At 43.4% G+C, this 138,955-nt stretch overlaps 1 protein-coding gene across 9 annotated transcripts; it reads right to left on the bottom strand.

Annotated features, from left to right (window-relative positions):
- Positions 1 to 23,991: 23,991 nt before the first annotated feature.
- On the bottom strand, positions 23,992 to 102,983 carry CTDSPL (CTD small phosphatase like). Of its 9 annotated transcripts, XM_085563024.1 has the most exons (10): positions 102,449 to 102,661; positions 79,361 to 79,471; positions 56,751 to 56,905; positions 49,983 to 50,015; positions 46,381 to 46,434; positions 43,205 to 43,306; positions 38,263 to 38,319; positions 30,541 to 30,633; positions 28,741 to 28,926; positions 23,992 to 26,875 (listed from the first exon to the last, which is right to left on the bottom strand). In XM_085563024.1, exons 1-10 carry the CDS (start codon positions 102,522 to 102,524, stop codon positions 26,750 to 26,752), a joined length of 993 nt encoding a protein of 330 aa, XP_085419150.1. In that variant the 5' UTR covers positions 102,525 to 102,661; the 3' UTR covers positions 23,992 to 26,749. The 9 variants fall into 9 exon arrangements, with proteins under 9 accessions (XP_085419150.1, XP_085419155.1, XP_085419162.1 ...); XM_085563029.1 differs by lacking the exon at positions 49,983 to 50,015; XM_085563036.1 differs by lacking the exon at positions 46,381 to 46,434 and having other exon boundaries at positions 102,449 to 102,659.
- Positions 102,984 to 138,955: the final 35,972 nt, after the last annotated feature.

Here is a 138,955-nt window from a genome sequence, read left to right as displayed (position 1 = left end):
CTAAATTGAGCTTTTAAGGAGCCCAACTCTGCAGAAATATGTGCAAAGCAGTTTAGAACAGTCAATGCCAAGGGAAAATAATATCTTCATCCCAAAACGTGGGCTCATTTAGTGCTGAGCTGTAGGCACTTTTGCTTCCTGCTAATTCTGGTCATGCCATGGGGTTATAGAGCAGAAAACATTCTTTCTGAGCAGTTTAACTCAGTAGTGGTGGAAAACAGCACAGCCTGACTGTCAGAACTGAAACATGATCTGAGATGTCCCTGTCCAGCTGTTCTTCCCATGTGCTCAACTTGCTGCACTCATGTCCTGGTCCCAAACCTTGCCCTGGTATTCCCAGAGCTCCCAGACCTTGTGGTTTGGTATTTTTTCGTGCATGCAGGTGGCAGATGAGGCTGTTGGCAGTGTCCCAGTGCCAGCCCCAGACACTGAGAGCATTGTCACAGATCCACACTGGGGTAAATCATGCTGGCAGGAAGAGTGCAGAGCTGCAAACTCAGGGTTTGGCAGCAGAATGGCCCAACATCTGCCTCAGCCTGGACCATCCCACCTTCCTGAGGACAAGGTTGACTTTGTGCATGGGGAAACAGGTTCTGCCAAGGATGTGTTTGCAAAGTGACACGTTCCAAAGGTATTTCCAGCCCGCTTTTGGGTTGGAGCTCTGGGAGGAAGAGAGAAGGGCCAAGCCCTGCAGATGAGATAACACAGCAGGGGCCTCATGCCTTGGAAAAGCAAGGGAAGGAGTTTAAAAAAAAAAAAAAAAGCCACATGCTGCTCAAAACACCAGTTTCAGCCATCAGTCTGAGGTTAAAGACCCTGACCTGCAATAGCAAAAGCACTGCATGAATTTCTGAGAAGCTTTCAGGAGAGCTTTCCTTGACCCATAACCCAAGGGAGAGACATTTCTCTGCAAGTCCCTCGTGTCACCTCGCTCAGGCACTTCCCTGCCCTCAAAAATCGTAATGTCCAAATAAAAATCTGCATAGTGCCTCTTACAGGTGTAACTGCTGATCTGATAGGAGAGGATTGGGTTATAACCTACTGCTCCCTCACCTCCTGTGCCCCTGGGTGTGGGGGAAAAGTTGAGAAGGCAATACAAATGCTTGTGTGCTGGCTGCAAGATCATCTCTCAGATCAGAACTTCTCACTCTCTGCAACTCCCTGACAGGAGCTGGGGGTTGGTCTCTTCTCCCAGGTAATAAAAGAAAAGAGGAAGTTATTCCAAATTGTGCCAAAGGAGGTTTAGCTTGGATATTAGGAAAAAAAATCTCTTCGCCACAAGGGTTATCAGGCACTGGAACAGGCTGACCAGGGAAGTGGTGGAGTCACCATCCGTGAAGGGATTTAAAAGATAGAGATGTGGCACTTGGGGACAGGGCTTAAGGGTGGCCTTGGCAGTGCTGGGTTTACAGCTGGACTTGATCTTATGGGTCTCTTCCAACCTAAATGATGCTGTGCCCCTGTTCTGGAGCTCTGTGGGCAGCACAGAGCAGCCCCTGACTGACACCGGGGTGCTGCTTAATGGTTGGCAGCAGCAGGAGGGAATATCTGGGGGCAGGAGAAGGTGCCTGGGCATTCAGGTGTGAGTGTGGCTGTGCTGCAGTGCTGCCACACACCTCTCCAGCCACGGGGAGTGGCTGCATCCTCCCCTGGTCACCTCCTGTCAGTCAGTGGCTCCTGCACACAGGGAGCCCTCAATCCTGCCATGGAGCCCTCAATCCTGCCATGGAGACCTCAATCCTGCCATGGAGCCCTCAGTCCTGCCCGGGATCCCTCAGTCCTGCCCAGGAGCCCTAAATCCTGCCCTGGATCCCTCAATCCTGCCCTGGATCCCTCAATACTGCCCAGGATCCGTCAATCCTGCCCTGGATCCCTCAATCCTGCCCAGGATCCCTCAATCCTGCCCTGGATCCCTCAATCCTGCCCAGGATCCCTCAGTCCTGCCCAGCATCCCTCAATCCTGCCCAGGATCCCTCAGTCCTGCCTGGGAGCACTCAATCCTGACCAGGGACCCTCAATCCTGCCCAGGGACCCTCAGTCCTGCCCGGGATCCCTCAATCCTGCCCAGGGACCCTCAGTCCTGCCCGGGATCCCTCAGTCCTGCCCAGGAGCCCTAAATCCTGCCCTGGATCCCTCAATCCTGCCTGGGAGCCCTCAATCCTGCCCAGGAATCCTCAGTCCTGCCATGGAGCCCTCAATCCTGCCCGGGATCCCTCAGTCCTGCCATGGAGCCCTCAATCCTGCCCGGGATCCCTCAGTCCTGCCCAGGAGCCCTAAATCCTGCCCTGGATCCCTCAATCCTGCCAAGGAGCCCTCAATCCTGCCCAGGAGCCCTCAGTCCTGCCATGGAGCCCTCAGTCCTGCCCAGGACCCTCCCAGCACAGCTCTGGGGCAGTGCTGTGCTCCAGCCCTGGGCACTGCAGACTCTGGGAGGCAGGGGCAGGATGGGCCCCGCTCTGAAGAAAGGAGTGGCCTTGGCAAGCCCAGGGCAGCAGGGTAAATGCTGATTTGGGGCAGGAGTAGCTTTGGTAAGAGCTTTGGAGATGCAGTTCCCCCTTCCAGGGCCAGCAGCTCACAGCAGGTTAAGACAGGAGCAGTGTCTGGCATGGGGCAAACCTGTAGCTATTGCTCCAATTTATTACTTGGCCATGTTAGTGCAAAATCCATTTTAAGCCATCTGTGTTGGGCTGTGGACTGGAGAGATGGGGCTCAGGTGTCCTCAGGCTTCTGGGCAAAAGTATTCCCTGAGAGAGACACAGAGGTGGTGACTCCTTGCAGCATTGCCAGCAAGGGCTTCTGGTCAGTCTTGAACCCTCTTCTACATCCTAAAATGTCTACAACCTATCCTTGAAGGTGGGCTGCACCACTCTAAGTCTCTGCTAGCCAGGAGAAATACCTCAGCGAATATAACTACAATACTGATGGAATGGCTGCATCATGTCCCGTGGTGTGTCCCTGTGAGCTCTGGCTGGAGGTTTTGCAGAGGAATGTACAGCAGCATGTTTTCCAAAATTACATTTGGGAGAATTACATTCTCCCAGTCTTTGTGGAGGAGGTTTATTCCAGATTTCTGCTGGTGAACAACTCTTGTCTTGGAGCAGAAGAGCTGCCCTCCCCTTCCAGGAGTTAATCTGCAACTGGCTGGGTGCAGGGGAGGTGCAGAGCAGGGGCAGCTCTCCCTGCCTGTGCGCTCAGGGCTCCTCTGCACCTCTCCCCATTTCAGGAATCAGCAGGTCACTGAGACAACAGGATAGCCCAGGTGGGACCCTGATGTGGCAGCTCTGATGCATCCCAGCCAGAAGAGGAATGCAGCACAGGCCAGATCTGATGTGTTCAGACCTTTGTTTTATCTGGGGAAACTTCCAGGAGCACCCAAATCCCCATCACCCCCATGCTGCTGTTAAACCCTGCTCCTACTGCTGATGGGCACAAGATGTTTTTTGTGTTATCTCATTGTCTGCAAGGATGGATGAGGTTTGTGCTGGGAAAAACTTGGTTTTGCTACTGCAGAAAATGAACCTGCTTTTCCAGAATGCCAAGAAACTTTAGGAAAGTGCTTGGTGGCAGTGAAGACTCAGCAGGAGCTGATCCCTTAGGGAGAGATGGAGTCTGACAGGGTGAGTGTGATGGCAGCTTCACAGAGCAACCATGGGGGAACAGTGTGCAGGAAAACAAAGCTGGGCTGCTCCTGTTCCTGGGTGTTTTTCTCAGTTGTACTCAAGCCACAGCTGGCTGAGCCATTTGGACTATCACCTGCTGATTCTTGGTATTAAATTGCAATCTTCTAGAGATCTTAAATCCTGATTCAGGACTTAATCCCAGGTAAGGCACTGTGGGAGCCTTGCACTGAGATGTTTTCCTGTCCCGTGTCAGTTTTAGGAAGGCAGCAGGGATTATTGCTTGTCTGACAGGGATGACAGCAGGCAGGGAGCACAGGACACTCACAGAGGTTTTCCAGCCAGGACCACTGGCAGGAACTGGGTAATAAAGGCAAAACCAAACCCAGATTATCCAAACACAAGCCTGGCAACTTGGTAATGGTACCCCACCTCCTCCTTATCATCCTGTCACCCGCCTGTCCCCAGCCACAGAATCATCAAGGTTGGAAAAGACCTCTCAGATCACTGAGTCCATCTGTTCACCCAGCACTGCCAGGTCCTCCACTGAACCATGTCCCCAAGTGCCACTTCCAGGTGGTTTTGAACACTTCCCAGGGGTGGTGACTGCACCACTTCCCTGGGCAGCCTGTGCCAATGCCTGACCACCCTTTCAGCCACAGTTAATGGTTGGACTCGATGACCTTAGAAGTCATTTCCATCCTTAACTATTCTACCTTCCATTTTTGAGAAGCTCTGTGGTCCCAGCCCACCCCGTTTGTGATCCTCAGGCTGATCCACAAGGAGGTGGAGATGGTGGATCAGATGTTTCCCTTTGAGCAACGTGTGCACCTTGGAGAGGGAGACAGTGGGAGAGGAAGGAAAAAGGCTGAGAGGATCAGTAAAACCCAACACCCCTGCAAAGAGAACAGTTTTGCAAATCGCTGTATGGAAGGTTAGGAGTTTCACAAAAGCTCGTGGGTGCTCTCACAGTCCTAATGAAAACCTTATGAAACCCAGCAAATTCCAGCATGGTTTGGTCAGGGTCATCAAGCAGAGCCTCTGTCATTTCCAGCATCAGCTGGATCCAGCAGAAAGGAGACATTTCACAGGCAGGGGAGGCTCAGCCCCAGCTGGTTAATGGGTGTGTGAGCCTGACAAAGGTCATCCCATGGCATCTTGTGGAGGAGGAAGTCACTTGTGCTGTGGCAGTGACAACCCTTGAGGTCCAGGCTCCTTGGAACTGTCCTTTCATGGGAATCACACCACAAGCAAGCAAGATGAGGGATTAATACTTTGTTCTAACATGGGAGCTGAGGCAAACAGAGGTTATTTATGCCCTTTGGACAACATTACCTGGGATGTCCACGCAGGAACCAGAAATTTGGCTCAGTTTCCCCACAGCTCACGCCCATCCTTCAGGTAGCCTGGGTTTCTCCCCTGCAGAGTACAAGGCTGCTGCTTTAGCACTCAGTAATCCAACTGGGATTTAATCCCAAAGGTTTTACTGTGGGTCAGGATCACTGGATGCTGAGGTAGCTGTGGAACATATTGGCTTTACTGATGAAGGCAGCTGGAGCTCTCACCCTCACTGTCTATTTCCTTTTTTCCTTATTTCCTTTTTTCCTCAGGCAGACCAGAAGTTTTCACAACTGTGGGAAACCTGGTTGCTCCTGTTGGTGGCCATACCCGACTGCCCACAGAATAACTCCACCCTCCCTTGCAAACTTAATTTTTAACCCGTCTCATTTCAGTGACCAGGCTGCACGTGTGAGTACAGAAATCACCGGGTGCTGGGGTATGGGATGGGGGGTGAATTCCTGAATCCCTGCCTGTGCCAGGGCTCACCATCCTCTCCCAGGAAATTGTTAGCATCACAGCAGCTGCCAGTCTGGAGAGCAGAGGGGACGTCCTTTTCCTGTGTCAGGTGGGAATTCTGCCCTGGGAGAGAATCCAGATTTTTCTTAGGGACTTTTGAGTTTGTTCCCCAAAACAGAGCAAAGATTCCTCCAGGACAGGTAGTCTGGCAGCTGGGTTGAGTTCATCACTGTTCTTGTTCACTTCTGCTCGCAGAGTGCAGGAGTGCGAGGACAAAGCCTGCAAGCTCCTGAGCCCGGGATCCTGCAGGCAGAGCCAGGGGACAGAGGGTGGCCAGGGGACAGAGGGTGGCCAGGGCTGGGGCTGCCTGGGAGGAGCTATTTTCTGCAGGAATGCAGCCCTGCCTGTGCCAACCAGGAAGGAGCAACAAAAATCCACCACCCCTAAAGGCTGGGGAAATGCCACCCTCCTGTCACCGCTCCCTGCTTTGTGCAGTCACTGTGCCTGATGTCCTTCCTTGCCCATTGCCCCCTGCTGTAAATGCAGGTGAACCCAGTGGGAAGAAATGACAATGTCTGACTCCAGTTCAGAAGGTTGAATGATTTCTTTATTATAACTATGCTATAATACATTAATATACTATTTAAAGGAGATAATAAAACTACATGCCTACTTTTTCTAACTACCATCTCTAACCAGCTAACAACTCATGACCCTCTAGCTCAAGTCCAGTCCCAGGTGGGTTGGATTGGCCATAAGGCTCAAACAATCCTCACCAGAATCCAACCAAGCAATCACCCCAGGTAAACAATTCTCCAAACACATTCCACATGGGAAAAACAAGAAGCAGAAATTGACATTTTCTCTTTCCTTCCTCTGTGCTGCTCTATGAAAAAATCCTGAGGGAGGGAAGAATGTGCCTGCCACAGCCCCCCACATCAAATGTTGGTCAGGCAGGGTGCTGGGAGGAGCTCTGCACCCCTGCTGCCAGCACAGAGGGGATGAGCCCCAGCACAGCCTGGGTGCAGCTGGTGGGTGAGCTGCAGGCACCCAGTGGGTGCTCTGCACACCTCCCCGTGTGGCCCCTGCACTGCTGCACACCATCCCCACCTCCTTCTTGTGGATCAGCTCGAGGATCAAAAACTGGGTGGGCTGGGACCAAAAATGGAAGGTAGAATAGTTAAGGATGGAAATGACTTCTAAGGTCATCGAGTCCAACCATTAATGCACATTTAGAAGCAGACCATACCTCCAAGATAAAGTGCAAGTCTGATTTGCATTATTACAGCTTTTCAATGAGTGAAGAATTCAAGCAGCCATTCTTTAGGCAATGTCACAGTCTATAGACTTCAGCTGCCTTATCAGAAATGATCTCCACAGAGCCCTGTATGCCCTGTCCCTTCTGGACCACACCTCCTGCAGTGCTGCTTGTGGAGTTAAAAAACCAGCCACAGTCTTGGGTGCCAACAAGGATTGGTGTCCCCAGCCACTCCCATCCTGTGCATGACTGTCGAAGCCCACCCTAGGTCAGGGGTGGCTCCGTGTGGTGGAAAACTTTTCCTCCAACCTGTGCTTCCAAAGAAAGGCTCAGCAGTCTCTGTTGTCTGGTCTCAAGGCAGTTTATTGCAAGTTATCTAAAAGATTTTCTTCTCAGGCTGCTGTGGTTTGCTCACAGCTCAGGCAGAGGCACACACACACCCTGACATCCTCTCTGACTCCCAACTGCTTCTTCTCTCCCACCCAGGGCTGCTGCTGTCTTTTATATGGTACATTATGTGTGACATGGTTACAGTTTTCCCCCAATGCCTATTACCTATATTAAATGGTGATTTTCTATCTTTTATATGGGACATTACGTGTTACATGGTTACAGTTTTCCCCAATGCCTATTACCTATATTAAATGGTGATTTTCTATCTTTTATATGGTACATTACGTGTGACATGGTTACAGTTTTCCCCCAATGCCTATTACCTATATTAAATGGTGCTTTTCTACTCTAAACCAATCTGTGAGTGCCAACATCACCAAAAATATGGAGGTAAGGAAGAAGAAAGAGGAAGGACAGGGCAGGCCCAAATCCCTCCATCTTAAAACTTCTGACCCCCATGTACAAAACTAAACCCCCCTGTACAGCACTCAAAAATTCTTCCCTTTACTTTGTGACTACTTCTACTCTAATATCTAAACTTTTGTGACTTCTTGTTCTTCCTGCAGGGCTGGTAAATCATTCCATGGTTCAAACCCAAAATCACAGCTGTTTGCAGCTGCCTGCCAGGGTCTCAAATACTTCTGACCTGGACCTGGAACCTCCAAAAATGTCTGAGGGACATTTTGAGTTCCCACACATGACAGGCTGGTGAGGGGCAGCGCTGCCTGAAACCCTCTAATTTGCATTGCCACAAGGCTGATACACCCAGTGCTTCCCAGGAACCTTTTGGGATTATTCCATGAAAGTAACTGGAATAGTCACACTGACACCACCCAGAACCAGCTCAGAGTTCAGCTGAGCCTTTTCGCAGAAGTTCTGGTTGCTGTGTTGGAACGCCAAACAAGAAGCTCACGTTACTTCCCTGTGGGACCAGACTCCTTCTAATATAAGTGAGAGATTGTTCTTGGGGTATCCCTGTGCCACGCCCCAACAGGAATTGGCTGGATTCTTATGTCTCCTTCTGACTTTTCCAGGCTCTTCTGCACAGCAGCACTCACCCGAAGAGCTCTGCAAAGGGCAGTGTTATCTCACCTATTTTTGGCACCGGGGCAAAGCATGAGAAGTTGCAGAACTTGCCTCTCCTGATGCTGATCTGGATTAAACACATTACCCAGTGGAGCAGATGGGCACCTGCACACAACAGCAGAGCAGAACAGGGCAGGCAATCTCCCTGCTCACCCAAACCGCCTGGGGACAGGCAGTGATGGCACCAGTGACATCAGCACACACCTGGTGGCATCCAGGTGCCCTGGCAGGTGGCCCTCCCGTGTGTCCGTGTCTGCTGGGGTTTTGGCCTGCAGACAGGCATCACTCCCTTGGCAAACAGGGAGGAGGTGTGTTATGGACAAATTCAATTGGGGAAGCTAATTATAGATAAATCAATTAACAAGGGTTTATTAAGCAAGCGGTATTAAGCAAAAGAACAGCTCTGGGTGCCAGGGGAGTCTCTGCTCTGCCACGGCTCACCTTCCCCCTTTGACCTTTTTGTTTTTATAGTCCTTTTTTTTTGTTTTTTCCTGGTTGACGTATTTTCTCTCAGTGCACTCTGTGCCAGTGCAGTTGGTTGCTGGGGGTCTTTTTCTCTGCCCTTGGTGGTCATAGGGATGAAAGCTCCTCATCTTCCTTGCAGATTGTCCTTGGCCTGAAAGTTAACTTGTATATAATCAGTTACACAGTCTTCTATGCTAGTTGCATTCCCTACACAGTTCAAATTCTTACCTCCTTCAATGCTCGTTTTGATGAGCAAAGACCTTTTTATTTATTACAAGGAGGAGGAAGAGGAGGAGGAGGAGGGTGGCACCGAGGCTCAGCAGCCAGGGGAGGAGGGAAGGGCAGGGCACTCACACCTGAGCACGAGTCCTGCCCTTGAGGCGGATCTGCTGCACCCACTCTTGGGTTTAGGACGTTTTCTCTCCTCAGCAAGGATCGGGATGAGGCTGAGGATCAGAATGAGAGTGGGACTCGACTCCTCTTTGCTCAAAGATTTTCTGGGAGGACTTTTCCAGAGCACATTCCTTCCGCACAGCTCCAGAAGAGGATTTTGGGAGAGGCCCGCGGTCGATGCCTCCAGGGCTGCATTCCTGCCTGGTGGATGTGGATGAATCATTTTCCAGTCCCACAAGGAAAGAGCCCAGCTCTGATGCGCTGCAGGCCAGGAGGCAGCAGGGAGGGGACTGGAACAGGCTGGACTGGTTTGCAGGAGGGCAAGGAGGGCAGTGAGCTCCTAAAACAGCTCTGCCCACCTGTGCTGCCTGCTCGGCCCTGATCCTCACGGGAACGCAGGGACACAGGGACTGGGGAGCAAAGGGACACAGGGACACAGGGACTGGGCAACAAAGGGATGGGGGGACACAGGGACTGGGGAACTCAGGGACACAGGGACACAGGGATTGGGGAGCAAAGGGACACAGGGACACAGGGATTGGGGAAATCAGGGACACAGGGACACAGGGACACAGGGATTGGGGAACTCAGGGACACAGGGACTGGGGAACTCAGGGACACAGGGACACAGGGATTGGGGAGCAAAGGGACACAGGGACACAGGGATTGGGGAAATCAGGGACACAGGGATTGGGGAAATCAGGGACACAGGGACACAGGGATTGGGGAAATCAGGGACACAGGGACTGGGGAACTCAGGGACACAGGGACACAGGGATTGGGGAAATCAGGGACACAGGGACACAGGGATTGGGGAACTCAGGGACACAGGGATTGGGGAACCCAGGGACACAGGGATTGGGGAAATCAGGTAACAGAGGGATTGGGGAACTGTAGGGATTGGGGAATTCAGGGATACAGGGACACAGGGATTGGGGAAATCAGGGATACAGGGATTGGGGAAATCAGGGACACAGGGACACAGGGAGTGGGGAACTCAGGGACACAGGGACACAGGGATTGGGGAACTCAGGGAACAGAGGGATTGGGGAACTGCAGTGACACAGGGATTGGGGAAATGCAGGGACACAGGGATTGGGGAACAAAGGGAACAGAGGGATTGGGGAACTCGGACGCAGGGATTGGGAAACAGTAAGGGACAAAGGGATTGGGAAACTGCAGGGACACAGGAACTGGGGAACAAAGGAATTGAGGAACTGCAGGGAACAGAGAGATTGGTGAAATCAGGGGACACAAGGATTGTGGAACTGCAGGGACAAAGGGGGTGGTGAACTCAGGGACAAAGGGATTGGGGAACTGCAAGAAACAGAGGGATTGGGGACTCAGGGCTTGCTGCTGCCCGGAGAGCAAAGGACCTGACGTTTCTAAAGGAGCATACTTTACACGCAGGAAATGTGTGGTCTGAACAACTGCAAACCCAGAGGTTTCTCAGGAACATTTTTGCACTTTGCACAGAAAATGGTGATTATTCAATAAAAGCTCACGCCCCAGCTCTCAGCCATTTCAGCCAAAATCCAAACCACTTCAAATCTCCAATGACGCAGGCTTGAAATTATTTCCTTACATCCCCTTTCTCCTCTCCTAAATCAGCATTCCCAGCTGGATTACACTTCCCCAAGTCTCTAACCCTCCTCCCTGGGCTGCTTTGCACCTCACACTCCCTGTCAGCAGAGCAGCAGCAGGTAACTCCTTCCTGGATGCTGGGAGCTCCCACATTTGCTTTTGAAGATAAATCCAGATGCATTTGTACCAGAAAATTCCAGCTGCAGCTGCTCTCGTGGCCCTAGGGATGCAGGGGTGGCCAGAAGCCTCACCTGTAGCACGGTGACAGTGACAGGGTGTGTGATTGTCCAGATCAGGGGTGTCCCCACTAAGACAGGGGAGTGTGAGGAGGACACAGCTCCTGCCCAGCCGTGTCTGCAGAGCTGTGTGCTGCTGGAGCCCAGTGCCTGGGGCTGCTCTTCAATAGCTTCACTAAAAGGAGCTCACAGGGGTGCAGGTGTCCTGCTTTGGCATTCCTGTTGGAGAGAGAAGTGAAAAGAGGTCGGGAAGAGGTGGAAGCAACGTGAGGAGAGAGAAAAGGAGAGGAGAGAAAAAGAGAGGAGGAGAGGAGAGGAGAGGAGAGGAGAGGAGAGGAGAGGAGAGGAGAGGAGAGGAGAGGAGAGGAGAGGAGAGGAGAGGAGAGGAGAGGAGAGGAGAGGAGAGGAGAGGAGAGGAGAGGAGAGGAGAGGAGAGGAGAGGAGAGGAGAGGAGAGGAGAGGAGAGGAGAGGAGAGGACAGAGAAGAGGTTTTCACTTGGAAAGGATCTACAGGAATCATCCACTACAACAGCCCTTGCAGCAAGGATGTAGCTGTATGGTTGTCCTTACACATTGCTGAAATCTCATTTTTGTGTTGAGAATTAATCCTTCTTTTTGATGTGACACAAATCAGACATCCCTGCTGAAAGCCAGGCATTTATCCTGGTAACAACTTTCTCCCTCTTCTAGAATCTTGGGGTGGTTTGGTTTGGAAGAGACCTTAAAGATTGCTTATTTCCAACCCCCTGTCATGGGCAGGGACACCAGAGGAGAGAAAAGCCTCTCTGTGACTTTGTCACCCCCTGTGCTTTCCACACTCCATTCTGTGGCACTCCTAGCCCCCTTTATCTCTGATTTCTGCCCTAGGGCCCACTGGCACTGAGCCCAGCTCTGAGGGAAGCCTCTCTGGCATCCAGCAGAGCAGCAGCACTTATTTCCCAGTTTTTACATAACTCCCCTTTTGAAAATCCCCATTCCTTGAATGAGATGGGGACTCCTTTGGTAATGGTTCCTTGGTTTAAACTCGTGGTTGTTTTTGCTTCTGAATGATGGCATAGGTGATCCACCAGACCTTGTCACTCATTGCACAGGATCATTCAATCTTTAAATTTGGAAAAGACCTCTATGGTCCAGGAGTCCAGTCTTTAACCCAGCACTGCCAAGCCCACCACTAAATATTGTCCCCAAGCGCCACATCTACACATTTTTTTGGCACTTCCAGGGATGGTGACTCCACCACTGCCCTGGGCAGCTTTTCCAATGCCTGACCACCCTTGTGGTGAAGAAATTTTCCTTAAAATCCAAACTAAACCTCCCCTGGCCCAACTTGGGGACATTTCCTCTTATCCTGTGGCTTGTTACTCCCACTTCATTACCACCTCCTTTTCTCTCCCTGCTCTCTACTCATGGATTTGATCTGCTTGGATGTGTCACTGAAGGAGATCTCCCTGCTCACATCTCTGATTTCAGCCATCCCCAGGGAAAACTCTCTTCTGCTCCTCCTGGAGTTTCAACTGCAGATTGTTCCTCCATGGCTTCAGAGACCCATCCCTGACACCCTTCCCTGCTTTGGCATCAGTCAGGTGTGGCTGTATCCACAGATCCACTGACAAGGGAAGTGATTTTGCAGGGAGATTCCCTGGGGAAGCTGCATTGTTTAACACAGTGCCTTGCTTTCATCCAGCTCCACTGTTCCGTTCACACCAGGCACTCACCACATCCTTGCAGGAAGAGGGCTCTCCCTGGGGAAACTGCTTCAAGAAATGATGCTTGGAAAGCCCCTCCAACCCCCCAAGATTAGGTAGCTGAGCTTGAGACAGGAGGGTTTAGTTCTTTCCAGGGGGCTTTTTGGCATGACTGAAGCAATTTTTTTCCCCCACAGATTTTCTGTGAGCAGCACTTGTGGTCAGGCTGGGGGAGCTGAAGGATGAGCAAAGCTGCATTACAAACCTCTGGTGCAGACAGACATCAGCTGGGGCAGGTAACAGCAGGGGAAACACTGACCCCAACCTGCCTGGTGGGAGGTGTCCCTGCCCATGGCAGGGTGTTGGGACTGGATGAGCTTTAAGGTCCCTTCCTGCCCAAACTTTCCATGATTCTGTGAATGACTTTTTGGGCATTCCCACCTTGGGCTGACCTGAGATGAGAGAGGCTTCTCCCACTGTTGGGGAAGATGAAACAAGAAAGCCTTATAAATATGATTGCCTGGCAGAAGATTTAGAAAATACAGAGATTGAGATGGTAACAAGTTTTGAGATACCAAACCTTAGTTACTGAACAACTAGAAAACAATAGTACAGCCAGGATGAAGACAATCCCCCCTTCTGGCTGAACAATGCCCTTACCTACAGGTAGGTCCAAGGGTCAAATGTGTGGATCTCAGATTCAGTCAAAGAAAGAAACTGAGAGTTTCTATCCAGGCAAAAGCCTGGGAAAGAATGTAAATAATTCTTTATCTCTCTGTTTTTTCACATTGTTTATAGTTAAGTTCTATCACGGTGCGTCAAGCACTCTGCACCAATGGTGTGCGTTGTTTTCACTTCAGAACCAATGGCTCTGTATAAAAGAGCAGTGTATTTTGAATAAATCGGAGTTTTACTCTCAGCAGCCTTCTGATCAGAGTCTTCTCATTCCCATCCTGCCTCGACAGCGACACAAATGGACTGTTCTATCTCACCCCAATGTGTGCTTCATCCCACACCTGTAACCCTCCCCTGAAGCATCAGGAGTCTGTGACCCCATTGACCCAAGTCTTGTTCCAGCCCACCTTGAAGACCCCTGACAAGGAGTCCCTGAGGAGCCAGACTCCCTCTTCAAACTTCTGTTCCCTTGGAACTGCCCCTCTCCTGGAGCATCCTCTTGGGATCCTCTCTTATCTCCCTCTAGCCCTTGCCTCTCCCTTCCCCCACTCCCTAGGCCCTGCCACGGGTCACATCTGGTGACTCCAGGCAGGGCCTTTCACCCTCTCTAATAAACCAGATATTCTAAGAGCAGCCTTCAGAGATCTCTCGTCTCCATCCACCCAAACCATCCTGGAGTCCAGTGTCCCCACATCCCACCACTGTTTTTCCCAGGGAGCTCATTCTGCCCCTGTGCTGGGCACTGCTGAGGGCACACCTTGAGGGCTGTGCCCAGCTCTGGCCCCTCAGCTTGGGAAGGACATTGAGACACTTGAGCACATCCAATTTAGGTTTGATTTTAGGAAGAAGTTTTCCACAGAAAGGTGATAAAGTTCTGGAATGGCTGCCCGGGGAGGTGGTGGAGTCCCCACCCCTGGGTGTGTTTAACAAAGCCTGGATGTGGCACTGGGTGCCAGGGTTCAGTTGAGGTGTTGGGGCTGGGTTGGACTCAATGATCTTGAAGGTCTCTTCCCACCTGCTCACTCTGGGAATTCTGTGAAACAGGCACCTGATGTTATCTTCCCCACTCCTGCACATTTTCCAGCTCAGACGGGCGAGGTTTGGTGCAGTGCTTTGAAGCTGCTGCCTCGGCTGGAGATGTGAGGGCAGCTGCAGCAGGTGACAACTTCTGCTTCCCATCCTCCCTCCTGCCTCAGCCTGGCACAGCCATTCTCCCCTCCCACCTTGCACTCTGCAATTTTAAACAGAGCATCAGGATAAGCTCTGAACATTTAGGAAAACAGGGCTGTGCTTCCACACAATTTACAGAGCTGGACTGGGGTAATTTAGAATCAGCCTCTGTCTCCCCTTTGCTTCCTTGAATAGTGGTTTAGGCTCCCTGCAAGCTAAAATTGAATGTTCAGAGGCCACATAGAGCCCACTGGTACAGTAGCAAGCTTGCTTTTCCCATCTCTGTGTTTCTTTCATTACAGCAGTGCAGCTCTTTTAGAACAGCCTCGAGGCTGTTGCTTGATAAAAGCAATAAAGCTGTAGCTGCTGCTCATTTAAAGAAAGAAAAGGAAATAAAATAATAATCACAGAATTGTTATGAGCTTTGAAAATGCTATTGAAAAAAATGACTTTTTTTTATGCATTGTTCCAGAACTCCCTAAGAATAGGAGAGAAGAAAATTTGTAGGAATCGACAATGCTGAGGTTTGTTTTTTTAAAATATTGGCATTTGAAGAGCACTTTGACCCATCTCTAATTGCTGCCATTCTCAGCAGGGCTGTGGCAGGTGGGACCTCTCAGAATCCCAGAATGGATTGGGTTGGAAGGGACATTAAAACTCACCCAGTTCCACCTTCCACTATCCCAGGTTGCTCCAAGCCCCATTCAGCCTGGCCTTGGACACATCCAGGACCCTCACAGGAGAGAATTTCTTCCTAATATCTAATCCAAATCGTCTCTCTTTCAGTCTAAAGCCACTGCCCCTTGTCCTGTCCCTCCATCCTTGTCCCCAGTCCCTCTCCATCTCTCCTGGAGCCCCTTCAGGCTCTGGAAGGGCTCTGAGCTCTCCTTGGAGCTTCTCCTCTCCAGGTGAGCACCCCCAGCTCTCCCAGCCTGGCTCCATCCCTTGGAACATCTCCATGGCCTCCTCTGGAGCTGCTCCAGCAGCTCCACGTTTTTGTTGTGTTGGGAGCCCCAGGGCTGGTCCCAGCACTGCAGGAGGGGTCCCACAAGGGCAGAGCAGAGGAGGAATCACCTCCCTGGACCTGCTGGTGACAGTCCTTGTGATGCAGCCCAGGATGTGCTCCACTTGCTGGAGGATGAGCTGCTGCTTTCTTTATTGCCCAGGTTCTTAATGATCCAATTTCTGCTTCACTGATAATCACACATCAGTTCTCAGGAGGTACCTGCTCTAAAGCTCAAAATTATATCAGGGAAAAGAACCCACCATTATGACTAATTAGTGGCTCTGCTTCAACATTTCTGACTGTCTCCAGGATGGAGCTGATACCTATTTTGGTACTGAGAGCCCTAAAAATGGGTGACAGCATACAAACCCAGTGCTTGTGTGATCCAGCCTGTCAGCAAGCACATCAAATTCATTATTTTAAAAAACATCACAACAAAGTGTCACAGCTGACAACCTGGTTATGAAAAAGTTAAAAGAAGAACTTGATTTTTCTGTAAAGTTGAAATTTAGAAAATCTGGCTCCCTTTGCTGCCTTGTAGCTGACTCATTGCAAGCAGATAAAAAAAATTTATCCCCCAGCACCCGAAGACTTTCAGGAGAACAAGTGTGATGTGGAATCAAATGAGATGAGGCCACAACTTTACAGAATAGAAAAGTTATTATTTGTGGAATGGTTCTACCCCCTGGACAATGAGGTGTAGATAATTTCCTTCCCTTTCATACGAATCAAGGTGAGAAGTGCCTGTGCCCCAACAGCATCCAAGGAACTGAAAGAATTTGAGGAGAAACTGATCTTGGAGAGACCCAGGTTTAACACCAAATCATTAACTAGAGCCTGACCTTTTCCCTGGCACACTGCAAAGGTTTAGAAATGCCTGTCAAGGAATTCTTCTCCTTTTAATTTACATTTTCCATATTGGCTGGGTAACATTCATCAAGTTGCACCTTCATCCTGCATCCCATGGGGAGCGTGGATTGCAGATAATCTGATTTTTGCAGCTGATAATGTCTTTGTTTTGCTATCAGAGATGCAGGAATTCCTTGCAGCTCCAACACCCCCAGGGCTCTGTGTGGCTGCAGTTGCCTGGGATGGGCAAAGCTGTCTCCTGGAAAAGCCAGGAACCAGGGATCCCAGTGGGATTTAACTTTTAGGGCAGTCTTGCCCTCATGAATTAAAGGAGAGGCAAAAGAGGAGGGGCCACCCAAGCCAGGAGGAAATAGCCAAGGTTGGGTGGCTCCTCCTCAGCTGCTGGAGCTGCAGAGCACCCCTGCCTTGCCATGGTCACCCCATTGCTGGGCACGCCCAGCCAGGAGGGGGAGGATGCTAAATGGGAATCACAGAATCAAAGAACAGCCCAGGCTGAAAGAAATCTTGATCATCTTCTCCAGCCTCTCATGGAGAGGGAGCTTAGGTGAGACTTTCCATCATTTTCCAGCCTCACCTTGAAATCCTCCACCACATCCCTGGGGAAGTTGTTTCCATGATTCTCACTGCCAAGATAAAACCTTTTCTGGGCAACTTGTAGCCATTCCTTGTTGTCTTCTCCATGGCTCTGTGGGAAGATAAAGCCTCCATCCTCTTTGTGGCACCTTTCTGTGAGAACCCCGGGCTTGATCTGGGGTCTCCTGTGGTGGAAAAGTCTCTTCTCCAACCCGTGCTTCCAAAGAAAACTCAGCAGCCTCTTGTTCCCTCTCAAGGCAGTTTATTGTAAGTTATCTAAAAGATTTTCTTCTTCAGCTGCTGTGGTTTGCTCACAGCTCAGGCAGAGGCACACACACACCCTGACATCCTCTCTGTCTGCTGTCTTCTTCTCTCCCCACCTAGGGCTGTTGTTATCTTTTATATGATATATTATGTATTATATGTTTATAGTTTTCCTTTAATACCTACTACCTATATTACAAAGTGCTTTTCTACTCTAAACCAATCTGTGAGTGTCAACATCACCAAGAACATGGAGGTAAGGAAGAAGAAGGAGGAAGAACAGGATTAGCTTACTTTTTTTTTTATTTTAGAATTTCTGACCCCCATGTATAAAGTAAAAACTCCCCTGTACAGGTGCTAAACCCCCTGTACAATACTAAAAAAAATTCGCCTCTGTTTTGTAACTACTTTTACTATATTATTTAACTTTTTGTGATTGCTTGCTTCACTTTCAAAGTTGGTAACTCATTCCATGGCTCAAACTCAAAATCACAGCTGTTTCCAGCTGCCTGACAGGGTCTAAAATGCTCTTGACTAAGGCCTGGAACCTCTAAAAATGTCTGAGAGACATTTTGAGTTCCAACACCTTTCAGCCCTGGGGTGCTGTGAAGAGGGCCCCCTGAGCCTGCTCATCTCCAGGCAGCAGGAACCCAAACTCCTCCAGTCTCTCCTCACAGGGCAGGTGCTTCCAGGTGGGAAGGAGCCTGCCAGGAGAGCAGAAAGCCAAGGAGGTGGGCTGAAAGGGGTGGCTGATGGCTTGGAAACCCCCCCTTCTCCAAAAAAAAAAAAACAAACCAAAAAGCAGATGCTGCAGTCACTAAGAGGGAGAGCATGGATTGCAGATAATCTGATTTTTGCCCTGATTTTGCCCTGCAGGTGTGGGGTCCATCCCCTGGAAAGGTCCAACCCTTTTGGTGCAGCCTGTCCCTGTGTCCCTGGCTGCCCTGGACACGGGCAGGGAGCGGAACTGGCACAGGGAATGTGGCCTTGTCACACACCTGCCAGCTTGGCACCACTTTTGTGGCTTCTTTTTTCTCCTTCCCCTCCTGGAGATGCAACATTTGTCCACAGTTCTTTCTCCTCGTGTACTTGAGCCAAAGTTCAATTTAAAATGATGTTGCTCAAAAAAAAAGGTGAGCAGCAAAGCTTTTGGAGGAAAAATGGTTTTAAAAACACAATAGGGGAGGTGTAAGGACCTAATCTAGGACTCAACTATTTGAGAAATGCTGATTTCCCTCTTTTATTTTCCTGTGCTGATCACATATTTCTGCATTTTCATGGAAGAAAAAGTAATCACTGACTAGGATTATCATGAATACTTATCCTGCATTCAGGTGTGGAGCCACCAATTCCTTTCTCAAAGGAAACTCAGGAATAATTGGGCAATGAAGAAATTGCTTGTGAAGCACCAAAAGAGATTTTTTTCTTTTTTTTTTTTTTACCTGAAGGAAGGCGTTATCCATGGACCTGTGGAGCACAATCCTGGCAGGCGACTCGGACGTCCAAAGCTCTGCTGATGCTCTTCCTTGAGACAATAATGTCATTTCCATTTCCTCTGCGGCGCCTTTAAAGGGCAGCGCTGCACGGCTGCACCATCTCGTGGTGTGACCGAGCCCTGCACGGCCAGAGCCTTTCAAATCCTGATTTTTTCCAAGACTTTTCCAAGACTGACACATCAAAGCCAAACGCTGCCACTGCCAGACCATGGCAAGGCTCGGAGCACCACAATCCCCAGCCATGAAAGCCCTCCAGACCTTCCTCCCTCATGCTCTTCTTTGGGATGCAACAATCCAATTGTTTTCCAAGCATCCTCATCCCAAGGATGTGCCAGACCCCTCTGGTTGTTATTCCAAGACCTTTGCAGCGGGTCAGGGATCACCCAGTGCGTGGTTGCTGATCTGAACCTGCTCGGGGTGACTGAGATTTGGGACAGAGGATTCCAGTGAGACCAAGGCTCCAGTCACTAGTGAGGGAAAATCAGAAGGAAAGAAAAGAGTCACAGAGCTCCAGCCCTGTGCAGCAGAGCCAAGGGCAGGACCTGTACGTGCTCAGCCTCAGCCCTACTCCTACACAGCACCTGGTCCCTCTCAGCTGCGACTCAGTTCCAGCCAAAATGGTTCTGTAATTCTGCCATTAAATATGGGTTCTTTAGGTCTTGACAAAAATCTTCCTGTCTTTTCCTAGATGCGTTTGCTTGTGAAGGGAAAAGATGCACTAAAAACCCCACAGATAAATTTTATACAAATCTCCGGTTCTCTATGAGGGTACAGCAGGTATGAACCAGGGGATTAGGTAGACATTAGAAAGAAACCTAACAGCATTTATAAAACAATTTTCCTATTAAAAACACACATGAGAATGCCAGACTTCCACCTTCCTGTGGGTTTGTTTTGCAGCAAATTCTTAACTTGCAAGCACCTTCTTCAGCCTGATCCTTCCATGCAGCCCCAACTGGAGACAGGTGCCAGGGGAGAAACTGCTCCAGGTCGGCACCTTGACCCCAGGCAGCTCCAGCAGAAGGCAGCTCCAGCAGAAGGCAGCTCCCCCAGCTCCCCTTCTCCCTCGGGGGATGAATTGGCTGCAGACTGGGTGACCCAAGACCTGTGCCAGGTCAGCTGCCCAACATCAGCACTCACAGAGAGGTGACACCACAGCCCGGGAGAGAGGCAGCGATCCTGATCCACTCTCAGCCCCATTTATCCCTAAAAACCCTGTGGCAAGCACATTTCTCTTCTATTTCTGCTCCTTGTTTTTCCCATGTGGAATGTGTTTGGAGAATTGTTTACCTGGGTGATTGCTTGGTTGGATTCTGGTGAGGATTGTTTGAGCCTGATGGCCAATCCAACCCACCTGGGGCTGGACTCTCAGAGAGGGTCACGAGTTGTGAGTTAGATATGATAGTTAGAGAAAGTAGGTTTGTAGTTTGAGTATCTCCTTTAAATAGTATATTAATGTATGATAGTATAGTTATAATAAAGAAACAATTCAGCCTTCTGGAGTCAGACATTGTCATTTCTTCCCACAGGGTTCACCTGCATTCCCAAGAGCAGGCAGGTGAGGAACCAAACTGCTCCAGGGATGCTGTGAATGTCACCATCCAAGGGGTGCTGCAGGCAGGGACAGGGAGGGGTTTGCACAGAGGCCCCAGCAGCCACCATCAGGCTTCCTCCTGCCCCCTCACCCTCTCACAATCCTGCATCTTGCTCCTTCTCTCAGCTCCATCTTACAGGCTTCAGTGGCTTTGGAAAGCAGCCAGGTGGATTTCTCCAAACCTCAGCAGGTTAACCAAAAGGAACAGGAGCTGAGCTTTTCTGCCAAATCTGCTGGCAGAGGAAGAAGGCCTTGGTGCTCAGCAGTCAAGGCTTTCATCTTTACTAAAGCCCAGCAGCTCCCAAGAGTTGAGAAGAATGGAATGAGAACTTTCTGGCCTGATTCTCTGAAGTCTTTACTTCCCCCTCCTCATGTTTTCCCCAAGGAGAATGGCATGTGGTCAGAGAAAGGGGAATTTCTGGGAACAGACCTGAACTATTTGCATTATCAGACATGAAGAGAATGAAAAAAATAACACAGATAGTTTATTGTCAAACTGAATCAAAGCATAAAAAAAGTTACAAGGTTACACTGTAAAGAAATTTGGTTTTCATCACAAAAGCTCATTAAAATCAAAGAAAACAACCCATTGTCAAGCCAGCAACTCCCCAACAACCCCCCTGAGCTTTTGAGTGCAACGTTTATTGCAAGGCTGGGAATTCAGAGGTGGCGGCATCACATTTGTAGGGACAAAAGGATCACCCCTCGTTATCTGGAGGGACAGAGGCTCTCCGAGGGGGTGACACGTGTCTGGCTGAGCGGTGACTCCTCTGTCCCCTTTGAGCAGCAGCAGCTTTGTCCTCGCTGGGTGCAGCCCGAGGTGAGGAGCTGATGAGTGCCAGTCGTGCTGGTGTCCAGCTTTTCCTGCCTTTCCATCCCCACCAGGAGCATCCACGTCACAAAAGCAAAGCCTGGGGGACACAGCCACAGCCACCAGCTCCCAAACTCATCCTGATCCCATTTCAGCCATGGCCAAACCTCACCTTTGGGTGCACTGCAGAGGGAACCCTGCCCCACGCTGATCCCTGGGTGTCCCTGCCTCAGAAATCCACGGCTTCAACCACGGCCACCCCGCTCCCAGCACAGCTCCTGCAGCTTTCCAAGGCTGCCAAGCTCCCCAGACCAATGGGGTACCCACGGATCATTCCTTCCCCAGCAGCTCCAGGAGTCCAGAACATTCCTGGGCTCCTGCCAGCACGGCTGGGCTGGTGGGAAGTTTGGATGGCAGACGTTGCTTGCCAGGAAAACTGCTGGAGGCTGCATCCCACCTGGAACAGCCCCATCCCATCCTGCAGGGAACTGCAGAGAGGCGAAAGACAACAAAAAACAAGGGGGGAAAAACCACTGGAAAGCCTCCAGGTGTACAGACTTGTGTATTCAGTTCTGCAGACACTTGGTTTCTGTCAGTACAGAACAACTGGATTTTTCTCACCACTATAAATGAGCTGTTTTATGAATTTTGAAAAAAAAAAAAAAAAGGCATCTTTATCCTAAGTAGCAGCTAAGGAGATTGGTAAAATTAAAAACAAAACCAAAACCAAACCAAACCTAAAAAAAAAAATCAAAAACCTGACCAACCATACAAAGTAAAGGCAGGCCAGGTCATCCAACCATTCACAGGACTAACTAAAAAATATTTTTAATTGCAACTAATGTGCTAATCTTGAGCCAGCTGCTAATTCCAACAGGCCTGAGGTTTTCTGCTCATAAAGCATCAATAATATGTGCCTTTTCCTAGAAAGGAAGGCTCTGCTTAAGTCTACTGTGTCAGATAAAAAGTCCCAAAATAGATTTTTCCAACCAAATAAAGTGTTTTATTCAGATATTCATGTGGATATGGCAGTGATGTTAAGAACAGCTATTCAAGTAGCTGAAGTAAGCCCTTCAAAAGAAGCCACACAGCTTTGAGACTCGAACAAATTATTGTATGATCTCATCCAAAAGATCTAAATAGCTGGAACATCTGCAAGAGTCGCCACCAATTTATTTAGCAGAGTTCATGAGTAGTTCATCAGCTCTGTTTGCACAAGCAGGTGCCAGGGCAGCCATGAGGAGTCCTGCACGTGACAGAGAGGGGAGAGGGGGAGGAGGGTGGGACAGGGGTGGGTGATTTGGTGATTTTGCCCTCTAACACGGATGTGCATTAGCAGGAGTGAAGTCCCTGCTGAATCAGGGCAGTGCCTGTTACTGAAAGAGAAGTGCAGAAATGCTTTTTCCCAGAGAAGTATTACATGCACAAGTAACTATATTGTTAAAACTTTTTATTTGTGACAGTAAAGAAACCATTCAATACCTGATTGACAACACTCCTCTCTCCTGCAAACACTCATATGGTATCTGTAGTGTTTCTCAAGTATTGCTGGATTGTTCATTGCATCAAAGTGTAAACAGCTCCATCATAAGGAAAAAAAAAAGGAAAAAAAAGAAAAAAAGAAAGAAAGAAAGAAACATTTCCATTGCTTACTCCTCTGCTGAGGAGCTCCAAATAGATCTTTAACAAGAAATAGGAGAGAGTCAGCTGGGATTTTACAACATCATGTGAAACAGAAAACTGACAGCTGGTTTTGCATAGTTAGCCCAGAGATTTTGAAGCAATTGCCCCACGCCAGTCTCACCTGCCCCTCCTCACCCCACAAAGGCAAAAAAACATCACAGCACCTTGGAATCAGAGGCACAAACTTGTTTTTGTTTTACAAATAGGGCTGTGCGGACCGGTGGTTTATTGGGTCAAAAACAATCTGTCCAACAGAGGGTCACGCCTTCGGAAGTCACAGAGCTACAGATTCTTTTTCTTGTTTTTTTTTTTTTTTTTTTTTTAACATTGAAGTTTCAAAAGCTGCAACATCAGCACACACCAGTGTCATTTAGATACTTTATTGTCCCCAACCAGTCTAATCAAAATCATGCTGTAAGAAAAGTGATTGCGAACACTGACAACCAAAAACGTCTCCAGGTGTTGAGTTTCTTCCACGCAGAACTTTTTGCTGCTTGAATAAAGATCAAAAGGGTGAAACAAAGAGACAAATTATTCTTCCAAAGCTACCTAAATGAACACAGCAATATTGTACATTTGCCACCATCTCCCCGTGCCCAGCCTGCCACGCCTCCTGGTGTGAACAAGGATTCAGCGCACAGCCCTAAGGTTACAAATGGCAATTAAAGGGTTAACGCTTCCGGTGCGTTTCAAGGGTCTAAGGCATTCTGCCTTTCAGCTTAACTTAAAAATACCCATACAGGCAAAAAAACCGTTTTTTAACCCAACATAGGAAGGACAACAGAACTTCAGGCCAGGCAGCATGTCTTTAAAATGATCAACTGAGAAAAGACTTTTGAATATTTCTGTAATATCCAGAAATAGAAGTGAAACCCAGGGTTTACAACAGCCCTGGTGACCTGCATGCAGTAACTGCACTTCAAAATATGCAAGAGATTTAGGAAACAAGGGTTTGGTGTTTTTTTTTCCTATTTGAATTTATTTTTTTTAAATCTTGTATTTAAAATACAATCAAATACCCGTATTGCAAATTTTACAAACATTCCACTCGTTCTCTGACTTTATGGACAGAACTCTATTGCTTTTTTAGAATCTAGAAACTCTAAATATACAGCGTATGTATATCCACGCAAACTCAACACTTGAAATATCAAGTATGATGATAAGTGTCAAAATAAACAACTGTGACCAGTTGTTGGCCAAATCTGAATACCCAGGGGAGTCCAAACCTGACTGCAGAGTTCTACTCCCATATGAATTGGTGGGTTACAAAAAATAGGGCTGATCAGAACTTACAGAAAATGCTCTTAATATGAACAGAGATCAAAGCTGTGCTACGCTTTTTGTCTCTTTATTGTCACCAAGTGTCATTTTAATGCTGTAGTAAGTTACAGTAAGTTGGGTTTTTTTAAAAATTTGGGGGTTTTAAGAGCCAAAATAATACAGTACAAGTATGGTTGTACAGCACATCATCAGAACCGTTCCTCCAGAGGCTGGTGCAGAAGTTCAGTTGCCCATTCTATGTGGATTTGAAAACAATACAAGACACTTTAATAATATAATCAACATTCATTCACAGACTTAAGGCAACTGGTTCACGAAATCGCTTTTTCCAGAGATGCAAACGGGTGACATGGTTTGTCTCACGTCCAACAGGTCACAACTGTCACACGGCCCTGTCTCGTGGGTTATTTATTCATTGTCTGATTGTTTGGTCTAATGCTAACAAGAAAAAGTCTTTGAATTTCTTCAGCCATTCCTCTCATACCTGCACGACTAACTACAACCTGAATACTTCCCTGCAAACTGCACTGGGGCCCAGGAGCCCAGGCACAGTTGAAAATACTGCTCAGAGAACAACTTTTTTTTTTTTTTTTTTTTTTTGGCAGCTTACAGTTTCATTACTCTGGAGTCAAATACAAAATTAAACCATCTTAAACTGAAAGTAAACGTTAATGGACTAACCAGAATCCATACGTCCTTTTTAAAGTTTTTTTTTTTGTTATATTTTAAACAAAGTAGGCTTTTTTTTTTGTTTTAATTTTTCATTTTTAAATTCGATGTTCTGTCTTTTTGTTGTGGCACAGATTTATACAGTACTAAGGTGATGCCAGCTGGTTAAGAAACAAAAGGGTGATGCCCTACAGACTCACGGGTGTGACGGGACTGCCTCCAGCACCGCTGGGCCCAGCCACAGCTGGAGCACAGCTGGGGCACAGCTGCACTGCAAGGGGGGCTCAGTCTGATACTGCACCCACCACAACCCACTGGCCTGCCCCTCTCACATGCATTTGTTAAGCTGCTTCACCAATGTTTTTGAGACAAGGATCACAAGCCCCAAGTCCATCACAAAGAAATTTGTTTTTTTCCCAAGTCATCGGGACTTTTTGGGGAAAAGAGAAAAGGCAAAGGGGGTCTACAATTCAGAATTTAGCACGAGGCTAATTAGAAGCACCAAATAATCTGTTTAGTCTTCTCTGATGACAGCCAAACACAGCTGCACTTTTTAAGTTTGCAGATTTCTGCTGTGGACAGTAACTGAAAGGTGACACTGGAAAGGGGGAAGGAAAAAAAGGTGTGCCTTGTTCTTCAAAGGCATAAAATATTTAAAAAACATTCATCTGAAATACCTATGGCACTGCAGAAGATGTTAAGCAGGCTCTCAGATTCTGAGATGAGTCTAACTCAACTCCAAAACCAATTTTAGTCTAGGCTAGTAACTTCTGCCCTTCCAGCAAGACTTGATACAGCTCATAATCTGTACCATACACCTTGGGGAAAAAGAAATATAAATCAAAGGTGTGGGCAACAAACTTCCTGCATTTTCCTGTATCAAAGAAAGGAGAGGGCTTCATCTTAATTGAAAAAAAAAAAAAAAAAAGAAAAATCCTTTACAGGTCACCTTGAACTGGTATATCAGATACCAATGGATTAATCCATAGGGGTGGGTTATGAAGCCTGCATTTTATTTATTGCCCAAGTTTGCAGCTTACAGAAAATGTCTCACAGCACAGGCACAGTGGCAAAAACAGTATAACAGCCGATGGTCAACTCCATTTGGTGAGTATACAGTAGCAGCAATTAAAAGAAAAAAGTACTCCAAACAGCTCAATGTAGATCCAGCTTACCCAGATGGGTTGTTTTGAGAAAAGAATCTTAAGCTAATAAATAGATCTCCTCACCATTCTCCCAAGAGAATGGTTTTCCAAAAAAGAAGAGGCATGGCAGTTGTGCGTAAGCAGAGACAGCAGAACTTCATCTGTCTGGAATTCAAGGTGCTTTAGGTTTATCAGCCACCTGATTTCCTCAACTCCATCACTCCCTAAATACTCAAACAACTGCAGATATGATTTAAAACTGTGCCCAAAATCCTCATCAGTGAAACAACCATGTTAATGACCCCAGTTCACCCTCCCACGACTGCCTGAACCTTCTGAGCATGACAAAGAGTAACACAACTTATTGTCATCGTGGAGACAGGAACCCAGCATCTTGGTTTCAACTTTTTCCTTTGTTATATATTACAGTGCTCTATAAATTTTTTTTTCCTTTTTCCTTTTAAAGCATTTAGACAATACAAGACTAAAAGATGTCTGGAAATACGTCTTATACAAAAATGAATTTTTATCTTAAAATAACATTCAAAAAGGCACTTCATTCTGTAAGAAAAAATTCAGAGTCAGGTCAACTGCTCTAAGCAGGGGGGTAAAATTGTCTGCATAGTGGGAGGGGAAGAAAGGGAGAGAAATTCAACTGCTGAAATACAAGCTTCTTTTTTTGGCATGTTTTAAGAAAAGCTGATCCAGTAAAAGATGTCCATTTATGAAATTAATTAAAAGAGTCCCATTCAAAATAGCTTTTTTTTTTTTTCCTTTAAAAAAGTAGTCTGAACACAAGACCTTAGGAGTCAGGCTTCTGAAGGCTTAATAGCATCACTCGTGATTGTCCTTCGTGTCCAATGTAACAGGAAGATCGAGAGTAGCACTTCTGACTGGGGTGACCTCCCCAAAGCTTACATTTGAAAGAGCTGAAAGAGATGGAGACAGCCTCTAGCAACTGCAACCTAGGAGCAGGAGTCACTCAGAGTTAAGGGCTACCTGTTGCAGAGTTTATGAAGCATACTGTAAACTTCTTCCTCTTTGCTTAGTCCTTCAAAGAAAGGAATAAGATCTAGCAGCTCTGTGTCTGTCATGTCATCAAACCAGGACTGCACAGGCACCTGAAACAAAGCAACCAACAAACACTGAGAGGGCTTCATGATGTAAAAGATATGTGAGTTTTGTCTGTGTAGGTGTTCTGTCACCATCATCATCCTGCTATAATAATGATGGCAATTAGCTGCTCATTAGCATTCAGGTGGAGCAGCAGGTTCAACTCCAAGCCCAACCAGGGCAGCTGACCTTCACCTGCATGTCCAGGTGACCCACATGATCCCACACTGGGCAGCTCTCCTCGCTTTGCCTCCTTGGTATCCAGAACAGACTGGAAGGCAGACACAGGTTATGAAGCTGCACTGACACTTTATTTACAAGCAATTTTTTTTCCCCCCTCTAAGAATTATCAAAGTGAGTCACCAGGCACAAGCAGGCAGCAACAACTGCTTCCAGCATGGGGTTTGGAGGAAATGTTGAACTGCAAGGGCAGAACACTGTTCAGGTAAAAATGTTAGATCTAGTGAGTGGGTTCAGAAAACAACACAGATAATAACCCTTCTTAAATATGCAGACTGGATTTGGGGAAGGTATTCTGTGTATCTTCACTATGGGAGCACACTGAGGTCTTTCCAAGACTATCTTGGATCTTGTTACAAGCTCTGGTTTCTGCAGAGACTCCAGCATCAGCCAGCCAGCAGCACTTTTCTATACATGATTAAACCACTCTGACAAGGCCCTTAATTTCATCTCCCAAATTTCTACAGCTCATTACTTCCTTGGCACTGATTTCCGAGATACCAAATGATGATCTTGGATCAGGTTTTTAATTTTAACCATGAACGTAAATTACAGCTACAGGTCCTGGTTATTATAAATGGCAGCTTTAAACCATGTGTGGCACCAACCAGAAAAATGTTTTCACCCCATCACTCAGGGCATCACAATATTAGGATCTGAACTTGAAAGCTGACTGCTGGAAGATAAATAGCTCATGTTACAAAACAGGAAAAAAAAACCAAACTAATCTGGAGAGGCAGGACTGTGCAAAGCAGTGTTCCTAATAAAAGATTTCCTACACTGATTTTTAACAGTTCACAAGGAAGGCAGCCTAAAAACATCAAAGCAAACAGTGCACAGCCTGGTTGTGTAAAAGTCAGCAGATCTAAGAGTTCCAGCTTCTCCCCTGGCAGCTAAAGCAGATGTGAGCAGCTGTGCTGGCTGCAGCCATGGATGGAGCACCCCAGACTTCTCCATCAGAGCTCCTGGAGCCAACACAAACAGACAGTGAAAATGCACATTGCTCCTCATTGTTCTCCCCTACAGAACTGCTGTCTGCCCTTTATCCTTATTCCTAAACCTTGATTAACTTGTTGACTAACAGCTCTAATTATGGAGCCATGACAAAAATAATTGAGAGAGGAGCATAATAACACAAGAGGATGTTGATTTTTTTTCTTTCCCTTACCCACAAATGCAGATCTCAGTAGCAAGTGTAAATCCTTAATTATGTTTCTTAATAAAATATTATTCACACAGTGAAAAAAGATGGGAGTACCTAAAGAAGTTCAAGCAAACCATTTTTTCTGCAATCACTACTCCAAAGAACAAAATCTGTGCTGCAGGGCAGCTTTATTTCCTAGAGCTAGGTTGGTTTTTCAGGTTCCACACCACTTGGTATTTCTCAAAACTGCTGGACCTCAAGCCAACAGCCAAAGCTCAGAGCACACGAGTGGTCACGGCTGTGACATTCTGTCAAGATCACTCTGCCCATGTCCTTCACCACTTGGCACTGAACCCCAGCACCCACTGCAGCCTAAGAAAATACAGAATCTGACACAAGCCAGTGCTCTGAAAAGTCTATTTTCTGAATCACAAAACCTGGGCAAGGGCCAGAGAGAGGAAGTTACGCTCGAGTACTCGGAATACTTACTGCATTTTCAGGATGGAAGATGTAAGATGCAGGAGAATTATCTACTATAATAACTTTACTCAGCTCACGGCCCAGTCGACTCAGATCCTTCACATAATTCCCTCGGTGGAAAACACAGGATTCTCTAAAGAGCCTTGCCCTGAACACACCCCAGCGATCCAGTAAGTCAGCTACTGGGTCTGCATACTTAAAAATACAAGTCAGAAACATCAAGTTAGCAACGTGCAGAGAAGGCTGATTCACAGAGCCAGACAAGGGACACAAAATAATTTCAGGTAAAACACCCTTTTCCTCCATTTTCTTCCCTGCTCCTTGTAAATTAACTCAATTGCCTGCAAACCTGAAGTGATTAATTAAGAGATAAAGCAAAAGTAGGACAATCATCTTTCTAGAGAAGGCTAACTTGCACTCTAAATGTTTTCTTTGATTTATTGATTAGGTTTTATTCTCAGGGCCAACTTTGAGTTAACCTGAGAGGTTGATGGATCCAGAGATCTCACCTACCATTACCATAAAACCAGCCAATGCTAATAGAAAATCAATATGAAGCTTTTCCCCAGCTGGTTTGTTTCCATGTGCCTCTGAAGATAAACTGCAGTGAACAAATCTGAGCCTGACGTGGCTCTGCCAAATAAATGCCCTTGGAGCAACTGGGTCAGCAAGACTCTTCAGATTACCAAATTGCATAATTAGGGCAAAAAAGATCAGCCAAAGATGTTATTAATAAAAATACTCAAGTACAATACCAGGGAAATTCTCATTTTATACATTAGATTATACTTTAAATGAGGCACAGCTTAGAATCCAACGATTTATATAAACTGACCAAGAAGAAGTATCCAAATAAACTTGAACATGATTAACCACATAGCTGAAAATAGTAGTTATGTCTTATTATTGCACAACAGGAGTTATCATTTTCCTATATTTTAAACCAAGAAAAAGAACTGATGTTGAAATCAATCATCTTTTGATTATGAAATAAGGCACATCATTTCAGTATGAAATTGGGGCAGTATTTATTCTTTTTCCAACATGACTGAACAGTATGTGGTAAAGAGAATGCAGGGGAAAAGGCTTTATAGAAGATCCAAGGTCCTGTCCCCTTCCACCATCTCTACACTAGGCTGGAGCAACAGCTTGCCATGCTAGAGCACTATTTAGAAATAACCAATATAATTTTACAAACAAGACACAACAAATACAATACACTGAAGGAAGTGAAGAATTCCAGATCACTCTACTACTGTAACATCTACCACAAAAACTACCTACGAGCCACTACAGCTACTGCAGGACCAGAGGGCACAAAATATTCCTGGGGACATTTCAAGCTTTGCAAAAAGGCCTCATTTTCTAACTCCAGGTTGAAATTGCACCTCAAGAGAGCAAGAACCTTGGTTCCCAATTTCCAGTGAGTTTCTGAGTCACTGGTTGATGGTGCAGACAGGGTTTAATTCGGTGTTTTATTTCATGCCCAGCTTTAATGTGCTGCTTCACTGGCAAGCTATTTGTTCTAATTTCTCACTATAACCATGGTAACTTGTGAGCCTTTCATATTGGCATCATGAGCAATGCATGGAGGCTACATTATGAGACAAGCCCATATGTGATGGTGTTACCATGGAAACACTTACCCACACACTAGCAGACAAAGTACACACTGTCAGACAAAGAAGCAGAAAAGAAGGGGAAAAATTAAGATAGTACCAACTGTGGAAATAATTATCCATAGAAAACCCAACCAAAAGTCAACGGACCAGCACCATAAGGGTTAAGGAGATGAAGGGAGGAACAAACCTTGGCTAGACTGGCTGTGAAGAGTACACATTCAAAGAGCTCTCCCATCCTCTGAAGAAACTCGTCCACATGTGGTCGTTTCAACACATAAACCTGGAATGATAACAGCATTTAGGTCAGATGGTGCTCAAGGAAAGGAAAAAAAACCAAAAAAACCCAAAACCACTCCTGCAATGCCAGTACTTGAAACAGAAGTTAACAGGGAAGCAGTTCAAGTGAGATGCTGGGGAAAAAGAAAAGTATGCAAGATTAAAGTAGAGATCCAATAATGAGAGATTGACACACATGGGCTGCCAAGCCCCTGCTGATTATGGAACTGCAAACACTGAGCAGCATCAGGAGTGGTGCTCCTCCAAACATCTCATTAAAGGCAAAGGGGAGACAGGAGGGCTTCTCAAGAAGTGAGGATTCACATCTCTCCACCAAGCCCTTTCTGGTGCTGGAAAGCTGAGGAGCTCCACAGGAGGAATAAATCTGATGAAGCCTCTCTGACAGCAGGAATTGCACAACAGGGACCTGGTTTTGTTCTCTGGCTGAGTCTTTCATTTCTGAAATTCCAGGTGCTAAGTACCACAGCTCACTATGGAGAGTGATCCAGCCCTCCAGCTCTACAGGCAACTTTTTTTCACCAAAAATCTTCCCAGCACCACGCAGAATGTCTAAAAATGCTGTGTTTGAAATTTGACAAAGCCTACAGCATCTTCTAAAGAGGACCTTGCCAGAAGATGGCAAATTCCCAGGATTTCTCTCCTCTTCAGCATCCTGCCTTCAGCAGTGCTCTGCTGCCTTTCAGCACAACAACCTGATTAGCAGAGTATTAAAACCTCCCCGCTTCTCCTTGCAGAGCACACAAGATGATTTTGTGCTCACAAAAGATACCAAAACAAGGAAAAGTGCTGCTCAGAAAGCTTGGAAACAGCTCACAATATACTGGGAAGGTGAAGAGGGGAGTCTGCTTGAAAAATATTTATCTGTCTTGTTTGCACTTAGATTAGAAGTTTGGGAGAAAACATTGGCAGCATTTTACCTTCTTTTGTTTGGCAAATAATCCCTAATACTGGAAATTTCAAGTGGAGAAGTCTGGCATAGAGATGAATTCAGGAAGAATTGCAAGACTGATGCTATTTCAGGAATTTCATTCTCTGATATGTAAAACTAGATTAATTGTATGTATTTTACTAGCTTCCTATTAATAAGAGGTAAAAAAAAAAATTCAAGGTACTCAGAGAAAAAGCCTGAAGGAGAAAAATATGGAAACAGCAGCTTGAACTCAAGTGTAACAATTAAAGCCTTCAGCAAAAGAAAAGAAACTGTGTAATTGAAATTGAAAACCTAAAGTTGAAAGTAAAGTTTTTTAAAAACACGTATGATGGAGCTGTACCTTAATGACTAAAGCAGAAATGTTAATTTTCCCCTTTATGCAGCATACAGATCATACCATGAAGTCTTTATCTCTTTTAAGTTATTTCTATGACATTTATCTAAACTATTTCTGACCCCATAAACATTACATTCAAACTTTGAAACAGATAATAATTTATAACCCAGATTTTTTTGAACAACCACAGCACCACCTAACACATCAAATAATTGTGACATTTTATGGATTAAAGACAGTTAACAGATGTACTTCACCACCACTCTCTTTCCAGATAATTACAGGAATGTTTCCTGTATTTCACCAGGCATAAACCAAGTAATTTCCTCTCCTATAACACTGCAATTAATTTTTCATTTAATTCTTTCTACACAAAGTTGTGCTGTAGTATTTCCTCTCCAGATTCTACCTTTGAATTTTTTTAAAAGACAGCTGCAGTCCCTCTGCTTTTGGGTATCTTGAGTTTCCAACTTCCCAGATGTGAGAGGAAAGACAGCAGGAGCCAAGTTAATTATTAAGTTCCTGATTCTTTAGCCTTAATTTTTTTTCCTACACTTATTTTTGAGGGCACAAAAGGGGCACCCCAGAGTCTTAACATCATTCTTGGAGAGTAAGTGCTGGAATTTAATATTAATTTCCCTTTTAAAACCCAGTGCTTCCAGCCTCAGCAGAAGAAGTCTCCTCTTTGCTCTCCATCCCTATCTCTGCCCCTGTCAGTGAAGTATTTCCACTTGGAATGTAATTACAAACTCCCTGCCACGGATCTGAACTTTGCTGCTTGCAACACAAGCCACCTCCTCCATCAGGAGCACTCAGTAAATCAACCCCAGAGCTCTGAGCCACAGCCTGGGCTGCACTGGCCAGCCTTGGCAATAAACACTCCTTTGGTTGAATTTAGGGCTCCCAATTCTGCCCCTAATTCAGGATTAGCTGTGAATACACAGCATTTTTAGCTGGATGGTCTCCCTTCTGCAGTTCAGGGCTCCTGATCTAACACAGAGCACTCACAGACTCCTCTACTTGAGTTTCTCCTGCTGCTTTGTTTTAGATCTTTCCCTGCTGGGATACGGCCAACAGATTTGTTTCTCATGTTAAATGCCCAATTAATAATAAATGTCATCTCTTAAGATGAAGTCTCACCAAATTTTTCCCTTAATTATTTGCCTCTGTAAAAAGCCCCAATTCCTTCAACTATTTTTTTTTTTTTTTTTTTTTTTTGGCAGAACAACGTATCTTAATACTCTGGATAGTTATTCTCCAGAGTTGAAGTTTTCTTTCAGAAGTCCTACTTAGAGCCTGGAAGCAACTCCAAAATGTACTGGTATCCTGGGCTACAAAATCTCTTTGGTTTACTTCACATAGAAAGCTTTCTTCAGCTGACAGTGCAGCTCTTTTCTCCTCTTCCTTCTCATTTGGAATTTTTTCCCCCTTTACTTTGTTAGTGGCTGGACTTGAATCTCAATGCTGCATGGTTATTTGTGGCTTGGCTTTTTCCTCCATTGCCTGATGTCTCCAGTTGAAATCTCTAGACTAACTGGCTCCTGGCACTTTTCTGAGATTTATATACTGTCTTCAGGGCATTAAAAAATAAAATCCTTTTTTTTTGTATGCTCACTAATTTTTTCCTTATCACAACAAGAATTTAGAGGAATATAGTATTTTTTTATTATTACTATTTAAAATGAACCCTACTGAACATTTTAAGCACAAATCAGGCACTAGGCATGTTTCCACAGGATTCTTACAGCTGCTAATGGCAGAACACAAGCAATTATCTTTAATTGCTTTCAAGCATTTCATACTTCCACATGAATTTTCTGTACCTCAAAGCAGCCTCAACCTACAGAGACTCAGTATCTGTAAAACCCAAAGACAAACCCAGCTCATTTTCAACCAATTTAACAGGATACATAAGATTGCCTTTCAAAACAAGCTTTACAATGAGGAAATCTGCAAGCAATGACCAAAAAATCTGCCCATGACAATTCCAGCTCGTGTAAAATCCTGTTTCATGTCTCTTCTGAGCAGTGAGCAGAAAATCCCACGTGTCCCTTGTGGTCCTGGGTCACACAGTTATGGCCCTGTCCCAGTGCAAGTAACCAAGAATAGGCGAGTTAGAATGGATACAGCCTATCCTGGATTACTTGAACCAGGCCACAGCCTCCTGCAAGAAAATCCATGAATTCTGTGCTTTACAGGAAGGAAATTTATTATTCAAACAGCCTTTCCCCCCCATCAGCAAAAAAGAAAAAAAACATTACGTATTATGCTCAAAGTATATATGCCAAATGTTCCTTCAGTTTTCAACAATTAAAATTAAGCAATTAATTGAATTAACTCCCCCCTCGCCCCAAGCAAACACTTAAAAATTAGTTTCACTCAATAAACAAATTGTATTTAAAAATAAAATTCAAAATAACATCAAATCAAATCTTCCCAGCTGCCCTCTTTACTCTTGGACAACAAAAGCAAGGCACAAAGCCACTGGAATTCAATTTTGATGAAACACGAAGGACAAGCATTCCCTAAAAACCTCCACCCATTGCAGATTAAACTGTATTTGATGCAGTTTGTGGTCTGGGGGCTCTTGGTCAGTGGAGCAGAGTTAAATCCAAATCCATAGGAGAGGATGTGTTCCTACAGAGTTAAATCAAGGTGCCCAACAGGTGGAACATCTCCAGCCACCACTTCCATCCCCACTGAGCCTCCTCTCAGCTCCAACACACTCCACTGGACTTCCCACTTGTCATCTGGCACAGCAGGACCAGCTCTGATCTCCTTCCAGCCAGAGAACCAGAGTGGAAGGAGAGGAGAGGTCAGAAGGGTCAGCCTGCACCAGAACCCCCCTTCTGTACCTGGGCCATCACTCCCAGCACAAAGCAGAGTGTCCTGGTGGCCAGAGGCTCCTGGCCTGGATCAGGAATGGTGTGGCCAGCAGGAGCAGGGAGCTCATTCTGCCCCTGTGCTGGGCACGGGTGAGGGCACATCTCGAGGGCTGTGCCCAGCTCTGGCCCCTCAACCTGGGAATGACCTTGGGATGCATCCAGAGGGGACAACGAGGCTGGAGAGGGGCTGGGAACACAAACCCTGTGAGGAACCCCTGAGGGAGCTGGGGGTGCTCAGCCTGGAGAAAAGGAGACTCAGGGCTGACCTCAGCACTCCCCACAGCTCCTGAAAGGTGGCTGTGCTCAGCTGGGGCTGGGCTCTTCCTCCAGGCACTGACAGAACCAGAGCACACAGCCTCGAGCTGCACCAAGGGAAACTCAGGTTGGATATCAGGAAAAAGTTTTTCACAGAAAGGTGATAAAGTTCTGGAATGGCTGCCCAGGGAGGAGGTGGAGTCCCCATCCCTGGGTGTGTTTAACAAAGCCTGGATGTGGCACTGGGTGCCAGGGTTGAGTTGAGGGGCTGGGGCTGGGTTGGACTCGATGATCTTGAAGGTCCCTTCCAACCTGGTAATTCAGTGCAGGCATGGGATTCCCACTGGAACTTCAGCTGCCCCAGGATGGGAGCTCTGCAGGCATCCAGAGACCCACAGCAGAAAGAAAGGGAGGTTCCTTCACACTTGATATATTGCCTTCTTAAAATAAAATGACAAATCCTTTCAAAAGATGTAGTAATTTAGGCTGGAGAAAGACAGATGGGTAAGGGAAAAGGGATGTTAAGAAAAGCTGGTTTTTACTCTATGGAAGCTCGTTTACCCAAGCACCCTTTGAGATGATGAATTGTCCTCCCTATAAAAAAAAATACCCAATAGTCTTTCTGACCTTTGGATTATAAATTATATAAGGGAAAGCAAATTCCCCAAACTAAAGACATCATTTTTTTAAGACCTCTGTTGAACTGCCAAAAAGAAAAAACCACAAGACCCAACCAGCATTTACCATGAAAAGACTTGTTAGATAAGTCAATCTCAAAACTCTTGCAGGAGTACCGCAATTCGTTTTGCCACAACTTGTATTTTTTTGTATATGAGATTTGAACAAACATATATAATTCCAAGTTTCTATAGGAATGGGCACCTATGAAATAATGTTTCTCAGTTTGCTTCCACTGGGGTTCTGCCTAAGGCAGAGGTCAAGGACAATGAAAATCTGCCAAATTCCTGCCTGATAAGGTATCAGGCTCACTGGTAAAACAGGGACATGCACTATGGACAGTGAGGTTCCACAATATTTCCCATCTCCTGGGATATTTTGCACAGGTGAAAATATTACTCAATGACAGTGATTAATCTTGTGGAGTTTATAAACTGCTTAAGAAAATGGACACGCATTATACAGATGACAAATCCTGATAAATGACAGAAATTGCTCAGATCAGTTCATTTATGTTCCAAGTGACTAGAGAATTACAGGTTTGAAGTGGGGACAGGTTGTCAGAGCTCTACAAGCTGTGTTAATGCACATCACATTCAGCCAGAATATCCATTTTTGCCCTTTATCACAATGCAAAACCAAACAAAAAAAAGATTCCCAAATGTCAGAAATATCACCAGAGGTATTACACACACAGGCTTTGCCTATTCTGTGTGCAACACAAATTACATTTATTTCAAGAATCACAAATTCCTTACAATTACCTTAATTTTTACCATCCAAACGTGCCTGAGGTATTTACCTATTTTAGAGGTTAAGAACTTGAAATACAAAGAGTGAAGCAATTTCCTTGAAAATCATGCAGGGACTTTCCAGCAAAGCACAGAGACCAATTTCACCTGACCACCTCTGTCAAAGGAGAAGGAGATGCATAAATCCACTCCCTTTGGACCCAGTTGTGTGTTTTTGTTTGTTTGGAGTTGTTTGTTGTTTTTTTTTTTTTTACTGTTTTCTCTTTTCCCCCACAAGAAGTCATCTCCAAGTGTAAAACTGCATCATTTTTGGTGAAGATTCTCAGAGTTTGCAGCAGGGAATGGAAAAGGAACAGGCTTTTGAAATGTTTGACTATAAAGCCCAAGCCTTTTATTGGGATTTGTTTCCAAATGTAAGTATGTCATCCTGGCAATCTAAGTGATCACAACTGTAAGCCACTCAAAAATTCACTTTCAAAAGCATTCTGTAAAGTTTTAGGAGAGAGAATTTGTCTGCTCCACAACACCAAACACAGTTAAAGCCCACATCAAATCAGGACTGAAAATTACAAATTTCCAAAACATCACTTAAATGTTTTAAGCATCAGCTCCGGTGAACATTACAAGTGGAAGTAACCCAGATATTGATTTTTTTTTCTACATGAAACAGGCACAGTACAAAAACTGTCAAAACAACTGTTACTTTAAAGCAAGTTTCAGTCCACCGACTGATATTTAGTAATCATTTTAAGAGTGACAAACATATGGAGAGCTTCCATCAGAGGAAATCAGAAAAAATTATGAACTATCTTTATGACCCACCAATTAGTACAAGATTAAAATATACAAACCTCTTTGTTAAAGTAGAAATAATCCATAACGATAATATATAACCAACATTTCAGAATTTAAAGTACTTAAAGTTTCTGTTAAATCATGTGGAGGGAAGGTTTGTTAACTATAACACCCAACAGAAGATATTTCAAACCATTTACAGAGTTCATGTATCAGAAAGGCTCAACTTGACATTAACCTGTTTAATTCATCTCCAGCAAGAATTTCAATGTCTGCCTGAAGAGGGAAAGTAACAGCACTGTAATTTATTTTATTCAACCCTTCAGAAATGATCACTGATTAAAGACACCAATCTAAGATACATGGAGGGGACTGATTTTCTAATTATGGGCGTTTTGCATTTACTCAAAACCATTTCTTAGAGCTTTAAGTGAAGTTCTTAAAGAATAATACACAGACATTAGTCTCCTCATGATTTTGTCCAGATCTTTCAAATATGCTGAAGTATATAATAACTCCTATCAGAGGAACTTGAATTACTTACAGGAATAAAAGGGGACAGAAATTGAACATAGATTGCCACAAAAATGAAATAAATGTCTTTTCTTCCTTTATACTTTTATAAAATACAAGTTACCCTTACCATATGAGCTATCAACATATATTAAAGCCAACTTATGTCCTATGTAAGTTGGAGGGAATGAAAAATGTAGTGTTGAAGCAGATTTTTGTGGGCCCAGCAATGTCTGAAACCCTATCCTTATATCATTTCCTGTTTGAAAATGTTTTAAAATAAACCAAGAGTTGAGTACTGAAGTCCTGAGAGCCTCCACCTGAGCACACAGGGATGCCTGTCTGCATTCCAGAATACACAGCTTCCATGCTTTGCAAGAGAAATTTTTGGATATAAAGCAGCAAATGGAGGAAGAGAACATTCTGGAACTCAGGACACAATGCTGAAAGAAGAAACAGAACTTACCTGATGTATGGTTCCATCAATTTCAACAGGAACGATGAAATCAGCATTGCTAATTGGCTAGAAAGAATGACAAGGAAATAAACAGCATTAAAAATAAGAAAAATCAGATGGAAAATTTCAGGGGCATAAAAGGGAAGAGTACCAACTTCTGAGGAACAAGTTAATAATCATTACTGACTGCACACATCCACTCTGTGTGTGCTCTTACACCAGTCAGAAGCTCACAGTTGTAATTCCAGATGCTGCACTTCCATTTTCTCTCCTATTTTTAAGCTTCATAAAATCTTGCACGCTTCACTGCTTGAATAATCCCCACTACCACTGAGTGTGCTCATCAGGAAAACATCTCTTTGGATAAACTCTTTCATCCAGTCTTTATGGATAAATGACCATCAAGAAAATCAAATGTGTACTGCACACATTCTACCTGAGGTCATCAATCGGTGACTAAATTAAAAATAAACACAGTGGTAAAAGTAATTCCTAATGGTCATATTTGAATCAGCAGCTGCAACAAGACTAAAGGTTTCTAAACATGCCAATATCAATCAACCTAATCACATAAAATTGCATTTTAATTCCAAAGGGAAGAGCAGGCACACTCTGCCCAAGTCCTTGAATCTGTTTTTCCAGCCTGTCGAACACAACTTAATTCTCAAGACTTACTATGAAAACTGCTGGTCAAGTAAAATTGCCTTGGAAAGCAGCAAAGTGGCCTTGTAGACAGTTCAGGAGTGCATAATCTAATCTTGGCTAGACAGCAGGGGTAGCTGGGATCAGGCTGCTGCCAATGTTCACTGGTTCAAGTGGACACCACACTTAGGTACAGCTCATGCAGTGTGTCCATTCTAAAAAAAACAGCCATGTAAACATGCCTGGAGCTCATTCCATCACCTGCAGCCTGGAAATGGCTGAGACAGAGCTGCCCAACACAGTTTTAACATGACTGATACACAGCCAGTATCTTGCATGGATACTGCCCAGTCTGGAACTGGTATTAGCAAGCTAAAACTGGAAAACATCTTCACTCAGCTCTGTGAGATTTGTACAGATGGTCCCACCTGCTTTCCTGGATCAGTCAGCAGGCTGATCCCAGGAACCACCAAGAAGATGGAGTATCTGTGGGACTGGAAACAGACTTTAAAGTCATTCAGGGGGGCAAAGGTGTGACAAGAAAGCAGAGAAGTAGCTGAGGTAAAGTGATTTAAGAAGCAGAGCACAAACTGGGGAGTCTAAACAGGTGCTCTGTGAAAAAATGGTGGGAAAAGAGGATCCTGCAGTATTAATCTGCCAGCAGCACTTTGATCCCACTCCCTGGATAAACCAGATTCTAATTCCCCTGTCAGACAACCTCCCTGCCAGGAGAGCAAAATGACCACAAAGAATTTATGTGGAGGGAAACACACCCTTTCTCAGGAGAAAAGAAACAAAGAAGATGGTTTGATCTGCCACCTGCAAGACCTGGGTCTGAGGGCACAGGAGAGGCTACATGGAATCCTCTCATCCTGACCAGCCAGGATTGGCAACAGGTATCTTGCTGACCCCTGTGCTGATGTAATCTGAATAATTCCTCAAATATACACAGATCAATCTGTATTTTTCTTATCTGACACTGAGCAATTTCCTCTTTCTGCTCTGAAAAAAGACAGAGGGGAGGCTCCCATCTGTTCCCTGCACGAAGCCCCTCAGATAGAGAAGATACTGTGCAGCTCTAACAGACACAGAGCAGCTACACAGAAGTTCTGATGCTTCACCTTAAAAAGAAACCCAAATGAATTGTCAAGAAGCCTCAGCCACCAGTTTTCCAGCTCCCTGCAGACTTTGAAGAGGCTTGCACACACTTGAAGGATCTATACATGCATGACTCCCTTCAGCAAGAGAAACACAGCAGCAGCAGAAAAAGAATAGGTCACTACAAGCTGCTGAGGTTTTGAAATCCACTGATAAAACTACAGATTGTAAAGAATTTAATCCTAACAGCAGCAACATCAGATGCCAGAGAAAGCCACATTCAGTGTGAGCAACTCTGTTTTTTTCTAACCAATAAAACTCAGCCTCAGACTTTGTCAAACTACTCCCAATTTGCTTCCACCACTTATACCTCAGGTATTATGTTATTTTCTTGTTGGTACTGGTGATAAGGAAAGGAGCACAGACTGGAGTTCTGTGCTCCTCAGGGAGGGAAAAGAGGAGAAAAGTCTGCAGCAATTTGCTGGGTAAAGGTTTGTGGGCACATGAAGCATGTCTGTGCCTCCAGTGGGAAGCACAGAGACAGAGCCTGGAAGAAGGCAATGCATTTCCACTGAAAATCTTCAGCTCACTTAGAACCTTTTCTATTAAAAAAACCCAAACTTTCAGCATTTTAAATGTTCTAAAGGCGTTTCAGTGCCAGTTTTGAATAGGACTACATTCCAGGCTTGCATGTGGTTTAATACATTTTATACAAAACTGTGTTTACATCTCCTTGATTTAATAATTTATTATTTTTTTGCTTCTATTATTGTTTTATGATGGGAATGATAACTATCCTGTCTATCCATTCCTTTTTTACTCTTGCCAAAGAACCCCAAACTTTATTCCTTTAATATGCACCTAACATGAAAGACCAGTACCTCCTTAAAGCTTCACAAATATGCAGGGGCATAAAAAGATGAGAATTACCCTCCCTCAGATGTTGCTGCTTTCATAAAGAGCACTTTAAATATTCTGCCTCTCTGGTTGTGTCAAAAAAACATGTAATCTGCATTTGAAATATGAAGCCTATTTCATAACAGAATTACAAATTCTAAAGTATCAGGTGTTTTAAATAAAGCCTTTTGTGCTAAAACTCTCAAATTTATGTATGCTTTTCCAGCTTTTAAGTGGGGACCTACCTGGTTAGAGAAGACATGTTTTAAAGGAAGAAAAATCCCCCAAATACCCTCAAACCCTACAAAATAAAAACCTGTAAAGTAACTTGACTATCCAGGCAGAGCAGGGTGCACCCAGGTGTTCAAACCCCTGCTCTGCTGGAATGTATCATTAGTTTTGATGACAATTAATGGTCTTAATTCAGCTGAAGAATTTCGCTTCATGAAACAAAACCCAAACAGCACCACTGGACAGTGTCAGCCACTGAACAACTAAATTAATTTCCTCCAGCACTTGGTTTGTCTCTTACACACCCCCAATCACAGAATTTCATATTGAAATAACACCATTGTCATCCTACGACTCAAATTCTGCAGAAACTCCAACATCTGCCCAACTTTACTGACCTCACACAAAAAAGGACCAGTTTTCTTTCCCTCACACAAAACATTATTCAGTGCTCATCATCAAGCAGAAAAATCTTCTGTTTTTTCTTAAATATCTACCCAATATCATTTAAATACCTATTAAATATCATTTGAATGTGGGAGGATTAAAAGGAGCCTTCTAAGAAACACTCTGCAAATCTCAGTCCTACAAGAGAGATGTGCAACTGTGTCAACCATTAAGCATGCATTTCTTTAAAATGGTTTAAAAAAAGAACTAATAGCCACCTAAACTGAATCTCATCTTGTTTCAAAACCAGCAAAAAAAAAAAAAAAATCACAGTACAAAATAACCCACAGCACTCAGAAAGCAATCTTGTATTTTTACCTTTCAGGTAACAATATGCCTCACACTTTAATTTTATTATATAAATTAGACTTTTAAATTCAGCTTTCCCTTCTTGTTTTTGACTCTTGTTTAAATAGGAAGGCATGGCTCCTCCCTTCCCAATCCAGCTGTGGATTTTATCTCCCTGAAAAGTTGTTTAGAGCAAGCTCAGTCTGGCTACGGAAGACAAATATGGCACTGAGGCTTGGAGGTTCCTGTACACCACCAGAAATTATTCTATACCATCAGGCACAGCAAAGACAGAGGAAAAAAATTCTTCATTTCAGTTTGAGGCACAGGAATATTTGTTCTAATATTTCCATATAAGGTTTTCTTTAAGTCAATAAAGAGAGGCTGCTGCCAAATTCTAACCACAACATGAATTACAAGTTTGCATTTTAAATACTGGCAACAAACAAGTGAAGGATTAAAAAGTGGAATCAATGCTTCCAGTGAAAAATGGAAAGCAAGCACCTAGAAGGCAAGGATGGTTAATCTGGTTTGGGAGTAGTAAGATAACATTATCAATTCTTATAAATTCTACAATCAATGTGTAAAACCCAGCAGATGCTTTATCAGTATTAGATGTATAATCAGAAATGCTATCAGTATCCTAAGCCAATTTAGACTCTGTATTTCTGAAGTCTCCTAATTTCAACCCTTCTTAAACAATAGAAAAAACACCAGCAACTTCATTATTCAGCACATGCTGAACTCTGAAGGGTTACAGAAGCTGCTTCTTGAAGATGACTGACTCACCATCAGCAACTAAATGGTATTTGCTTCCCTGCTCTGAAAATGAGACACCTAAAAAACATTACTGTGGATCAGGACAGAAGCCTGACCTGGAAAAGAACATCCTCCAGGCAAGAGAGAAGAGCCCAAAATTTTTGGCACCCAAAATCTCCTGGTTTAAGGTACATCTAACCCAGCATAAAGCTCTGCTGATTCTCCATTCTCCTACACTAACTATGGCATCATTTAAACTGCAAAAAAAAAGCCCAATTTTCAAAGCAACAAATTTTGCACCTGTCCAAAACACTGGTCTCTTTGGTGGAATACTTAAAGCCATGAAGTCAATACCTATTCCAGGCCTTGCTGCAGTCAGGGCGATTGTCTCAAAAAAATAAAATTCAAATAAAGCAATCTCTGTTGTTACTCCCCTGAGAGCTAAATTAGGATGAATAATCATAGGAGAGGCAATGAGGACTCCCAGGCAGAGGATGTAAGAGGAGTTCAAGTGTTAAGAGGCTTAACAGTTCCTGCAGCATTCATGGACAGATTCAAGCTGCAAGAGATCCCTTTTGAATTTACTTACCTTAAATGAACTGTGCACTAAAGTTTCATCTAAATCAATGACCACACACTTCTTCCCATAGTCTGATGCTGTCAGTTCTGGCAGGAGGTATTTAGCTGGTGGCTATACATAAAAAGAAAAGAGGAAGACAACAACAAAAAAGTAAAACCTCTATGGAAGGGGCACCCTTCTGTCAACATTACTATTCTAGTAATTACTGGGAGCTGGAATACATGACTTGAAATCCAGTGATTTTCTGGGCCCATCTCAAGTTCATGTATGGATATTAATGGCTCATGCAATTGTAATACCCATACAGACTTTTCTTTTTTAAATTAGAGAGTTGTTTAGAATAACCTTCAAAGCACTGGAAATGAAAATGGTAGACCACCACTATCTTAAAAAAATAATCATAAAACCAGGATATTTGATACATCTTTTTCCAGTAGTTATTTTTCCAATGCCTGATTTTAGTTGCTGTTGTTATCCTATTTCCAGTCAATGCCATTTGCAGCCATATCAGGCTGATGGACATTTACACAAATCATTATTTCTGTTTGCCATGAAAAATGCTGAAACTGAGAAATCCACCCTGATGGAAGACAGCATTGCTAATTTTATCTTCCAGAACATGTCTTGTTTTTACCACTTAAGAGGGTGGTGATCAACTTCCATGTGAATTATGCTCCCAGTCAAGGTATTAAAACTGCAGTGAAGAATCTCAACTGGGCTCTTCTATAGCACACTGCCCTTAGTAAAAATGGCACCAATCCCATGAATTGACAATTTTTCTGAAAGCAATGCACACAGCTTTTTGGATCATTTCCCACTTCAACACCCCAGTTTGCAATAGAAACATGTTGCTTTCAATTTTGGTACTGGATACTTTCTGAAATCACAGAAATGGGAGAGAATGCTTCCATTTGGAGCTGAAACACTGCTGCCACTCGGGGTTTTTTTTTGATGAAAGAGAAGGATTAGCTTTATAGAAAAGCATCAGTAGGGAGAAGCTTAAGACAGAGGGAAAATGAAATTAATTTAGACTTGGATACACAACTCTAACTCCATTCTTTTCCTATTTTTTTATCTGTTCACTGTCACTCTGGTAAGGATTCATCATTTATCATGGGTTTGTTATTTTCAGTGGCCCTTTGCAGAGGTGCTGGCAGAGATCAGAGACCACCCCTGTGCAGGCAGGGGGGACACAGGTGAGGCAGGGACACCCTCCAGCAGCCAGGACAGATCATCAACCACTGCCTGAATTCAAGTGTCACCTTGACAGATACTGGCCAATGATGCCTAATAAGCTCTTAATTGAAGCACCTAACAAATCAGATTCTGGACTTAAATTAAGTGGTTTTAGCTAAAGCAGGAGTTCTTGGGGGATTTTTAGGAGCATTCACTGAAATTGATTAAGTTCCTTACAATTAACCTCGACAACAGTTCCCTCAGCCACCAAACTGGAAGCTGCCCTACCTACAAACAACTTGTCTCAGTGCATTTCCTTTCAGCACATATCTGACAAGGACCTTCAAATTAAAACAGCTTCTGCCCAATGCCTGCAAAAGCTCCACTCATCACAGCCACCCAACCAGGCTGGAATTTATACAACACCCTGGCTAGGCTATGGACAGACCCACAGCTGCTTCAGTTCCACCTCTGCTTGTTGGCAGCCAGGACCAGACCTAAAGAATTTTGATTTCTCCCTCCTACTCAAAGCCTAAAAGGTATTTAGCACCCCACTTCAGTTTTTGATATTAAGAAGGATCCAAACTTGCAACCTAAATAAAGTAAAAGCTTATTGAAAGAAAACTCCAACCCCATTTAAAACCAGTAATCTTCAGAACCCATGTTCCAACACTTCTTGTTTTTGAAGATGAAAAAAGATAGAACATCCCAAGAAACTTTAAACATACTTCTTTTAAAAAAAATAGTATAATTTATTGTTGTACTCAAAACTCTTATCTCCTTTGAGATTTTGACTACATTAATCTCCACAGGCAGTTCAAGGCCAGAAATTCCTTCTGCTATGTGAATGCCTTATCAAACTGAAAATATCTGTATCTATGGAAAATATATGGAACTATATATTCTTCAATACAAAAATGCATATATGAAGAATATGAGCACTGTCTTACCACAGATATCTTTATTTTTTTAGCTGCAAACTGTTGCCTTTGTCATCAAGAAACAGATGGACACACACCAAGGACTACAAAATGCAAGAACTTTCATCTCTGAGAGCCCAAATTCCCTGAATGCACAGCGAGGTGAGCTGCAACTGTGTTTTTCACCCAACTGCACCTCTGCTTTCTCAGAAGCAGTGGCTGGGAGAGGCACAATTCACCCGTGGTAGCCACACAGAGGTTCTGGTTACTGCTGGAGTTCCTCTCCCTCTTCAGCACTGCTTTAGGATTTCATGTGCAGTTACTGACCTGACCTGATCTAACCAGGGCACAACCAACTCTCCCACAAGCTTTGGCATCTTCAGTTCAATCTGATCTTGTTTCTTTAAGTTCAAACCTTTGAAGATCAGAATAAATGAATTTTCCATTTCACATATTGCAATTCTGTTGCCCTCAACTGTGAAAACATTCACCCTCTGATAATAGGGAGAAGGAAATTATTCTGAAGCTGGAGCCACTACAAGTTGTGAAGCTGCTAAATAGCTGGTGTAGGATTTAGGAGCAAGGGTGGCATTTTTGAGGCTTTTAGGAACTTGAAAGGATTTGTATGCAAAGTAACAGCCCATTTGTTTTGCTGTTCAAGCTTTCTGATCTAAAGCAATTTCCACCTGTCAAGGGCAGCAAAGCTTTTAGTCAGAAACAAGAATTACTCAACAGTATGTTTTAATTTTCTCACTAATGGAGACATACCCAAGGAGAGTTCTAAATACCAGATTTCCATCACAGTTAACAGTGAATAGTTATGGAAGTTTGACAATGTCTTTTATTTTTTTTTTACACACATCATTTTAAAGACATCTGAGATGATTAAGAATATTTAATCGTGGCTAAAAGCAACTCAATATTTACTATGCAACACTCCCCGAAAGGCTTCCACAGAACTCAGCAGAAAAATCACACTGGTTTGCTCTTCAATTCCAACAAGACACAAAACTGTATACAAGTCAAACTAGTCACTGTTTGGGATTTTTGCATTCCAGCCAGGTCTCGTGGCTGATCAGCTCAACAGACCTTGTAGTGAAACGACTGCTGCACTGCTTCAGTCCCGTGGAAATAGTAAATTCCCTAAGAAAAAAAAAAAAAAAAAAGGGGATGGTGGAGGCAAGAGAACAGGACTTTTGGTTGAAGCATAAACAGCTGGTCAACACAAATCTTGCAGAAATTCACTGTATAGAACAACCATCAGCTTTCCTCCCTGTAGGCCTGTATTTCCCACAGAGACAGGTATCAGAATTAATAAGCTCTTGTTTTTCTCTCTCTGTACTGGCAGTGTTGTTAAGCCTAAGTGCAGCACATTAATTTACTGTTTGTGTCCTCTGCTCACACTTTGGGCTGCACTTGCAGGGCTCACAGCCTCTCCCAGCAGCTATGTGCAGAAATACTCTCACAGAAGAGCAATTATTCCTACTTAAAACACAGCTGCCAGAAGATGCCAGCTCCTCCTGTGGAGCAGGCAGCTCCCAAAATTTCTTCTAGAAAAAGTTATAATAAGGATTTAACTAATGTAGGTGAGGACAAGTGGGGAAAAAACCCCAATATCCCTGTGCTAAGACTTCTGTAGGGAATCTGAGGGATAATTCTGATACCACTTGGTAACAGTGGAATTTTACTCTGAACAAAGTGGACACTTAACTCATTTAAGAGTTGTTTCAGAGGAGTTTGACAACATCTCATTTAAGATGTTGCATAAGCATGGCTTTGTATTTCCACCTATATTCAAAAGAATTCTATCTTCATTCAAAAGAATATAAAATAGTGAAGCTGCTATGAGTCTACTTTGATTTGGGGGTTGGAAGGAGATAATCTTTTAAAGTTCCTTCCAACCCAAACCATTGTATGGTTTTATGATTTCTCTACCATATCCTTTCCAAACAAAGCAGAATAAAATCCATGAAAACACAGGCATCCTGAGCTACATTTACATTTTTCATCAGGTCTATCAAAATCTGTCAACTGGGGATGGTTTGGGTTTGCCTTTTTAAAAGTTTTGTGTTCATTTCAGCCCTAAAAATAATTAATTTTGCAGCATAAGATAAATAATTAATGATGCTGCTGTTTAACCTATGTCTTATCTGGAAACTGTTTTAAAATAGGAGTTACAAACACAGAAAGTTCATATTTTAAAAAATTCCAAAGTAATGCTGTTTCTATTTTCTGAAGCACCTAACCTGAAGCTGGAGTATTTCTTGTTTAGCAGTCATCTTTATCAATAACCAAGCAAAAATTCATATTAAGTCAAGCTTTTTAATTCAGTGCAATTAATACAGGACAAATCTGATTGAGCAGAAGATCCATTTCACTGAACTGCACACATAAATGCAAATAAAAGCAATGCAAAACGCACATAAAGCAATGGAAGCTTTCAAACAGGTGACCTCAGCACACTGCCAGGTTTAAGACACGATAAAAAGCACAATAAAGCTCCAGAAATCCTCATATTTTGACTGGAGGCTTCAATTTGGAAGTGGGGAGTGGGCAGAGCACTTTTTAGAGTCACTCAGGAAATCCCTGAACACTTGAACTGATGACATTTGCAGCCAGCCCTGTAAAAAGTAAACATCCACTGAATTGTGACCAAGCTCTGTGGCTGTTCAGAAGATTTTTCTCCTGGTTTGTACAAGACATTGCAGTTCTCACAGCCCCAGTTCTCATCCCTAGGTAGCAGAGAATCAAGAATTAATGGGTCTGAAACAGAAAATCAGAGTTGTCTTGGGCTCCAGCACTCAGGACCAACACCCCTCCTAAGACCAGCAGAGCAACACTTCAATTTTAGGTGTTTTTCCTAACATAACCCTGCATTTTCCTTCCTAGCACTCCCTCCATGTGCAGCTCCCTTGTGCCTTTATTTAGATGATGACACAGTGCTGCTGGCTGGCCCCTGAGAGCCAGCAGCACTTTGATACTGGGCAGTAAATGTCACACCAGTGCCACGGCTGCCTGACAACACTCCCCTGTCCTGCTGCAAGTAGCATCAGATGGCACTGGAGAAGGAAAGGAGTGTTTAAAGTCACCTGCTTGCTCAGAACTCTACATCATCACTGCAGGGATAAGTTGATTTTGCTGCCTTTTTAATGCTGGGAATATATGATTGAAAAATTATAGCTGAGCTTAAAAAAAAAAAAAAGTAAGGGGAAAAAAAAGATATCCCTTCTTCAATTATTCATTTTCCTACCACTGTCCAAATCTAACAGAGCACTGTTTTAACATTGCAAAGACAGTGTTCTAACAAAGCATCTGATTTAATTTCTGTACCTGTCAAAGCTCTACTCATTTCTCCTTCCAAGATTTTGTTCTGTTTGAATTCTTGTTCTGTTTGTACCTACAGTCACTCTTGGGAAAGGTTTTTATTCCAGGTCAGAGCACAGCCAGAACATGTTTCATGTTCAAATAATTCCTAGTGGAGCAACTACAGTCACCTAACAGAATTTGGCAGGTATGTAAAAAAGAAAAGTAATTTGGAAATCAGCATTTTCTGATTTACATTTGAGGTTTTTCTATTCCTAGACTTGCAGAAATACAAATCACATGCATGTCCATGCCTGTCTACATACACACCATGCATGAGCCATACCAGAAATAACAGGTAAGCAATGAAGAGGAATTTCCAACAGCTCTCAAATGCAAGAGAAGCTGTTGGAAAAGGGAAGATGTGCACAGCCACAGGGATCTCCTGGCACTGTTGCACTGCAGCACAGACAGGGGGATTCTTACAGGAGATTTTGGAATGCTGGGCTACGTGAGAAGGAAGGGAAAGAAGAAAAAGAATGGCATCTTGGGGAATATCCAGGCCTTTAAAAGCTACCAAGTATCTCAAACAAGAGGGCTGGGTCATTATCTCCACACATCAGCACTGCTGTTTTCTGGGAAACTCTGCAATGATGAAGTATTGTAAACAGCAAAGGAGCTCAAAAAAGAAAAGAAAAAAAAGTATTTTCAGATTTACAAAGCCTAAGCCTTCATCCTTGTGAAAAAAGAGCAGCTTTTTCACCAAAAAAGGTTAATACTAATTAAATTAAAAGCTTCAGTTTGAAGGACTTGGGGTTTTTTTCTGCCTTTTATTTAGCTTTGAAAAATAATTCAGATGCCAAACAGCATTCCAAGTTTAATCCAGGGAAGATAAACAGAAATATTACAGCCCATAAAGCAGCAGCTGATACCAAGAGCATCATCTCAAACAAGAGCAGTAATGAGCAGCAGTCAGTGTGCTCTGTTTTCTTAACGTGACTTATTTCAAATAAATTATGCAGTTGCCAACTCTTCTTTTCAACTGGAATACAGGGGGAAATGAGAGGAAAAGGTTTTTGTAATTGTGTCTCATATAATGATGATGAGTCACCTTTTGCCTCTATCAAAAGAAATAATTTTCAGACTACCTCATGTGTTTTCAAAATGCTAAAAATTCAGAAGAAACCCAGATAAAACCCAAACTCTTCTTTCAGTCCCTGCAGAAGACATGCAGTTCAATTCACCTCTGGGGAAACAACATTACAGACAGAACACAAAATCCTTTTGTTAACATGCAACACAAAACAGACCTGTTAGACTGCAACATAAAATGAATCAAAGCAAAAGTCATGAAAATTATTAAAAGAAAAAGGGATAAAAATACATACACTTGGTATAGGCATGACCTGCATCTGGTCACCCTGGGGAAAAAGAAAAAAAAAATCACTGTAAGGGTAATGGCTTTTAAAGGGAAGAACAAAGGTCTGGAGCAGTAAATGTAGCACTCAAACATTTTAAACCAAAAGTTCAAAGTATTCAAGAAACCAGGGTAAAAAAAAAAAAAATAAAAACAGGATTTTGCATTTTAGTTGCTGAAATGATCTGTTAGTATACTGGCATTTATGATTTTTAGGAGACTGGACTGATAAAACCCATGCTATGATTAATAAGAGATGACAATAAGAAAGTACCTGTATTTACTGGAACTTTTTCAGTTTTAAGATCTACTTATGGGTATATTTGTCAATTTTCACTGCAGCAGCAAGAGGCTGAGCCAGAGCCTGGCAGAGGGAAGAACTCCTTGAACCCAACTTCACTTGAGACAGCTGACTTGAAAAAAACAGTATTTTCACTTAGGCAACAGCAAAATGTCCGAGAAGGACATGATGATGTTAACTTAATCCAAGGAATCCCACTTTCTCCATCCAGCAGTGCCAGTGCTGTTCCCATGGCCTCACTTTTCCACCACACTTGGGAGAAGGCAGGAAATTCTTGGCCAACCTGATCTTTTTTTCTCATCCTTGGACATCCAGAAACAAGGACAGCTCCAAAATGTACAAAGCCTGGCTCAAATGGGTAACACTCACTCAGCTCAAACTCTCACTCAAATGTGTAAAGTATTTTTGAAGCTGGAGCTCTATTTTCTCATCTGTCTAATCCTTCAAAACCAACTTTATTTCCTGGTGAGCACAGCATATTAAAAAAAAAAAAAAAAAAAAAGGAAGCTGATCCTTCTAGCATAGATGTTGCTTGGGTAGATGATTTTATTCTTTAATATTTGGACAACACAGGCTCTGATCTCCAGCAGAGAAACTATTCAAAGGGCTGTTTTCAACACTAGAACAGCCTCTTCCAGCTGAAGAAGCCTCCTGCTTATTTGTTTTCAAGTCTACCAGTGTTGACACATCACTGTCAAACAGAAATAACTCTGTATTATTTTTAAATGCTCTTTTTTAGTGCTGCTCAGCAGAATTTTTTTACTGAAGTTTGCCCAAAATCTGGAGAAGCTGAAGGAGCAACTACAGAACAGTAGCTACCATGAACTATCAAAAACTTGGCACTAGTAAAAAGTACCTGATTTCTAGAAAAACAAAGAGAAAAACTTGTATTTACAAGTTTTCCTCGGGGAAATAGCAATAAGAAAATAAAAAAATATATAATTTGGTATATTAATGTCCTGTTAGTGGAACTGGCTTTCATGAGAACCCAAAACCAAAGCTGCTAAAGGACTTGCATTACTGTTTGCCTAATTTTTCTCTAAGAATTTCTTAAATTAATTTTTTTTAAAAAAAACAAGCAAATTTCTTAAGAGGAACCCTGGAAATACCTATGCAAAAATCCGAACAGTAATAAAAGAGATGGGAACAAGAAAAACAATCAGAAAGAAGTGCAATAGTCTGCTGGGAAAGCAAAAGTGCTCATGAACAGGCAAATGCTTCTTAAAAACAAGCCTGCTCTGGGAAACTTCTTACAAGGTCCTGCCTCATTTCCTAATGCCTTGGAACAGGAAGGGAAATGGGTCATAACAGCAGAGTTTGAAAGAGATGACAGATGACCACATTTGTTGAAGGCTTTCCACGAGCTCCTGATGTTGGTAGCAGAACAAAGCTGTTCCTAGAATGCCAAAATTTCTCTATTGTATCCCTAAGACAATCCAGGAACTGATTTGTCCCCAGCCATTGAAATAAGTTTTTTTTTTTTCTTTTCCCCATGGGTTTTATTTTTTCCATGCTATATACAGATGGAATGATAAATCCTATCTTTTCCTTTAGCTGCATAATTTTTAGTTTGAAACAACAACTTCCAGCACTGTGTTCCTTACTTACCCTGTCTATGGTCATGTGTGGCCTCAATGAGCACCAAGTGACAGACCACAATATTTTGCTTTTTTCCAGAACAGTCTGTATTCCAAGATAAAGAAGCTGTTTCACTTTAGGAGAAGAAGCTGACTAAAATAACAGATGTATCCTATTAGTTTCTTTAGCACAAAGCTTGCTCTGTAGACCATGACAGGTTATTTTAAAAACAATAGTACAGTTATCATTTGACACTTAAGTGACCTGACAAACTCTCAAGCTGTCTCTTAATAAAGAAGACTTTTTGGGAGACAAAGAAGGTCAGAATGAGTGGGTAAAGAGAGGAACCTCAGCACTCCCCACAGCTCCTGAAAGGTGGCTGTGCTCAGCTGGGGCTGGGCTCTTCCTCCAGGAACTGACAGAACCAGAACACACAGCCTCGAGCTGCACCAAGGGAAACTCAGGTTGGATATTAGGAAAAGTTTTTTACAGAAAGGGTGACAAAATTCTGGAATGGCTACCCAGGGAGGTGGTGGAATCACCATCCCTGGGTGTGTTTAGCAAAGCCTGGATGTGGCACTGGGTGCCAGGGTTGAGTTGAGGTGTTGGGGCTGGGCTGGACTCGATCTTGAAGGTCTCTTCCAACCTGGTCATTCTGGGAATTGGTATGAAGAGGAGATTTTGCTTTCTAAACACACCTTCCACACATCTTGATGGTGACCAACAGAGCCAAACACGAGGAATTTTCTTGCTCTGATCAGAGAAAGTTAAGCAGGAGACAAAGCACAGTGATTGACATCAATCTCAGCTATCTGCCTCCACACTGGAGAGGGATTTCCACCTCTGCTCAGAAAGCCTGTCATTAATGATGTCCTCATCACAGAGCCCACACTCCTGCTGCTCCTTGAGGTCTCTCCAGCATGAAGGAGATGCTACCTTGACCTCAAGAATGTGCTCCCTACAAGCTGTTCTCCTCATTTTGCTGGGCCATACTCATGTGGGACAGAGAGAAGATCCTCTCCACTGTGCTGTGTTATAGAGATCCCTGAAGCAGGGAAGAGTGTTGGAGACACGACCACAGGGCATCTAGACAGCTTTCCAAGATCACCTGGGAGATGATGGAATCATGCAGTGGGGAGAAAGAACCACAACTTTTGGAGTGAGGTGGAAATTCAGTGATAGGAAAAGCAGAGGGAGCAGCTGCTGCCCCCAGAAAAAGCCTCCTGCTAATTCTGTCTTCTTCCCTGGTGCGTGTGGATCAAGAGCTTCTCCTCTAACCCAGCAAGTATAAAAATCCCTTTCCTCACTCATGCTTCATCTCATTAACTGGAGCCATCTGCCTGATCTGGATCTTGCTGTGAAACAAAAGCAAGGAGGACTGCAGTGGAAGTGGGTTTGGAGTGAAATGGCAAAGTGCCCACAGACTTGTCAGGGCTCCCTCACCCACCACGACTGAAAGCAAAGGGAAAAAGGAGTTTGTATCTTGCTTTTCTCACCTTTCTCTATGTGGAGTCCCCCTTCAAGTCTGAATGAATGAAATCTGTATCCATAAACACCTCAAAAGTCAGGTAACAAACTTATCCAGAAGAAAAAACTGACATGCAGGAAACACAAGAATTGAGCGAAGTTGCTAAATGAAGAATGGAAACTGAGATTTGAATTTATCCCAAAGGAAACAAAACACAATTCTCTCTCCCAACACTAAAGCAAAAAAAAAGTGGCTGGAAGGTGTTAGGGATCTGCCTGCTGCAGAGGAGGCAGGAAAAAATTATAAAGGAGTTCATTAAGCTGAATATTCTGTGCTCCCAGTGACACATCTGGCTCAGCATCCGAGCTGCAGGCAGGCTGACACACCCACAGATATCACATCTTACAATGCATCTTCTGCTGTGCTGAATAGCTGCTGCATTTGGAGGAAAACAAATATGCCACAGTTTCAGTAAATACAAGTTATTGTTGAAAGAAATATTGTATTGAAACTTTAATAGACAGAAATGGACCATTCATTACCAGTATTAGAGTCACACTTGGACAAGCAGCTGCTCTGTGAGTAGAAGGTTTAAAAGAGAACTCAATATTTTAAAGAAGTTTTTGGGCTTTCTTTTTTTTTTTTTTTCCCACTCACAGAATAAAATTCAGCACTGAAAGGAACTGTTTAACCAAAACCATGCTTAATTTGGTGTTTCTTCCAACCCCATGAAGAAGTGACAGAACACTTGACATCTCAAGCCCCATCAAGTCACATCATGAAGCACTGATTTCATTTTTTGTCTACTAAAGCCATATAATAACAACAATACAAATTGTGTCACACGTCGTCATTACTCTGAACAAAATTTCAGTGCTGTGTTTTCAACTACTTCATAAAATACCCTTTCCCCACTTTCCCTCCTTTTGAAGAGGGCAGCATTTACAAAAATCAAGATTTCTAATTAGAAGGAAGTTAGCTTATCACATCAGCCTTAGAATGTGCCAGAAGCAACACAGAACACTGAATTCCAGTGAAACCAGCAGAAGCTTTCCCCAATTCCTTTCCTTCCTCTGAAGTCCTTAGCACCAGTTTTCATGTACCAACTCCAATGAATAGTAAAGACATAAGGAAAGTACCTCCAAGCCATTTCATTCTCATTTCTAGTGGCAACTGCTTGACATCATTGTGCAATTTTCCTTGTCCATTTTTTAAAGGAAAGGGTCACACCACATGAACTGACTGGCCCGGTCAGAAGTGAACAGTGATGTGATAAATAATTAATAAAGCATAAAAGAGAGAGCAGATTTAACTAAGTGACCATCTGAGCAGCAGCTTAACAGAATTTAAACAATTCCTACCTGGCAGTGAAGCTAATGCAAAAAAAAAAAAGAGCTTTAATGAAATAGCAGAGGAATTTAAGCAGTGGGTTGTCAGGTTTCATTTTCTTTCCTGACAGGCAATTTTATCATTCCTGGACATTTCATTTCACCAATTTAGAATTCAAGGCCCACTGGTGCTTCCCCCACCTTACTTATTTCTCAATCTAGACAAGACGGGCAGTGTAACTCCACTAAATTCAAGCAGCCTGCACAGATCTGAAACAGCTCTCTTGGTAAAAATCACCAGTCCAACAGTGTAACAATATTCAAAAGTCTTCAATGCTCTTTTGATCTCCTTAGAAGGTTTTCCTACTTAAACTGTGTTAACACTCAAAATAAAGACAGTATAAACACATATAGAGCTTATTAATCTTTAACACAGCATTTAAAATAGCAATGTCACAGACTTATTTTACTTCAAGAACCAACTGAAAGTTCAGCTATATTGATTTCTTCTAAAAAGATATGAATATCTGAGTGCCTTTCATTCATTTGAAGAAAACACTCTTTAATTAAATTATATTCAACATATTCTTTGAATTTTTTTCAATCTTGTACATTTTGATCTGGTCATTTTAGGAATGCTGTGATTTGTGTCCTGGTCTTGAGTACAAGTATTGCACAACTCCAGAACTGCTCACTGAGGCAGCACAGAGTGAGGATGAAAACTTGTGTGGACAGTCATGCGATCTCTCAAGGCATAACACGCATTTAGAAAATAATTGTTTTGCAAAATGCAAGCTGGACACTACTGACTTCAGACCATTTTAACTCATGTTTTTCTACAGAAAAAACAAACTTGGTTTTATGTTTTAGTTTCTACTGAAGTCCCATTTTCTCTCAGCTGTAGTTCTGTCAGTTGCCTCACTCCTTCCTCCCTTCCATTCCACAGCATAGTGGAAAGGAAATTTTAGTAGCTTCCCATCCCCTTCTTTCCTCAGATGAACGTGTGCATACATGTTACACACTCCTCAGCCTTCCCTTCAGCACATCCAGGCTAGATTTCCCTCCTTTCACTCAAAATGTCCCTTGGCTAGCAGAAGAAGTCTAAAAATACATGTACAGTCCCTCCTCTTGGCAGGATTTTCAGTGCAATCTACCTCTGTGAGAGCAGTTTCAGCAGGAACTGTTACAGTTCAGACTTTACCTCCACACAGAAATCTCCATCACTTTCATCTGCTCTCCTTCCCTCTCTCCCACCAAACAGTTCCTTGCTCTTACTCCTGAGCTTTTCAGAATTCAAACACAACCAGCAGAATTCAAGACAGAGTAAAATGGACTGAACAAGGGAAGGAAGGAAGGAAGGAATAAGTTGCATCAGACATGAAAAATTGTGTGAAAAGCAGGATAAAGAACCCATAGAGAGATCTCCATTTCTGCAATTATTTTCCATAATAGATTCACCTGTATTTGCAATCTCAGTGTACTGGAAACTGTATGGAAAACTTGGCATTCCTATGTTTGCCATATTGAACTGAAATTCTTCAGATCGTAACAAAAATGCACTCAGTGTTGTCAGATTTATAAAGAAGAAATTTGTGTTGCATTGTTTGTATTCTATCTGTATTTGCATCTAAAATCTCCATCCCTTCATTTGACTCATTAAACAAAACTTATTAACCTTGAAAAATGGCCAAAAGCTGCTATCCCTGGAATCAGCATGTATTGAATGTTAGTGGACTGCTTAGAAAAAAAGTCTAAATAATAATGATTCTTTTGATTTGATGTAGCTGAAATTTTATGAGAAGTGTCCAATTTTTTAATGTCTCAGGTTTTAAATGTTGGTTGTTTACAGAATGTAAAGTGCCAGCATCCACAACAGAAATATTAGTTTTATATTACAGATGAATAGACAGTATTAGCAATCCACCATCAAACCAGTAATTTTTTTTTCTGTACCTCACAGCTGTTCCCCATGAGTGAAATTTGTATAGGACAAACCTCTGGAAGCAGAATTAATCCTTGCTTACAAAACACCCACATGATAGCAAAGTAAGACAAAATCCTGACCTTCTGAAGTCCTCCATTCTCCTCCACCAAAGGAGGCAGAGCACTGGTGCTGTTGGTGGATGGTGGCTCGACATTGTAGTCACGAAAGCAGCAGAATAAGGTGCTAAAGATACTTCGACTCCTCTGCTTCTTCAAGCTGATATTACATTGGGACACTGGGGAAAAAAAAACACACAGCAGAAATATAAATTCATGCAGTACAGACCTGGTTTTCCAACTACTGAACTGAAGATGTAGGGTTTCTATACCCAGAAATCTTTATCAAGTCTTAAGGTTACTGTGATTTTTCAGCATATTGAGACTGCATTTCTTCTTTTTTTTTAACACATTTCTTCCCTTGCCAGACTTGTACAGTGACATCCTGGAACTCTGCATAATCACACTGAGACAACACAGAGTGTTTTCCCAGTAATATCATAAACCCAGTTATTGGATGGTTCGGTGTGGGGACAGATGGAGGAGACATGGGGGTTGGGGTATTCCAGAGTAGAGAAAATGGAGCCCCAAGACCAGCTTGGGAGGGCAAACAGAAGGTTTTATCCAGAAACTCAGGAGGAGGGGTGTAGGAGTAATAACCAATGAGGGTAGAACTGGGGAGGGGTCTAAGGCAGGACTAACAGATCATAAACCCAGTTATTGGATGGTTCGGTGTGGGGACAGATGGAGGTGACATGGGTTCCAGAGTGGGCTCATAAGGAGGAGAAAATGGAGCCCAAGACCAGCTTGGGAGGGCAAACAGAAGGTTTTATACAGACATCAGGAGGAGGGGTGTAGGAGCAATAACCAATGAGGGTAGAACTGGGGAGGGTCTAAGGTGGGATGGATAGATCATAAAGCTATCAGGAAACAGGGGAGTGGAATAACACAAAGTAACATATAGGGTGTGGAGTGTAACCAAATGGACAGGGAACACTCTGGAAGAAGGGGAGGGGACTAGAAGGAGTGACAGGGAATGTTCTAGGGAAAGGGGCAGGGAAAGGGAGGATTGACAACTTGGAGGGGAGGAGTTAGGGAAGAGCTCGGGAAGATTGACAGCTGGGGAGGGGAGGAGATTAGGGAGGAAGGAAATGAACAAACATTAAAAAAACCTCAATTTAAGGCAAAAACACATCACCACACTTGCTTATTGGTCTACCAGGATAAAAAGAACCTTAAAGTAGTAAAAAATTACATACAGCTGAATGAAAGCAAGTGTAGCATTTTTAAAGAATGAAAATTGTAGTTGAAAATAATACTTTTGAGAAACGAAATGCACATAAGGCATCCAGGGATGCCCCTAAGAAAAAAACTCCTGAATACACATTAAAATAAAAAAAGACTAAAACAGAAGACTTGGAGAAAAGTTTTAGAATGTTTTAAGCAAGACTTCATTTGTTCACCAAATATTTTAATGATCTATTATCATACTTGTAGTTAATGCTTATTTAGAAGGATTTATTTCCTGCTCTGGGTAGGAAATCATCCCCTCACATCCCAAAGTTAGAGGGCAAGTGAAATTCTTAGTAAGTCACATCATTTCCATATTTGCCAAAATACTTTTCCACTTTAAGGCAGTGAGCACTTCCCAGGTTCAGTTATTAATTGCTATTACGAGCAATGTGTACCAATATCCAAAAGTAAATGTGTTTTATAGACTTTCACCAATTTAAAAAGTGCTCCCATGACAGGATGAAGTCAGAACTGTGCAGAGATTTGTGTGCTTAAAGAAGTGTTTCATTACTTTAAAAAACATCTGTAAACTGAAACCAATCCAGCACCACTTATCAATATTCCAGCGAAACAGAAAACAATAAAGAACTCTGGCCACCAGTGCTGCTACAAGTTATAGTAAAATACTAATTCTCAAAATGTCATATTCTGTGTGCAACAACACAGTTTCAGAAATCCCCAAAGGATACCTGGGCAGTTGGGAAGGACATTTTCAAAACACTCAGAAAAAATGGTATTGCAAGCACAAGCAAGTCAGTTGCAATACAATCCTGGCAAGGAGAACGCCTTTCCGACATTAAAAATTGAAATACGCTGAAATTAGAACGGGAAGAACAATGCTGTGTGTCCTGCTGCCTGCAGCTACTGCCACAGAAACCTTGCTAATAATTTCTGGTTTGTTTTCAGCCTCTACTTAAAAATATGAGGGCAAATTATCTAATTTGAATGTAGGTATCAATTACAGCAGGATGCTTAAATTCCTAACTCACCACCTCAGCTGCACAACAGATCAATGGGAACACCAAAACCACTCCAGAACTAGTATTTGTATCATCTCTACTTACTACAGAATGGGATAATAAATTGCCTAAATAAACATTCAAAAATCTCTAGATAAAAAATACTGATTGGTCCAAACCATCTAAGAATAATTGGATCAAATCATACATTTGAAATCTGGCCACTCCCTTTCACTTACTTAAACATTTTACTAGGGAAAAATTCCTTCATGTTGGTGTTTAGTCTTGACAATTCTGCCATTCATAACAGTGGTGTTTCAAATAGGTCTTTCCACTAATTTACATGTTATTTTAACAGGATTTTCTTTAATAAGCTATTATAGAGGTTTCACAGTGACTTAACAAATGATAATTTTGGATGCAGTAAGGAACAGAATTTCTCAGGTGGCTTTATGTGCTGTGCTATGTTAAAATACAAGCACTGCACACAGAAAATGTTTACATCCATATCTCATTTTTAGCAACTCTGAGTGTTGTGCATCATGGAAAATAAAATAGTTCCTCCTTCCTCAGTTACCCTGAGCCACCTGCGATCTGTGTGCTGTTCCCTGGATTTGCTTTCCTTGAAGCAGTGACAGCACAAATATAACTATAAAGTTGCAAAGAAGCAATGATGTTGAATTACCAACACAAATTAAGGCATTCTGAACGGCAGCACATTTTAAAGAGGAAAAGCTGCTGAGCACAAAACCTGGCAATCCTTAAAAAGTTCATAGGTGAGACCAGGTACTAACAAAAACGGAAGGGTAAACTGAGTTATCCAAACTGCACATCTGAGCAGCATCCAGCATATGGAATTTAAAAATAATTAAGACTTCCTTTTCTCCCCCCTCCATCTGTTAGAAGTTACCTCAGTTTCTGGAGCTGATTTCCTCCCCAGACACTCTGAACCATCACTCCCCCACCACACTGAACATCGAGGACATTTCAGTGACGTTTTCCACCTCAAACCCTGCACGTGGAACACGTCAACACCATGTCCCAAAAAAGCCCAGGCAGAGCAACCCCACAACATGAAAATATGTTATCTGTGAAAGCAGAGAAGGCAGAGAGCAGCAGGTATCTGCAGGAAGGTTGAAGAAGGATCAGGGTGAGGCTGGAGAGCTGCTCTCCCCTCCCACCACCCCAGGTTCACTCCAAGTGCAGCGTAAGGACCTCCTCACCTGAACACACCAAATGTGTGTGTGCAATAATCCTCAACAAATTCCCCTTTCATGGCTTTGTCCCATCATTTTGGAACCTACACCAACTCCTAGAGCCCAAAGTATCATATGGCAGGAAGGTCCACAGCTCAACCAAGAGTTCAGCTGCTTTCGAGCTCCAAGCATCCTTGTTTCTTACCTTTCTGCAGTCCCTAATTCATAATTTTGAAGCAGGAAGAGAGGGACTGGAAGCACACACTATCCAGGATAAAAGGAAGAAATTCCACCATGAATTTATATACCCACGCAATGCTTTGTTCTCTTGCTTTTCTAATAATTCCTAATATCTTACTTCAGGTTTACAACAAGTGAACATTGGGCTAATGCGATTTTTCAGATATGATTATAACACCAAGATCTCTTCATTAGAAGGGATTTCAGGCATCACTGCAAATATAAATCAAGAATTCTTATAACTTTCCATGCAGAAAATGTCACATGTATTTCCATTTAATTCCATCTGCTATTTTCAAGGCCAGTCATTCAAAGTCATGCTGCCTTCCTACAACTTTTCACAGTTAAATTTTAAATCTATATACAGATGCACATATAAAGACACACATCTATTTACGTGCACCAACAAATACATAAGCTTTTCCCTCACTAACTCTGATCACTTTATTTCCTTTTCTATGTGGTTTAAGGTCACACTGAAGAGCAGAATGCACAGATCCAGCACTGCTTCACTCCTGAGGGTCTGCAAGAGCCTCCAGTGGAGCACTTGGCCAAATTACCTGAGTTTGTACAACATTATTTGCAGGCAGGGTCAGAAAGAGGAGCACAGTTCTTCCTGTCTAGAAGGGAAGTAACTCTGGTGAAGACTGCTCCCAGTTTAGGGTCTCACCTGTAATTTCCAGATGCCATTTCTAAGCCTCACTGCCCAGGACCCCTGTGCCACCCACTGTTTGAGGGTATGTTAATCTCTGAATTGTCTGGAATCCAAAGACAGTCCCAAAACTGTGCTCATGGAAGTCTTCTGGCAAGTCTTAACAAACGCACAGCACTGCTAAGGCTGGGGAGGGGCTCAAGAAAAGATAAAGGCAATTTAAAAAATAAATTCCTGCAATAACATAAGCTCAAAAGGGAGGTATGGAGCAATACTGGATCATTTCCAAGAGAACAGGGAGAAAAAGGCCATAACAAACCCCAAGTATTAACACACACAGGTATAATAACTCCAATATTGTAACAGAAATTAATACAAGAGGTGCTAATAGAAGTAATCTACAGCATCTTCTCCACACACAGGACAGGGGAGGCAGAAGGGCTGTGCTGCTCTCCCACCAGGACACTTCCAGCAGCAGCACAAGTTACACAGCCAAGAAAAAGATTTCCCTCTCATGCACTGTACCCTAAAAAAGTTCAGTTGAGGGCTTCCCCCATCCGATTTTGCTGTAGTGGTGTGAAATTACAAAAGCAGATTTTTTTTATGCAGCCACAGTAGCACAAAGCCCTTGCTGCTGCAGGAAGCCACCTTGACATGACTGGAAGGCTCCAAGCCCACCCCTCTGCAGCCAGAAGTGAGCTAATTACTGCTGAATTTTTCCTAATTAAATGAATGCAATATCCAGTTCTTCCAAATAATATAAACTGGGTAATGAGACTTCCCTGCTTACAGATGAACTCGCTAAATCAAATAACATGAACATCTGGGTATGGTGAGCTCTCACCATAAGTTTGTTTATAACACAGGATGGAAAGAGGCGAGTCAGAATTAAGTGATATTAAACAAAGCCTTTCTTCAAAGCAAGCAGTTTTACAATCTATACATGATTAGAAATGCATAATTTCTCCAACTTCTTAAGAGGCTGTATCTGATCTTCTCAGAAAAGAGAAATTTTATATCCCACATGCCTCAAGATAGAAACAGTTAGGTAGAAAAATCATCAATTGCTGACACAGCTCCTCCTTTTGTGATGTGACCAGGACAGAAATTGTTTTACAACACCTGGTGCCAAATCTGCATGTGATGCCCTCATAACTTTGGTTTTAAAATGCCATTTGCAGTTTATCATTGAAAGGTTTGACCTCCTGTGTAAACTTTGCAGAAAGTACAGCAACAAAAGCACTGTCACATACCTGAAATAACCACCCAAAACTGGATTAACCTTCAAGCATGTAAAGCCCAACCAAATTGCTCGGCTTAAATTCAGCATGTGAAACCCCAGAATTATCTTAATTTCAACTGAAATTGGCAATCTTTCTCCCCCCAGCAGCACAATTAAGTAAAAGTAAGGTTTTGGGTCTTCCACTGAAATTATTACTTCGAAGGGAGAGATCCCAAACTAGTTTAGTGAATAAAAAATCTTTCCAAAACATTTGACTCTCCCTCTACACCAACCTGTTTCCCAGGCATTCCATTAGTAGTTTGCTCTGGATGGAGTTGATAGGCAAGGAAAAAAGCTTGAATACATAAGGCAGGTGGGGACATGAGGGAAAAATAACCAAGTAACTTATTCTTATTTTTGAGATAATTTCTTTAGGTGAGTGCACTTGGATCTGAAAAAAATTGTCAGCATGATTTAGGAGCTTTTAGGGAATTTTAGGAAAAAAATGAACATTACTCTTAGTAAATGATTCCATGATGCTTTGGAAAAAAAGCTTATGAGTTGCACCTGTAAGCTAGGATGAAATAGCTACACAAGAACTGCTTTTCCTGTAACTTATCCTTCTATCTGCTTATTCTAACAGAAGTTATGCAGTGGATATCAGAAAACTACAGTTTTATTTCCATACCTCCCAAAGTCCTCTAAAATACAATTTCACATAATACCTAGGACAAAAATGATCAGGATGGATGTTAATTCATCCATCAATTCAGCTAAAGCTGTATGAAGAAAAAAGAACTCTACCTAACCAAACAAAGCTTTGGAAACATTTCTGTCACAGCAGCTTAAAGCTAAAAAGCCTCCCTTATTCCACCCTACATAAATTATTTATTACAGTCCTCCAATCTGGGCAGATTAAATATCTGCTGTTGGTTATTGGATGCTCATATTTTGAGGAGCAGAGGTAGTGAAATTCTAAAGTCACTTTTAAAAGCCACGATGGAGAACTCAGCACTACTGTCTCTGTAAGGGCTGTGATGCCTCATGAAACGTAGCCAGTAAATGTTAAAAACAACAACTGCACACAGAAGCCTCTTCAATGACAAGGAGGGATAAGAAATCATGAAAAGGCTCAAAACAGCACAAGAACCTGATGGATCTCAAGGCAAATTCCAAAACCTTAACGCTGTTGCTGCACTTCAGTCTTCATGCTGTGGTTTGGCTGGACACATATATATGATGGTATAGCCTTCATATATGAGTCAGCTTCTCATATAAGCCATGATTTAAACATCTTTTGCAGTATTCCACAAGTGAGGAGAGCTGCTACTAGGCAAGATCATTTAAAAATAAATTCATCTGTCAGAGCCCACCTCTGGCATTTATTCAGCCCTAAAACTGAAGGCAGATCCACTGCTGCAGGGGTATAACCACATTTCAGAGTGAAGCTCAAAAGTTAAATACTGCTTTAAGAACCCAATTAACCTGCTGAACCACATTCTGAGCAAAATACCTTCAAATTCAAATTAAACAGGGCAGATTTTGGCTGCCTCCTCCCTTTCTCTAGTGCCTGACAAGCTGACAGGGCTACACTGAGACCACTTCCAATTCTGAGAAGCAGCACATGTAAATCTGTATCTCCAAAGGACTGAAAAGCAGGGCTCCTGTAATCCAGGAAGGAACTAATTAGCAAGCAGCACTTTCATTCTTGTGCCTGTATTGCTTGCCACTGAAAAAGCCACTGGGATCAGAAGATGGATGAGGATACAAAGGAGAAGTTTAGGAGATGCTCAGCTTCAGTAACTCCCCCAGCAAGAGGAGCCAGGGAGCTGATGTACCTTTGCCTTTGACATAAATACCTGGACACTTCTTAAAGAGGAGCTGTATGTGCTCATCCAGCCTTGCCTGTGCTCTCCTTGGAGCAGCCAGGATGGATATGCCCCATTCTTTCACACATACACTGATGTGTGTAACTGAAAAACTACTAAACACACCAAAAAAGGTGCTACAAGGATATGCAACAATTTTCACATACACAGTTCACAGTAAAATCTTTTCCTAGTATTTTCTTTTTTTTTTTTTGAGAAGAGTGATAGCACTTCATAGCTTCCACAGCAGCCTGTGAACACACATGCTCAAAATATACATGTTAAAAAAAAATTAAATCGTAACATAAAATAAGTAGCCACGTCCCACAATCACCCTTCCTCAGCTAATAGTTTGAAACATGTACAAAAGACCAGAATCACTTAAGACAAAAAAAAAAAAAAAAATTAAAAGAAGTAACGCATTCATCTGGCATTACACTACACTCATTTCACACTACACTCAAGGCCAGGTTTGCAGCACTAGAGTTCAGTGCTAGCTGGCAAAAGTGCCTCAACTCCAAGCTTTTTACCTTGAAATCTCTCACTCCTGAAACAAAATTCATGTAGTGTAGAAGTGATGCCTTAAACCAGTTTAAGAGCCAAGTAAAACACAGCAAATAATGTGAAAGTAGCTGCAGTGCCACAAGATTGCCATGGTTTGTAACTGGGTGGTAAACCAAGCTAACTGAAGTATGCAAGCAATGCTATGGAGATGTATTATGATACAAAATAAACAGAATTTTCTGCAGTGGCATTATGGAGCCATTTCCCTGTCCCTGTAGCACTTCAAATGTTTTGTCTCAGCCCAATAATTTATAAATATTACAGATCAACAGCCACATACTGATACATTTACAGCACCAGCACACCATGATGGTTCCCTTTAAAAATGTTATTTTTTCTGAAAAACAGAGCATTTCAACCTCTTTGGTTGTTTTTTTGCTGTTTGAGCAAGGCTGGAGCTGCTGGATCTGGGTATTTTCCCAGCGCCGAGGTTTGGAGCGGCAGTTGAACAGGAAATACTGCGCAGTCTGTGCATGCATTACATTCCTGTCCCGCCCCGAGCAGCCGCCAACAAACAAACCTTTCTTCTATTAAAGAGAGAGACAGAAAAGAAAAAATACACTGCACAAAGTTCACCAGCAGATGTGGCCTGTGAATCCAACGCAGCCTTTTCTGCTGATAAAAAGAATTTGATGTATTTGCAATGTTGGTGTAACGTCACGGTTTGGTGGAGCTGGATCAGCAAAGACTTGGCAGCTTAAAGCTGCAAAATCTGCAGTGCTGAGGTTCCCTGAGCTGCTGCACCCACGGCAGAGGCTTTCTCTTGAGCAGGGTTTGCCAAATATAAGTAGCAAGGATTGTTTTATTTCCATTTTACTCAGCACTTGTTTGTTTTCCACCGTCAGTAACACACAGCAACCGGATCAGATGTTTGCGTATCTCAACTCGATTTCAATCGCTCCAAGGTTGGCCTGTTTGAAAAAAAAAAAATCTGGAAAATATTTAATAATGATTTGTTAAATACTTGGGAAGGAAGACAAAGGAGAAACAAACAAATGGGAATGGGAGCAGCACATGGGGTCAAAATGGTGTTTGTCAGTCAGGGCTGATCCCCTCTGGCACGGAGAGAGGATCCATGTGGGAAGGGCAGGGAAGCGAATGTAAACAAGCACGTGTTTATAGAGCAGAAATATGTACAGCATCCGCTCTGCCCCGGCCTCTGCTTACGTGGGACACGCTGGGAAAGGCAGGGAAGAACAATCTGCTCCATCCCCAGCAGCTCAAACCCAGGGGAAAAGCAGATCAGCAAGGGCAGCACCTGGAGCCATTGCATAGCCCAGGCAGTAACTGCTACCCCACACGTTCATTAAACTCACAGCTGGCACCATCATATTCATAATAATAATAATCAAAAAAGTATTGGAACTGGTGTTGATTGGACCAGCTAAAGAAAAGCCCTCTGGGAGTGTTTTCTTATTGCAATGGGTATGAACAGACAGAAGGACGGACACACACACAGCCTCTGCAGCCCCAGGCCACATCTTCCTGAAGAATTTATGCCATGAAATTAGTATGAAGTTACTGAAGAGCTGCAAAAACCTCATTTTCTGTGCTCCACACTGTGTAAAACACCAGGTTACCCACCTAGCCATACAGCTTTTACCCAATCATTGATTTTTCAAGAGAAAGAGAGATCCAAACCTAAAGAATATTGCTGGACATGGTACCTATAATCAGCTCATTTCCTTATCAAATTGGTTCTGTTGAATAAAGGTCTTTATAAGGGTTTTAATAGGGTTTTCTTTCCCCCCCAGTGACCAAAATTCAGAGCCAGGGGTTGTGAAATTAAGCAGAGCTTCTTCCTGCCTCCTGCCACACAAAGGTTGACTCAAATTTAAGTGACAGTTTTAGCTCTTCTATTTGATTTGAAAAGCGTAAGACAAGTGGTTCACCAAACACAAAGGTCGAAGAAATCCCTTGACTCTCTCCCCCAAAAAATACCATTACACCTCCAACCAAAGCCTTATCAAAACCTTGCTCATCTGAGGAGAATAAGCTTAATTTAATTTTCCTAAATATAGCCCAAAGATGTTCCCATAGAGACAGCAACATTGTATGTGGTACTTTTTGCAGCAAATACTTCAGCAAGACATCAAATCCAAAGCATTAATCTATTTTTGCAAGCTTTCTCCTCTCTTTCCTAGGAACAGCTCTTCTCTAACCAATTCATCTTGCAAAAATATGTTAAAGGGTGCTCCTCTGCAAGGAAAAGTTTTGTTTCTTCACTTTGCCTTATGAATTTTTCATTCTCTCCTGGGATATTTTCAGGCCAGGCTACAAGTCTAATTCCTGCCAGGGAAATTCACTCATCCAAAGTCTGCTCCCCAAAAGACACATCCCTAATAGCAAAAAAATCAAACTGGGACAACTTTTCTGCAGTTCCTTTGACTTCTCTTTCTAAACCCCATTTATTTCTCCCAATCCACTGGTATTCTGTGGATATTGAATGTCTCATAAAACATTCACCCTGTGAGAAAATACACATCTAAAACGATGCTGCTTCTGGTGACAGAACCAAAGCCATTTAGATCATATAAGTTCTGGAAAATATTCTTGATGGAGCAGGGAACAATGTGTGACCATGTATGAAATATTTACCTTGTTTATTTGGAAGAAAAATAGAGGTGGCTTAGCTTCAAAAAGACACTGACTTAAACAGAGATGTAGATTTATTTGGTGCCAGTTACTTTTTTTCCCCATTCCTCCATTCCCCTCCTCAAACTTCTCCCAGATACAAAGGAATAAAGAAGAATCCTACTCACTTGGAAACTTTCTCTGAATTCAGTCATCAATAGAATCTTAAAGTAACAGCTGTTTTCTAACAACTAAAAATGCCCTTAAAATCAATTTACAGGCATCATACAGCAAGTATAACTTAGCAGGTTACCTGAATCCAGCCCTTCTGGGAGCAAAATAAAAACATCAGGTTTTGATTATAAACTTATTTGTAGCAGGGATTTCTCAAGAAGAGGTCTGGGTTACACTGGAGTGTATCTGCTGGGACAGACTCTCACTTGGAGAAATTGTTGCCAAGGTAATTTCTTCTCCAGCTTTAGCTTTCAGGGAGCAGATTTTACCCTATCTTGGATTACTCTTCATAAATTCCTTTTTAAAGATAATTACAATATTTATAGATATGTAATACAAATGCCTATTACAGAGAGAAAAATGTAATTTTATTTGCTGCCTCCTTCTTCAAGCTGTTGAATCCACCCTCACCAGTTAAGCTGGAAAGGATTTTGATCAATTTACGTTTTCAGTAAAACCTACATATCTTCTGTAACTATTTTAGATCTAAAGTAATTACAATATCAACCACTGTGGGTTTTCAGTTCAATTGAAGTGTCATCTGCAGAGCAGCAGCTCTGCCAGGTATCTCTTGACAAAAAATTGAAGCTGTAACAGAGCATCTATTGTTACACACTAAGTAAAGAAGTAAGGAAAAATCCCCCACACAGAAGCACATTGCAAAGTCTCATTAATAATTTGCTAAAATATCTTGCCTTGCCCTGGTGCTGCATGTCTCCTTCACTTTTCAAACTCCTTTTATTTTTTTTTTTTTTAAATATATTAACTGTGTTTTCAACTGTTCTCAAGAAATTAGCTGGAAAATATTCAACCCTAGCTCTTCTGACCTTGCACTTTGGAGTCATGAGTATTTTATCCATTCAGCATTCCCAGACCATTAAAAGCAGCATATTCCCACCTGGAAATATGATATTTAGAAAGCTAAAACTAGATTAAGAATGAAACAAAAGATACAGGAAACTGCAAGTTTTGTATGATAAAGTGCCTACAGTTTTGACAAAAAATAAAAGCAGTGAAACTTGATGAACTTCCAGCAATTCCTTTCTAGAACAAAGCCACAGTTCACTGCCTGTTGAGAAATTCAGCTAATAAGAAAAATGATTAAAAAAAAAAAATTAAGAGGGGGGAATTTTTAAAAAGCACTTTAGTGTCTTAAACAAACACACAGATGCCTCCACCACGCTGACAATTCAGCTGCAGGTTGGAACAGCTGCAGACACGTTTAACTGCCTCTCTTCTGACCTATTTGAAATATCCTAAACTTCGTACTAAAGGAATGCACAAGATTTAATGCCCATGCTTCAACTCCCAACAATCCTGTAGCACTGAGAGCAGCCCACTTGCTATTTCACAGAGGAGGCATGAGAAAGTATGAATAACTGGGTGCTGTTTAACTGAGGATATTAAATAACCAGTGTCTTCAGGACTACAAGTTTAGAAACTTTAAAAATAAACTGCTTCCTTAATGATATTAGAGGAAAAAAACCCCAACAAAACCAGTGAAGTGATTTTTTTGCTGCTTACTGTAGCAAAAATGATGATAATTTTAACTATGTCGAGTCATTCTACAAACCCCACTCCTGTTATCCCCAAACAAACGCCACATATTCACCTTATCAAAGGTAGACTAAAAGGAACTAAAAAAATTGCACCTGATCCCATTAAAAAGGCTGAAATTCTTCCCTTACTTCTTCAGCATTTGCCTTTGTGCTAATTTTAAGAGAGAATCCAGGCATGAGGCAAGAGAAATTATTGTAATTCTGCATCTTGTCCAAGCAGCCTCTCTTAGCCTACATTCCTGCCCAAGTTGTTTATGCAGAACACTACAGATCAGCTGGTCTCTGCCCAATCTGGCAAAAAACCCTGCTGTTTTCCTCCAGCACTGATGCAGAGGCAAGGGCGAGCTCTGTATTTAGTACATAATGATGCAATAGTATCCCCACTGCTTTGCATCCTTTTCTTTCTTGGCATGGAAGACCCAGATTTTCACCATTTGCATTAAACACATCATAGAAGCCTAGAATGGTTTGAGCTGGAAGGGGCCTTAAAGATCAGCTGGTTCCACAAGGGACACCTTCCACTATCCCAGGTGCTCCAAACCCTGTCCAAACTGGCCTTGGACCCATCAAGGGATGGGGTGAGAGATCTTACAGCCCTGTTGTTCTCAGAGGTGAGGGAAGCCCATTTCATCTCCTAGGGAGGCAGGATGTCCATAGCAGAGGTCCCACTTTGGCCCAGGGCAGAGAAGCAGCCCATGAGCTCAGGCAGGAGCCCTGAGCAGATGGTGGATCCAGCACGTTTCCTGCACTTAGCTCAGATGGGGAAACCCCAGGCATGAGAAGCCATAAATGCTGGCTCACATGAAGTCTGTACTTACAGAAACACCCAAGCACTCAGAGAGCCATGATTTCTTGCTGCTCCTCCTCTCCCAGCAGGTAAAGCTCCAAGCCAAGGGAGCCCAGCCAGCGCTGACACCAGCATCGCTCCTCTTCTGCTACTTCCAGCTCCCCGTGCTGCTCTCACCACCCCAGCCCGTGCCCCTCTGCAGTCCAGGTGTCTGCACTGACCCCACACACAGGTGTTCACACAGCAACCCCTGCCCTGTGGGCTGGAGCTCAGGCTGAGGCAAACGGGTACAAACCCAACCATTTCTAACCAAAAGCCCTCCGGGTGCCTCCAGGACTCCCCCAGCTGTGTGCAGCAAAGCTGCACTGAGAAAAACAGTGCCTAAGACAGTCACACCTGCACAGCTGGGTGTGTTGTTTAATCTGATAGCTTTAAAAATCCCTTTTGGCACAAACAGTAAGTATTATGTTCTGTACCATACCATGGCACAAGCAATTTGAAAGGTTTTTTTCTGGCTACTGGCTGAGCGCTATCAGTTTGGGCAGAGCCCACTTGGCTCCTTCTGCCCAGCCCCAGCACATTCAGTGAAATTACTCAAATCTAAACAGATTCTGCATTTGAATTGCTCTCCCAAAGCTCTACAGAGCTGCAGCAGGAAACCTCTGTATGCTCTGGCATGCCTGCTGCAAAGCAAGATAAATATCTGGCACCTCTCCCAATCCTACACAACCAGAATGAGGACAAATAGCTACATTATTGGCTTCATTAGGACCTGTCTTAGATCTTATTTCTCCTGGTGACACAGAAAAGTATGACAAGGGAGACACTGGAAAAGGTTGCTCAAGGAAGCAGTGAATGCCCCATCCCTGAAGTGCCCAAGGCCCTGGAAGTGTTGGATGGGGCTTGGAGAAACCTGGTCTAGTGGAAAGTATCCCTGCATGGCATGAGAGTGGAACTGGATGATCTTTAATGTCCCTTCCAACCCAAACCATTCTGGGATTCTGTGAAATCCATGACCCAACAGGATTTTCCCAGACCAAAATCTAACAAACATCCAGATTTGTACTCTTGATAAAACTCTTGCAGTGCTGCAGGGACATTCTCCTTTCTGCTGAAGAACTGTACTCATGAGCAGAAATCAAGGCCTGAGTACCCTCCCACGGGTCCCCACACATGCAAAGAATTCCAGCCCTACAAAAAAATCCAAAATAAGGTCCAGTGTGTTTGAGACACTCACTGCCAAAAACCTCCTGCCAAGACACAGCCAGCTGGTGGGGGGAAGTCTCTGGGTAGTAATGGGTCTTGACACTGAAAAAAAATGGGTTTGTTTTCTTGTTTTAAGTACATCATTATAGCTCCCAAGTAGTTTCTGTGAATATTCTCCTCGCTCTCCAGGCAGCTCGGCCACCAGCCCAGCTGACCACAGCAGAGCTCACAAAGCCAAGCTGATAAGCACTTGTAGGGCACAATGCATCTCATTTGTCTACACCAGAACCCACCCTAAAAATGCCAATATTGTTTTTCTTCTCTCCCCTGGGAACCCCTGATGAACAGCTCAGCTGTTTATATTGCAAATATTTAGAGTTAAGGGAAAGATCACCATCCCCCACATCACTGCTTCAGTCCTTCCTGTAAGTCACTGCAGCTGGCCAAGACCAGGAACAGTCCAGCAAAACTTGCTTATCCTAAAAATGCTGCAGAATAACCCCTTCATTTAGTCCTCCTGCTTCTGTGCTCAGTGCTACTATTTCCTGACCACTCCACACTACTGATCTGCACATCCAAAATGGAAAACATTGTTAAGAAGGAAAACAAAACACAGGACTAGGGCTTAACGTGAGGTTCCTCAGCAAGGCTGACCTGGGAGCTCTGGACACTCAGCACATTTTCCTGCACCTCTCAGGTGGTGTTTCCAGGATTCCTGAGGAACCCTGTGAGTTCTCCATGAGGTGCTGCAAGAAAAACGCCACCATACAGATAATTCTGATGGCAGAACATTTAATGGAGGATTGTTTGCTCCAAGTATTTTGAGTACCAGCTGAAAGATCACAACACAATTCCCAAGGGAGAGAGCTCACACAAACAGGGCAGAGCTTCTGGATAGGCTTTCACAGCAGGTTTCTTTTTAACACTCTTCCTTCCTCCTTTCACCCAGAGGTGAAAGTGGAAAGTTTTCTCAGGCAGAGAATGCCTTGGCCACTGAGCACTTGAGCAAACACATTATCCACAAAACTTGGGTTTTTTTTTTCCTCTCTCATTTTAGGAAATTCAATTGTTCAGAGGCCTTATTTAATCAGCTGGTGCACACCTACAGCTGAGCCCAAGCACTGAGGAGGCTGTTTCAGCCCAGCCTTTAATGAAGGATGAGCAGAGTTTCCAAACACCTGCCAAAACATGCTTCCAGCACCACCTGACACCACCACGAGGCGATTGCAACACTCCTGGGATGTTTGTACCTGCTCTCTGGGCACAGGTTTTAAGTTTCCCACCACGACCTTGCATCTTCTCTTCAGTCTCGAAGATCATTGTATTCAGGGTCAACATTTAAAAGTGGCAATTTCTATAAATCTGAGACCATCCTCCTGTTCTTTTGCTTATGGTACTCCTGTATCAGTGTATAATTTACATCACTGAAAGTTTCACAGCACATATTGAAGGAATGTGGCTCCAAGTATGTATCAAACAGGTATTTTCTCTTGCAACCCCAAGTTTTGGACACTCCCATCAAAAAGAAAGACAATTCAAAAGTTCCAAGTAATGCCAGAAGGTATTAACTGCTCCAAATGACAGCTGGGGACATGGAATTAAGGTTTCCTAAACTCTGGATCAAGTGGCAAAAAGACAACACTGCAGTGTACATCTTAATAGGATGAATGTCCTGCAAAGCACAGGGAATAAGGTCAGCCCCACCCAGGAAAACCAGTTCAAGTCCAAAGAGAACCCTGATCCACTTTTCTGCTCCACTCCAAATTTCCATTTTTTGGACAAGCATCTCCCAAGTCTTTGTGCAACAGTCCCTTGTTCAACATTTTTTAAACCCAGTGTAAAAACCAACTGCAGAACATTTTCTGCTTCAGTTTTATTCTTAGGTAAGGCACACAGACAGCCTTCAAGTAGGACTTTGGGGTTGAATACGTATTAAAAATTGACAGGTGCTCATATAATTTAATAGTAGGTTCTAGAGGAGCATTTAGTTTGTAACATCCTAACTTTATTCCCTTATCACACAGAGCAAATATACCTGCTTTATCCAATGTCTAGAAATTACATTAAACATATCTCGGAAATCCTGCTAGATGAGGTCTTAGCATTTAAGTTACAATTTAAGTTAGGTCTTCCATAAGAGATACTTGTGGTGTTTTGATATTACTAATAAGTGATATTTTTCTTATTCATAAACTAAATGTTATGTAATATTCTAGCAAAGCAATGGAAAAAAAATATCTCTAGAGCTGTTTAAACATGCAACTTGTTTTGTTTTTTTTTTTTTTTTTATTTCCTGGAGTCATCTCAGGCAACTAAACCAAGCATGATCTAGGAATGAGAAAGTACAGAGGAAAAAGAACACCAAAAATTATGTCACTTGGCTTACACTTTTTGTTTATAGTTATAGCACAGCGGGGAAATATAATTACAAACATCAGTGTGCATTGGATATAAAATATTCCACATTGAAAAGATGAAATGTAGTACATAAGGCTATATAGTTTCTCCAAATTCCAAAGCTCACACACATTTTTCCTGCCTTAATAACCCAAAAGTACAGACAGATCTGCAGGAATACATGGTGTGCACATACACACATCTGCAAAAGCCAGCTTGAAAGTGGCACAAGTAACAGAAATATGCAGCCCAGCCCTGTATCCAAACCAGAGGCAATAATTCTTAGACATGGAGTTTAAAGCAACTTCAATAAACAATCACTCCGTCATTCTAAAAAGCAAATTCTAACTGGAATTACCCTTACTTATTTTAGGAATTGAATTCCTGTAACGTTGTATGAATTATTCAATGATTGTATCAGCTTATTTTCAACCAAATTCTGTTTCCCTGAGGAAATTCCAGCATTGGAAATTGCATGCACCACGCCAATATTAGCAAGAGCTAGAATCCTTTACATTTTTTCTTTTTTTTCTATACAGATAATGTATTCTTCAAGCTCATTTCCACCGAGGGGAAGAAAAAAAAAGCTTTCAGCTTGGCTCTCCTCATGAATAATACATTAAAAATTTAATATTAGAGCACAAATCTTCTTTTTAGGCCTCCAGAAACAGTACTATATTTGCCCTATTACTTTGAAAAGATTCATGTACATATTTAAGTAAGGGTAAATCATAAGCTCCTGTTCTCCATAATTAAGCTGCAACAAAATATTTCACCATTTATCAGCCCAATTCTGAAACAATTCTGTAAAGCTTTGTAACTGTCATTAAAAAAGATAATCCCTTACCATATCTACAATAAGGAGTGTAAGACATTTTGTTCCATAACTCAGTGTTACAATCTGAAGTGGAACAGATTTTTTTCCAGCCATTCACAAAACCCCGTTTTTTTTTACATGGAGGAAGATCCTGATTTCAAGGAGGCATCTACAGTCCACGTTACTAACAGCAGATGTAAATAAAACCCAAACCCACGAGAAAAAACAGCTGCAAACATGATGTAAGGGAGGAGAGGGAGGGAAACAAGTGCCTGGTGAAAGGATGAACATTTCTAGGAAGAGGAGAGTCCTTCTAAGAACAGCAACCGCATCGATCCCGTGCCACTTGTTCGAGCCCTGACTCTGCTGGCTGAGGGCTCTGCCACAGCCTCGGGCTCCCAGCCCTTCTCAGGCTTGTACAAAAATAAACAAAAATAAGCACGAACCCAGCTGTTTCAGGGATCAGAAAGCAGGAGTCCATTCGTGCTGCGAAAGGAGAAGTATTTTGAAGCGTTCGCGTCTTGGCGCATCAAGAGGCGGCACCGCCGGGGCCGAGCTCCCTGGAGGCTTCAAGCATCTTCTCCAGGAAGCCAGAGCAAGTTCATGACACTGAGGAAGTGGACAAGGTGTCCTCTGAGAAAGAGCACACAAGCTACAGTCTGCAGCACAAAGGACAAATTTAACCAGCAGAAACTCTGCTTTCATCGTTTAGGGCTGGGCCACCAGTGCAGCCTCAGCACAGAGCGGGACTAAGGACTGGATTAAATGGTCTTAAAAGGTTTGTTCCAGCCTAAATGATTCTAGGATTTCCATGCATTGCCTGGAGGAAGGATGAGTCAAATGGGAGGGAAGAAATGGCACAAGAGTTATTTTTATTAAGGTGACTGGAAGAAATGTTACTAACTTGACCGTGTGGCTGCAACTACAGATTTCAGCCAACCATCACCTCCTCCCAAAACACTTTCAAAATAACTTCTAATTACTCTTTAAGGAATCATGTTCTACATGAGCTGGGATACTCTGCTCATTACTACAGCAGAACAGTAGGAAACAAAGTTTTCTTCTTCACCTAACTGATCAAAATTTTTTAAATTATCATTAGTGATTGGCATTCAAAGATTTCACTCTGGGTTGGACTTCTAGGAGGCTTTTCACATTCCCCCAAAAAAGCAGATTTAAGGTGCAAGACATGGTATTCAGAGACTCTCTCATGCCTCTTCTGCAGAGAATTGTCTACAAGCACAGTTTGTTGATCTGTTCCCAGACATTGTGGAAGTGAGCTGTAAACCCTGTCACAAACACATTTCTAACCCAGCTTTCAGTGGGAAGTGAATTCCAAGCAAGGCTTTGAATCAGCACTGTGAACTTGCTTGGTTTTGCAGTGTCCATGAAAAAACTCCTACAAACCTGTGTAAATTTTCTTTATTACTTTTTTCCCCCACAAACTTCCACTTTTCTCCTTCTCTGTCATAATCTTAAGTACAAAATCCATAAGGAGCTCTTGCACCTAAACTCAGAAACAAGCTCCTCCCGAGCTCTTAAAGCCACGAGGATCTCCCTCATCCAGCTCCTGTGGTCATCTCTACACTGCCAGTGACTTTCCCAAAGGTCCCTGCTGTGTCCCAGAGCAGGAAGTCCCCCCAGGAGCAGCTGGCAAGCAGTGCCCTGATCCACACAGCCCATGTTTGTCCATAACCCTTTCCCTTTTGGCTGCTGCCTCGGCTTCGTGAGCTCCTCTCCCCTTATACAGGAAACCGGGGCCTCAAACTTAATCCTGCACATTCAGTTCTCTGCTCTTCCAGCTACCACTACAAATGTACTCTTCCACAAAAAAAAAAAAAAAAAAAAAAAAAAAAAAAAAAAAAAGGCACAGAAAGCTCTTGCAATCCAATCTTTGCTAAAATTCTCCACGGTAAGATTATTTCTCTTTTTTCTTTTTTTCCCTTAGGAGAAAACTGACGGAAAGATTAACAAATTCCTGCAGCTGAACAAACACACTGAACATTATTCATCAAGACAGAAAGCAGATAACCCAAATCTAGAAGGTACAAACAAACTTTGCAACACTACTACAGCCAGAAAATCTAGAATGTCCCAAGATCTTTATGCACAGGTTTCAGTGTTACTCAGCAGGCACCTTCACTCCTGTGGGGTTGGGGAAGCAGCAGCAACAGCACTTGTGGGAGATGGGGAGGAAGATGGAGAAGAAGTGGTTGAAAGAAGAATGAGTTTGGCCACAGCAGTTTGGGAATTCAGAGCATCAGATCAAGGAAGCAAAATGAGGAAGGAGTCATCTACAACTCTGAATTCTTTTTCTCTGAAAGCCTTTGAGTTGCTCTGCCTGCTCACTCTAAGCCAGCCTCTGGACTGCACCATCAGCCCCTTCCATCCTGAGAACAGTTTCCTTGTCAACCTTAAAGGGTGAATGACCTTCTTCTCCTGTATCTTGGCCATTACAACATTGCCAGGCTCACCCCACTATGTTCCAGGGGGGGAAAAACAAGCAAGTATCATATATTGAAACACAGTGTTTTATTATTTGTGTGTGTGTGTCCCCTCCCAGCAGCTTCCTCAATTCCTTCTTCCTGAACCTCATAGCCTAAAATAGAGTAAAAAAGCCTTCCTGCCATCCTTTCCAATTATTCTGGTGCTTCCTCAATTACTGACTGTGGGTAAAACTCCTACACCACACATAGACATCTGCAATTTGCTTAAATGCCTCTATGGCACTTTGGAAGGGCAGGATTGCCTGGATCCCAGACTCACCCTTCCTTCAACTGGGATCAGCACAACTCCACTACAACTTTTACAGGCTTTACACTAAATAATTTTACAACATTTAAGATATACAGCAGCAAATTGTACAGCTTGCTGTTGTATCAAGAGCCTCATCCAAAGGAGCTGATGCCTCTTTGATGCCTGTGGTTGGCTGAGGAACAGCAGCTACTCTTGGAAATACCAGGGGATGTGCAAAGAGCAGCACAAATCAAGGGTGCCTTAAAGCACCCTCCTTAAAATGGAGGTATTCTGCAAAAAACATTTCATATGATGACTAAAAGAAAAGGTGCTTTCTGAAAAGGGATTTTCTGAACAGGTACTGCTTAAAGCACCAGCTGAAGGGATTTATTCCAGGTTGTCTGAAGTGCTGATTCAAGGTGCTTCCTATGGTAGGAATGAACCTGATGCTTTTAAACCCTCACTCTTTATTTTGTGTTCAGCTACAGATGTAATGGTTAATAATGGAACAGCAACAAGAGGTGGGAAGAAAGGAAAAGAAGTGACTATATCTGGATTAACTACGTGCACAGTTCATCACACCAACACACCTTCTCTACATGGAAGCCTATGTGCCACTATCACACTGCTGTGATTTCTGCTGGCAAACTCACTGCTGGAATGCTGTGGTCACAGCAGCCACAGAAACCAGGGGTAGATATGTAAATAAATTAAAAAAAAAAAATCAGGATAGCCCTTCACAGGACAAAAAGAAGACATTCACAATTTGTTCAGCCTTTTATTTCAGGTCAGATTTTCTATTCTGCTTTCTCCCAGCTCCTTGGAAAGCTCTCAACTCCAAAGCCAGAGGACAAAGCTTTACACAGCAGCTCAGAGAAGGAGAAGTCTTTCCAAAACAGGGTACAGCAGGACAACTTCACCAATCCTACAAATCAGCTGTCACGTTGGAATATGTAAACAGATATAGATCTCTCTTTTTTTTTTTTTAATTACTGCTATGTGTCAGATCTGACTACTACAAATACTTCAGGATTTTCTAACATCTAGTAGTGCTACCAGTTGTATTGCTGTTCTCAGTTTTTGCAGAGATTTATTCCGCAAAAACTTGAAATAATCTGATTAAATAATATGAAAAACACGTGATTTTTGTTTTGCTCCTCCAGTCCCTTTCTATTTTTAGTGGAAACACCCAGCATGGCTCAGATTTCAGTACCTGCAGATTCAGAGTCTGCTCCACTGCACAGCCAGGTCACCAGTGAGTGACCAGACCTGGACACTCCCACCTGCCACATCCCTCTAAGGCTGTGGGCTATTGACACATCAGCAAACATTTCTGCACCCATTTTATAGCAGCTTATATGCAGACCACCATTTTTCTGGTTTATTCTTAAAAAGCTTCTTTTCAGCCCGTGGCAATTGACTCCTTTTTCCTCCCCATGTTGTTTCCATGTTACAGAATTAAGTTCAGTTTCTGTGGCATGGTTTATTTTTGAAAAGAAAAATCTGCTGGGTATTATTGGCTTCCTTGGTGTTTTGCAGTATTTCTCAAGTTTCTGTGTTCCTTTCTGAAAACTGAAATTGGAAATTATGAATAAGGCAGCCTAAGCACTATTTCTGTTCTTACAGGGTTTTTTTAGATGCTTATTTACTCTTCCCAAGGTGTCAAAGGTAACAGCTCACAGTTCTGAAGTTGTACAGTTTCACACCAGCCACTAGGCATCCAGTGATTTAATTTACCATCTGCTCCCAATTAAAGTCATAGCCAAAGACTGATACAAGCTTCCCTCCCCCCAATCTAATACAATATTTTAGTGTCAGAAGTTAGTGACTTCCCTTTCCTAAGCACCAAACCAAATCCTTTGTCTTCTTTTCATTGCTACTATACTTTGCCTTCTCCACAGCCATTGCCAGGTGCATGTTCTGGCAAGCAAAAGACAGAGAACATAAAAATGTTATTAAGAAAAAATTAAAAACAACATCCAAAAATATCAGGGAAGCAAAAATACTCTTGCTCAAACCATCCCTATTGGAAACTAGGGCAGATTTTTTGCAGGCTTCCTTCCTTCCTCTTGCACTGGAAAAACTTATCAAGTTAGTGAACTACTATATTTTCTGTGCTTCATTTGAACTGGCACAGCCTGTGCCCATCTCCACAATAAAAAAACTGTTAAAACTGCTATATCATCTTAAATCAAATTTTCCTTTCAGGTTTGCATCTGAAGGAACTGAGTCATGTCTCCAGCTTTGCACAGCTTGCTGAGGTTTGCCACTCTGCAGCTCACTGATTTTCATGTTTTTGCTCATTCTCCCTCTGAACCTCTGGTAAATGTCACCATTTCAACCACCTTTTCTGAGCCACCTCCCACTTTTGTCCTGTGGTGCCTCCTTACCTGTGATGCTTTTAGGGATCTCTCTCAGCTGCCCTTCCTGCATCAAAGCCTGCTGGAATATGAGAAGGATGTGCTGGACATCCTGCCCTGCTGTACTCCTTCCCCCAGTGTCTATTGCAAAAAAAAAAAAAAATCACTTTCCCAGCACCCTTTGTGGTTGGAATCTCTGCAACACTCACCTGTTGGAATGCAAGCCCCTCAGGGCACAGGCCCAGAGGGAAATCCAGGCACAGGGATTGAACTGAAACCCCTGGAGAAACTGAGATATATGAAGCCCCAAAGTGAAATAGAAATAAAGATTTAGAATACAGATTTTTAGCTTTTAGCAGAAGCTTACACTAAGTGCCTTGAGTATCTAAAAAGCTGCAGCAGAGAGCAGCTCCGTTGGGCCTTTTTGCCCTTAGGCACAATTCTACCATAGTAGTGGTATTTCCATAAGGTTGCCCTGCCCCAAACAAAATGTAAACTCTCACCCACCAAGGGCAGGTACTTGAGTGAGGTGCGGTTTGTAAGGTTTTCCAAGGAAAACTCCACTGCAATGTGGCTGTAGTGACACCAGCAGTGCTCATCTTGCAGCCTGTTCTGCTGGGACACACAAGCTTTCATGAAACTTGTCCACTGCTGCAGCTTTCTGGTGCTACCATTTATTTGTCAGTTTTGTTATTTCTAACATTTCATCTCAATCTTCCTTTCTTGATAGCCTCATAAATGAATCTCAAATATTAATTAGTGTGTCACAGAGACCCTTCACAGGACTGCTGGGTGCCCCAGCACTCAATAAGGGCATAATCCTGAAGGTGAGCAAGGATAGAATCAGGGTACACTGCTATGATGTCCCGAAGCATAGAGCAGCAGTCTTCAAACAGCAAATGCAGATGTCACTGATGTGCCCTGGATCCTCATCACTGCTCCTCTCCACACCAAGCACATCTTGGTGTCCTTCAGCACGTGCATGAGCCTGAACACAGACCATGGACAGTCTCTTCCAGCATCTCCAAAGTCCTCATGTGGCTTAGACAACAGCCACAGCATAAGAAGGGCAAGAACCTGCTGTAATGAGTCCTGAAGAGGCAGAAAAGATGCTCCAAGGGATGGAAGCAGGCTGGGAGGGCTGGAAGTGCTCACCTGGAGAAGAGAAAGCTCCAGGGAGACCTGAGATCCCCTTCCAGTGCCTGAAGGGGCTCCAAGAGAGCTGGAGAGGGACTTGGGACAAGGGATGGAGTGACAGGACAAGGGGGAATGGCTTTACACTGCCATAGGGCAGGGTTAGATGGGATACTGGGAAGAAATTCTTCCCTATGAGGCAGGGGAGGCCCTGGCACAGGTTTCCAGAGAAGCTGTGGCTGCCCCTGGATCCCTGGGAGTGTCCAAGGCCAGGCTGGATGGGGCTTGGAGCACCTGGGACAGTGAAAGGTGTCCCTGCCATGGCAGGAGAGCTGGAACTGGATGGGTTTTAAGGTTCCTTCCAACCCAAAGCATTAAGTGAGGCTGTGACTGAAGAGGTGTCCCTGTCACAGGTGAAGGGAAAATCCCCTCCTGTGACAGACCCTGCATCTTTCTGATCCCCTCCTTTCACAAGCACAGCTTTTACCAGGCACATCTGCCACAGCACACAGCTCACACTGATCCTTGCTCACCAGGGCACAGATATTTAAAACCTAAGGGCTGCAACAAATCTTCATGTCCAGATGAAATATGATAGTCATATTCTGAGAGGGGCATATTATTTCTCAAGGGATGGATTTAACTTTCCTACCAAGACAATTTTAGGCTGTATTTTTCAGAGTTTAAGAACTGCCAGAGAGGCAGAGTAGCACACAGAAGTGATCTGGGAATTCAGCTCAGGTCCCCACAAAAGCACCTCTTGACAGGGTACAACTTCCCCTCTGATCCAACATGGACCAGCTCTGCCCAGCTGCTTTTGAAGAAGCTGTCACTGGACCAAGGCTCGCCTTCACCACACCAAATCCAACTATTTTGGTTTGGTGGGTGTTCTTTTTAATGCTATTTTTCCTTGTTTAAGCTTTTTAAAAAATTAATTCTTAACTTAAATGCCTGTGAGAAGATTAAAAGCAACAACCAACAAACCTTTGTGCAATTTCATAGTGTTTTTAAATGAACTTTTGAGGACAGTATGATGCGTTGGTAAAACACACAGGTCTGTACAACACATATGCATTTCCTTACAGGTAGGATTTAAACTGGCCACCAACACTTTATTCAATATTAAACAGCCTTAGAAGAAAAGATAAAAATTATTTTGTAGTTGCCCCAGGCTGATTTTTTTTTAAACACACTATTTCTGAACGTCACTTTGTATGTTCAACTGTTTGTAACATTATAACATTAAAAAATTAGGACCTGAAGAGTTCAAGGAGTGCAAAAAAAAAGAAGGAACAGAATGTTCCAGGCTAATGACAACTCAGAAGGACATCAATGGGTTCCCATCACATCGCAAGCAATTACCACTGTCACCACACAGCAGAGCTGACAGAGGAGGTCCCCAAACTTAAGAGAGGCTCTTGTAACAACAAATGTTTCTACCACCACACCCAATCTCCACTATCACTTGACACAGGAATGCTCAAATCTGTTCTGCACATATACTCATGCCAAGCAAATGAAGAGAATCACATTTGTAGTGATGAATGAAATGACTGGAGGCACATTGGTCGTGTTCTGTGTCGCTGGTGACATCTTCATCTATTAGGTTTTCAACAGAAGCATCATGAGATGCCTTATTACAGACCCCAGCTAAAGCAACCACAACAATTAACAGCCTGATTGGCACATTTGTCTCTACAAGCGGGTCATGGAGTCAAAAAAAGTAGGGAGAAAAGGATAAATCATAAGAAAAATTAGTGGCCCTTGTGAAGGTGATGGTAAGAGGTCACACTTGAGAAACTCAGCCTTATGATCCCTGTTTTAAGCAATAGGGCGGTGTGTGTGTAGCTCCTTTTAAGATCTAAGTCCACGTTAATAACCAAATCTTTTGTGGACAGAGGTGTAAAAATAACTATTTATCTCACTCCAAACACACCATTTGCTTTAGGAAATGAGAAGCCACCAACTATCAGTGGCAGACATGGATGGATAACCACCAGGACTGTACCACACTGAGAAAAGAACCCCACATGTTTCTGGAACTTCTGGAGCAGCTTTTCTGGAACACTTCAGAGCACAGGATTGCCAAAAGCTTTTACTCATTGAACTTTAAGTGGAGCACTGCTAGTAGATAGCCCAATGTCCTACATTTTTTGGTACTAGTCAATAAAGGTAGCTGAAGAGAATATACTACTCATGGAAAGCCAGAAGAGGAACAACCACGTGGAATCATGTTTTAAAGGCAAAGTCCTATGAAGCATGAAGAATAAAAGAAAGGTTGTGTGGTTTGTCTTCTGCCTAACACAACTCCTGTGAGCCAAACTCATGAAGGAACAGATGAGGCTGCAGCAGGTTGTGACATCACAGAATCACTGAAGCACAGAATCATTTAGGTTGGAAAAGACCTCCAAGATCAACAAGTTCAACCACTAACCCAGCACTGCCAAGCCCACCACTAAACCATGTCTCCAGGGGCCACATCTACACATCTTTTAAATCCCTCCAGGGGTGATGACTCCCCCCCTGCCCTGAGCAGACTGTTCCAATGCCTGATATCCTCTTTGGTGAAGAAATTTTTCCTAATACCCAATTCCAACCTTCCCTGGTGCAGCTTGAGGCAATTTCTTCTGGTTCTGTCACTTGATCCCAGGGAGAACAGCTTGATCCCTACTTTCTTACACACTCCTTTCAGGTAGTCATAGAGGAGAAAAAGGTCCCCCCTCAAACCTCTTTTTCTCCAGGCTGAGCCCTCCCATCTGCTCCAGACCCATTCCCAGCTCCATTCCTTTTTCTGGACACACTCCAGCCCCTCAAAGTCTTTCTTGTATCAAGGGACCCAAAACTAAACATGGGATTTGAGGTGCAACATCCCACTGAAAAGAGGTTTTCTGTACATGCAAGTCTCTGTTCCATTTAGGTGAAGTGCTTAACTCCATGGATACAACACATGTGGATTAGCTGGGGTTTTTTTTGCACCCATGGGCAGCAGTTTTGCTGAAAATGAGAGCAGAGTGAGTGCACAGAATGATTTCCAGTAAAATGTCAAAAATACACTGTTAAAGGTTAACTCCTTTAAGTGGTAATCTCCCAAACTGCAGTTATAAGTGGGAACTCAATTAATCCATACCAGAGACAGAGGACAATCTATTATAAAATATACTGAATAGTGCTGATAAATCAGAGACTACTGTTCCCCAAATGATGCAAAACCTGGCTGCATGGATTCATTTGGTACTAAGAAGTCCATGTTTTGAAAAATTTGGCAAAAATGGACAAATAATCCACCTCCACAAACATAAGCTTTACTGTAGATGCTTCAGTTTGGGCCTTACTATCCCATAACACAGAGTCCCTAATCCACTTTCAGAGATTTTTTTGGTTGATTGTTGGGTTTTTTTTTCCATTTCTCTTGACTAAACTGCAAGACTATACCCTGCCTTTCCTTGCCATTTCACTGCACGAGAATAAAGACTGTGTCTTATTATGCAGCTTAATGACATGTTAATCTTAAAGCAAATCACTGAAGGGAAACACTAATACTCTCCCCAAACAAACAAACAATCAGAAAATGTGCTGCTGAGTGTAACAGAGCTGTTTGCCCAAATAATGTGAGAAACCCAAGCAGTAATTAACACAAATTGTTTTATTTGAGAGAATTAACAGAATATAAGCAACCTGCCACCATGATGATGCAGTTTGGATTTGGCTTCTTGTGGACTAGCTTGTGTTGCAGCAATAAAACAAAGAGCACTGTAAAATGTAAAGCTGAAGCTAAAAAAAGGAGATGACAGAATTTTATTGGGGGATACAAAGGGAATTTTATATGTTTTTTTTTCTTTGAAGACAGGATTCACAGGGATTTGTAAAATGAGGTACAGATTTTCCACAAGGATACGTAGTCTCTGATTTTTCTCAATCTTTTGCACTGAAAAACAATGTTCATGATGTTCTGATAAAATGCTAATAATGATAATTATTAAAATTCTTCCTGAGGCTGTGAGAACAGCAGGCTGTATGAAGCATGATGTTATTTTACCTCTGCAGGACCTGTGGTAAAATAAGACCACAGGGTCTTATAGGTGAAAAGTAGCACCTAGAGGAGCAGGAAAATTATTCTACCCACAGAAGCTTAAAAAAAAAAATAAAATAAAATAAAGGAAAAGAAGAAAAATAATAATAAAAAAAGAAAAACAAAGAGCCCTCAGAACTAATGCCACAAAAAAAATCACTACTTATGTCTCAACAGTTATTTTCTGTAACCTCAGAAGGAAGATGTGACTGGCAGCTTCAGCAAATAAGAACGGACAGAAGGGAAGAAAGGTTGAAAATGTCCCTCAAACCCAAAGCACCAAGGTCTTCTATGCTGCCATTCCCTCAAAACCCAACCCTTCTCTATGTGAAGCACCCACAGACACCACTCAACAGCATAACCTGAAATTTAAATTTTTATACATTTAGGAAAAAAAAGACCCACCACCATTTAAAAAATGGAAAAAGTTGTTTATTTTATTTAGAAGCAATCCATCATTTAAGCTTCTTCACTGAGCAGTTTATGGATCATCATCTCATTTCTGGAGGAGGCCATATCACCTTGTTCCATTAAAGTCCTCACTCCAATTTTCTGTGGAGCAGGAACATTTTTGCCCAAAGCCTCCTCACATTCACTCTACACTATGTAAGAGCAATTCTCACACTTACTGAAATTACAAAGACACAGATTCTGTGTGCTTTACAGAAAATGTATCAAAGTGCCACTTAAAGCTGCTGCAGGATATTAAGAACTGCTGAATTTTAAAGCAGAGAATGTGGAATTTCAGAGGTAAACAATCTCATCTAAATTTTGAATCCAAACTTCAGCTGAATTCAAGAAGGAGGATGAATATACACTATTCATTTTTCTGGATATGTCACTGGGCAAATAAAAAAGTTGGTGGCTGAACAGTTTGTATTTTTCTGAAACAGTCAGTAATCTCAAGCACCAGCATCTTAAACCTTTATCAAAAGAGGCCTGGAAAAGAGGAATATCCCTCTCAAATAAAGTAACTTAACAATTCTGAGGGGGTTTTGACACGTAGTATGATTTAGCTGAAAGTGAGATTTTCATTAACTCTAGAAAACCTGAAAAGCTGCGCATGCACAATAAGGCAGCTACTTCCAACAGATAATTATACTATACCAAAAAATGGCTTAGATGAGAGCAAAATAAAAATGTCCTTATTTTTTAAGGAGGAATCTATAGCCATAGGATCTTCAGGAAATAAATACAGCCAAGGCAAGTGTGAGGACAGAATGAAGCACTGGCTTTAAACTGAAAATCACCACAAAAGTTGTGGAAGAGAAGGATCTTTAAGGATGAATCATATTTAAGTAGACACAGAACTGCCTGAGTAAGGGGGAAACACTGGACAAAGTATTTTATTAGTCCTCTGCACATCTAAGTTTACATTTTAAGCAGATACAGATTCTGAGGAGGTTATGCAGAACATGGACTGAGATTGGTGGAGCTACAGACACAGGAGCAGTACAAGAGGCAATAGATCCTAGTTGCAGAAGGATAAATTTCCCCTAAATATTAATAATTATTGTGGTCAAACACTCAAATAGGGTTCCAGACAGGCTGTGAAATCTCCATCCTTGGAGATGCTCCAAATTTGGCATGAGAATGCTCAGAGCATCCTCAGCTCTGCTTTGAACAAGGATCTCCAGAAGTCCCTCCCAACCTGAGTTCCTGGGCAGTGCCATGAGCCTGGAACCTCCTCTCACAGTAATTAACCCAAAGGCAGGCAGCAGGTATTTACCTGCAGCTGCTCCATGTGCACACAGGAGCACAAACTAACCCTCAGCTACTCAAAGAATTATACACAAATATTTACAATGGCTGAAATAACATTAATGGGTTAAAAACCCCAATGCTTTTAAAAAAATCCCTCTCTAAAATTAGTCTGCCAGTCTTGTATGAACAATAAGCCTTTTCTTTAAAATTCTTTTCCGCAGCAGAAAATTAAAGCTTAGTATTTTTATCTTGAAAACCTATACTGCCACAAAGAAAACCTTGAAAGGGCTTGTGTGACACCTGAAAGGTGACTTTTTTTTAAGCTGACATCTACATCACACTGAATTCCTTAAAAGCTTTCCTCCATCTTTCCTCCAGTTTTCTCTTAGTTGCCTTGCTCTCCTTTTTCTCAGTTTTCTATTTACTGTAGAAATATTAGTTTATATTCTTTTTCTAGATCCAAACTTTTCAGGCATCTTCATTCCCTTAAATTACTTCCTGGGACATTAACAGTAAAGGTAGAGCAAGCAATCTCACAGCCTGCCAGTGGAAATAAAATACCACCTTGCTGATCACTGATCACAGAAAAAGGGTGAACAATGTTAAGAGTTTCACTATCTGCTAAATACCCCGTAAATATTTCCTAAATTGCAAACTTTGATAATGAATCTCACCCTACCAAGCTTCAGCAGTGAGCCAAATTTCATCCTTGTGCCACACATCAGCCCCACTAAAATCACACCACGGAGCTCACAGCTGAGTCTGCAGAATGATTTAATCAGGTCCTAAGGGAGAATTTCAGGGCAGGAGTTTAAAGTTGGCTGCAAATTCAACCCCCTCCCAACCCAAAACACAAATACCTGTGTTAATGCCTCCCCTTGAGCCAGAGCTAAGCTCACACACAAAGTGCTGTACAGGGGCCAAGGCACAAATACCTGCAGGATGAGACAAGATTCCAAAATATCACAGCTCTGAGTTCACAAGAGGAGAAGGGTGGATATCAGGGAGACAGAAGCCATGGGAACAGCTCTGCCAAGGATTCCCCATTGCTGCATCTTTCTCTCCACTGACAAGAGCACCTTGAAGGCCAAAAATCACTGAAAATCCAATGAAATTCATTAAAAACAATAGAAAGTCTTCATTCTAAACAGCTATGAAAATTTCATTTTACTGTGAGTGCAAGAAATTTATGCTTCCTGAATACATTAAAAGAGAAATACAGCATAGAATAGGACAGTATAGAATTCTTCCAGTGGGATTCAGGCTTTGGACTTTTTCCTTTAGCAGTTCCCTGGACTACCAAGATTTATGGAAGCTAAATCCAGTCAAAATCCAGTGTTCATGTGATTTCTTCCCTCATTTCACAACAGCCTCCCATTTCCCTCCACAGCCAATACTGAGTCAACCTCAGATGAATCCCCCTCCCTTTTCAGACCTGAGTATTGATTTCCCTTAGATGCATGGGAAAAAAAGCAGGAAATTCTCTTCCTTCAAAAAAGCAGGAAATGAAAAATTTCTAACAAGGACTTTTCCTGAATAATCATGCAAAGCATTCTGATCTTGCAAAAGTAATTTAATTCAGAAACAGGCAATTAAGACGAGATGGCAATGTTGAAGGATAAACGTAAAAAAAGTTGGTGCTACTCACTCACAAAGGCAGCTGACAAAATCCATCAGAGAAAGAATTAGGAGAGGTGATATTTTATCTAATTCACTTGCAGCTTTTTGCAATGGGCGATTTGCTACCATCCTATAGAAACAGCGAAAACCATCCAAAAGGCCCCTGGAATAATGCAGCCTTTCCATAAGCCTCTATATTGTTCTCCTGGCTGTGTAACAGACACAAGAAGTTTCTCTACAGTGGCAAAACAACGAGCCCCTGCTGATGCTGGGTTCAGGTTTGCTTCTATGGAGTAGAGCGACAGGACTTCACTGTGACGTGAAACTTCCACAAATCACAATTTAAATACTCTGCCTCCAGCTCATCTGTGAGCAAACCACATAATTCCTGCTTGCAACGGAGAGAGCTTTTAAAACTCTTCCATTTTTACTGAATTACTGTAAATTCACCCTGGTGCTGGGGGTTTGGCAGCACTGATGGGCTTCCAGCACGCCGAAGCATCGCGTTACCTAACGCTGCTCCCAACACGGGATTTCAAAATCTGGAAGTTCATTTTAACAACCACCCCCAAGGCTGCTAAACTTAGAGGAGCAGAACACCACCACCAACCACTGAATGTCTTCTGCCAAGTTTTCCCTTCTTTCTCCTTCTCCTGTGAAGAGGAGCTAAATGGTGGCACTCTGCAGGTCCGTATCCCTAGTTACACTGCGACGGAGCCAAACCCCAGTGCTGACACACAGGGTGACAAAAATGGTGACAAAGCTGTCTAATGAGTATTTTGAATTCCATTTAACTTATCTCTGCACAGAAATCAGTGAAAGTCTGTACAGGCTTCTTCACTGTTAATGGGGTCCCCAAGATTCATGTCATCCTAAAGCAGACAATTGGGATCAGCTGCATCCTACAGCACTTGTGTTTCCTCCACCAACTTTTAAGACAAACCCACTTTATTTATATGCACAAAGGACAAAGCCACACTTAAAGTTTTTATTACCAAGTATTATTTTATCAAAAAACCCCCACCCAAACCAGAAACTATTCAAACACATGGAACAAAATGAAAGACACCCTCACCTCAAACTTTATCAACCAAAAAAAGGAAAAGTCTCCTGCTCCTGAGCACCTGGTAAGGAACAGGCAAAACAGTATTTCCTTTTTTCAGATATGGAAATGGTTCCAGCAACAGTTTGAATACTTGACTGAAAAAGTCCTACCAAATTTTTAAGTATTTAATTGTTTAGGACCCCTCCAAGCATGCCAAATGACTGAACTGAAAACACCAATAATGGCAGAAAGCCTTGTCTGGAAGAGAATTATTGCCAAATGAGGATGATCAGAGATGAGCAGGACGCTGCCTCTTTCAGTCACACATCTACAGCTGTGGGACAACAGAATATCTGGCTCAGCTTCTCCTGAAAAAGGCTGAAATGGGTGGTGAAAACACAGTGGTGTTTGTGAATAAACACAGGAAAAAACCCAAACCAAACCAACAAAAAACTCTCCCCAGCGGAGAGGAGAGTTTGTGATGGGCAGGGAGTGGCCTGGGACATCTCCTGGCACCTCCTGGCACCACACAGGGCAGGAATAATGAGATGTGGTCACTCCAGCAATCAAGAAAAGTGGCATATTTGGCCACTTGGACCAAAAGGCAGCTCATGGTCTAGAGGCACATTGCTATTATTTCCTGTGAGTGTTCCAAGGGCTGCATTTATCCTCTGGGAAGTGTTATAAATAGATGGGATGTTTTCCAAAGGGAAGGGTGTTAGTGGTCACTTTTACCCAAACATTGCTGAAGAATTATCTTTAGGTCCAGCATCCAAGCCCTCCCTTCAGCTGACAGGTTTTGTTTCTAGAAGAATTAAAAAGTGACTTCTCTATCAAATACTTGATGGTTTTTCACTAGAACACAAATCAAGATTTTAATATGTTCATATTATTTTCTCTCGTTCATTCTTGTTATTTTGTGCTATTATTTACCATGCAACACAACCGATTACAAAGAAATTAATCCATGCAGACTTTGCAAAGAAAACAACAATTTACAGGTGTTTTAGTTGCTTAATAAACCTGGAATTTGCTGGTTTTTAAACATGTTTTTGGATACTGGGCCTAAACAGTTACCTTATCACCTGAGGAAAATATTCTGCATCTATTTTGTAACAGCACAATACCATCAAACCTAAATCAGTGTTTGACTGCTTTGAATGAATAAATCGAAAGCAAAACCACACGAGTTTTCAAAGACACCTGCCCACTGGACCTGGTAGTGATTTCCACAACTTCAACATTTTATCAGCTATTTGAAAATACAGGATGCAGCTTCCCAGACAATCACAGTTGCTGTACACATATGGTCCTAATTAAAGCAAGAAAAGGAGTTTATTCCTGTACAACACTTCCTAGCAGCAGCAGCAGCTGCCAATCACCTGATCACTCTGAACATGTTTTCCACTCAGGATCCTTATGCCTTTCAAACTTGTTATTATTATCCAAAAGAGAAACCTTTACTGAACTTATTAGCAGAAGAGAAGGTAAAGCCATTTATTACTTGAAGGCTTTCATACAAGGACCACCTACAGTGGGACTTCAGAAATCATCTTCTTAACAAAAATCGCAGTACATTTTTTTTTAAAGAGCAGCATATATTGGGCGGACAATTACTGGAACACAGTTTAAAAACAGCACCATAAAGTTTTGTTTTCCCATCTGACTCCACCTGGTATTTTAAGTGGCCAGTAGAAACATTTTACTTCAGCCTTTCACCATCAGCAATAAAAAAAAAATACCTGGGGTTTTTTTGTTAATTACTGTGTGCACTGTTTGCTGAAAAAAGAATGAACTTTTACCTATGAATTTCTAAAATTATTTCAAGTGAATTCCAAAACCCCCTATTCCACAGCACAAGGAGAAACAAAGCCTAACTAAACAGATATTAGCCTTAACAGGAGTTCAGGGTTATGTCAGCACATTCTCCAATGAGTCAGCCCAGACTTATTTTACTCTCATCTGTCTTTTAGTGTCCATTGAAAGCATTTCCAAAATAAAACCAGTTACTTCCATGTTTTAGTACAAACATTACTCAGACAAATGCAGGCTCTTGTACACCAGCATCCCCCTTTCTCAAGGGGCTGGAGAGTGGTTTGTTCAGGCTGAGTGCCAGGTCACCTTGCTAAAAATTGTACTGCTGTGTCCTCCTGGTCACCACCACAAGGTCACCCTCCACATTTCCAGGAGTAGCTTCATGTTTACAGCTTATATACCTGCTAATATTACTGGGAATTCTTTCTGTGCTTTATTCTGCTTTGCTTGATTTTATTCTTGGGTGGGGTTTGTGTTGGTTTTTTGTTTTCTTGGATTTGGGAGCACAGGTAATTATTTTTTATGTTGCAAAGTCAATCATATTTTTAGATTTACAATTTAATAAGACTGCAGGTGTTATTTGAGGAGAGTGTGGTGAAACAAATAATTTTGGGTGACAAGGGAAAGAACCAGAACCATTTGGGGCACCAGAAATTCACCACAGTAGAAATTGTATTTGAACAGAACCACAACTGCACACGGTCAATAAAAAGTTTTGTACTTCAGGGCTTAATCTAGCATATTACACAAAATGAAATGGCAGAGTTTCATTCTATTTAGAACTTTGCCTGAAAGGACACTTAGAAAAATTATAAAGCAAAACCTCCTTCTGATCTCTGCTTTTTAGTTATTGAATGCTACTCTGCATCCCATGGAAATGGCACCTGACTGAGGGATCCAGGAACACCTGGTCCTTAGGAATCTGCTGAGGTTGTTCCCTGCATCCAGACCAGGTTTGCTCTGAAAGCTCATTTTTCTCCTTTTAATATTATTACCGTTTTGTATCATGAGATAGTAACAGTATTTAGCTCTTATGTGTAGGACAAACAACTGATTTAAAGGTACTGAAAAGAATCCATCACTGCCACAAGTGACATTTTTAAAAACATTCTGCTCACAGAGCTCCCCTGCCTGCCAGAACGATGCTAAACAGGTAATTTATAATGATGTGCAGCAGCACAAGTAAATACAGGCATGAGACCTGAACAGATTCCTATTTCAAAACTGTCAAGTTTGATTTCCAGTTTTGTTCAAACTTTTGTCTTTTCTTCATCATGACATGTTTACCAAAGGGAAAGTGAAGGCAACTGTAGGGTGACATGTTGAGCACCAACAAATATGAAAGATTTATATGGAAAAAAAACCCAAACTATCATAAGAGTAACACTGAATGCTCTTTGCATCAATAGTAGTTAGCATGTAATTAGTGTGTACAGTTGGTTATTAGCAACCTTCCCAGCAGAGACAGTAAGAATTTGCTGGAGTGTTTCAGATTTCTTAGAGGGCAGGGAAAAAAAAAGACATTTGAATTTCAGGGCTAAGTTTGCATTAAGCTGTCAGTTTTATCATGGTAATTTGGAGCAAGAAACATTCATGTATTCAATCCACTCTAAAATTCAGAAGGACACTCCCTGGTTTTTCTTAGGTTTCACTTTCAATCTCCATTAAACTTCACCATACATCCTTCTTTGACATATTTAATCTCAACACAAGAGGGAATCTTCCAGAAAGACAGGAGACCCTGAAATGTGAGGAAAAAGGAAGCCCATAACTATGCACTCATGATAAACCTGATTAAACAAATCCAGTTAAAATCTCATTCCTTTGTGGATCAGCACAGACCTCTACACAGATGCAAATTGTTTTCCAGTTATGCTGTAAACCCCCTCCTTCTGGGACTTTCCAATTTATGTCAATGTGTAATTAGCAAATGAATTGCTCTGCAGATTGCATTCAGTATTCTTTTCCTTTTCTTTTCTTAATTTCCAAACTAACATAACCTTCCCCCCTTTTCTCCACTTCCAAAACTCTCAAAATCATTTTCAACTTGTGGATTCTCAACAAAATCAGCTTCACATCATAAAAAGTAATGAGAACTGGCAGCTGGCCAACAAATGACTTGGCAAAGGTAATGATCTTCCAGCACCCATAACCCAGCAGAGGAACACTGTCAGTGAGTTCAGGAAAAACACAAGCACAAACACTTGATGTGTTCAGTTGGTCACTTTGTAATGAAATTTGACCCTTCCTGCCTCTACTGCCCCAAACCTGAAAGGTTCAAGGCCAGGCTAGATGGGGCTTGGAGCAACCTGATCTAGTGGAAGGTGTCCCTGCCCATGGCAGGGCTTAGAACTGGATGACGTTAAATATCCTTTACAATCCAAACCATTCTATGACTGATGACACACAATTCATATGCTGAAACACAATCAGTACCTTTATAATACTGGTTTTCAGTACCTTTAAAAGGTTGCATCAGTTATAACAAATGCAAATTGCTGCCAGTTAATCCTGTTTAGGAACTCCCAGATACACAGTTTTGGAAGCCATTTCTTCACAGGTTATGCAGGTCACCTGTATGAGGCATGGGCAAATATTTCCTTTAACCTAAAAGGAACATTCTGCCTTTCACTCTGAAGCCATGTTCCACCCTGGGAAGAGCCCTGGAGTACTTACTCTGTTATTCTGGCTATTTTTCATGCATCTCCTCCCTTTAAACACAGCACAACATCCACTGGAGGTGATAAAAGACCTTTATCTTCCTAAATTTCAACACATAGAACATCTCTCCTTATAAGACAACTCCTACACCAGCCTGGCCAACTTCCCTACAGAATTGTCCAGGGTTCCTTCTCACTGCACCACCTCATCCCCAAATATCCACTACAACTTCTTACAGGATCACAAAGCTGGAAAAGATCTCTGAGATAGAGTCCAACCATTAATCCAGCACTGACAAACCAGAATTATCCCTGGACACAGCCACCAAACACCTCAGACCCTGGAGCTTCAACAGCATCAGAGCACAGAGGCAGCTGCTGCAGTCTAGATCTTCTGATGAGAAGATAAAAAGGCAAGAAACCAAAACAAGGCAAGGGAGAGAATTTTAAAAACCCCAAAAGGTCAAAGATTAATTCCAAAAATCCCTGTGAAATACATACTTGAAGTGTTTTCCCTGAAATCCTTTACTTTACACTGCATTCATCAAATTCTTAATGTGCATCTTTAACCAATTTTACTTCAAAGAAGTCCCATAAGCCCATTTGTAAAAATTTTAAGGGTTTTGTGAAGGCATAATGAGATACTTTATAATTGTACCCCTTCTCTCCAGGTGGTAAATGTTAGACCTTTCTCTGTGCTTGGCTGAAGCAAGTATATAAATGATTAAATATCTTCTAGGAACGTTTCACTATTGAACTCTCCTCTGATGAATGCCTCTATCTCACTATCACTATGAAATACTGGCAAACCAACTTCAAAATCTGCACCCACCATTCTGAGCTTTACCAAGGTAGACACACTGCAGAAACACCAGGAGGTCACAAAAAAGCTCTGAGAGCTGGAGAACCTCTGGGATGGAGACAAACAGAGGGTTGGGGGTGTTCACCTGGAGAAGAGAAGGCTCTGGAAGACCTTAGTGCCCCTTCCAATGCCTGAAGTGCTCCAAGAGAGCTGGAGAGGGACTTGGGACTGGAATGAGATGCCAAAGGGGAATGGTTTAAAGCTGCCAGAGGGCAGGGTGAGATGCAATATTAGGAAGAAATTCTTCCCTTGGAGGGTGGGCAGGCCCTGGCACAGGGTGCCCAGAGAAGCTGTGGCTGTCCCTGGATCCCTGGAAGTGTCCAAGGCCAGGCTTGGAACAACCTGCACAGTGGAAAGTGTCCTTGCCCATGGCAGGAGGTGGAACTGGATGGCTTTTAAGGTTCCTTCCAACCCAAAACATTCTGTGACCCTGTGAAAGCTTTCCTGTAATCAGATCCCTGGTAACCACATGTACGTGCACTCATGGGTAACGAATGCAAGTATGTAAATATTCAGGCATGAAAATACAAGACAGCTTTTGTGGACAGAAATAAAGCAGCACTGTCTGCCAATTGTTAAATGCATGCTCAGAATTACTTTGTCTAAAATTTGTATCTTTAAAAAAAACCTCTTTACTAACATTGCTTGAAAAAAACACACCTGAATTCTTCTATACGTGTCCACTGTAACAGCACCTTTGTGGCACAATTTCTTTATGGTGAATATGAGGATGGAAACTGATTTATCTACCCCAAAGTGTTCCCAAGGGCAGGAATTCATCCTCAAGTGCTGGAAGCATATCCCTCCCTCTGGCTCCCAGAGGCCAGGGGAGGAGTCCCACACACCAAGGGAACAGCCAAGCTTTGCAAATCATCAAATAAACAAGAAAGTTTCAAATTTTACTGCTGATTACAGCAGGCCAGGAAACAGCAAGATTCTTTTTACTGCCAATTCCGCTGGGAATCCTGGAGGACAAGTCAGGAAGCAGAGAGCTGTGGGGGATGGGGGAGAGCATGGCAGCAAATAAAAATCAATACTTCGCTTGCTACCAGGAAAATAAGGTTTGCAACAGTGGCAGCAAACACCTGGCCAGCTACCCAGCAGAGAGGCCTTGACTTTAAACAATATCATCAATATGCAAACTGTAACTGCAGGCTGAGGTTCATGAAATATTTGCCTCCTATGAACTTGTGCTGATATTTTAGAAACATTTTAAAAGTTACATAGGCATTAGATTTTGACAGGTCAGGAATCCATTATTTGGGGCTGCTCCTCTGCACAAAATAGGTCCTGCAGAGTCTTATTTTCCCATCTGCCAGGCTTTAAATATATTAATAAACATTCAGAAGAGACTAACAGTTTCTTGAAAACATAAATAAAAAAAAATCTAATTTCAACCCCCAACACCCTTAGAATCCAAGTCTATCATATATTTATTCAGCTTTAACTTGCCATAAATTTTCTGGAGAATAGAATTCTCATTTCTAGTGCAGCCAATCACTTCTAATAATTGGGTTCTTCTTTTTACAAATCACACTTTATTATCTTCTACAAAGAAAACAATAAGTGGCACTTTGCGAGTGATCATTTTGATAACAGGCTAAATAAAGCCTACAAGCTTTAGAACAGGACTTTCTCTGCTCATTTGGTTAAACTTGGTATTTTTACTGCTTGTATCTGTTTTACACAGTAGCAGCTGGCACTGAAAGGACTGAACTGTACAAGACTCTTAGATTTTTTTCTTGTCTTACAACAAACATTCCAGAAATACAAAAAAAAAAAGGCCAAAATTATACCACAGCAGAGCACGTGGAATATATTTTCACTCAGATCTATTCAGAAGTTACTTATGCTTTCCATATTCATCCCATCCATGTCCATGCTTCTTCAAGTAAAAATAAAGCAAGCTCCCCCCTAACTCCAGCAAAAGCAGAATTTACAGATGAACATTTCCACTGTGAAACTCTTGAAAGTGTCTGTGATGACATTAGAGAACAAAAATCTTTTTTCCTCTGTGCCTGCCTGCAGCTCTGGGAGTTCAAAAATAATTTAAACCAAGTGAGATGTTTGAACTGAGCACTGGAAACAGGGCTTAGATCAGGAACATCCACTAGAACCAACCTATGGAGACCTAGGAGATGTTGCTGAACATTTCAGGGAGATTTTTCCAGCCAGGTTTCCACTGCTGAGAGGCATGGGATGGTTTACAGTCCTCACCAGCAATCCAGATGTGATCTTTATAAACATCTAAACAGCCTTGGCCCACTGGAGTTGTATCAGCCCTTCTCCTGTTTCAGCTTGGAAGATTCCATCCCTTTCTGGAAATAATTCTGAGCTGGGATAAGGAGACACACAAAACCACCCAAATGGGTGGGCAGGGACCATCAGACTTCATCAGGGAGCCCCCACTGCCCAGGAGTGCTCAGGGCAGGCTGGCAGCCCATCCCAAACACCAAAACTATTCCCTGTCCCAGCAGCAGCCTCTGCCTGGGCTCCAAAGGCAGGATTTCATACCCTGCTCCATCCCCCAAACAGGCTGGAGCACTCTGGCACCTCTCTGCTCCTTCCTGGTCCTACATACATCCACATTCCTCTGCCCTCCCAGCAAGATACAGCCCCCAGGCAGGGAGGAGAAAGAGGGATGAGCCACATTTTCCCTTACTGATTCACACAGTGGGCAAAACCTAAGCAAAAATGTAGATAATTAGACCTGTCTTTGTTTTTCCTATTTTTTTTTTGTTTTGTTTTAAATAAAATGTTAACTCTTGTTAACAGAAAAACTTCAAATTGGCTAATTCTCTGTTGGCTGGGCACAGGTAATGGACAAATTCAAACCCTAAGATATCATTTCCATATCCAGGATTGCCTGAAGCTGGAGTTTTAATTGAAAATGTGATACTGAGCCCAAACCATGGTGGTCATTGCCAACAACTCAAAATTCAAAAGGTATCAAAAGTGGACTTGTTTACAGAGGGAAGAGCCAAGATTTGACATATACATAAAATTGTGGGATAGCTCTAACTTGGAACCATTTTCACATCAGAATGATAACATTTACAGGACAATCAAGCTCATAAATTAAGCATTCAATGATGGGCCAACAAGCTTCCCACAGTCAAACCTATCTATGAGGGCAACAGGAATGTCCTTCACAACAATGGCTAAGTCAGGGAGTTTCATTTCTCTTGGCCTTTTGCCTTTTCAGCATTTCAGTTTTTATCCCTTTAAAGAAACACAAATGGACCCGTTATCCAGAGGCTTATTTGGAATGTTCAGCTTAAACTCTGAAAGCTGAAGCGTGGCATCGATCACACCACATTTTACTGATTATGTCAGAAAATGCTATTTGCATTTCTGAATACTGAATTAACAAAATGTAGGTCAACTTTGTTGGATTTCTCTTTTTTTTTTTAAAGGCACGCTAAACTTCTGAACACTTCAGTTAAATCACTACACTGAAACCAGTATGGATTTTAGGTGACAACAGGCACTGTGAAGAAATGATCACACTGCAGGTTATAGACTGACTGAATATTTGATATTCAGGCAAATTATCATTCCCATTTGCCAGTGCACTTCTGCCTGTTAACTGCGGCCCTAAATCAAATCTTGGGTTACTACAGGTTACTACAGTCTCCCTGGAACATAAAACCTACTGTATGGCTACTCTGGTTTCATATAACAACTATGTCATTAGTTAATGATTTAAAATTTTACCCTCTGTGAGCAATCCACATTCCAGTGGACTGCTGGAGTGGTTTCCACATATTTATTTTTTTCCTCCCCTCTAAATGCTACTTTAGTGTTAAAATTCTGAAGTCAATATTATAAAAATCTGTTGAGACAATGTCTCAGGATCATTAACATATGTTCAAGTGTTTGAGTAGTCTGAATCCTGGTGATGTAATGGCAAAAAAGTACATCCAAAATATTTTCAGCTATATTCAAAATGGTTTTTTACTGAAGACACAATTAAAGACACTTATTTTGGCTTTTAACTTGAGATCTTCAGAACTCCTTATTTAAAATTATAATGAGTATTGCTCTCATTGCTGTTTTTTTCCAACTCTATTTGAAAGAAAAGAACGCAAAAAAGTTTGTGAAAACATCCCCAGAACTCACTCACACTGTGATTTTAAAAAAACTCTAATGGCTCAGGTTCCATTGTGAACCTTTTTCATGTAATTTATTGCAGAAGACAATTCACATCTGTAGGGACACCAAAACATTCTGTTACTCTAAATAACTGAAAATAGACACTCAGCTGACAGGAAAATTTTAGAGAAGTCAGGAAAGATGTAGCTGAAACCAGAAAACAAAACACCACAGCCTGAAGGAGGGACCTGAAGGACTGGGCTGTTTTTTACTACTATTGATCCTGGCACTTGGAAACAGCCAAGAATTTGCATCATTTATGAGGATCAAATTCATGCAGGCAGGTAAAAAAAAGGGAAATTCATTTCTTTAGACTGAATGCCTGCTATCCATCCGTGACCACACTCTCAACATGACACTCAGAGCAGCTCTGCCAGCACTGCTCAGCTTTCTATACATTGAACCATACAGATTTTACATTAGAGGGCTATGAGTAATATGAATTAATACAAATTTAAAAATAAAATAAGTTTGATTTTATCTGTACTGATTTATAGAGATCCAGACTTTCAGTTTTTCTTCATACTTTTTATTTATATTTCTCCTAGTTGCTCACATTTACCCCTGATAAAACAAACCTCTTTTCACATACTTAGGTCTCCATTTCAGCTTCAAGTTTGTTAATGTTCCCAATTTCCAGAAGTGACAGTTGACCACAAATACAATATTTCTGCAAAGAACTATTATTTATGTTACTTTAAAAACTAACAGAGAATTGAATTCCCCATTAATTTAGTGTTAAAAGTATTTCCAGGCTCCTACACATCACCTCCAGCTGGCAGAACCTAAGTTCCTATTTCCCAGAACTAATTTAACAACACAAATAGGGGCCAAAATCCATCAGCAGCACTAACACCACAGGCATTTGAGAACATTACAATAATAACAATAATAAAATATGATTGTAGCAAACCTTCCATGCTCAGCTTTCATCTTGACAGACAACTAAATCCAGTGCACCACCATGTGGCAACATATTAGGGAATGGTTCACATACCAAGACCTGTGTTTTTCCACCTTCAAAATTTTTTTGCTATTTCTTAAAAAATAAATGTTAACAAAGCCTTCGTAGTGTTTAAAAGATCCCCCTTAACAAGTTGTCACAGCTTCACTCATCTCAAAGGCTATTTTTTAATACACCTGGACTAGCAAAAAAATGCTTGAGCGTTTTTATTTGTAAAACACAGTATTTACCTAAAAACGTAACTGCCCCAGGACCAGAGAACAAGCTCTGTTTCCTGCCAACCTCGTTCCCTCACACAGGAGAAATCTGGCAAAAGCCTATACTGCACATCGAATTCCTTTCAAAACATAAATACATTAAAAAAAAATAAATCAAGATAAATGCTGGTCTCACATCTGATTAAAAGCTTAAAAACAATCTTGGGAAAAAAATCAAAACCTTGAAGGTATACACATGCATTATTTACCAGCTGCTCAGTTACTCTGGAACTGCCTCTCTCCAGCTGAACAACAAGAAAATATTTTTTTTCCACGAGAAACACCAAGACAAGATCTCAACAACCGTAAGGAAACCCCAATTCCCGAAGCCAGCACATGCCACTTAGTACCCTGGAATTTACTTCTGCAGCCAAATGCTAAACTCAGAGGGGAAAAAAAGCCAGCTTTTCATTAAACTGAACAGCCTTGCCTCGCACAGCACAGCACTGCTGTATTTCACCTTATCACAAAATTCCAGAATTCAACCTCAGCTGATTCTGGGTTTCATGAAACAGAGACTTAATTCATCACGCCTTAACATATTTGTGAGCCATTTTGTACCAACACACTGAACTAGCAGCAAAGACTCAGGACAGCCTCCTGCTAGGAGCTTTATCTGGACTCCCCATCTCCGCTCCGGGCTCTTTCTCTCTCTCGGCTCACCGGACCTAAAGGCTCTGCTAAAACAGCCCCGAAATCTGACAGAAATTTGGGTGACGATGTGCAGCCACCCCAGGGAGGCAGGCAGAGCAACGGGTTCCCACAAGCTCCGTACCTCCAGCACTGGGAAAACCTGTCGTGGAAGAGGCTGGAGCAAGCAGTGCTCTCCTTCCAGAGCCCAGGACAGACAGACCCGCGGTTCTCCAGCTGCAAAAGTTGCTTTGGAGTGATGCGAAAGTCTTACCACAGAGCTCATCGTCAATCCAACCACGTTGAAAAAAAAACAACACACCCCAAGAGCTGAAAAAAAATGGTAATTCACCTCCTGCTTGAAGATGACGCTGGAGTTTCCTCATCTGCAACTCCAGGTCCCCTCCTTCCCCTCTCCCCCAGCCCAGCCCTGCTAACACAAAGCCTGAAAAGCTCTTTCTCTGCTACGAAGACCATCACGATTTTCTGCCAAAGACAAACCAATAGCAAGAACACAATGCACATTATGCAAGTTACTGCAGAGTTATGCAAGTTAGATGCATATTTTCACTCGCTCTGCCGAGGACGCCGAAGCCACTTGTTTGATGTGGATGCCTACTCTTATTCCGAGCTGTCAAATCTTCCTCTGCTTGTCTCAACTGGCTTGTTCACACTAAAATTTCAAGCAGTTGCTATGGGTATTAACGAAGCCCTTCCATTACATACAATAATCGAGGCCATTAAAGCCACAGCATCTGAGCACAGTACCACTCATGTTTACCCCCAAACCAGGTCTTAGGAGACGTGGTAGGCAGAGCACAGCCCCTTATTTACTGCAGATATCCCACACTCCACATTGCCAAAACAGAGGAAAGCATCAAAAATCTCTTGAGCCAAACCAGGCCTCATGGTGGAAGTACCACCTCACTAGCAAAAGGAATTAAGAGAGTTACATAAACACTCCTATGCTGAAAAAGATAATTTTTTGTTCAAACACCCCCCGAACCTGATGGTTTGGGGTTTTTGTGATCTACCTCCATACTTTGGCAGTCAGCACTAGTGCAGCAAGAAGACACAGATTTCACATATGGCTTTACAGTCAAAAGTAACTGGGAGCAACTTCTCCAACAACATAGGAGCCCTCACTATTTCCAAGACAAGCCAGACAAAAAAATGCAAGCTTTTTGGGCACTAAATCCATCCGTTTCAGCATGAGAGCTATCAATCTATCATTTTAGACGACTGCTCAGAGATCTGACCATACCTACAAAGGAATGTGGAGACATACCACTTTATTTCTAATTTCTGCCCCTTCTCCCCTGTTTAACCAGCACTGCCTGTAACAAAGCATAGAAGTGACGTCCAAGTAACTTCCCAAAGCTGTGAACAAGCCCCCAGAACCTGAACCCTCCTGCTCACCCACCAGACACAAGCACACAACCACTTACAGCCCCAAGACTGCTCCAAGCTTCAGAAAGCAAACAAGGTTAAGGGCACTCCTCGACATCCAGACTTTTGAGGGAAGCAGCTCCTTCGGCCAGGCTGGATTCATCTCATTTGGGAGCAAAACCCAATCCAAGTGTGATGCCTTACGCAAGCAACAACTATTTATCTAAGGAGTTAAATAGAGCCTGCTTTTACAAGGAGCCTGTGTCTCATTCTGAGGAACACAAGTAACCTCCAACAAACCTGAAAGCTGCACAGATTCTGAAATGGGAGGCAGGGAGGAATACATGAAAGAAATCTGGTTACAAAAAAAAAAAAAAAAAAAAAAAGGAGAGCGGGAAAGAATTTAAGAATTTAATTACAGCGGATATTTCAAAACCTTCCAACACACCCAGCACAGGTATCCCTTCCCTGAAGCAGGGCACTAACTGCACAGGGACCACCTTATAAAGTTACCTCCCCAAACCTCAGGAACAGGAGCATTTTTTTTTACATCACTGATGAAATTCGGTATTTAAACACTTTTAACAAATTCTCAGCTATAACCAACAAGCAGTTTCAGAGTCCCTTCATTCAAATACCTTCATCCCACGAAAAAAAAAAACAACAAAACAGCCCAAACCCAACAAGCAGTCCTCTATTCCCAGCAGCCTAGAGAGGATTATACGGCCACTGAAGAATGCGAGTTGTTACTACGTGCATTTTAAAACAGAAGGGGGGGAAAAAAAATAATGGAAAAAGACAGAAAGCAGCTCACCTTTATCCTGAGTGCAGGACAGGATCTCCTCCTCTTTGGGGTTAGTCACCTGGGTGATAATGGACGGGTTGTCCATGGAAACAGAGTGAGATTCCACCTGGCTATTTCCCTCTCAGAGGCAGGCTTGTGTGCGGGGCGGGGGGGGGCGGTGGTGGGGGGGAGCGGGTTTGTTTGTTTGTTTAAAAAAAAAAAAATATCAAGGCGCAGGTTTGTATTTGGAGGAAAAAAAAAAAAACTATCGGGAAAAAAAAAAAAAAAACCCAAAACCTCAACAAGCAACTCCTCCAGGAGCGAAACCGAGGGGAAGGGGGTGGGAAGGACGCCAAACGCGATGCCACCGCGGCCTCCTGCCGGCGCCAATTCTGCACGGCGAAAGGGGCGGGGGGGGGGAAGGAGGGCAAGCCCCCCCCTTAAAAAAAAAGAGAATTAATCCAATTCACCCTTCCGGGAAGCCCGCCGAGCGCTTCCCCCCGAGCCCCCGCCGCCTCCCGAGGCGGGGGAAGCTCCCCCGTCCCTCCGCTCCGCGCCTCCCCCCGCGGCCTCACGCCGCCCCCCGCATCCACCTGAGCCGCCCCTACATGCCCCCCCGCCGCCCGCCCCCGCGCTTATCTCATCCCCGCGCCCCCTTCCTCCCGCGGGCAGCGCTCGGCGGAGCGACGCCGGGCCGCCCCCTCCACCTCCTCCTCCTCCTCCTCCTCCCCCCGTTCCCGGGTCGCGGGCGAGGAGGGAAGCGCGGCGCGAGGGGAGGAAGGGAGGGGAAAGGGGCCGAGCCGCTCCCCGCGCTGCGCCACAACCCGCCCGCCGCCGCTGCCGCCGCCGCCGCCGCCGCGCCCCGAGCCCGTGAGCGCGCCCGGCCCGCCCCGCGCCGGGTCCGGAGCGAGGGGCGGGAGCGGCAGCGCCCGGCGGTGCGCGGTAAACAACGGGGCGGGGCCGCGGTGACGGCGGAGGGCGGGCGCAGGGAGCCGTGAGGGCGCGGGGCGGGCCGGGCCGCCATTTCCCGCCTAGGGCTGCGCGGGAAAAAATAAATCACGGCGTCGGGTTGGTGTGGGTGGGGAGGGAGCTGTGGGATCATCGCCGAGGTGTCAGCACCGAGTGCCACGTGCGGGATTCCCTCCAGCGCCGCCAGGGACGGGGATTCCATCCCCTCGTCGGCGCGTCCTGTTTCTGATCTCTAATGTCGAGGGAATTGTTTCTAATGCCCAACCGAAACCTCCCCTGGCACAGTGCGAGGCTGTTCCTTCTCCTCCTGTCCCTTGTTCCCTGGCAGCAGAGCTGTCTCCCCCGGCTGTCCCCTCCTGTGCAGAGCCACAGGTTCCCCCCCAATCCCCTTTTTCTCCAGGCTGAGCCCCTTTCCCAGCTCCTTCAACCCCTCCTGGGGCTCCAGACCCTTCCCCAGCTCTGTTCCCTTCTCTGGATCTGAATACATGAGCAGGTGTAAACCATCTGATCAGAAGAGGTGTGAAAGTATTTTTACAGGTGGCTGTAAGGGGTCTTTTTCAGAAGCAAGTGTGTAGCTCAAATCACAGAATCACTCCGTTTGGAAGTGACCACAGTGGGTCATCTTGTCCCACGTCCCTGCTCCAGCAGAGAGGACCCCAGCAGGGCCATCCCAGAGCACAGGATTGTGTCCAGGTGGTTCTGGAATATCCCCAGGGAACAAGACTCCACAGCCTCTCTGCACAATCCATTCAGGGCTCGGTCACTGCACAAGAAGTTCTGCCTCATTTCCAGGGGGAACTTCCTGAGATCATTCCTGCCCATTCCTCCTGTGCCACTGCTGGACCCCACAGAGCAGGCCCTGGTCCCTGCAGATGCTGGCAGACTTTGGTGAGGTCCCCTCTCAGTGCTGACCAGCCCCAGCTCCCTCAGCTTTTCCTCAGAAAAGAGTCCATTAATCTTTCTTGTAACCTCTGCTGGACCCACCCCAGGAGCTCCATGTCCCTCTTGTACTGCAGACGTACGGATGGCGGGCTTGGCTGCTTCTCTCACAGCTAACACTCTGTCTTTTTCCTAAAAGGCATGTCTGGCTCTCCAGGAATTCCCAGAGCTGCTGGTTGCTGGTGCATGAGGATATAAATTACAGTGTACTTGTCCTGCTCCCACCCTCCTCTGTACCTGCCATTACCCAGGGCCTTGGGCCTGATGGTGAGGAAAGTACATGGGGAGACCCACCCCAAATAATGGCTCTTTTATGGGGCTACCAGAGTGTAAAACCAAGAGAAAACCTTTTAAAAAGCATGGTGGTGCATTTAACATAAATAAAGAATTGTAACCTCCTTTGCCTCGTAGAAAAAAACCAAACTAATGTATATTCAAGCCTCCATTGTAACCTTGCTACATTAAAGATAGGTATAATTTTATAATTAATTAAATAAATGGGGAAAATCCTTCTGTAGCCAGCATAGACGCAGGCAACATTAATTTTAGTGATGTTGGTTACAATTATCTTCTTTTTGCACTAAAAGAGGAAACCACTGAAAATTTGCATTAATAAGATATTTAGAAATTTATCTATGAAAAGTTTTACTTAACAGTAACAAAACTTCATGGCATTGACTCCCCATCCCTGGAAGTGTCCGAGGCCAGGTTAGATGGGGCTTGGAGTAATCTGGGATAGTGGAAGGTGTCCCTGCCCATGGCAGGGAGTTGGAACTGGGTGATCTTTAAGGTCCCTTCCAACCCCAGCCATTCTGGGATTCTGTGATTCCTTTCAGCTGCCAAGCTGGGTTGCAGAAATGACCATTTGGTTTAATTCCAGCAATTTAAGCAGCTGTTTTTGTTGTAGCTCTTCCTGGCTGTGAAAGAAGGCTGTGGGCCCTGCCTCGAGGAATTTCTCCTCTGCAGCAGTGCCACATCCAGTTTCTAGAGAAAATGACTTAACAGCTCGGGGGCTTTGTTTCATTCCTGCAGTCAACAGATTTAAACATTTTGCTGTGAGCCTTCAAATCACTGCGTTTCTTTCCAATGTAGAAAAAGTCATTCCAAATCTACCTGTGCTTTCTGCCTCCAAAACTAACACTCCCTACAGAGCAGTACAGGCAGAGATACCTGTATTGCAGGTTTCTGGGACTTGTATTTTAGGTTTTCCTGTCCTACTCTTATGACAAACACTTGCACGGGGAGTGAGCGCGATGCCACTGCTTGCATTGCATCCAACTGTGCAGGTTCCAACCTGCTCCTTGGCTTTGGCTTTGGCTTCTCCAGACAAGAGTCTTGCAGTTACAAACAGTCCCTCACAGGCTGGATCAGGCACAGGGGAACAGGAGTTGGTACATGTTGGCTGGTGGAATTAGCCCTGCTGCCTGTGAGGGCTGGGAGCTGCTGCTTCTGAGCTATTATGCAGCTCTATCACAGCTCTGGTTATGTTGTAACCCTGCAAGTGCTTGATCTTTTACCCGCCCAGGCACTGCAAGCATTTTTAATTATCTGAGGGTTAATTTGCATAGGAGCTTTTGCTGAAACAATAAATTCATACCTCTGTTATTATCTGGTATGAGTTTCTGTATCAATATTTATATTTGGGTAAAACCAAAGAAGCTTCCTGCTACCATTAAGACAAAAGAATTGCTTCAGAGCAAGTTCAGGAGTCAGCCAGCACTAAGAACACCTTCCAATTCTTTGCAGGGAAAGGGAAATTGTAATACATGGTGGGAGAACAAGCGTTCCAATGCCTCTTTCCTACACAGGGATGAGGAGACAGAAACATCTTGTCTGATGAAAAGCACGTTTTGCAAGGCTTGACAAATACATTGTTCACCTCGAGCCAATGTGGTCTGTGTGATTTTAATGCTGGTAAGATTGTTTCTGCAGCTCGTGTGGTAAAACTCCAGTCCAACAGCTCACTGCGTGTTCATCTTCATCAGGAATTTGGTATTTGCTTCAGTTTAGAGGGGGAACTGCTGTTTGTGGCGATATAAAAGGGGGAAGTAGGGTGAGAGGATGTGCCAGGAGGGGCTGTCTCTCCTCGTGCTTGTCCCTTGCTGCTGCCATGCAGCTCTCTCACCCCTCCAGCCTAAGGTGGAGAGCAAAAAAGCAAGCCACTGACAGCACACAAGGAGCTGTAGAAAGTCCATACTCTTGCAGGGCAGCGAGAAGCAGAATGGAAGCAGAATGGAAGCTGTTCTTGTCCTGGCAGTGCTGCTGTAACCTCAGAAACAGGTCCTTTCCCCTGGCCATGGGATCAGCCTCTCCCACTCCCACCTCTCCCATTCCTGTGCCAGTAATGAGATAGATGTTACAGAATCAAGAGCAATCCATGTTGTATCCTTTCTGGTTTTAGAGTAGGAACACTCTGAAGTGTGTACAGTATCTTCTATCTATGTTTCTTCGTGTGCTACATGAGCTAAATCCTAAATAATCCCATGGAACAAGGGAATGGTTTCATCTCCCTGTCACAGATCAGAGGTGGAGGTTACAGACAAAGCAGGGAATTGCAGCACCAGCTAGTAGGAGATCCAGGTTTTCATCATGACTTCTGACATTTGTCCTTGCTACTAAAATGTGTCCCTCTCTCAATGCCACAGGATGTTTTATAATGCGGGGGGGAGAGGGGTGGATGTTTTTAGCAGAACTGTTCTGCATTAAAAGGAAGCATTTATTTTCATTGGTATCAGCTCTGTGAAGTCTTGACCCTGGGCCCACAATGGGAGTTTTATCCTTGACTTTAATGGGAGAACAATCAAGGTCTCATGATATTACATCCTAAAGAAAGGAAAATACTGTAGTTTGTATCAATAAGATAAATGTCTCATACTTAGTGTAAGTGGCTATATTCTTGCAATAAATGGTTTATTAGATTGATTAAATGTCTTAACTTCACCTCAGCTATTAATCACTTTTGGCAGCTGTTTACTGCTTTGTATACTTTGAAGTAATGGACATTATTCCTTAATTATCTCATTGCAGCTCAGTCATTGTTTCCTAAATAGTGCCATTAGAATGGTAAATTGCAACAGTAAAACAGTGTCAATAGGAAGTTATGAAGTTCCCATTTTATGATACATTCATAAAGTTAACTCAATCTACTCAAAATGTGGCTGTGATTTCCACACAGTGACCTATTTGCTATGACAGAAGAGATTCTGATGAAAAACAGTTGAGTTTTAAGTGTGCTGGGACCCTGCTTTTACCCAAGTAAAACACAGCATATTCCCTGTTGGAATATATGTGCATATCAGAATTTATTAAACTAGTGCTTGTTTGATCACTTTTGGTTTCACTGAGTGCTGTGAATTTTGAGGATTTCGTGCCTTTGAATACAATGCATTTATTCCCGTGGAAAAGAAATGAGAAAACTCCAAGCAGTGCTGTCATTTAGATGTTACTATTGTCATTCCACAGAAGGATAAGAGAGAACCAAATCAATCAGAAGAAATGGCTGCTTTTAGTTTCATCTCCAGATCTGGCAGCAAATCATAACGTAGCAGTTGTACAACAATTTCCATTCTGAGTCCCTTTTTCAGTCAACTGTAACTGTCCTGAACTTTAACATTATGAGTTGTCTGTTTCAGGCTGAGTTGTTTGGGTGGAATTAGTATTACTGTCAATCTAAGAAAGAGTCATGAAACTGGCTTTCAAGTACTGTAACAGAAATTGTCTTTCTTCTTTATCCCTAATAAAGGTTTTTAGGGAAAAAATAACATTGGAAATTATGAGTTCTTGTGACTTTTTTATTCTCCTGGGATTTTTACTGTGCACATGATAGAAAATGTTGTTCCTTAGCTTGGGCTAAATTAGTGCTAAAGACAAGGTGAATAGATTTTTTACTAACATTAAGAATTTGTGTTTAACCCCAAACTTCTGCAGACTCCTAATCCAGAAGCTTTGATTAAAGAACCCAACTAAGATGAAGCCTGACTGTGCCAGATGTCAGACACCCCCAGGAGAAACGATGCCTGAAAAGTGTTCAACCCAGAGGGAAGCAAACATATAAATGCCTGGCTGTAATTTTGGCTCTGGGTTGAATTCAGCTGGTGACCCACAAGTGACATATCCAGTTCTACCTAAGTGCAAATGCTACACCTTTGCAAGGCAGCCTGCTTTTATTTATTTGTTTGTTTGTTTGTTTGTTTGTTTATTTTGGCAAGCAACCAAATCATCTTCCAGCCTTGTCACAGGCTGGTGAGGAGTCCCATTCATGTGCTCATTGCATCTTCTAGTTCATCTGGTCAAGCTTAAACTGTCTCCTGCTGCCCTAAGGTGCTCCTCTGTAGAGCTAGAGGAGAGCTGCTGCTGGGATTCAGCTGGCAGAAACTTTTGTTACAAAGCCCTTTCTCAGTCAAACCCAGGTGACTGAAGGCATCAGGCTGAGTCCTTTAGCCCAAATAATTTATCCTAGACTAGATCAGAGATTACTCTGAATCTTTCAAACTCCAGAAGCGATAGCACAGGACAAAAACCCAACCATTTAGGAGGCAAGAGCAACTTCCAGTAGTGCAACTACTTATTTATCTGCAGCCTTAGACCATATTAATGCTACAGAGAGGTGGTGGATGCCCCGTCCCTGGAAACATTCAAGGTCAGGTTGGATGGGGCCCTGAGAAACCTGATCTGGTTGAAGATGCCCCTGCCCATGTCAGGGGGGTTGGACTAGGTGACTTTTCAAGGTCTTTTCCAGCCCAAACCTTTCCATGATTCTTGTCCTGGACAATTCTACAGCCATTTGATGTTGGTGAGAGATGAGAGGTGGAACATGTCAACAGTAGCAGGGCTTCACTTTTCATTGCTCTGCTGTTTCACTTGAGCACAAGAGTGGGACAGGATAAAAGGTGGCTTTGCCCTTATCTGGTTACCTATTGTGAGCACTCTGTTCTCCAGTATCCTGCTGCAGCATTCCTGCCAATAAGGCTGTAGAGGCTTGGTTTCCATTTCAGTTTCACTGGTTGTCAGAGAGTTTATCTGTGAAACAGATATAACAACAGCTAATCTCATGTTATGGTTCCGTGGCTGTTTATAACTCCTATTAATAGCAACCATGGAAAGCCTGAGAGTGGATTTTATAAGGCACTGGGGTAACCAGTTACTGCACATTCCCCTGAGGCTACGTAGCATCAAGTGTAGCAGCTTGTCCTTTCCAGGCTAGGTCATGATCATCTTAACTTTGGCATTCCCTATCTTTTGAGGATTTGACTTCATGCATGCTCTCAGTAATTCTTTCTGAGACATGATTAGGAAACAATTGATTTTGCTCTATGATTTATGCTTACAAAGATTCCAGCTGATTTAAAGGAGGCTCCATAATTAGGCTCTTCCTTGTGCACCAGCTCCAGTGAGGATTTCACAGCACTTAAAAGGGATTGACTAGACTCACACTGGAGGAAAATAGGATGGGTCCATGATGCTTTGGTAAGTCTTAGAGGTTAATATTTTTAAATGCTTCTAAATTCCAGCTGCTGGTACCCATTTTTAAAAGTGTGTTTTTTATCCCCCAAATGTGGGAAATGTTCTTGTAATACCTGATCCAGTGAGGCATTGACCATTGTCACATATAAAACAGGACAACAAACACCTTCTTACTGATAGGTACATGATGGAGCTGCTGAGTTAATGAGGGCACTGGTCGATACATGCCACATTAGTGACACAGTTGTGGTTTCCATGAGGCACAGCAAGCACGGGAAGGTATTTGTCTGCCGATTCTGGGGGAACCAGCTGATGAGCTGTGAGAAAGTCCTGCCTTTGTGGAGGATGAAACAGGATAAGAAAGTCATGACAAAGGCCTGAAACAGTCCTCAGCAAGGACTTCAGGTCATCTTGGCACATGGGACCAGTAATTTATTGCAGGAGTCACTGCTGAAATCATTAGTGTGAGCTATAGAATAAAGCAATAGTATGAATAAAGGCAGTAGAATCTGGCCTAATTGAGAAACAGAAAAGGAGGAATGAGTAACACAAAAGGTCTTGTAAGTGCAATGTCCTGTCATCTGAGTCAACTGATAGTCATGGTAAGTAGCCATCTAATTTATTTTTTAAAGGACTCCTCACAGGAAAAACCTGCTGACTGTTGGAAAAATAAAGTCAAAACTATTAAGAATTGCAATGAGAAATTCTAGTCACTGCCTAATTCTCTGCCTTTCATTTCAAATTGCATAAATGGTAACTTAGCCTTTGGCCTCATGCCTAGAGAAGCACCTGAGAACACATCATTGCATCATCATCGAGAGTCCATTGGCCTTTTTAAATTATGGGCTGGCTGTGGAAAGTGAAGTGGCTTGGTTGGTTAAGGCTGATACTAGACCCTACTAGCAGTGAGTGACTACCACAAAAAACGCTGGCATGGAAACCACAGGCACTCTTTGAAGCCTTTGGAGATATGACGCTTCCACTCGCACCATTTGTCTAATTGAAATTTCATTCACGTGGCTGCTAGAGGAACCTGAGAGTGTCAGGAATGTGAAAGAGCATTTTTCATGATGTGGTGTGGTCTCTGTGGCTGGAAGTAGAGAAATCAGAGTCAAAGTGGGGAGGTTTGAGTGAAGGAAAGAGGACAGATTTATGAAAGGCATGTGTGAATTCTGTACACAAGCTATGAGGGAAAAGCATAGATGGAGGAAATGGTAAGGCAGGGGAAAGGAAAACGGACTACAGAAAAATGAGGAAATAGGAAATCCTTGAAGAAAAACTCCTAAGGTATCTTGACATTTCAATCCTAGTGTCTTTCCCCTCAGAATTTCAAATGTAGGGTGGTCTTCAGCAGCCAGTTGCTGGAGAGCTGCAAAGAATCCTGGTGACCTTTGTTGGGAAAAGGTGCTTTAGATATTGGAAAAGCAGAGATGATTTAAAGGAATTCTGTGGCTGTCCTTGGAAATAGTGTTTTTTTCTTCTCCAGTTTCCTCTTTTGCTGCCAGTGTAATGAAAAGGAATCCAGTTCTGAATGCACCAAGTGATCCATGTAACTTTGCTTTCCTGAATATGTAAAGCAACACAGGTGCTGCTACTTGACTGGTTTCTGGAGATTCCCAAAGCCAGAGGCACTGGCCACCCACTAATAGTTTGGAGCAATATCTTCCACTTTTCACTGTAGAATTTGTGTTCCAGTAAAAAGGCCATGAAAAATGTTCCCTGATAAATATCTACAAATAATAGAAATGTCTAAGCCTCAGGAAGAAGCACTTATGTAGGACGACCTGGATGAAATTGAGCTTAATAAAAATATTTGATTGTGAGATCAAGATAATTCAGTAATCCTGTCAAAACTAGTCTCATTGTTTTGGGTTCTGTGCAAAAAGTAGTAGGAAGTGACCCACAGCATAAAGATCTACAGTTTTAAGTGTCAAAGGAAATATAATTTCCTGTGGAAAACTGAAGCATAGAAAGACTAATTCAACTGCAATTACACAGGGAATTTCTGGCAGGGTTAGGACTACCCAGGCTGCTCCCTCTCCTGTCTGAGGCTCAAGCTGCCCTTTTAGAGCTTGAAAACCAACCTGGTAAAGACACAGGAAGGGCTGTGGTGTGATAAGTTGTGTACCCCTCCTGTAAGACAGGCAGAGTCCGTCATTCCTGGTCCTATCCCCCATCCATCAGGAAGAGAAGCCGTGTGTGGATCAGCGGGGCGCGGGAGCTCGGCGCTGTGAGCAGACACAAAGGGCTCACGGAGCGTGCACGATGGCCTCACGCAGCCCCAGAGCAGTCGTTTGTTAGGAAGGTGCCAAGTGTGAAAACGTAACCCATGCTGGGTCAGTGGGTCAGTGGGAAGCCTCTGCTTGTTTATTTTTGGATTCGCCATGCCAGCAGGATCCCGCTGAACTGGAAGCCATTCCCAACCCAAAGCCTGTCCCAAGCCACCAACTTCATGAGTGCCAGAGCTGTCATGCACAGCAGGGACGTGGCTGGAGTGGAAGCAAAGAGGTGCAGCACTCTCAGATGAAGATGTGTGGGCAGCAGGCCTGTCACAGCAACAGAGTGTTGAGTGCTCCAGAGACTGATATGCCCCGTTAATTCAATTAATTGCTTCTTCAGCGTGGTTGAGAGATCAGCCTGCGAAGTACAAATATCTCAAGCCAAACAATTTTTTCCTTGTCTGCCGTGGGTAGAGCGTTCTACACATGGCTGTCTGTTGAGTGTTCAGCTGCATTACCTGCATTTTGATGTTCCCAGGTGATTTTCTCCAGGCTTCACAGGACAGCCACCCTACATTTCACTTCCCCTTGGGTCAGTAAATGAAATATTTTCCTTGCATACTTCTGTTATGTTCAGCTGGGGATATATTTGGGTACAAGTCAAACTGGTATTTAGAGACTGTGATAAAGCTGGAAAACAGCATGGCAGTGTGCTGGTCCAAGCATCCCTTGCAAGGCTTTGCTCCTGGCCAGTCATCCAGCAGCTCCATGCAGCAGGAACATTCTCCGACCCATTTGCATGCAGGGAAGGCTTTGAACAGCCTGAATTTTCCCCTTGGCTGAAGTCCCTGTGCAAGATCCACACACTGTTTAGGACCTTTATGCATTAGCTTTTACCAGAATAGTTAAATAATTAAGACAGTCTGCTGGCCAATACACTGATAAATGAATTACTTGGGTTTCCGTTGGCTCCCATTTATGTGACCGTGTGGTTTGTTGTTTGCAGGTTTTTAAACAGCTCCAGCTACAAGTGGGACTAGTAGAGTCATGGAGGGATGGTACTTTTTGGGAGAGTTGGGTTTTGAGCTGGTGGGCAACCCCGAGCTCTCTCCCTGAGGAGGGATTTGTGGCTCAGGGGTTGGATTTTATTTGCTGGGTGCCTGGGCCTGAGATAAAACCAACAAGCAGCTCTTAGGACACCTGCTTGACCTATAGTACTTTGATTTAAGGAAATTAAACTCTACCCCATAGAGAAAGAGCTGAAATCCTGCTGCTTTTGGGAATGTTATTTCAATGTACTTGTTCAGTGAGTTGGCCTGGTAGTTTACAATTCAGAAACCCCGGAGCACTTGTGAATTGTGAGGGAAGTACACTATTCATTATCTGCTCTCAGGCATTCATCATGCCAGTGTAAGCTTCAATCCTCTCATCAGGATGCAGAACATTACTTATGACCAGTCACAGGCCATGAATAATGGCCTAACGAAATGAACAGTTCTCCAGCAATTCAGACCCAGGTTTGTTAATCAAAACTATTCAGAGCCAGATTCTGGAACCCCCTCAAACACTCTGAATAACACCTACCCCCAGTGCACCCTCTTTGGTTTTAATTGTATTTATAGTTTAGCAAACTTTTTTTTTTCTTACATCTGGCTGACCTCACCCAACAGACTCACAGAAAAAGCTGAAGTTTGCCTGCACCAAAATAAGTAGTTCTTGTCTCATTGTGCATTAGCACTTGCTGTAGAAAACCACTTTGGCAGTGACGATGAATCTGCATGTCTCTTCCAGATGGGATTTCCATGCTGGTCAGCAGCTAAGTGCTGCCTAAAGCTAAGCACTGACTTAAACCTCTCTTTTCTTCTTTATGTGGGGAAAATAAATCAAGTGACATGTTCTTTATGGGACCTCATGCACAGCAGTAAAATGGCATGGCCATATTTATCCATGTGTAAGATTAGGCCCTGTTCTGATTGGTGTTTCACATCAGCTACAGCTCTCTCTTGTATATTGCCAAACATACTTAAGGCTGCTGGAAAGTGGAATATAGCAGTGTATTTTCAACCCAGTCCCCAAGTATTCCTCTACAAATGTTCAAAGCAGCTGGTAGCTCAAACTCTCTTCCCCAGTCGTAGGAGGCGTCTTAATTTTTTTGGTATTCTGAGCTGTGCCAAGGATGCTGGTACTTCATTTCCAGAACCAGGGATTGATTAAGTTGGAACATTTTTTATATGGGCAGATAGTGATGGGGCAAGGGGAAGCAATTTTAAACTCAAACAGAACAGCTTTAGATTAAATATTAGGAAGAAATTCTTCTCAGTGAGGATGGTGAGGCCCTGGCACATGTTGCCCAGAGAAGTTGTGGACTCCCCATCACAGGAAGCATTTGAGGCCAGGTTGGACTGGTCTTGTGTAAGGTGTCCCTACCCATGGCAAGACAGATGCTCTTTAAGATCCCTTCCCACCCTAACAATTCTATATTTCCATAATTCTATGATTTTATTAATGGTGAGCTTTCTGGGCAGTTGATGTAAGGTCAAGCCATGGAAATATTCAACTGAGTCTTGTATCTCTGACAGCATTGCAAATCACAGCCTTGGCTGTCACTGCACATATCAGGTTAAGAACCCAGGAGTGGTTCCCCAGTGCTGTTTTGGGGTATGGGACTACCAGCACATGTGGAGGTGTAATTATATGCCCAGGATCCTCAATGCATTCCTACTCTTCTAATATACTTGGGATGAAACTCCCCATGAGACCCTCAGGGATGTAGTTACCAACTTGCATTGTGGTCAGACTCCTCTATGTGTTTGAACAGAGCTCTTTATTTTATTTTACATATTCATTTTTGAAATGGTTTCCAGGGCATAATCTTCCACAACCAGTTCTTCTTCCTGAGGATCATATTTTGGGAAACAGCCCCAGCAGTTTCACCCCTGGAATGTATTTCCCCATATGATTAAATCTTGGTCCCTTTGTGTGGGTGAATCAAGGTTCAAAATGAGGAAGAAAAAACCCTCTGGATCCATGTCAGGGGATCTCTCTATCAGCAATGTCTGGTGCAGGGGAGGCAGAGCTTGCTCTGGGTTTTTTTTCCTACCAGATTACATTTTGATGCACTAGCTGCAAGGAGTGGGAAGGGAAGGAGCAGGGAAGAGAGGGAGAAAAAAAGGCTCTCATCCAGAGAAAAACCAGGAGTGCTTATCTCTCCCTCTCCCTCCTCTGCCTTGCATTCACTGCTGCCAGCTCTTCATCATCTCTTTGTGCCCTCAGGGGTATAAATGTAGGCATCTGCAGGGGAATAACCCAATACAGGGTTTTGTCTCCTCTTAGAAGTTTTTCAGCAAATTTTAATTTTGGCCATTTCTTTTCTTCAGGCGTTTTATGTTCTTTATTTGAGAAAACACAGGAAAAATGCAACCCAAACAACATTTCAGTTTCTCCAGCAAAGTTTCTATTTTGATTTATTGAAAACTTGTCCAACCAGTTATTTATATTTTATCTGTGAAAGACTCAAAAAATTTCATCCGAAACATATTTCCATGGAAACGTCCATCTTTGATGAGATGTCTTTCCTCAGATGTTTCAGCTGAAGAATTTTGTCAGCTCTGGCAGAAAAAAAAAAAAAAAAAAAAAAGAGGGGGGGACAGAACAAAGACCAAGCTCCCAGGAAAACATGCAATGCTTCAAGTTAATGGGCTAAAATGTCAGCTGGTAAACTGCTATAAAGCCAGAGAAGTCAACCAGTCGACCCGAGTCAATGGAGCTATGCTAATTTACACAGAGGATGTGGCCTTAGATTTTAATAGAACCAGCCAAGCAAGCTGTTTCTCCACTTACCCATCCTCCTCCCCTTTTAATAAGCTCTCAGTCATACCCGGCCTATCCTTTAATAATTCACCCTTCTCTCCTCATGATCCCTCTTCCCTCTCTGGAGATAATGGGATGGGATTTTCTGCTTGCAGCCCTCACAGAAATATCGTAGACAGGTTAAACTCTGCACAGCTGGCTACTGGCTTCTAACATATCCCTCGTGCCTCTTCCTGGACTCTGATATCCATCTTCTCTTTGGTCTTTGCTTAGCCAGTGCCAGCTGTCTCCAGTGCAATTTGCCATATATTACGACGCAGCGCATCGTGCTGTAATCTATGGATCCCGGGATATTGAAGTATTAAGCTCACAGAGCAATCAATTACTTTAATGGGAGTTGTGTGCGTCTGGCCACCACTCTGGAAAACAGATCTATGAGATAGCTCCAGGACACAATCCAGCCTCTGGACCAAGAGGCTCCTCTGCTACAGAAGTTTTTCTAGCTCGGGGCCAAACACAATTGGCAAGATGCACATTATGGTTTTTTTTTGTTGTTCTGTGTAAATACAGTATGAATGACTGTGTGAAACAGCTCCATCCTATTTAGCATGTAGCTGTATGAAAAAAATACTCCATGATCACCAGTTACAGAGTTGCAAATTTCTTGCCCTGTTCCCTTAAATTTTTTAAGACCCACCAGAGTATTTTTCTTAATCTAGTTCTAGTTTCTAGTTTTCCCTCTTTACTGCTTTGGTTAAATAAAAAATAAAAAATAAAAAGGAGTGACATCTCATTGTCTCTCACAGAAGTAAATAGTTCTGAGTCCCCAGAAGATGTGAGCCCTTATTTTCAGTGAAATATTTCAAATACTTCAGTTATTTGTACCTGGTCTCATTCACGTGGAGGAGTGAAGATACCATGCAGAGTCTGAGATGTGTCCTGTGTTGATTTCTCAGACACCCAGAGCATGGAGCAGACCTTTTGCACGCCTTTTCCCAGAGTAGCTGAGATGATGTTTGATTGCTCCAGGTACAGAGCTGTAACTGCATCTTCCAGAGAAATAAAAAGTAATATATGAGAATGGTTCCCTTCCTGAAGCCCTGTGGACTTTGCATTGATTAAATCAGCGTTTTGGAACGACAGAAGTGTGATTGATGTCATTTGAATTTCAGCTCAGCATCTTGATTGGCATTTTTGCGTAATGACTTTTCCTTATTTGTTGAATTTAATTGATGGTTGTTGCATTTATTTCCAAAGAACGTTGCTTTAATTAAGAAAAGATCTCTGCTCTACAGAAATTAATATTCCCCATCTATATGGCACAAAAGGGTGTGTGGTGAACATAGAGAATAATTAGTAGCTGTAGGAGGAGAACTTATGAGAAGATGATTATGAATATGTAATAGAGGAAATAGACTACAAGGAAATTAAACCAATAAATTTATGAGTGAATAATTGACCTCTGAGTAAATACGAGCATTCTCTCCACAGCCACTTGACGTGTAGTTAACCACTCAGTATGTCAGAACATTAACCACCCTTTTAACTAACCAGTTCTTTGCTGTTGGCAAAGGCTTGCTCTCCAGAGTTGCCTTCCTGTCTTGCAGGGTGATGCCATAAACACACATGCTGCCAAAGCTTTGGGATGGGTGGGAGAAAGGTCATGATCTGTTACACACGTGTAAATCTACCCTTAGCCAAAGGAAATGTTTGCAGGGAATAATTAAATCTGCTGCAAGATTACGCTGTTCAAAGTGAGAGCAAAATTTTATCGACTGCCACCAAACAAAGTCAGGTCTTTCCACTGTTTGGGCATCAGCTCAAAGCTGAGGTTTTCAGAATTGATGGTGAAGTTCCTAAAGTTGATTTTCATCATTTTCAGGATTTCCATTTTCCCTTAGATGTGGTGAAAAGTTAGGAATCGTGGCTTCAAAGAGTGTAGGCTAGAGATGTCATCTTGTTCCCAAGGAAGTCCCAATGTCCTCCAAATGAGAGACCTGACAGATGTGAACGGATGCATTGGCCAGAAAAATGGACCTGATGATATTTGCATTTGAGAGAAAGTTTGAATACTCAAAGAGCATCCATGAGTAAGGGCAAGGCCTTAAACCTGAGTTGCATGATGTAGTAAGTGGTGTCACAACTCCCTGAAGAAAGACCAGCTTTGAGGATTCAGAAATCATAATGATAAAAGATAAGATGATGACATTTGTTTGTTGAAGAACTTTTGTATTAGAATGGTCCCTGGGGAATTAAGTATAATGGATGTATATTAAAGATAAAGACTTTTCATTCCAGAGAGATAAACTATTCCATCTGGTTAGGAACCAAATAAATTGTGAAATTACTGCCAGTTTTACACCAACTAAATTGATAACAAAGATGTGATATCAGTGGAGCTTTGCATTTCCTCCTCCTTCCTATTAGTTGGTTAGTGCACCAAGCATTTTTTACATCCCAGAATAGAGGGCAAGTAGTAATCTAAAAAATTTAATGATCAACTACAATATGTGACTGATTGAATCAGGAGGGTAGTGTGAAAGATGAGGTTCACTTGCTGGCCTTGGCCTCTTTGTTTGGCAAAGAGCGATAAGAAGACAAAGCTCAGTTTTATCAGAAGTTAACAAATGACTAAGTAGACAAGAATCTCAAATCAGCTCTTTATTTTCTGTGATCCAAGTAATTAATGGACTGTGTTTGGATGTGGTAAAAGACCAAATATAATAAACTGGTTATCAGCCCATTCATCTTTGCTGGAACGTGGAGTGGTGTTGGGAGGTGCTGTCTGTATCAGGGAAGAACCTTTGGGCTGGGAGGGAGGTGGGCACTGAGCTCTTTCCCCGGCTTGGAAAGCCCTCATCTCCAAAGCTGTGGTCTATGTGAGCCCACACTCACAGTCCCAAGTCCCACCCTTGTCTGTCTTGCGGAAAGTCAGCAAATTTGGGGAGCTCAGTTTATGAGCTGAATGAATATAAGAATGAAATCAGAAGCTTGTCCCAAAGGAAAGAGGTGGATGATGTGCTCCTCTTCAGCACAGCCTTCAGCAGCAGCAAACACTTCTCTTTCTTTCTGTGGAAATGAGGACAACTCTTAAGATAAAAGTAAGTAATCCAGGAAAAAAAGAGATCCAGTATGGTTTTCCATTATATACTGATGGGAAGACTTTAAAGTATACATCTACAATAGTGAAATAGTTTTGAGCCCCTAGAATTTGCTTTCTGTTGTTAGAATTATCCCTGACACAACTTTTGGCCCAGACCACCTAGACCTCTTCCAAACAGTCTCCATCTGGAAGTTCACATGGCTGAGGGATCTTTCCCCATAGGCAGTCTGGATGGAGCCACCCTTTTCTGGAGGCTGGAGGACTCTGACACAGCTGGGCTGTGGCAGTTGGCTTCTGGACCATAAAATATCCCCTGGTCGAATTTAGTCCACTCCAAGAGGAAGCCAAAACAGACATTCAGGGGAGATCCTTCCTCAGCTTCCTCTCCAGCTAAGAACAGCTGGGATAAGATGTAAGAGGGACAGGGAAGGTAAGATATTTCTTACACAAATAATCCACATTAAAAATGACAAGACTGGACGATCTGACACCACTTGATTTGAAATTTAGTACTTTCTGGAGCATTCTGCTTTTTCTTAGAGTGTTTGTGGAAAATATAAGGCATGATGGAGAGCTGGGATACAGGAATTGAGCGTACATTTTGAGGCTCTGCTGTTGTGCCCTGCTTCAAAACAAACAGCAGCAAAGGCTTAAAGGTCAAGTTCAAGCTGGGGGCTAAGACTGAGATACAAAAGGAGAGAGCTGCAGTGCAGACTCCAAGAAAACATGCTTATACACCTCTTCTAATAGGCAAACACATATTGGTCTGGCTAGATGAACAAGCTCTGTAAAGATGAAGACAGGGCTGTGCAGAACTAGAAATCAGATGCTGGATGAGTTTGATTTTGAAATTCCTGAGAAAGGACTTCTGCCAAGGAGAGTCTGGCTGTATGGGCAGGGCAAGTTAGAAACTAAGTGGGTGCAGAAGTCAAAAGATGCAAAGAGACTATGCATAGGAAGAGATAGTACAGGTTATCCTTGTTGAACCAAGATTAACAATTTCTAAATTGTTAGATAATGTCTTAAATGGTCTGCATCCTAAAGCAGCGTTAAACATAGTGGGCCCATTTCGTTTTACTGACACAAATGAGAAATAAACCTCTCCACTCACTTGAGCTTCTACTGCATGCAAGATCAAAATCAGAGCCAGAGGCATTTGGAGGCTGAAAGAAATGTTTTTGTTTTTGATGTCTATTTTTGCTGCCTCTATTTAGAGCAAACATAGCCAGGGCTGCAAGTGAATACAGTGTCTCTAAAGAGGTAAGTTATTCCCAGCCAATCTGTAGTGGCAGAATGTGGTACCTTATGGGTTTGAAATAGACCATCCTCATTAACTACATGTTAGGCCAAACCCTGTTAATTCCTACAGCCCCTCAGGGCTGAATTTAGCCCATTAGAACAAAGCGATAATATCATTGGAAGCTATTTTTGTGCCCTGTGCTGCAAGTTGGATACTATGCTATAGCATAAACTAGCTAAAGCCAAGATGTTTTAGGCTTTGGGGCATTAAATAGTTTCTTAGTATTTATCCATGCTTTTCTCAAGGGTTCCAACCAGTACTAATTAGTGTACATAAATGATGGCTGAAATTCAGGGAGAATTTCGGCAGCAGGTGTGTTGGGGGTACCTGTGGTATCTTCAGAGCCAGGTCCTAAATGGCTTTGAATTGAGCTGTGTGATGTGGTGGGGTTGGTGGGACTTTATGAGTCGCGATTGTGGGAGGCCAGTGCTATGGAGTGAAGCAAAACTAGGCAGGAATCCAGGTAAGATTCCTACTGAAGTCACCTCTCATGGGCCACCTAGGGCTGTCATGTTGTGTGTTGACCCACACCTGTTTTAAATTGGAACAGGAGAGATTTAAGTAAGATGTTAGGAAGAAATTCTTCACTGTGAGGGTGGTGAGGTACTGGCACAGAGAAGTTGTGAATTCCCCATCCCAGGAAGTGTTTTAGGCCAGGTTGGACAGGGCTTTGAGCAATCTGGCTTAATGGAAGCTGTCCCTGCCCATGGAAGAGATGTTGGAATTAGATGGTTTTTAAGGTGCCTTCTAGCCCAAATTGTTCTGTGATTCTGAAACAGATGGCCAGACGCCTTCCCACAAGGGGAAGCAGTTGACAAACCTGGTCTGTGTGCTACTTCTCAATCTGTCATTCCTTTGGTCATTTATCTCGTGGCTTTTGACCATCTTAAGTTTCTAATAAATATCCCGTGAGCTCAGGACAACCGGGCACTGCTGGCGCTCAGCAACACCAATAGAACTCATCAAACTCATCCCAAAGGTCCCCAGTGTTCCCAGCTCACTGTCCCTTCCTCCTGCTGCGGTGGGGCAGGTGAAGGTGACGTGTGACATTGCAACCTGGTGCTCTTCTCCCCGTGGCAGTGCCAGCGATGGTTCCCAGCTCCCGGTGCCCGACGCACGCCCGAGCCGCGCTCTGCTGGCGTTACACCTGCTGCACAGTCGGGCACGTGAGCTTCAGCCAGGCTGGGAACAGCTCCACTGGAGCAAAAATTCCGGTTAAAGGGAGAAGCAGAGCGGGCAGCGAGCTGCTGAGTCATTCCCCAGCCCTCCTCGGATAGCCTGACACCATGGCAGAGGATCAAAGGTGAGGTGACCTTGTGCATCCGAGGTGAGGCAAAGTCCTCTGCACGGGCTGGAATGTGCATTAGCTCTGGAATGCAGACAGGCAAACACTGCCTCTGTTAGCAGCTTTAGGCAGGGGTCTAAGTTCGTCTGTCTAAGGGGGAAAAACTCCACATGTGTCCAAAACCCAGGGAAGTCAGTGGAAATATTCCCATCCACTCTGACTCAGGTGCTCAGAATATTCTTGGATCTGTTCTTCTGACCAGAGCTGTGGTTAGTCTGGCTGATGCTTAGTTTTGGTCCACTCTGTTTTGAAGCTGGGTGAAGCTCTTGGAAAGCCTCAAAACCTCTCTTTAATTTGCTAAATAGGAAACTTTCATCTCATCCTGTAATTGTCATTATGCTCTCCAAAGAAACATTAAAATGGGTTGTGTTTCAAAGATTATTGTTTCTCGTCCCATCTCCAGCACACTGTTTATTTCAGTGGACTAAATATCAAGGTTGTTATTTCTGAGTGTCAATCCCTCATTCTGCCCTTGCTGATTTCTATACCCCCTTCTGGCCTTGGTAATTAAGCTAAGCAAGCTTTTGGCTACTTTTAGAGGATTTTCTGGTAAGGCCTGTTTCACTGCCTTTTCTCCTGGATCCGAAGCAACAAAGAGCCCAGTGCTGTTTGCTGCCTCTTCTCCATTTCTCTGAAAGGTGTAGGACAGAGAACACAGGGGTGTTGGCCAAGATGAAAGAAGGACTCCTGTTTTCTGGTTAGATCCCTTGTTTAGTTTTGGGCTCACAGGTGCTGCTACGTGGTAAGATTCATCTCTCCTAACTTCAGACATCTGCAACATGGACATTTATTCTGAATAGTCATCCTGGACTCCCTTTACAGTCCAGCGATGTACCTCATCCTGAAGTAGACATTTTCAACACTTTCCCTATTGGGTTATGCCCTAAAAACCTCTGGTTGTCTTCCTGGACTCTAGTGGGGTCTATCAAATAAGCTCAGAGACAGACATCGACAGCTGAGATACTCACATTTGATTTGAGAGCCTTAGGTTCAGAGTCTAGTTTTTACTGGATTTCAGATTTTAAAACAAACCTCTGTTCAGTCTATTTTCACTTCAGTAAGTCACCCTGGGAGATGGATTTTCCTTCTTTTGAAGATACGATGTGAACTCAATCCCTAAAAATGTACACATATGGCCCTTTGCAGAAGTCATGCTTTCACAGGTTTCTTGCACTGGGGCATTCCTGTCTTTCCAACCATCCTCTAGGGTGTATTTTTAACAGAATATAAATGGGATGGTTGTGCTTTCTTCCATCATTGCTTGGGACACCACCACTGACCAGTGGATCCACAAACAAAGAAGCCACCAGGGCAGAAAGCCCAGATGGACTTCCACAGTCCCTAAAGACACCCTGTAAGAGGGACTTCTGACCAGGGCATGTAGTGTTAGGACAAGGGGGGGATAAGCCTAAATGGGCAGAGACCAAGTTTAGATGAGGTATCAGGAATAAATTATTCCCTGTGAGAGTGGTGAGGCCCTGGCACAGGTTCCCAGAGAAGCTGTGGATATCCCATCCCTGGAAGTGTCAAAGCCAGGTTGGATGGGGCTCTGAGCAACCTGGGATAGTGAAGATGTCCCTGCATAAGGCTGGGGATTGGAATGAGATCATCTTTAAGGTCCCTTCCAACTGAAACTGTTTCATAATTCTGGGATGTTCTCAGGAGTGAATGTACTTGCAGAATAGGAGGGCAGCATCTGCATCATGCCCCATAACACACTGAGGGATCCTTGGGATGAAAGAAGCTGCACAAACATGAACTATCTCCATTGATTATAAATGTCAGGGAAAGGGAAATGAGTGATTTAAAGCAGTGCCAGCTCTGCTTTAGCAGCAGATAAGCAGCTCTGGGGCTGTTGGTCAAACAGTGCCGCTCACTCTTCACTCTTCACTGCTCATTTTCAGATGAAATGCAAGGGAAGGATATTTTTGCTATCAATGCCACAGAGATCTGAGTGTTCCTGTATGCCTTTCCTACAGAGATAAAGACATGGACACTGCTGACATGTTACATTCCCCTTATCTGGGGTGATTGTGCAATCCCACTGGTGTAAATCTCCTGCTTCCTAGCGTGATGCAAGCAAACTGCCTCTGCAAAGACTGGGGGCAGCTTGGCATGGCTCTGCCCCCACAAAGCAAGAGGTGTGACTTGTCAGCAGGAAAGCCATGGAAGCCATTCTGCAGGAGGTGACAAAAGGTTGGAAGTTAATGCAGGACTTTCCAAGAAAGCCCCATGCAGTCTCCACAGCAATTCCTCCTCTCACCGTGTGTCTTATGTAAGGTGCCAAGAGCCTGACTTGCTCAGCTGGGCAGCCTCCCGAAATTCTGGGCAGGGCTGTCACGCTGCAGGCTGCTGCTACACGATCCATCTTTGGAAATAGAGGCCCATCAGCAGCACTTCCAAATGGTGTATTTCCAGGTCCTGCTGGCCTGGGCACTTTGGGAATGATTTTCACCTCATGCAGCATCAGGGGAATTAAATCAGTGAGCAGGTGTTGCTTTGTATGCTCCATGTTAGCCAGGACATGAGGCTGACAGCTGTGTGACACCCATGTTCTTCTAGAAGCAACCAGAAGCCAGGTGAGATACACCAGGGCATGCCAAAGGGCTTGAAATGCCTGTATTTAGGCACCTGCCTTCCTTCCTGCACATCTACACCCTCTGTCTCCACCAGAGCTGAGCTGTTTTTGCAGCAGAGACAGAACTTCTTTCAAGGTGGGGTTTAGCCAAACTGTTTTAGACACCTGCTTCAGTAAGTTCTTCCCTAAACACCACGGGCTGTCATAACTAGACTTCTGTGACTGTGAAGGGAGCTCAAATTTAGACATTTACATGCAATCAGCCAAACTCCATCCCAGATCTGGTCTGTCTCACGCTGACATTAACTTAATACCAAAAAACCAGCAATCCATGGGCCTGATTTTACTCGTAATTACAGCAGTGTTGATGAGATTAGGTACAGAACTGTCACTTGGCAGTTGTCCCCCAAAGTAAGCTCTGACAGATCTTCATTATGGTAATGTTTTCATGGCTCCTTTTGTAAAAACAAGAGTTTCAGTTAAGAGTTATTTGTTTGGATTCAAGCCAGTTGTGAGCAGCTTCGGTTTTAACAGGGTGTCCCACGATGCTTTCAATTACAACAAGGTAAGAGATGTTTTGGTTTGCTGGCGATGCTGAAAGATAATTGCACATGTCTATATTGTTTCTGATCTAATAAAAAAGTTACACTTCATCCCAGAGAAAACATTTCAGTTCACTCTTAAAGGATTTTTCAGGTTAAGAAGAAAAACAGAGCAAAAGGAAATCTCTGAACAAAGACACATTTCATAGTGAAATCCATCTCAAGCAACTTATGTTTTTTAACTCTAAATGAATTCACTTGGCAAAACTGACAGAAATTCACAGTGTTGCAGCTTTCTTTCACCAGAAAAAGCATTTATCCCACCCAAAACACACTCACACTGTTGCAGCTGCAGTGCTCTAAAATCCACAGGGCTTTGCTGGCAAGCCTGGGGTGATCCCTGAAGGTTTTTCACAGCAGGCAGACAAAGGGCCCTTGGATGCCTTCCCTTCATGATACTTCCACAAGGTAAATGTTCCTGGTATTATTTGCAACACAGTCATATGTCACAGCAAATGCCAGGTACAATAAGACCCAGACAGCAAAACATTATAAATAGATGAGGGAATTCCTGGCATTAGTTCTGGAGCAGTTTGGGACTGGAACAAGTGAAAAAATACAATTTTTTCATAAAGGGAAGTTTCCTGTAAGTAAAAGAAAATCTCCCCCATTTCTCCCCTCTCTTCTTTCTCCAGATTGCTCTTTTTCACCAGGGAGAATCCAACTGCTCCAAGTGAGTCGAACCAGAATTCCATTTTGCTGAAGTGGCCTGATTTGGGATGCAAACCACCTCTGAAAGGCTGACATTTCCCATGGGAGCAGAAATTTTCTGAATTTTGCTCATCCCTGGTTACTGCTTGCACAGAAATGGCCTAAAGCAAACAAACAGCCCTCTCCTGGAGCAGCCAGCAGAGCAGCCTGCTAAGTAGGTTAATTTGGATGGGGTTCCCGGGTGGCAGCTCCTCATCCTCTCTCCTGCCCGGGGAAACCTGTGCAGTGATCAGCTCTGCAGACAGGGCAGTGACAAGCCTCCCTTCAAGGCAAAAATAAACTTCCACATTTATAAACTCAGAGATCCTTCCCTACAGGAGCCATTCCCACCCCAGGGCAGGCTGGTGTGGCCTGACACAGCTCTGCTGGCCTCAACACTGAGCACTCCAGAAAAAGGCTCACCACATTCTAGATATGAAAATATTCCATTTTAGAGCAAAGCCAAGTCCTCAAAGGATTTTTTGGTAGGGTCTACAAAGCAGCTGATAGCCCAGATGGGAATTCATAGCTGTGGTTGGTTGCTGAGAGCCTGCCAGCTGGTGATGCATCTCTGTTGGTGAGGTATCAGCATGTTATTGGTGGGGATCAGCAAACATGCCAAGGCTGGGAGCCTGCAGGGATGAGAGATGGACACGTGTGAGAGGCTCTGGATGGAGACAGCTGGTTCCTTCTCATTGCCTCTGCCTCCTTAAAATGACTGCAAGGAGACATCAGCCTCCAGAGCTGCTGAGAGGCTGGGGCAGGGCAGCTGTGGGAGAGCTGGACCCCAGGTGCAGTTCTGGAAGGTTTCTATCCAGAGGTACAGGGCATGGGATTTAGGGTCAAGCAGTTGTCCCTCCTTGCAGCAAAGACAGATGTGCCCTCTGAGCACTGCAGTGTGGTGCTGAAGTGTTCATGGTCTGCCATGCCAACCTTCAGCCTTCCTGCAGCCTTCACTTCACTTCTCATCTGGGGAGAGAAAAGTGCCCTGCGAACAATTAACACTCAAAATTCCCCCAGTGAACTAGGGAAGAATTATTTCCTCATTTTTACCTGTCTGGAAGATGACACAGAAATTAATTGACTTCTTCAAGGTCACTCAAAGAGTCAGTGGGAGATTTGGAAAATGGGACCCAGGAGTCCTGACTGCCAGTCTTTTCTAACCACTAGATACCTAACTTCAATTGCTAGACAACCTGCTCTTGGGTTTTACTATTTGGATTAAATATATATTAAAAAAAAAAAAAAAAAAAAAAAAAAAAAAAAAAGAAGCTTTAAAGGAACAGTAATTCACTACAACTTTAGCAAGTGATGTGTGACTGGGCACAGCCCCTCTGGGAGTACAGACACTGAGAAGAGCTGCTCTGCTCGGTGCTCTGCATTACACATGAGGTCCCAGGCTCGATGCCAACAGACACAGGCACAGGTCTGGCTCCTGCCACCACAGGCTGCTCAGGTGGCTGCCAGGGCTCTGCTTGCCCGTGTCTAAAAGATGAGGTCCTGAACTGAAGCAGCAGCAAGCTGTGTGTCTGCACCTCATGCTGGGCTTTGGTTATGTGTTCAAGAGTGATCTAGCTGCTGAGGATGAGCAACCAGGGCTTTGAGAGTAAAACATGGAGTTCAGTGGGTGCATCTCTTGCTCTGGGTGCAGGAGCAGAGCAGGGAGTTGGCTCCTGGCTTAAAATCATCCTGTGAGGGCAGAAAGCACCTTCCACCAGGCTCCTCATCCCCTTCCCTGGGCTCCCACCCTGTGGCCCTGCGCTCCCTCAAAGCTCAGTGGCCCATTTCTGATGTCACCTCATTTCTTCTCCCACCAGTGCACAGAGACCCCCTCCCAGCACCCCCACGGCTCTGTCCTTGGGGCAGCCATCCTCACAGATGCCCCATAGCAAGGACAATGAGGGGAGTGCAACCAGCCCCTTCCTTTGCTCTTTCCTGCTCTGACCTCCCCGGAATCACCACTTCCAGCCCCTCCATCACCATCAACACAACCCATCCTAGCAGCTGGCCCAGCAGCCTGACTCACTGTTACCCTCTAGTGCTGGACCAGCTGGGAGACAGGCATCTCCCTGGAGAACTCGGTGCTCCAGGCAGCACTGCGTTGTCCTCTTCACTCCCAGACACCCAAAATTCAAGTCCTGGCCCCAGTGACTCATGGTAGGGTGCTGAATTTCAGCCCCTGCATGATTTGCTGAGCCACTTTCTCTGCTCTTACATGCCAGATGGGCAGATTTGTCACACAGCTGTTGGTAGCTTGGACAAGCCCTTTGGTTCTCTTCATTATGTGCCTGCTGTAGGTTTTGTTCTTCCTTCCTTTTTATTTAAAGATCTCCCTGTCATCTTGAGTTTTGTTCTCCAGACCTCATTTGCTGTGGTTTAATGGAGGGACCAGTAGCAGGTTTGCCCACGGAGAGGCTGACGGTGAAACGCCTGCCAGGAACAATTAGGGAAAACTTGTTCTGTTGGAAACTCCTATTTTTATAGGGAAAGCATTGTTGGTGAGAGGCACCAGAGTTTTGCACCAGTAAGAGCTCAGACTCAGGAAGATGGTGAAAACATTAAAGCCCTCTTGATTCTTCCCTGCACTCTCTGAGAAGATTGACATTTGTTTTCAAGGAACCAGGGCTTTCCCTCTCTGTTGGGAAAGGAGGGGTTGAGCATCTTTAGAGCAGCCTTTGTAGACAGGGCTGAAGACAGCCTGTGGGGCTGGGACCAGAATGCTGGGATCTGGCCAGTGAGGAGCTTGAAAGGGGGATGGCTTTCCTGGGGGGAGTGGAGAAAAATAATCCCTTGCAGCAACAGCAAAGCTCTAACCCTCCTCCCTCTCTGCTTCCAGGGGAAGAGGGTTAGCATTTTTCCCTAGCAGGATTTGTCAGAGCTGGGCACCCAAATTAGAAGCCTTCTTGCCCTAACCAGGCCACAGCCCTGAATGCCAATGATTCACCACTGGAAATTCTGGTAAAGCTACTTTCCTTTTCAGGGTTTTCCGTTTCTTTTCTTTATTAATGAGTGCCGCCAGTTCCTTATTTCACACATGCCAACATGGATTATAACTTGCTCCTCTGAAAAGAGTCCAACAGCCACATTGGCCATGGGCTCGACGCTGTGTAATCAAAACCTTTCTCTGGCTCCTAACACATTTTCTGATAAGCTGAGCTTGTTTATGGCCATGCATGAAACGTAGCTTGTGGTTTTCTGTCCTGGTGCATTTTGTTTGACTGTATTTTAACTTCACCGAGTGTTCCCGATGATAGAATAAACATTGGTACTCGTATAAATCGTTTACCCTTTGAGATCCTGTGATAAAACACAGGAAAAGTGTCTTGCCTGCACTAATGAGCTGAGCAAAGCAAACATCCTGGACGATAGGTAAGGATCATTTGGAAATTTTATGGCCAGAAACAAGGTCTTTGAGACTGAGGATTTGTGTACACACACCACAAAAACTCACCCCCGTGTTTGTGCAATGTATCCAGCAATGCATTCTTGAGTAATGTGTGTGTTCCTGGAAAACATACAGGGCACTGTTCACTTATCTAAATGGAGGTGTAGGGGTTTTTTTGGGATGCTGTGAGAATCTGAGGCATCCACACAAATCTGGCAGGAAATGATGCAGTCCTACAGGCTCCCTCCCTCTTGGAGCAGCTGCTGAAGGCTGGGAAAGATAGCCCCAAGGTCCTCCAGGGGTGTGAGATAGCCATGTGCTGTCAGCAGAGCTGAGCTCCCTGCATGGCATGAGGGGTAGAGCTCAGAGATGGAGACACAGCTGAATTACAGTGTCTGCAGGATGGTGTCCAATGAGCAATGGGAGCCTGTCCCTCCTGTCCACAGACCCCAGGGAGTGATTCCTTTGGCCAGGAGAACAGCTCTGTGTTAGGAAGGACTCAGCTTTCTGAGCACTGGCATCTTTTAATTTTGTGAGATGCTCCAGTCTGTCCCAGCCAGCACGTACCGTGGATTCCTCTGGTATCTGCAGTGGCAGACATGACAAAGGGCTTAAAGGAGGCCCAAGTCTGGATGACATCAAATTCCAGAGAGATGAAGGTCTCCACAGGTCCTTTATCATGTCAGCCAGCAGATATGTGTGCAGGTTCCCAATACATCCAAAGAGCACTGGGCAGTTTGGAAACACAGATGAGCACCAAAACTGGAGTTCATCTCTCCTAACTAGACATATATAATACAGTTATGTCTAACATGGCTGCTCCCAGCTCCTTTCACCATAGTGGTAGGAAATGTGCACTCCAAGGGTACAATTCATCTGCCCAGTTAGAAGTGTCCTCTAGAGAGACCAGAATAACCCTTTGGTTCTCCTGGGCATATTGACTAGAACTCTCCAGGGTCTAAATGTGCACATCAAGACAGAGTTAGTGTTGGCTTTTCCCTGTGGATACAGGCATTAATCAGAAGAATTGCACCTTCAGGACATAGACAGTCCACCAATTCCTTTGATAGATATTCTCTGTGACTGGTAATTGTCTCATCTGAATTTGCCCAGCTCAGTTTATGTCCTGCTCCTCTTCTGCAGATTGAAGGATCCTTCAGCACTGCAGTGAGTCACATATTCTGATCTTCCCATTGATAAAATGAAGAGTTGGAGCTGCTCAAGGCTTTGACAGATTTGCTTAAAATCCTTGAGGACTGAGATAAGATATTGTTGAGCACATTGTTTCCGTCAGTGAGGACAAATGGAGCAAATTATTAAGTAATTCTGTGTTATGAGATAACTGCCTTAATAGTATCATCATGGGACAACCGTTTATGACAAATCAGAGCAAAGCTTCACGCAAGCAACTCGTGAGTGGGAGAAGTTATGAAGGTGTGTGTGTCCAAAGAGAGTCAGGAGGACCAGAAAAATTGAGGAAGAATATCCAATGGATGTAATCACTGGAATGCTGTTAGGATTTGCTGAGAAACATGGAAACAAGGGAAGCAATAATTCATTTTACTTTCACGTCTTGAGTTACCTGGAAAATGGATTGGAGCTGTGAATTCAAAAACATCCTTCAGTTCTTTTTCATCATTTCTAGAGGAAGAAAAAGAGCAGGATTCTACTATAAGTTCTCCTGATGGAACACAGAGTTGCTGTGCCTCAGTTTCTCCATCTGCACAGTGGAACTGTAGGATGCTACTGAGCATCTCCTCAGCTGTGGAGGACCTACCTGGTCTAGCTCAGACCTCTGATGGTGTAAATCAGTTCCTGTGGTACTTACTGACAGGTACTGATTGCAGCTTCCAAGCAGCCAGACATCCCCATGCAACATGAATCCCACCCCTGGGCCAAAACCCACTACCAAATCTGTGAGCAGGAGAGGGACTTCCTTGCTGGAAACATCACAGTGTCACCCTGGAGGGTGGAAAAGAAAAGAAGACCACTCTGCCTTGTTTCTGGGCAGAGTTCAGTTGAATTTTAAACAGCCTCATTCTAACCTCCCCCCGTGACAGCAAATGTCACTTGCAAAGTGTGTAATTTGTGCCTGCAGCCTCGTGTCACTCAGGTCACATGCAGACGTGTGCTCCCTGCTCTTCCCGTCTCTGCTCTGACAGGATGGGGGATTGGCAGTGCCTGATATCCCAGTGAGGCCTCTCCATGGCAAGGGTGGAGTGATGGCCTTGGGGAGGCCCGAATGTCCCCACTGCACCCGTGGTGAGCCCAAATGTCCCCACTGCACCCACAGAGACCTCTGTGCACACAGCTCAGGGCACTGCTGGCACCAGGTGTCTGCACGGTCCATGTCACCAGCTGTTGGGGCCTGTGAGCCTGCAGGGTCTGCTGGGGGAGAGAGTTCCTGCTTTTCTTGGGCAGATATCCCTTCCCTTGGCCTTGGGCTGGTGTTCTCCCTGGCTGACAGACCGTTCCTCCCCGCCTCGGCACCGCCACGTTGGCAGCGCAGAGGGTGCTCGCAGCACCCTCTCTCCCAGCCTGACCTTGCAGCCATCTCTTCTCTAACTAGAAAGATGACACTGCTGCTTGCTCTTCCTCCTACAAACCCCACCTGGGCTGGGAGGGAGCTGTCAGACCCGTGGGAAGCCCTTGGCACCTCATATTGTGGCCTTTTACAACAGGAGACCCTTTGCAGGTCTGCAACACAGTGTTGGCCACACACTGACAGGGGTGGGGTGGGCAGCTGTGGTGCTCAGTGTGCTGCACACCCCTGGGCATGCCCTGGTTCATCTCAGCCTTAGGCAAGTGCTTCTTCTGCTGGAATTATTTAAATATCAAAGAAAAGCTCTAGTCCTCAACTGTTCAGTCTTTTCTCACGGTGAAACCTCAGCAGAGTTGAGTAACTTCATGGCTCCGTCCAGCTAAAAAAGTGTTTAGTGTTTCGTCATTTTGGGGAGTGAAACTTGAGCTTCTGCAGTGAACCAGCCCAGCAGATGCCTTCTGAAGCCTGTTTGTAACCTAAGCAGGCACATGGCTCTGCTGGAGGTCAGGGAGATGTCTGTGAGTGTGCCCTGATGAATGAGAGTCAGGAACCACTGGTGGGTGAACCTGTGAGGTGACTCAGTTGCTGACTGAATTTCAAAGACAACATGAATAACATGAATGAAAGACTTTAGAAACTCCTGCCTGGGCTAAGGTCCTATTTACCAACCAAGAATAATGAAATTGTACACGTTTTAGGAGGCACATCAAGATCTACTTATGCTAAGTATGTTAGAAAAGCCAAATACTGCTGCTATTATTTATTCCAATTGTCAGAAATGTGTCCACACCTCATAGTCAATGGATGCCACCACAGAGATGTGACGATTCCATCAGCGAAATGACGTCCATGGAGCAAAAAGGAGTCTCCATGCCTCCCTAGCTGTGCAGTGTGCATCTGAGTGAGGCTGAGTGACGTCCAGCAATATGTGGATGAGGCAGGACTGATTTCAGTGCCACAACCCTTGAGGCTGTGCCTGCACTGAAGATCAGGTTAGCAGAGCAAAGCAATCCTTGCAGAGAAGGTCCTGGCCCTATCTTGTCTCTGTGCAGAGCTGTGGTGATGCTGGGTAGCGAGCCTGTGGCCAGTGAGCTTCCTTCTGTAGTCCTCATAACAATATTTTATTTTTTTTTCAGTCCAGTCTAAGCTTCTGCATCCCTGCTGCAACCCAGCCCATGCATATAAATACCTGTGACAGAGAAAAAAGTTTCCTCCAAAATACTTTCAGGACCCAAAGTATTTTTTATTGGTTCTTCTACACCCTCTTCTTTTAGGTGAAACTTTGAACTTCTGTTGGGAAAGGAACAAAACATTTCCGTTTGAAAGCCTGGAACCGGGTGAGGGACACTGGGCTTGTAGTGTGTGAACAGGGAAAGAGCTGGGTCCTCATCAGATCTAACGCCTGTCCTTAATTAGACACGCTTTAATCTGTGGTGATTAAGTAAATGAGGGCTCAGTGGGAAGAGGGAAGGTGCTCGGTGAGTCATGTCCTTGGTGCCAGCCCGAGGGCAGGCGGGAGGAGCGGATGCTCCTGCTGCAGTCCTCGGGCAGCACCGGGCTGAGCTGGCAGAGCAGGCTGGAAAAGCTGGTCCTGTTGGGGCTTTGGTCAGACACCAAGAGAGGACTTCAGTTTTCATGCATGTCAGCCTCATGCTTTCCATGAAGGAGTTTGGTGTCTCAGGGCTGTGCTCTGCTGGCCCATTCCTGAACCCAGGTTCACCAAACCTTGTGCATCTCCTGGTGGATCTGCCCCTGCTCCCACTGGAAACATTAGACACCAGATCAGCTGAGATCAGATCTAGACCTGTAGAAGGAAACCAAGGCAGGGCTTTTTTGTTTGAGGAAGTATTTTTCTTAAAGATAGTTTTCCCAAGCACTTTGACTTTTGTTATTGCATTGCTGAACCCCTTTTTAAAAACCAATGAGTTATGCAGGGACTCTTCTTGCAAGGCTTTTTTCCTGTTCCACTCTGTGCTGTAGATTTGCTCGTCAATGGGTTCCAGTCATAAATAAATTCCCTTTGTCCTCTCCTCCTTTATGCCGACCCAAGGGAACTAGCTAGCACTTTAGTAAGCCATTATTAAAGTGATGGTAAATACAAACCTGTGATGGAAAGCTGTGGTGTAGGAACAGATTGCCCAATTTTCTTAGAGCGATGGAGATGTGCATGTCATTAATAAAACATCTTGTTGTATGGTTTTTAATTATTTTTCCCATCTCAGTAGGGATCGTTACCTCTGCTCACATGAAAGAGCAGATAACTTGATGAAGGTTCTTGTAATAAGCATTGTTGGAGCCATCATCTGCCAGAGCATCTTGGTAATTAATGGTTTCTTTAAATTCCAGTGCATAATTGACTTTGCGTTCTTGACTGTGGCTGTTGCTTGGATCCTAATGGGACATCTGCAGGGAAAACAGGAGCGCCAGTGGGAGTTTAATTAATCACAAATGCTCATCAGCCAGGTGAGCTTCAGCAGTGTCACATCCCAGAGGTGCCACTTGGACAACAGCTGCCGTTGCTCAAGGAAACAGGACCTCTTTGCTGGGCATCTGGGCTGGGATCTTCCAGCAATTTACAGTGCCATGGATTTAAGAATTGGACTAAACACCTTCTGAGCTGAGATCAATGGGATTTTTTTTTCTGGTGACTTCTCCAAACACTAACCCTGTGTGACAGCACAAGGTGCCTGTAGAGGCAGGGCCAGGAGATCTGATCCTACTAAATATTTTCTGGGACCAGCTGGTATCTTGCTATTTCAGCCCTCAGTCCAGCTAGGACTGGGCCCCAAACCACTACCCTCACTGGGTTCTTTCTCCTCTACAGAACAGCAAGAGAAAGACATTTTTCCCTTGTCCTTGCTGCAGCCCAGCAAATTATTTGCACCTTCTTTCATGTGATTTTATTGTGAGACCTGAAATACTTGGTGCTGTGTTCCCCACTCCCAGCTCTGATGCTTGGTGAAGTAATTAAATGTAGACATAAAAAAGGGCTTCTGAGACTTGTAAATATGGAAGAGATTTTGAAAACATGATCCATGCACAGCTTGAAATTCTTGCAACATGTGAAAAAGAAGTATCCTGCTAAAACAAAAAATACAAAATGATAGTGACATATATCACGGGAGATGCAAATCCTGAGGAGAGGAAAGGGGTCTGCTCCCACTGCTTTGAGGCCAAAGGGTCATGGCATTAGCTGTGTCAGGACTGTCACTTTGCAGCCAGTAAAGCATTTAGTACAATTGTAACTTGACAGATCCTGAAGTGCAAAGCTAATTTCAGTAAATGACAATTGCTAGATGGGTGCACATCCTCACTGAAGAGGTTAACACTGTTAGCTGAGCAATAAAAGCATCACTGGAAACCTCACCCTCTCTGTGCCTAGACAGTAAACAGTGTGAAATTCCTCCTTGGAAGGTGTCTGTGCCACAGGAGGCAATGGCTAGAGCTGGGATCTCAAACAGCAAATAAAGGTTTTTGCACCCCAGTGACTTAATGACCCATAAGAGCTTTCACGGTTCTCTGCTGTCACCAGTTCTCATGCTTTAAGACAGGAAGAATCCTGGTGTCAGGAAGGGATCTCTCCTCCACTGCCACAGGTCCCACAGGTGACCAAGGACAAGGTGCCTCATGTAAAACTCCCCTCTGAAACACCCACTCACCAACGCCTGCTGCGTGTTTTATTTTTCAGCCAAAATATTGAGTAGCTGCTAATTCCAGGATGACAAGTGAACGGCTCAGAATCATGTTGTTGATTATTTTTGGGAAGCCCCCTGTTACTAGGTGACAGCCTAGAAGGAGTGAGTTTGCTATCTTAAATGCCTTTGGGTGCTTGTATGTGTGAAAATGTGCTGTGTTCCCAGCTCCCCTGGCACCCAGCTGTGGCCCTGAGCCAGTGGAGCAGCACAGAAGGATTCCAAGTGATGACTGGGAAGAGGGTGAGCATCACCAGTGGTGCCTGTGGGTGAGCATCTCACCTGTCAGGATATAGGTGTACAAAATATCCAGCTTCCCAGAGATGCTTCCATCACCTTCAACGCCCAGGGAAATTTGAGCTCTGGACATGTTGGGATGGTGGGAACTCAAAGAGGTTCTCTCTTCCCAAGGTCTTGTCCTTTGAGAACAAGCATCAAGCAAGAATCCCTTTGTGATTACCATGGGGGAGTCAGCTTGCAGAACAAGGCCTAAATTTAGCTGCTTTTGAGTCACAGAATCCCAGAACACTTTAGGTTTGAAAGAACCTTCAAGATCATGTCATTCCAACCCCCCTGCCATGGGCAGGGACACCTTCCAGCAGCTCAGAGCCCCATCCAGCCTGGCCTTGGACACTTCCAGGGATGGCAAGGGAACAGCAGCATTTCTCTCCCTCTCAGGGACCCATGGCTTCTCTCTTGTATTAACTGTCATCCTCCTCCTGTTTCTGCAAAAGCTGTAATTCGAAAATAGAAAAAGGAGAAGAATGAAACAAAAAAACTGCTTTAAAAGCCCTGTAGAGAAAAAAAAAAAAAAAAAAAGGGAACCTAAGATATAATTATGCCTCTTGGATGATAGTTTCTTTTCTTTTGGAAAAATACTAAACATGTTCACGTGATGCTCTGGTGTACAAGTATCTGCAGCATGTCTCCCTCTTGCTCTTCTCTTCCTCCCTCTCTCCTGCTCTGTGTTCCAGGAGCTGCCAGCACGTTCTGCACACAGATGTGAACATTTAGCACTGCTGGGCTGGGATTTAGGGACCACTCCACAAAACCCACGGAATGTGGTCACGGCATTTTTAGAAAATTTACATTTTGAGCACTCTTTTCACCTTAATTTCCAGCTCATTTCTGAGGAGCTTTGCCGGAACAGAGGCACCAAAGGGCTGGGAGGTGTTGAGCTATCCCTGACCCGTTTGCCCTAAAGGTGGACAAGCCCTGGGAGCTCCCAGAGCAAGGCAGGAGCAATTCCCAGATGGATGCCAGCCCCGGGGTTGGGTTTGTGGGCCAGAGCACCATGGTTTAAGGCCACAGAAACTTCTGCACTCAGTGGCACAAACAATTCCCCCTTGGCCCTGCTCCCATTCCCTGCCAGATCGATCCCACTGCTGACTGTTCTGTCAGAGCTCTGTGGGGAATTCCTCCTCCTCCATCCCAGGGAAGCTTCTCCTGACACTCTCCTGGGCTTAAAGTACCCCAGGATCATTTCTTCACTGTGTTCAACCCGGGACCTGCGCTTTCCCTTTCACTTCTCCCCTGAGAGAGGTTTGCAGCAGCTGAAATTCAAACCCTGCAGCAAATCACTGTGTTTTGCAATAATTAAACACGAAGCTCTGGGTACTTAAACATTTCTCCAGTCTTTGAGCACAAAAGTGGCCTTTTTTCCCCCCTTTGCTACCATCCTCTCTGTTATTCCAAAACATTTGAAGAATGAGCCATGTTGTTTGCTGCTTTCTGGCACATTTCATATATTAAAAGCAGCTTTTCTACCATGCTGCAGAAAAAGACTCATCACTGGGCACAGTCCTTAGCAGGCTTTGAGAACCCCAGCTGGATTTAAGGCTGGTGAGAAAACCTGAAAGAAGATTTGTGTCCCAAAAAAAAAAGAGTTCAAGCTTGGGATGTTTGCAAATCTCAGTTTTGGGGACTTGATCACGGCTCTGATCTGCCCTGTGGGGTGAAACCCCAGCACAGGAGGCTCCCCAAGGGTTAGGTGACCCCATAAGGATGCAGCCTTTGTAAAAACACTTTTTTCTTTTTCTGTTAAAAACTGAATACTTCACATCTATCACAACACTTCCGAGGCATCATTTTCTTTTAGATAACTCTTAACCTGTCAGAAAAATAGACGAAAAAGGAGAAGATCTTTCACCAAATAGGGTGTAGCTCAGTGAAAAGTCAGAGCTGAAAAAAATGGAGATGCCAATAAAAAATAGGAAAAGGAATATTTTCATATTTTTAAAAGTATTTTTTAACCTGTTATTTTCAAAAGGTGCTTAAAACCAGCCAAAAGCTCTTCCTTCTAGCTGCAAAGGTGTCATCCTAAATTAAAGCTCCCATGAAAATTCAAGCTGTCTTGTCCTCATTGGGTTTTTAAATTGAATTAGTCAGCTGAATTAGGAATGCTCTTTGCTTTTCTGTGTTTGGTAGTGGCTGATAAGCCTGCAGCCACAGAGAAGCCTGGGTTTGATCCCAGCTGCTGCCTGGACCTGTGTGTGGAATTGGTTAACCATGTGCAGGAGAGCCCTTCTGAGCCAGGCCCATATTTCCTCCATAAATGATACTTGTGACAAATACCTGGTGTCATTGATATTCCATTAGTTTCCTTCAGTGAAAGATCAGACAGCTTTAAAAAGCCAATAAATTCCCACAGATTGTCTCTGAAAGGGAAAGAAAAAAAGATTCCTTGGCAGGCCACACACCATTAAGCCCAAGCAGTGAGCAGTGTTTTATGGTTAGCACAGCTGAGGTCACTACTTCTGGATGGGTGCAATTAAGATTCACTGAAGCTTCCAAAACCTCACTACTCTTCAGGTGCTGGGGCAAAGACACCTTGTTCAGCCAGCAGAAACCTCAGCTTGGAGGAGGGATGTTCTGCAGTGCTGCAACTCCAAGCTGGGCTGGCCCTGGGAGCAGCTCCCAGTGCTTAGAGCTACAAACAGCACAGATCTACTTAAAAAAAAAAAAAAAAAAAAAGAAAAAAAAAAAAGAAAGAGCTTTATGAAGATCCAGGGAAATGTCTTTGAAGCCAGGTATTCTGCTTGCCCTACAGAATAAAGGCCATTTTAAAAAGGGGTTTTGGAGTGCTGTTAAAACTCTGCAGCTGACAATGTGCCCACCTTGTGGTCACCATGTCTGTCACTCCAGAAAATGTCTCAAAGCCACGTGGCTTTCTTTTTTCTGTGTGCAGACAATCCATATGTGTGGTGTGAAATGGCAGCAGCTTCCTCATTTGCCCAGTGTGCTGGAAATCTGGATATTGTCAGGTTTTGGGTGCCATTTCCTGACATTTGGGTGTCCTTCCATCCATCTGTCTGTTGAAATGATTTCCCCAGATCTTGCTCTAGCTGCAATCCTTTAGCAAGTCCTTTGTTCCCACTATTCTGCCTATGCCTGAAAAATTATGTTATTCATGCCCAAAAATATCTTTTAGCCATTTGCACCCCGACTTTGAATTTCAAGAGCCATTGATTAGGTTTTTTAATTTAAATTTTTAAAAATATAATTTTCTACAGGTAAATTGAATCTTTTTAGCTAAATACCAGAATAAATGAATATGCAGATTTTTTTTTCTCCAAACGCATGCTTTGCTGAATGACTCATTCCCTTTGTTACAGGGGAATTGTTGGAGCTCTGGTGTTTTCAGGCTCTGAGCAAGGCAAGGTTGGGAGGAGGAGTTATTGTCTTTTATTAGACTAGATGATATAGTTGGAAAAAAATCAGGCAGGATTTCAGGCATGTGATCCTTTCCTTCAGGTTTGAAGCTGCTTTTGCTGCCTTCAAGCTGACTGCAAGTTAAAAAACAATCATTGCAATGTTTCACTGGGTTGAGCCAAAGTCAGTGCAGTTGTCCTCAGTTTTTCCTCCTGACCTGGGAAAAGAGTCCTGGAGTTCTGTGCCAGC

The sequence above is a fragment of the Lonchura striata genome, chromosome 2, assembly GCF_050655825.1.
Source record: "Lonchura striata isolate lonStrDom1 chromosome 2, ASM5065582v1, whole genome shotgun sequence".
Taxonomy (NCBI): domain Eukaryota; kingdom Metazoa; phylum Chordata; class Aves; order Passeriformes; family Estrildidae; genus Lonchura; species Lonchura striata.
This window is presented reverse-complemented; position numbering and strand designations above follow the sequence as displayed.

Coding starts and splice junctions, on each gene's coding strand:
- CTDSPL (XM_085563024.1), bottom strand. CDS start 102,524: ATGGACAACCCGTCCATTATCACCCAGGTGACTAACCCCAAAGAGGAG. Junction 50,016..56,750: donor AGAATGGAGGACTTCAGAAG/GTCAGGATTTTG, acceptor CTTTTTCCCCAG/GGTGACCAGATGCAGGTCAT. Junction 46,435..49,982: donor AGGTCATGCCTATACCAAGT/GTATGTATTTTT, acceptor TTTTTTTCTTAG/GGAATTTACTATTTCCACGG.